Source organism: Panthera onca, chromosome C1 (assembly GCF_046562875.1).
Source record: "Panthera onca isolate mPanOnc1 chromosome C1, mPanOnc1 haplotype 2, whole genome shotgun sequence".
Classification (NCBI taxonomy): Eukaryota; Metazoa; Chordata; class Mammalia; order Carnivora; family Felidae; genus Panthera; species Panthera onca.
In genome coordinates, this window is record NC_138346.1 from 126,736,396 (window position 1) to 126,875,472 (window position 139,077).

A 139,077-nucleotide genomic window follows, 5' to 3' on the forward strand; every position below is an offset into this window, starting at 1 on the left:
ATTTCACACTTAAACACACATCTCAGTTTGGAGTAGCCATGTTTCAAGTGCTGGGACTAGCGGCTACCGTATTGGACAGCCCAGCTCTGAAGAGACCAGCAGAGAGCTCAGATCTGGTTTTTCCAGGCTTCCTGTAGGTTTGCTTGGATTGGTTGTAGTTTGGACTTAGGCCTGCCCTTTCTTCTGAGGGATGCTATAGAGAGCATCCATATATAAAAGAGGCCTGGTGTTTATTGTAAGGATGTTCATCCTAACATTATACGGTGTTCTCTTTGTAAATATCCTGGGGGAAGTAGATTTCTGCTCCTGGAATCTAACATAGTGGTTTTTTTTTTTTTAATTGTCTTGTTGGTTTTTTTTTTCTTTATGATTTTCTGGACATTATAAATTGTGTAACTCATTTCCTATTTTTCATTGGCTACCATAAATACAGAATGGCCACATATAGCATTATAAATTGTGTAACTCATTTCCTATTTTTCATTGGCTACCATAAATACAGAATGGCCACATATAGCATTTCCCAAAATGTGTTTAGTCTATTACTAGCTTGCAAAACGCTAGTGTTATTTAGAACACATTTTGCGAAATGCTTCAGCTGATGGAGCAGCCACCTGTCACATCCAAATGATAACTCTGTTAGGGATGTAAAAAGAAAAACAGAGTGAAGGAGTGAGGAAATAGAGACAGCAGAACAAGAAGGGAGCAAGTGGCAGTGGGGTGGGCACCCGGTCCCACAGACTTGCCTGCCTCACATCTGGGCACTTGGAACTTTTGGCCAGGAGGTTTTAAAAACCCAGGGCCCCACTTGCCCTTTGTTGCTGGGGATGGTGGTAACTGCCCCTGGTTGCACCGTGGTGGCCCACATGGGCTGGCGGGAAGGGAACCCCAAGAGCTAGGCCAAGTGGCCTTGAGCGTCTTCAGACACCTGGGCATCCGGCACCCCAAAGAGGGTATGGGCACTTCACTCGTTTTCCGAGCAGGACCTGATGCTCCCTCCAGCCTGCTGGAGGTGCAGTATTTCCCTTGGATTCTGGCCAGCATTTGTCTTGCTTGACAGCTCAATCCACCTTAGGGTTGTTGGATACGCCTACAGAGGATTTGAGACACTCTTGACAACCTGTAGCAATAGATCACCCACCAGTGGGTGGATGAAGGGCGCAGGTAGCTGCGAGAATTGTGAAGTGCAAGAGGTGTTGTTCACGGACACCTCCAGAGCACCGAGTGTCACTTTGCCTTTAATTTCCTCTTTCCGGGAACAGAGATGGGGATTCCATCACTGTGCCCTCCCCACCCTGTCGCGCGTTCTGTCCCATTCCGCCTTGCCGGCAGGCCAGCTTCCTGCCGCCACTTCAGCTCTGTAAGCGGAGATTTCGACGCCAAGGCCATCCCCTCAGCCCAGCGCTCCTCCACTCGGACATCCCTCGAGAGTGTATGGGGTGGCGGGACCCCATCACCAGCGGGAGAAAAGGGATGGTGGGGGCCGGGACGGGAGGGGGAGGGAGCGCTGAGTGCCAGCAAGTGCGCTCTCCCGGCGCGCCGCTAGGGGCGCTCTGGCTGGGCTCCAGTCCTGCGGGGGACAGAGGGTAGGGGTCGGGGAAGATCGCTGTCGCGGCCCCGCTCAGGGCGGAACATTCTGCGCAGGCGGGAAGGGTGCGGAGGGCTGGCTGCGCGCGGGATGGCGCCGAGCGGAGTCGCCACTCGAGGGCGACACTCGATTCTCCCCGCGCCGCCTGCGAGGTCCGTGCCACGCGGAGAGGGCGACCGGTCTGGAGCAGCATGATGGCTCCAGGTTCTGGGTGGGGTGTACTGAAGTCGGAGGAGGGGGTCCTAAATCACAGGGTGGTTCCACCGGACCTACTCCACTCGGCTTTTCCCTCAGTTCTGAGTAAGATGCAGAGACCGGAGCCTGGGCTGGGAATGAGGGGTGGTATGGGGTATAGTCGGGCCAAAGGAAGGCACAGAGTGTGGGGCAAGGTCAGGCACTCCCTGGCCACCCTGCCAGCTTTGAAATGCCTTTTCCTGCTGAATGACTTTAGGCAAGGCTCTCGGCCTCTCTGCGCCACTTTCCTCTCTGTAAAATGCGGATAATCACCATGACTACTTCAGCGGGTCCTTACGAAGATTCAAGGAGTTGATGGTTGATGTTTATTGAGTGCTGTGAGCACAGGGCCTGTTTATAGGGTGCCGTGTACGTGTTGGTTAAATAAATAAAGCAGAAGGAAGGGACTTGGAGCTGAGGACTGGGGAATACCAGGGTGATTTCCTTCCTGGCCTAGCCAGGGCAATGAGATAAGGGGTGTGTGGACTCTCAAGATGAGGAGAGTAATCCAAACACATGGACAGATGGCTAAAGTGCAAGCCGCAGGGCTCGCAGGGGAATCTGGGGAAACCCTGGGCCAGAGATGCTGGGCTGTGCAATATTTTCAAGTTTTCTTTTTATAACTCGCTTACAAAACAGCTGGGTCAGCACTTGGTGCAAATCTGGGGTCTTCTATTTTGCCGACCTAAGAGAACATTCAGTGTATAATGGAATGTCTGGCCAACAATTCTGAATCCCTTCACATAATTCATCATCCACACCCAGACACATCCAAACCCGGACACTTCCAAATCCAGAAATATTTAGTTTTGATTGTTTTGCTATACAAATAAACTTATCAACTATTTCCATTAACACTATTTTCAAAAATATGTTTTTCTAAAAAATAATATATATCTGCACAGTAAATCAAAATGTAAAGACCTGAGTAATTATTCTAGCTATATATTGCAGCCACTGTGGAAAACAGTATGGAGGTTCCTCAAAAAACTAAAAATAGAACTACCCTATGAACCAGTAATCACACTACTGGGCATTTACCCCCAAAATACTAAAACACTAATTCAAAGGGATATATGCACCCCTATTTTATTGCAGCATTATTTGCAATAGCCAAATTATGGAAGGAACCCAAGTGTCCATCAATCAATAGATGAATGGATAAAGAAGATATGGGGTGTGTGTGTGTGTGTGTGTGTGTGTGTGTGTGTATTATTTGGAATGGAATCCATTATTGGATTATTGTATGGAATATTATTTGGCAATCAAAAAGAATGAGATCTTGCCATTTGCAACAACGTGGATGGATCTAGAGTGTATTATACTAAGTGAAATAAGTCAGAGAAAGACAAATATCATATGATTTCACACATATGTGCAATTTAAAAAACAAAACAAAATAGCAAAGGTAAAGAAAAGAGGGAGAGAGAGACAAACCAAGAAATAGACTCTTAACTATGGAGAACAAACTGATGGTTACCACAGGAGAGGTTGATGGGGGGTTGGGTGAAATAGGGGATGGGAATTAAAGAGTACACCTATTGTGATGAAAATAAAATAAAATAAAATGATTAAAAAACAAACAACAGGGGTGCCTGGGTGGCTCAGTTGGCTGAGCGTCCAAGTTCGGCTCAGGGCATGATCTCGCAGTTTGTGAGTTCAAGCCCCGCGTCGGGCTCTGTGCTGACAGCTCAGAGCCTGGAGCCTGCTTCAGATTCTGTGTCTCTCCCCCTCCCTCTGCCCCTCCCCCACTCACACTCTGTCTCTCTCTCCTTCAAAAATAAATAAACATTAAAAAATTTCTTTTTAATTAAAAAAAAACAACGAAAACAAAAATCTGAGTAATTATTCTTGTGACATATTGACAAACTTCAATCAGTTTCTTATCCATAGTTTTAGTATGGCATCACAGGCACTTTTCTGAAGAATGGAGCTTTCAATATTGTGTTATTGTTTTTAATTTTTTTTCATAATATTTTCTGAAATCTTTTTTGAAGTTGCTCTTCATAGTTCATTATTTTAAGATGCTGATACCATTTGTGTTAGTTTGGTAGGGCTGCCATAAAGATATACCACAGATATGGCTTAAACAACAGAATTTTATTGTCTCACAGTTCTGGAGGCTAAAAGTCCAAGGTCAAAGTGACTGCTGGATTGGTTTCTTCTGAGGCCTCACCTTGGCTTGTAGACAGCTGCCTTTTCCCTGTGTCTTCACATGGTCTTCCCTGTTTGTGTGTCTCAGTCCTGATCTTCTCTTATAAGGACACCAGTCATACTGGACTGGGGTGCACCCCAGTTATCTCATGCTACCAGTCACCTCTTTAAAGGCCCCATCTCCACATAGTCCCATCCTGAGGCACTTCAACATATGAATTTTAGAGGGACACAATTCAGCCCACAACACAGCTTCTACTGATTTTTGTTTGTAGGCCAGAAAATTTTTAATTGGGAACAACTCTCTCCAGATGTTCAGAGGAAAGTCTGCTCAATGGGGGGTATTTTCAATTGTAATTTTTTTTTCTATTCAAGTGTTTAAATATTTCAACTCAAATATTTTCACAGATGCTATTTTCTTTTTACCTCCATCCAGGGAAACTGTTTTGAAACAAATATATATCGTTTCAAGTTTATTTATTTATTTTGAGAGAGAGAATGCATGCGCTTAGCTGAGGAGGAACAGAGAGAGAGAGAGAGAGAGGGAGAGAGAGAGAAGCCCAAGCAGGCTCTGCATCATCAGTACATCAGTACATTAGTACATAGCCGGATGTGAGGTTCAAATGCAAGAACCACGAGATCATGACATGAGCCAAAATCAAGAGTTCGACACTTTACTGACTGAGCCACCAGGTGCTTCTAAGCAAATATGTTTTTAAGACAAAACTCTTAAGTTATCTCTATGACTCTTGAACAATTCCCCAAATTTAGATGCTGCAAGATCATAGGCCTTTTCATTCAGTTCCTTAATAATCTAATATAGTAATAAATGTATCTAATTAAAAATAGTGGCTAAAAAATAGTAGCTCCATCAAAAGATTGAAATATTTCAATTTTGAGAATTTCAAAATTGTATGTTGTATAGCATTTGAGTATCTATTTGAGTTGTTCAATGCCTTTTTCAGGGGGCAAAATCTTTTTTTTTAAATCACCTTACTAAAACCTCAGAAGCTCAAGTGTTTTGGAGCCTCACCCATTGAATACTCTGACAAAATATTTATAACTGATTTGGAATAAAACACAACCAAAATTTAGAGGATTTGTGTTTTTTTTTTTTTTAAGTTCAGCATCACTGTGGAACACTTCAAAGTCACTGAGAAGTAATTCTTCAATGGTCCAAACATTTCTAAAATCCAAGAGACAAAAGGCAGCAAAGAGAGAAAGCAAGTATTGCCACCCTGATGGACATTTTCTTGTATTTCAACATCAGTGTTGTAAAAAACAAAAAACAAAAAACAAAAAAAAAACAGCCATAGATCAAATAAAAATGTTTGAAAATTTGACAACTTTTATTTTGCATGATAGGATATCATGGGTTTTTTTGGACACATCAATGAGTGATTTGTGGCCTACGCCCAATCCCCAGGGCATTTCTGTTTTGTATGTTTTTTTTTTTAATTTAGAAAGAATATTGTTTTTACATCAGGTTGTGCTCCATTAATACTTGACTTTATTATTATCACAAAAAAAATTTAATTTTCTTTCTTTTTTTTTTAACATTTATCTATTTTTGAGAGACAGAGTGTGAGCAGGGGAGGGGCAGAGAGAGAAGGAGACACAGAATTAGAAGCAGGCTCCAGGTTCTGAGCTGTCAGCACAGAGCCTGACGCAGGGCTGGAACCCACGAACCGTGAGATCATGACCTGAGCCGAAGTCAGATGCTCAATCGACTGAGCCACCCAGCTGCCCCAAAAAACATTCATTTTCAATGTTGAGCTTTAAACTGAATTTACAATAGCCTTTACAATAATGTCAGATGATTTATCTTTGACAAAATGAACCCTCAAAAGCTTTACTTTTATTTCATGAACTGGGTGAAAAAAATTCAACCATTATTACAAGTAACTTATGTGATTTTTAATTTGAAGCATCTGATGACTTTGATATGAATTTGACATTATTTAATAACTTGTGGGTTTGTTCTGCAAATAGAGCTCCTCTTTTACACATGTATAAACAAAAAACATGGAATAGAAAAAAAGAGAAATTAATTTGGCACATCTATCATTAGACCTACCTAAATGAAAATTTATGCTTTATGGGGTAATACAAAAAAACACCTTTGACAATTACCTTTATTAAGTCATGGTATTGAGGTCAAATCCTCTTAGAGTAACTAGTACTTCTGGGCGCTCCTGGGTGGCTGGTTGGTTAAGCGTCTAACTTTGGCTCAGGTCATGATCTCAAGATTCACGAGTTAGAGCAGGGCATCGGGCTCTGTGCTAACAGCTCAGAGCCTGGAGCCTGCTTCAGATTCTGTATCTCCCTCTCTGCCCCTCCCCCACTTGCGCTCACGCTCTTTCTTTTTCTCTCTCTCTCACTCTCTCAAAAAATAAACATTGAAAAAATTTTTTTTAAAAATTAGTACTTTTCAGGTAGATGCCAATCCTTGTTCAGCAGATTCGTGTCTTTTGGGTCTTATGCAATATCAAACAGCACCAGGGGGGAGAGCAAATGTCAACTAACATCTTAGCAAGTTATACATTTGTCTGGACTTCCTTGGAAAATGAAAATCGAGTACTTAGTTCGTCCTTATATAGACACTTTAAATTTCTTTTTCTTAGCTCATCGCTGCCAAAAGCATTTACTTACAAAATAAAAAAGTGTTATCCAATGATAAAATAACTAAGTGGCTGTGGATTTATGCCACACCATAACTGACAAAGCCCGTAGCAAGAGCTTTCAGACTACTTGACAAGCTCAGTGGTAAGACTGCTTGGCTTCTGTCTCCCTGTTCATATCCCACACACTCTTAACCTACAATTTCCCACATTTGCCACTGATCCCTCCACTGGCGGGGCCACCGAGGACCGTGTATATCTCTTGGGCTATGTATGGTTCAGGCCATGGCACAAGTGGCTGGTCACCAGGACCTCCCCAACCAATCCTGGAGACCAGACAGCTGTCTCTAGCCACTTCCACCTAAGCAACTGCCAATTTACCAGCAAACATCCTGCCAGTGGTCATGGCAAGAGGCTATCATTAAGCTTTGTCAGAAAGGGCCAGGAAAGGAAAACTTGCTTATCGCTAGCGAGCATTTAGATGTAACCATGTGTTCAAGTGCCTGCCGTCTGTCCGGGTTTTGTCAGAAGAGCATAACAGCAGAACCCTCCACCCCATGTCCATGGGAGCTGGTTAGTGGGGAAGCACTTCCTCTCTAGTGAGCTGCATTCTTCCTCAGCTTCTTCAGCTTGGCAACCAGCTTGAGGACAGGTAGTGGCCATGCTGTCCCCAGGACGCTGGGAGCAAGACCTCGCACCCTTGCTGTAATGTGCCTTTTCTTTTAACTTTCTTGGTGCCTTCCCCAAGGGAACTGCAGGCTACATTTGGGTGTGGTGTGACAATAAAGACAGTAATGAGGTAATTTTTTTTTAAGTGAGCTAATTTTGGAATCAGTGCTGACGGTCTTTGTTCCCGTGGAGTGCTCAGACTATCCTGACATTGCGCTCGGTCCTCAAATAACCAGTATGGCTCGTGTGGGGTTGTTGAGCCCTGGAGTTGAGACATGAGTAAACTTGCTGACGGGAGAGTTCCTGAAGGAACCTCCTGGGGGGCTGTTCCACACCTTGGTGGTTCCTTCCAGGAAGGAGCAGACCCGGGGGAGGCACAGGAGGAACAGTCCTGACTCAGATGTTCCCTGCTCTGCTTGGGCCACCTTTCCCTCGTCCCTCCCCTTTTTTTCTCCGCACCCCACCAATCCTGCTGGAAGTAAGAGTTCATGGTTCCAGTTTCACCCCCAGCTCCCCTGCTTTACTCCAGTCTGGTTGCACAGTGAAGAGGTCACTGGCAGGAAACTGTAATTTCATTTGACCTTTACGTGATAGTCAGAGAAGTTAAGTCATTTGTCTAAGATCACCTAGCTGGTAAGGTGAAAGAGCCAAGATTCAAACCAAACTTCTCTTTTCCATGATGTCTTCCAGCAGGCACCCAGGTCCTGAAAGCTTGACCTTAAAATCTTCCCACTGGATTCCCAACTGGACCAAAGGGTCAATTAACCCATCCAATAAGCTGATCAGGCATTCCTGGGTTCTGCCACTTACTAGTCTGTGGGCTAGGGAAGGCATTTAGCTTCTCTGGTTCCGTTTCCTCCACTTTAAAATGTGTTTGTTTTTTTTTTTAACTGCAGTGTTCTTAACTTCATAGTGTTTGTTGTGAGGGTTACATAAATAACAAGTGAAAAGCATCCGGCATAATGCTTGGCACATAGTTGTCACCCAGTAAATATGCTAAGCATTTAACTGGCACAAGATCCATTTTAGGTTAAATTGGTGGCTAGCTCATAGGATGGTGTGAGGCAAACTCCTGGGGACAGTGTCCACGATGAATCCCTTGTGGATGGCACCTCCCGGGACACGTAGAATACAGTGCTGAGGATCCAGTAAGAAAATGATGCAGAAAAAAATGACAGCAACTGCCTGTCCTGGGAAGAATGAGGCTAATAGCTCACCAGAATCAGCTGATAGCTGACAAATATTCTTATTATCCCCATTTTGCTGATGAGAAAAGTGGGGCACAGAGAAGGTAGATAGCTTGCCCCAGGTTGCACAGCCAGGAAGTCAGTGGCAAAGCCAAGAGGTGAACCCAGGCCATCTGATTCCAGATTGTGCTCTTCTGCTTCTTGAGAACGTGATGATGACCAGAAGAATGAAAACACTGAACCAGTTAGAAAATCAGAGAAGTGCACCGGTAACGTCTACCCTGTGGTAAGAAAATCTGAACACTGGGGCAGTGTTTAGGGGTGTCTGGGCACTAAGTTCCCCCACCCCAGCAATGCTTGTCATCCTGTTCCTCAGTATGCACATCTGGTGTTTTCTCAGTCATAAGGGAATATTCAAAGTCCCTTAGAAAGAAATCCCCTAGCATCCAGCTCTCACTCCCCTTTGGATCACATGGCCATCACCAAGCCTCTCCTCCACAGAAATTCTGCTGCTGCCACCACTTAGAAACATGACCTTAGGTTCCCTGTGTCCCCGTTAGCTCCTTCTGCAAATTAGGCCTGTATGACCGCCTTCGGGCGCTGCGAGGATTAAATCGGTTTGTGAAAGTGTTGTTCAGAGTTTAGGTTAAAAATCATTTTCCTCAAAAACAAGAACAAAAGCAAATCATTTTTCTAGAAGGAAAGGATTAGAAGTGAGGGAATCAGGGGGAAATTTATGGTGAAATTAAGGTGTCTGAACCCAGAAGGAGCCTTAGACCCAAACAGCCTTAGTCCCTGCTTTGGGCACCGTGCTTTAGAGGAAGAATTGCAAACTTTTCTATAAAGGGCCAGATATTTTAGGCTTTGCAGGCCATACTCTCTGTCTGTGGTAACTTCCCAACCCCCAACTTCCCCACCACTAAGGAAGGAAAGCAGCCATAGGCAATATGTAAACAAATTGGGAGTAGCTGTGTTCCAAAAAAATTGTAATTACAAAAACAGGCAGTGGGCTGGATTTGACCTGGGGGGCCATAGCTGCCCACCCCTCTGCTTTTGGTGGGTCCACTCTGGTCCTCCAGCAGCTGTACCCCCACCATGAAACGAAGACTCCTCTAAGGGCAGGCACATCCACCTGGAATTCACATCTCTCCTCTTCTACACCGTGACCCAGATACTCAGGATTCCTGCCCAAATAGCCTGGTTCCCACTTTCAGGGTCTGAATAGGCCTTTTCCTTGGTCCCATCATCCTGAGTGTGGACTCCAAAGCTGGCATACACATGTCTGGCCCAGAGGATCTTGTGTGTGTGTGTGTGTGTGTGTGTGTGTGTGTGTGTGTTGGGGGTGGGAGTGGGGTACAGACGAAGCATGGGTGCCAAGACTGAGGTGCCCCCAAGTGTGTGTGTGAAGCCTCTGCTCTGTGAGAGGCTGAAAGGGAGAAGTGGGGTGTGGCCTGTGGGCTGAGAGCCGAGGACACATGCTGCCCCAAGCTGGTGCAGAATTCTCAGGAGCCTGAGAATCCTGAATTCAAGCCTGATCTTCTAGGTTGTTGTGAAATCCTGTTTGTTAATGTAGGAGTATAAATCAGATTTTTAACAGTTAGCACTTTTAAATATTTAAACACACGATACACAAGCCTCCATTTGTACCCCAGCCTTACACCACAGGGTCAAGATTGCACAAATGAGGCCACGCTTGCTGGAACAAAATGATTTTTTTCTTCCTCGTGCCTCAGGGAATGAGCCAGCAGCTACAGGAGAGCAAAGCCAGGCCCAGTGCAAGGTCTGAGAGGCCTAGAGGGGGAGATTTGGAGGGCCCCGTGTAGCCTCCAAGAATCCTACACAAGAATTCCTGGAGAAGGAGCATGTGGTAAGGTCACCCTGCCTACTGTGGTATAAGTTAAGTCTGGAAACAAAAAGATATTTCAAAGCCCAAGTTAGTAACATAAGGCCTGAATGGAGTCACTAAACCGTAGATGCTCAGAGCTTGAAGGCAGCTGCCCAGCGGTCTAGTCTAGGAGATCTCAAACTACTCTGGGCTTCAGTCCTCTCCAGCCCTCTGCTTCTCTGCTCTGACCATCTCGGCCTGGCTGGCAGGTCAGCAACAGCTCCTACCTACACAAGAGGCCATAGGACCCCCGGAACCCAGGGGTGACAAGGGCATCCAAACCACCTGCCTCTAGGGCAATAGGTAGACTTGATATGCAGGAGCATATCAACAATGACCATGGGAACTGCTGAATGTCTGGACTAAAGTAAGATCAGCTGTGGGTGGAAGGACAGAGCATTAGTAATGATTGAGATTGCATTTCTCATCAGTCCAGCGAGTTAAGGGCATAGGATCAGATTTATTCTGATTCAGAAAATTAAAACAGACTGATGTATTTTTAAGGAAATATTGTGGTGGAGTCAGTGTTTGCTACACATGTAAAGAAAGCTCTTGATGGGGTGCCTGGGTGGTTCAGTCGGTTAAGCGGCCGACTTCGGCTCAGGTCATGATCTCACGGTCCGTGAGTTCGAGCCCCGCGTCGGGCTCTGTGCTGATAGCTCAGAGCCTGGAGCCTGTTTCAGATTCTGTGTCTCCCTCTCTCTGAACCTCCCCTGTTCATGCTCTGTCTCTCCCTGTCTCAAAAATAAATAAAATGTTAAAAAAAAAATTAAAAAAAAAAAAGAAAGCCCTTGACTCAGACTGTGCTCAACAAATGGTAATCAAAATGACTACAGTTATTATTTCAAAAGTCTGTGGGAAACCCATCAAAAGGACAGAACCAGCGTAATCGATAAGAAAACAAGGCAGCAGGTGGCAAAGGAACATAAGAATGGGAAAGTCCAAATATGTGAAGACAGTCAGTCTCCCTCAGTCTCCTGTGTCCTGCTCTTCCTAGCCCACTGCCCACTTCCAGCCCATCCTGGATTCTGTTACCTTCAGGGTCATGATAATTGTTTGCAGAACTTCTTCTTTTTTATTTTTTAAGTTATTTATCTTGAGAGAGAGGGAGAGCACAAGCAGGAGAGGGCAGAGAGAAAGAAAGAGAGAGAATCCCAAACAGGCTGTGTACCATCAACCGTGAGCCCAGTCCCATGAACCCTGAGATCATAACCTGAGCCGAAATCAAGAGTCAGACGCCCAACTGACAGAGCCACCCAGGCACCCCTGCAGACTTCCTTCTGAAACAAGTCTCATTCTGGTTCCGAGGTGTGGATTCTATCCCAAGTCGGGTCTTCCACTCCGTTGTTACATTGTCTATTCTGACTCAAACCCTGAATTGGAGACATTCCTTACTAGACCTTCGCTCTTTCCCAATCACACAGATATTAGTATGTTCTAAACTCAAAGCCCCACCAAGGAAGAGGAAGAGAATATGGGTGGAGGGGTTGGGGTCTAGAAAGGAAGTGAGACTTTCAGTGACTCAGTAGCCAACAAGTACTGCAAACTTCATGGAAAATCTACACTTTGCAGCGAACTGCTAGGAGCTTATAAGGGATGCCTCTGATCTGCCTCGAGGAACTTGCACTCTACTTAGGGAGGCAAATATATAAATACAACAAAATATAATACTATAGGGAATGAAAGGCTAAATAGAGCATCAACCTTTAAAATGTGTAAAAGAAACTCAATTCAAAATACATGAATGGAGTATTTATGCCAACCACTTCATAGATATAAATATGATTTGGTTCCAGCTTTCTAATACCTTATGTCCTCAGACATACCTTACATCCTTATGTCCTCAGAACAATAAACAAATTGTTCCTTTTTGCCCCGTACTGGAAATATGGGAAAAAAATATAATTGTAGCAAACGTGCGTTGCCACCAAACCCTAGAGGATATGAAAGTATATAAAGCAAAAAATGAAAGTGACTACTCATTCTCTAAAGAAACCACTGTTAATGGTTTAGCATATAGCATTCCTAGTTTTCTTCCTTCTCTCTGCCTCTGTATACACATGCACACGCACACACACACACACACACACACACACACACACAAATTTAAGATAAACCATCGTATGTGTCATCAGTTTAGATATATCGGTTTATATGCCCTTTTAAGTGGCTACACTCTCCCACTGCTTTTAGTTGGTTCTACATTTCACAGTAACAGACAATAATGCCACGAGATGAGCTGGTATAAAAGAACAGACACTTACTATTTCTATACTACTCTTCAACATGAGCTTCAGTTTTATATTCCCTCCCACAGTGTATGGAGTATGCCTGTTTCCCTCATTCTGACAAAAGTGGGTGTTATCAGTGTTTTATATCTTTTATATTAAACAACAGTGCCTTCTTATTTGAACTTCTATTAAAAGGAAAGGTTGAGCAATTATTTGTTCATATATTTATTGACCAAAGTATTGCCTCTCCCAGTTCCCTGCCCATCCCTATGGGGTTGTCCTTCTCTCTGCATTACATAAATTGATCTTTCCTCTCTCATATTTATTTTAAAATTTACTCATTTTTTCTTCATGTTTTGTTTATATTGTCTTTGTGCAATTACAAATGTTTTCATGGAGTTCAATCTGTCAGTCTTTGTTTTGTGATTTTTTTTTTTTTTTTTTGGAGAGGGAGCAAGGGGGCGAGCAAGGGAGGGGCAGAGAGAGAGGGAGAGAGAGAATCTCAAGCAGGCTTCACGCTCAGCATGGAGCCCAAAGCAGGGATTGATCCCACAGACCATGAGATCATAACCTGAGCCAAAATCGAGTCAGGCACTTAACCAACTGAGCCACCCAGGTACCCCTCTGTCAATCTTCATTTATGGCTTCCGATGTAACCCCAGGAAGGAGGACATGGGCAGGAGCTATGGAAGATGTAGGAGGAGGGAGCAAAGGATTGAATCCGAGCAGTACAGCAGTATTAATGGTGAATGGAATGGGGCAGGGTGGGGTTCTGGCAGGGATCAGGCCGGCTTCCTCTGGACAGTGAGTTTTGACAAGCGAAATATGTCAGTCAAAGACAAATACCACATGATTTCACTTATATGTGGAATTTAAGAAACAAAACAAAAGAGCAAGGGGAGAGAGAGAGAGAGAGAGAGAGAGAGAGAAACCAAAACACAGACTCTTAACTATGAGGAAAAAACTGATGGTTACCAGAAGGGAGGGGGTGGGGGGTGGGTTACTTACGAGGTAGGGATTAAGGAGGGCACTTGTGAGGAGCACAGGGTGATGCATGGAAGTGTTGAATCCCTATATTGCACACCTGCAACCAATATTACACTGTTAACTAAGTGGAATTTAAATGAAAACTTTAAAAAAAGAAAGAAAGAGAGTTTTGAGATAGGCTTAGAAAGAGGGCCTGGGCATTGACAAGGTGCAGAAGGAAAGTCAGAAACGTACACTGTAGCCAGTCCTCAGTGAAGTTTCGGGGGCAGAAATGGTCACCCTGGGTACTCATGGAGAACAAGAGTGACTGATGGGCCTTTAGGGGCATCATAGCAACTAAGAATCGCCACATGGGTGGAGATGTGAGGACACCCATTTTTGGTTAATAAGGGCGGATTTAAATGCCAGTCCTGGGTCACCTTGATTTACAGGGGCCTGGGAAGGCAAGATCTAGCTCTGTTTTAAACCCAAGGGGAGACCTGAATCCCTAAAGGTGGGGAAAACTATACTTATTAACCCAAGATTTGGTCAGAAACCATATGCTTTAGTGATTTGTCTGAGGTCAAAATTCAGAAGACTATTCTGCTAAAGGAGGAAATAAAAATGAAATATGTAACGGAGGCACTGCCACTGTCCAGACAGAAACCTGGGTCGAGGCCTGTGCAGTGCCTCAGAAGCACCCCCTGCCTGGACTGGGGGAGAGCCAGCACCGCAGGAGGCCAGGGGGAGCAGCGCCCTCTGGTGGTGGTTGGCGGGAGGCTCAACACCTGGTAGACTCCTGGGAGGGTGCTGTCTTCCCCTTCCTCAGTCTTTTCTTGGGATAAGGATTGTCTCAGGAAAGTTGGGTGGATGGGTAGGGAGAGAGGAATGAATCTATAACCTAGCTCAGTGCGGAAGTAAGTATGGACCCCAAAGCAGGAGAACACCAGGGAAAGTCAAATGGAAACATGCAGAAAAAGGTGGAAGAAACACTCTAAGTATGGCCAGATAGATTTTCCTTGCTTGTCCCCACACGCATTCATTCCTAAGGCCTGGCGCCTCCCCAGCTTGCTTTGTGGGACCTGGTTCAGGCCTTAACTTGGTTTAAGAGAAAGGGGCTCTTTGTTCACGTGCCTCTAGGCAGAGGAAGGGATGGGCTTTTTCAGCCTATGTCAGCCTGGGAACACATAGGAGGCCTGCGAAGAAAGGCCCATCTACAAGGGAAGAGAGGCCCATCTACAAGGAAAGAGAGGAGACAGCAGGTTCAAAGAGACATATTTGCTCCTTGGTGGGAAGAGTACACCAGCAAGGCACCCAAAGAGCTTAAATGGAAAGACCCAGCCCAAAACGAACTAGGGAGGAACCAACAGAAAGAGATGCCCAGATGCACACCTCGTCCAAGAGCCCCTTCTGCATGAGAAGTCACTCTCCAACCTGAACTAAAAGTCTCTTGTACATCCTTCTGGACTTTGTGTGTGAGACTGGACTCTTCAGTAAAGTAGTTGCAAAATGGACTCTAACCCTCCCCCCTTCCTTTGGAATGCAAGGTCTAGACTGCTTCTGGCTCCCACCATGTCATCAGGACGTGTGCTTCAGACAAAATAGGATCTCAGTAAGTGATTGTCAAGTAAGCAAGTGCATGAATAAATGAATAGGTGGTCCATCCGTGTTCTTCCAGCCAGCCCCTGTACCCAGTAGGTCCATCGCTGGTAGTTCATTGTTAATAAATGGATGAATGAATGAGTGACCTCTTGGGAGCCCAGATTTGGTGGTTACTAGACTGGTGGTAGGCTGCAAGATGTTGCATAAAGGCTTGCCGGGGCTGAACCACCTGTGAGAAATTTGCTCAGATACAGGATGTGGGCTGAGAGTTCTTATGTTCCTACTTTCAAGGGTGGGTTTTGGGCACTGAAAGTGCCTCTGCTTTGCTAGTGGGGCCAGTGCGGGGGCTGCCAGAGCTGCAGAACTGAGAGCTGAGGGAGGAAGGAGGAAAGGGAGGATGTAAGCACCAGAGATGAGAAGGAAGCCACGGTCAGGAGCTCATGCCGTAGAAAATGGGGCCAAGACCCTGGAGAGAGCCTGAGATAGTCATTCATCACCTACCCATGGACCTGCCCCAACTCTTTGCAGACAGAGGCTAGAAAAGGTCTTTAAAGAGTGGGAATAATAGGGTTACCTTTCCTATGGGATCGTTTGTGGAGAGTAAATGTGACCATATGTGGGAAGCGTAGTGTCTGGCTCAGAATGTACACTCAATAAATTTCCAATATTATTTCCCAATACATTCTGGATGCTCACTTCAATTTTCTATCACACCGATAAAGAAGGGAGGTGGAAAGTTGTGAGGAGCCCAAACCTGTCATATCGGGGTGACCATCCTATGGAATGAGCAGCCACTGCCTAACTTTGAGGCCCTGGCTGCAGGGAACCTGGGCTGGATGGCCCCAGTGGTGGTTCCCTGAGTCACAGGTTGGCTTCGGAACAGAGGTGGAGCCAGAACGTGGGTGCAGATCATTCACCAGGAATCGTCACCTGCAAAAGGCCGGGGAGGAGGCAGGACCGGGCAGGGGGGAAGCAGAGTCCTGAGGCAACCCTGACAAAGCTTTGGCCAGCCTGGCCGGGAGCTCCAGAACAAGTGCTGTCTGCCAGAGCTGGCCTGCCTCATTCAGACTAAAATGCCTGGGCCTTTATACTCCCACCTCATTCAGTCACCTCGTAAGGGCATGATCTTGGGAAAAAGCACTGTCTGCATGGGAACAGACCCTGGGAACCCTGGCAGCAGGAGCCTGTCTGCTGAGAGCCCCCTGCAAGTCCCTGGAATGAGTACTTGTGGAGCAAAGAGGCCTTTTGTGACCCTCAGCCCCTTGTGGCCTGACACACTCAGAAGCAGATGTTTTCTACCTCAGTTATTCTTGGATGAATCCCATTTGCCTAAGTGTTGCTGTTCACAACACAGTTTCGCCAGACGTGGTCTCATCCTGTTGCAGGCTGGTGAGAGGGGCCTTTGGGGGAAATCTGAAGCAGAAATCAAAGTGGGTGGTGGGGAGAACCAGAAAGCTCATCCCGCTGGCTTGTGATGGAGTGGGTCTCAGTCCTTCTAAATGGTCTGAACCACTGGGGCGTGAAAGACATTTCCCAGCTAGTCTGGGGGAGGGTATTGGAGAGGGTGCTGGCTGAAGAAGTCTGTATTCTAAGGAACTGAGAGGGAGGGAGTGTTCAGAGGCGCTAAGCTGGGGAAAGGTGATACAGCTTGAGCGTGAAGATCAGCCTAAGAGCCCCAAACTCCTGGGCATTATCCTAGCTCCAGCCACAGCTTTGTTTTAGGCAAGTTATTTCCCCACTCTGAGGTTCAATTCCTCGGCCACATGTCAATGGACTCACACTCAACTTGGTGTCCTAGGAACTGACACGGAGGCTGAAATGCACTACACATTGAAGAAGTGTTTACGGCCACTTCCAGGTACGACTGAGTAACCCTCATGCCATAAACTAGAAATCTAGCTTAAATATATGGAACCACATTTTCAGGCAGTGGGCAACACAGAGTGCAGGATGGTGAACACTGAGGGAAGGAAAACAAGTGAGGAGAGGCCCCCTGCTACCTCAGACTTCTGCCTTGGGGCAACTCCAGACCACAACGCGAAGCAGGGGAACCTGTAAAGAGGGTGGATCATTTCACTGAGCTGAGAAGGCGAAGACAGGAGTTGGAAGAGGCTGTTTGAAATTGTGCCGGAGAATATCAGAGCTAAGGGAGCGATACAGGAACAGAGCTTCGAAAACCTGTATGGGGTTCCCTTGGATCTTCTGCTGAATGCAAAGCTGTCCCTACACAGTGTGAAACTCCAGAAGAATAGACAAAGAGCAGTTACAAAAACAGACAGACAGACAAACAAGACCGTCCAGAGAGCTGGATACTGAACAAACACCAGAGCTCGCAAAGGGCTGGGAGGTACTTGATGTAAGACTGGCCAGGGTGGAAAGTGTTTGTTGAGCAGCTAGGAAATTAAATTGGGATCTCAGAAGGTTCAATGCTCAGTAAAGGGCACATTGGGCCTCAAAGACATCTCTAGACCTTCCCGGACAAAGCTTAAACACAAACTGCAAAATGCTCAAGTCAATGTGTAAGTAAATGCGCTGCCCACAAAATCTAGACATTCGACAACATAACAATTACAATGTTCCGTGTCCAGTGATAATTATTAGATATGCCCCAAAACAAGCAGAAAATGTGACACAGGAGGGGCGGGGGGGGGGGGGGGGGAAATCTGTCAATGGAAACAGACCAGAAAATGACAGAGATTAACAAACAAGGGCCTTGGGGCAGCTATTGTAACTATGCTCAAGGATGTAAAGGGAAACATGAATACAATGAAGAGAGAAACCAAGAACAAAAGGAAACTCAAGAGCCACAAAGTGAAATGTTCAAAATGAAAAATGCACTGGGTGGGCATGAAAGTAGATTCGATTTTGAGGAAGAAAATATCAGTAAACTTCAAAGCAGAGTGATGGACACCGTACAAAATAATAACAAAGCAGGAGCTGAGTCACGCAGGTGCCCTGAAGTCACTTTAAGGATTTTGGCTTCTACTCTGGGTACCTTAGACACCACTGGAGAGTTTTGATGGCAGAGGGATACCATCTGGTTTACCTGTCAGTGGAAGCTCTCTGGTCGCTGTATTAAGAATAAGCCACAGAGGGGAAAGGCTAGACACAGGTGGTCTGTTCAGTGAATGCTGCTATATTCTGAGTGAGAGATGATGGTGCTTAATCCAGGTTAATATCAGGACAATGAGAAATGGTTGAAATCTGAGATATCTATATCTATATATAGATATATATATAGGTATATAGATACATAGATATAGATATATAGATATATATTTTTTTAATGTAAGCTTTAAGCCCCATATGGAGCTTGAGCTCATGACCCCAAGATTAAGTGTCGCCTGCTTTCCCAACTGAGCCAGTCAGGTACTCCTGAGATATATTTTGATTGTAGAGCAGACAGGGTTTTTTCATGCACTAGATTTAGAATGAAGACTGATATCAAGTTGTATACACTGAGCCATTACCCATTTCTTGAGAGCAAGAACTATGTATCAGTTAGGATTGCATTTAGGTATGTGTAACCAAAGGCCCAACGACCTAAACAAATGGAGGCTTATTTGTTTCACATGACTGGTGGGACCAAGGTTGGTCAGCTACTTGAGGTTACCATCAGTATCCCAAGCTCTTGCTATCTTTCTGTTAAGCCATACTTTAACAGATTTTATCTTTGCCCTCTTCTTCTGCCTCATGATCTCAAGGTGGCTGCTGTACTTCCAGGCATATTATCAGTATTCCAGGAAAGAAAAAATAACAAAGGTACAAAAAGGACCCTGCCAGATGAGTTTGTCCTTTTTTAACCCAAGAAAGCAAAAACTTTCCTGGAAGCCACATCCAGCAAACTTCCCCTAATATTTCATTGGGTCACGTCGCCAACCTTAGGAGAATGAGATTACTATGTATGGTCTAGGCAAATTGCAGTTCATTCTTTATGGCCAGAGTAAGAGGCCTTCTCTCCCTACAGTCAAAAGATTTCTGCTATTAGCTGAACAAATGAGGTTCTATTAGCAGAGTGGATGGGGCATACTTCAGGAAGAATGTTAGAAGAGTGATGGCCGATTTCTACCATTGATTGATTGGTTTTTGTAGTTTTGTTTAAAAAAACAACCCTCCCCCAACCCCGTGTTTGGCAGGTATATATAATAAATATTCCCTGCTACCAGGTTGGCATGATGGCATAGTGGTTTTGAAAGACTTCTTAAATAAGCTCCTGAAAGAAAGACTGGAGAGACGTGGAGGGGGAAAGGGTGGGCATGATCGGTCTTAGATTGTTTAAAAAATGGCCTGTGAGGGGAGCAGTGCACTGGAGATTCATGAAGTCTGCGAAGCAGGTAGGCTGTCGGTTTGGCCATCTCATTCATTGTAGGTTGTGTTGAGATAAAAGGGAAGTGCAGAGGGAAGAACCGGTGGAGCCATGAAGGGAAAGAAATGCATGTTATATTAAAGCTGGGGGCAGACTTCCTTTTAGAGGACTTTTGTTGTTATTGTCAGCAAAAGCACTTGCCTGGCACTCAATTCTGAAAAGCTGGGTCCCAGGATCTGGTTCAGAGAGCAAACCATGACACAAAGAAAGCAAAATTCCTTTTTGAGTTTGGGCTGGTTGCACAAGAGTGGGGGGTAAAGGGATCCCGGGGATCTGAAAGGAAAGGGGAAAATTAAGATGGATGGGAGAGAAAGTTCCATAACCGTCAGCCAGTGGACATTATACCCTGTCCTTGTTTTACAGGGAAGGAGTCCCATAGCTTTCAAATGAAAGAGCCAGGATTTAAACACAGAAATTCAAAAGCCTGGAAAAAAAAACAACAAAAAAAAGACCAGAACCAAACAAAAGCCTGGTGCTCCCTCTCTCCACCTGCAGCCCCACCCCAGGCAGCATGGAGGCAGTTAGTTGGTCATTCACAAACCCTCTGATCTCCATCTATGGAAAGACTTTGCGGTGAAGGCCACCTCAGTCATGAACTCAGATGCCGGGTGCTCTGGCAGGAAGCTCTACTATGACCTTGGGGAACAGGCAGTTTCCTCTGGTTAGTGCTGTGGGTGATGGTTCCACCTCCTTCCCCAAGCAAGCTGGTAAACAGCCTTAGCCCCACCTTCCACCCCCAGGTCTCCAGCAGCCCGGCTTCTGTTACTCGGGCAACTGATAAGTAGGGGGCTGGTGTCTGGGCCCCTATAGAATAAGTACCAATCTGAATATGGTTTCCTTTGGGTTTTGTTCTTCCTTGAATATTACCAAAAGAAAAAATAATGAGGAAAGCAAAAGCAAAACAAAGCGGTTTTCAATTTCACGGCTCCATTCGCCCTGGGAACCTGATGCTCATGATTTCCCACGTATTTACACCTTGGTTGCTGTTGAGACCTCCCACCTCTCATGTGGTCCATCGGGTGCTGAGTATTATACCTTCAGCTTCCTCTCAGCAGCAAGCACACTAGGGAGTTCTGTTGTGTGCACCACTGTATATGTGATGTAATATTAGTTCACATACTCCACTTATTCAGAGCATTTTCACAACTGGTCTCCCCTGGTCTTCGCAAGAAGCCTCCAGGTTACGTTGGGTGTGGAAAGTCCTCTGAGAGCTGAGATGGTGCCTCCTTCGATCGGAGTTCAGGTTTGCATGGCTTAACCTGCAGCACCCAGCAGCTTGTCTGGGACTCAGGAGATGCTCAGCAAAGGACAGCTGCAGAAGAGGGGTTAGAGTGACAGGTAAAGCAAGCTGAGAAGAGAAGAAGTAATGAAGTAGGCTGTGGCCCTTCTCAGTTCTTCATCAGGTCCGGAGAGGGCACCCGCTGAGGCTGAGGCTAACCCATACCCTTGAGATGGTATCTGATTTCAAGGGTGCAGGCTCCCTCAGGGCACCCACTTTGAATGGCTCTGTTCGGTAGAGTCCGGTTTTGGAACAGGTGTCAATTTGTTACATATAGTTAAACAGACCCATGAGCACCTATGTGAGTGTTTGTGTGCGTCCGTACACACATCTATGTACATCATCTCTTTAAGTATGATCAAGACTTAAGATGGAATGATTTTCTCTGCAGGAGCCAATGGGAAGAGAAGAGAGCCATCTCTGAGACCCAGATGGGAGCCCATGGTTGTGAGGGTAATGCTAGTCCTGCCCCCCAGGCTCTCTACCCAACCACCTTTCTCTCTTCCTTCCAGGTCCCTGCCCACTGTGACCTTCCCCCACTCTTCCTCCCTTTCTTCACATGTTTGTCTTTCAAAGCCTTTCATCATTTCCTCACGATGGCCATGACCACAGTTGTTCAACTCCTTCCTGGGCTGGGCAGGGATAGAGGGGGTTGAAACATGGGGTCATGGAAGCCATACCTTGCTGGGCTTTGTTATTTGGGTGAATGTGGTCAGGACAGCTGGGTGTTGGTGTCATTAATCAGTCAGTGAACAAATATTTATCATTTCCATGTTCTAGGGCTGTGCTAAGTACTCACTGTTCTCTGTTGTCTCTGCTCATTAAGTGAATAAAGGGGAAACAATAGAAGATGGTTCTTCATCAGATCCCTTCATTGGGCTGAAGACAGGGGTTTGGACAGAGCCATCTAGGGCTCTGATCCTGACAGCCACTAACTAGTTGCGACAAGACTTCACCACCACCCCGACACACTCCTACACCCCACCCCTGCCCCTGCCAGGGAGGCCAGGGACTGGAAGGCTCTCATTCTCAAGGTGGGGATTTTCCACTGTGCCAGCAAAGGTGCCAGAGCCTGACAGGGACAGCCTGGGGCATAGGAGTGCCTCGGATACAGTCTTTTCCAACTTGACCTTCTATAATTCTAAGTTATTTCTGTCAATAAGTGGCCAGAATATGGTGGTTAATAAGACAAATGGAATTCAAGCAGGCAATAAAAATATTTCACTGCAATTCAGGCAAGGAGAAGAGAGTTTTGATTCAAATTAGTTAATTAAAACTCATGTGGGAGAGGCTTGGCTGGCTCAGTTAGTGGAGCATCTGATTCTTGATCTTGGGGTTGTGAGTTCAAGCCCCACGCTGGGTGTAGAGATTACTTACAAATAAAAAAAATCTTAAAAAAAATAAAATTCATGTGGACGGTACCTTGGTAAAAGATAGAGGTTACCATTCAAAAAATCAAAACAGTGATAGAAGATGCACAATATTCTGAGAAAGGTATAGGACTAAGAAGACTTTATTACCGTAAGAAGGATTCAGCTTATTAATGAAGGGTTCATCTAGAATGTTCTTGGAATTATTGTGCAAGCCTTGTTTCCCCATCCAGAGTCTCAGACCAAACCCTGATTCTGAAATGTCAGTTACTGCAGTCATGGGAGTGAGATGGTTTATAAGTTTCCCTTGGTCGGATGAGAAACACATGTAGTTCAAATTGTACAAAGAAATTGTACAAAGACGCAGGGTGACAATAAAGGCATGAATACAGGATCAATACCTTGATAAACTGTGTTCATTCCGGTAGAGTAATTTGTCTTTGCGATGCTGCTTTGGTTGTACTGTGTCACCTTACCACATTTAGCAGGCTGGAATATTTGATTTACAAGACTTGTCTACCTGTTTGAAATATTTTGCTTATTAGATTTGTAAGTCTTCCCTGCCAGAAGTTGGAAGCATTGGAGAAAATCAGGTATTTAACATTTCTAATTGTAGGTAGAGATGTCTAATAATCTTTGATGATTTACAAAGCCCTCCCTGATCTTTGAGTCCCCTTCTTTCCTCCTACAATGGTGAATGGTGGGTTCATTTCCCTAGCGTGACAGGACTATATGTCTGCCTTACCTCTGGAGGTATCACTTACATCTCCATACTTCCAAGACCTGTGACACTTATTATGATGAGGCTCTGTCCCATATAGGAAACAATAAATGACAAAAACCCTCATACATAGTTGGAATTCCTCAGCAAGGAAGGTAGGGAATTTGGGGAACAATGAGAAGACTGGCCTACTCTAATCACACAGGCTATCTGTCTGAGAGCACTATGGAAGTAGGAACCTGGAGATAAGGCTCTCATTTGAGTGTGAATGAAAGGTGAACTCTACCTGCTTTGTGAGTTTGGGCAAGTTTCTGAACATCTCTGAGCCTGTTTCTTCATCTATAAAGCAGGGATAGTAATACCTAGCTCAAAGGATTATTGGTAAAACTGATTTAAAGTAATGTTTATAAAATGCTTAGCACAGTGCCTGCACATATGAAGAGTTCAATCCGTGAGCCTTGTCTGTTCCTATTATATGACTGGCCAAGGAGAACTAGGAAATTCCTAAGTGTAATCAAGGGGTTAGGACTGTAATTCAGTTCAACAAATACGTGTTGACCACATGTTAATGTTGTAATCATACTGCTGGGAATTTATTCATATTTGATTTTTTAAATTTTTTTAACATTTATTTACTATTATTGGGAGACAGAGAGAGACAGAGCATGAGCATGGGTGGGCCAGAGAGAGGAGGAGATACAGAATCTGAAGCAGGCTCCAGACTCTGAGCTGTCAGCACAGAGCCCAACGCAGGGCTTGAACTCACAAACTGTGAGATCATGACCTGAACCAGAGTGGGATGCTCAACCGATTGAGCCACCCAGGCGCCCCTAGAAAGGTTTTGTAAAAAGTAAGTAGACATTGTTAAGTGAAAGAAGTCAATCTTAAAAGTCTACCTACTGCATGATTTCCATTCTATGGAATTCTGGAAAAGGCAAAACTATGAACACAATAAAAGGATCAGGGGTTTCCAGGGGTTTCACGGGAGGGAAGGAGGGATGAGTAAGTCGGTGGAGCATAGGCTTGGGAGCGGGGTTTAGGGCAGTGAAACCATTGCATATGATACTGTAATGATGAATACATGTTACTGTGCATTTGCCCAAATCCACAGAAAGTATGGGACAAAGAGTGAACACTGATGTAAACTATAGACCTCACTTAATAGTGTATCAATATTGCCTTATCAATTCTAACAAATGTACCACACAAATACAAGATGTTAATAATAGGGAAAATTGTGAGGGTGAAGGTGAGGGAATATGCTCTGCACTGTACTTTCCTTTCGATTTTCGTGTACCTGACATTGCTCTAAAACTTAGTGTATTATATTTTTTAAGCAAATAGAATTTTCCAAATTCATTTTATCTCCCAGTCCTAGTTCCTGGAGATTATGAGACTTTATTTTACCAGCCAAAATGCAAGTTTCTCCTTCATGTTTCTAGACCGCTATGTGTTTCTCTTCATCCCAGTACCTCTGCATTATATTTTCCCCAGAGGAATGTAAACTCTGTGAGGGCAGGGACCATGCCTAAGTCAGCTTTGGGAGATCCTGTCAGTTTTCTGCTCAGACCTCCCAATGGCTCCCCATTCCAACTGCTTTACATATATTAACTCATTTAATCCTTAGAACAACAATCCTTAGGAAGTCGGTGCCCTTCTTACTCCCACCAGATAATAAGAAAACAGAATCAGAGAGGTGAAGAAGCTTGGGCAATTGAACAAAGCTGGTAACTGGCAGATCTGGGATACCAACCCAAGGTAGTCGGACTTCAGAGTTTGCAGAAAAAGTACCAGAAAACTCCCAATTTTTTTATGCTGTAGGTCACACACATTTTTGGGTTTGTGTAATGATTTTAGGGTGCCTCAATTATGTCTTTTTAAAAATGTTTACTTTTTTTTGAGAGAGAGAGAGAGAGAGAGCACAAGGAGGGGAGGGGCAGAGAGAGAGGGGGACAGAGGATCTGAATTGGGCTTTGCCCTGACAGAAGAGAGCCCGATGTGGGGCTTGAACCCACACACCATGATATCATGATCTGAGCTGAAGTCGGACGCTTAACTGAGTCACCCAGGCGCCCCTCAGTTATGTCTTTTTAAAAATGCAACAATAGAATGGAAGAAAAAAGGAGAACTATCTTGCAAAGAGTAGGAGTGGTATTGTCCTGTGAAACTTCTGTGGTTTTTGTATATTACATGCGTGTGTATTTGTGTTAGAAGCCATGTAAAATGTATTTAGAAAGCTCACTGCCTTAATCTGTCAAGAGAGCCATTACCTAAGGTAGCAAGAGATGCTCCTGGCTCCTGCCAGCCACACCGGGCTCCTGCCTCCTTACTCCGAGAGCACGTTGGCTTTGTTCTGTGCATGTGCTGGCTTTGCCTCCGCAGCTCTTGCCCTCCTCAAACCCAGTGATGGCCAGAGGCAGAAAAACACCATCCCTTCTAGGGAAACCCATACCAGACATCCCCAGCAGATCACTCCTCGACTAGAACAGATAATGTCCTTACCAGCCAGAGCTGGGTCACATGCCCACTATAAACGAGGCTCAAGAAAGGAGACTGGGGCTACGATGCTCAGATTCCACCCATGTGATACAACTCTGGCCAAAGGCTGCCAGCAAAGTAAAAGGCAGAATGGGTGTTAAGCAACCTCAGTAGAACCCAGGGGAACAAAACGTTTCAAGTGATTTTCTGTCTCCGTAGAGATGGAAGTTTAGGGCAGACTACCCTTCGACTCATTCATTCATTTATTCACTCAAGTATTTACTGATTACCTCATGTGTGCCTACACTGTTACCAGGCCCTGGGGACACAGAGTTAGGCAAAAGAGACACAGCTGATGCCTCTTGGGGAAAACTCTAGAAAAGGAAAGTGTAGTTGAGTAATCTCAAGGTTATCCAAATATAGAGCACAAACTCCTGTCTAAAAGGGAGAGATTTGAGACCTTCGGCTCCAGAAGCTCTTTGTTGTAATATAAAAGGTCATCTTTGTTTCCATTATTCAGATGTTTAACCCACTGCTTCAAACCCATATGTCCCTCTAACTATGCCACAATTAACTTTCCTACAGTTATCCGTACCTTCTCATTCTCAACTGGCTTATACCTCCATTTATGTCACCCTACGGTCCTGATGAGTATTTTTTAAAGTCTCTTAAAATTAAACTCCGGGCACATGGGTGGCTCAGTCATTGAGCATCTGACTTCAGCTCAGGTCATGATCTCAGAGTTCGTGAGTTCAAGCCCCATGTCGGGTGAGCTTGAGCCCCGAATCAGGTGAACACGAGCCCCCTTTCAGGTAAAAACACGAGTCCCACTTCAGGTGAGCCCCATTTCTATCTATCTCTTTCTGCCCTTCACTCACTTGTGCCCTCTCTCTCTCTCTAAGAAAAATGAAACATATAGAAACATATAGAAAAATGCATAGAACTGGACAATACAAAGAATGATCACACAGTAAACACATTTATGTATCTGCCACTATGTTAAGAATGAGGACATTCCAGCACCCAGAAGCCCTGTGGTATCCTTCCAGTCATTATTTCCTCCTTCCTCCATAAATCTGCCATCATCCTGGCTTTTCATACTATATATATTAGTTTTGCTTGTTTTTAACTTTATATATTGATGGAACCTTACATTATGTGCTCTTTCATGTCTGGTTCTTTGGCCCAACATCACATTTGTGTGACTAGCCATGTTGTGTGCCACAGTGGTTTATTGATGTTTTTCACTGCTGCATAGTACTCCATTGTAAGAATATGCCACAGTCCATCCATTTCACTGTTTATGGACACTTGAGATTATTTCCAGTGTGAGGCTATTTCAAGTAGGCTTTCCATGAATATTTGTGTATGCTTTTTAGTTGTACATGTGCACATATTTCTTTGCCTGTTTTTAAAGGGAGGAAGTGATTTGGTCTGGACCGCCATAAAATAGGTTGAGAAAATTAAGGTACGACAATATTCAACCGACTGGACACGTTGATCATGAACAACTGTTGTACTTACACAGAGATGCATAAGACACCAGCCAAGAGGAGATACTTGGGGAGGAGGTGTCCTTGCGTGTGGGAACACACAGAGAATAGGGAACAGAAACAGACTGTGTAATTAAGTACAAAATTGCATATGCCCAGAGTAGAGGCCAACTTTTAAAACCTCCTGGCAAAGACTAGACAGTTTAATACCAGGGCTGGATTCTCCACTCCTGCTCACCCACCCTGTCTGCGACAGGAGAGGTACCTGGAGGCCATGCGTGGGTGACAGAAAGGAGGTGTAGGTCTGAGCGTCCTTTCTGTAGAGCCCAGACATATTTCTGCCAGTGTCTTCTGCCTTGTGCCTCTCACAAGTGAAACTGAGGCTAAAACCTCTTTGAATGCAGAAACTTCAGATAGACTTTGCACATGCCCCACCCTTCCCAGCCTACAGGTGCAGGTCTGGGAGGAAGAGGAGAGCCAGGCAGGTGGCCCAGAAGCAAGTGGGGCTTATCAGATGCAAATTTTCATGTCTGACAACTGAAGCTTGAAGTCTCTGCGTGTTCGTTCGGAATTCAATGAGTAGGAGAAGGGCGGAGGAGGAGCTGAAAGGCTCTATGGGGATTTCGGATTAGACCAGGAGTGTGGATAGCTGCAGCTGACATCACCATCACCACCATCATCATCACCATCACCATCACCATCACCATCCCTTACATTTGTATCACATGATAGTCTACAAAGAGCTTTCTGTTCCTTAGTGTTCACATGTCTGTGGGCTGGCGGGGCAGGGTTTACTCCCACTTTGCTGAGCTGCCCAAGCACACTCGGGACGCAAGTCAGGGTCAGATCCCTAAGGGTTCCTCCAGTCCCTCCTCGGGAGCCCGAAGGGCTGTCGTTGGCTCGTTGGTTCTTAGGGAAGTGAAATAGGGAAAAGAGCGAGGGACACGTGCCCTATGGGTGCAAGGACAGAGAAAGCATAGGACACAGAAGGAAATGGCCAGAGGCTACAGCAGTTGCGGGGTGGGGAGAGATGGAAGGGTGGAAGGTGTGCCGACTCTGAGATAAGTGGAGCCACCTGGAAAGGGCCCCGGTGCCCACAGGGCACTCCCAGCCGGTGCCGAGAAGGTAGGGCGTGACCGCGTCGCACTCGCGCGTTTGGGGACTGCGGGCTCGGGCAAGTCGAGCTTCCCGGGGCGCCCCACGGAGGGTGGGAGCGCGGTGGCACCGCCCCCTCCCGGACGCGCGTCGAGCGCCCTCTGTCACCCCACGCCGCTCCGCCGGGGGGGGGGGGGGGGGGGTGCCCAGGGCAGAGGCGGCCCGCCCAGGTGCGCCGGGGTTTGGCCCGCCGTCCGGAAGGTGCGCCGCCCGGTCCCGGGCCTGTGCCCTCGGCCTCCCCCCCCACCCCCCCTCGTGAAAGCGAAAGTGCCGGGTCCGCGAAGGGCGAGCTCCGGGGGCGGGGCCGGCGCGGACCCGGGACCGGCGCCGGGCACTCGCCGGGCCATGGATGGGCTCGGCCACCGCCTCCGAGCCAGCCTGAGACTGAAGCGCCGCCGCGGGGGTTAGTGCGGGGCCGGGGCGCGGGGGCGGGGAAGCCGGGGGCCGGGCCTCGAGGCTGGCGGGGCGGGGGCCGGGGGAGAGGGTGGCGGGGGGAGGTTCGACGGGGGGGCGAGTGAGGGCCACTAGGAGCGCAGGCCTGGCGCCAGGTGAGCCGGAGAGGGGGCGCAGGTGGAGGGGACGTGGCGAGGTGGCGCCGGGGTCGGAGATCGGAGGGGCGCCCAGGCTCGCGGGGGCGAGGGGGAGGCGGCGGGCCGAAGGAAGCCGTTGTGGGGCCCCGGGGCCACGTGTCCTCCCAGCCAGGAAGCTTGTGGTGCAACCGCAGTGTGCTTGAGGCGCCCTCCTGGAACCCCAGCCCCGCCCTGCCCGCTGCGCTCCTCGGAAACTCCGCTCCCCCGACGTGACCGCCCCCGCCCCGGGGAGTGTGGCCCCCGGCAGACCTGGGAGAGCGCCTGCTCTGCGGGGCCTTAGAGCCTGCGAACCAGACAGGGCACGCCTGCCCTGGCCGCTGACACCCCCACCCCCAGGTGAGGGGGAAAGAATTCCTCCCGTCCAGGGTTGTGGGGACTCCAGTAGAAGTCACTTCCTTTCTTCCTAGCAGGGGCGCTGGGCTTTGCAAGAACACAATTGGGAATTCATTCATGTTTTCATTCATTCAACAAACATTTATTTCGGCTTGCCGGTAGCCAGTCCTGAAGTGTCCTTTAGATACTTTGCCCAGAGGTCGCACCTTCTGAGGAGAAAGGAGTCGGTTGGAAGGTAAATCGGGTCACTCCCAGACAGCCTTCTAACATTGGCAGTTGAAAAGTCCCCTTCCTACGCCAGGCCCCCGAATTGGGCAGATCTGGGGTGAGACACAGGTGCTCCTTCTGCCATCCCTCCTGCCACCCCCCGCCCCCCCCCCCCCCCAGACTATTTCAGAGACCGGAATGGGGGCAGGGCTCTGGACGGCAAGGGTTGGCACAGTGTTCGGCCATTCTGACCTCGCTGGTGTCCTCCTTTCTCTGGAGAGTACTGGCCTGGGCTTTCCTGGACTCAATCCTCAGAAGGCTGTGTGAATGGCAGAGCTCTGCTTTTGGCAGCCCAGAGGAGACATTCCAATTGTTCCCACCCCAGCCCCCAAAGTGGGCTGATCATGGTGTCTGGGCATCAAGGAGGAGCTGTGAGGTGAGCAGCCGGTGTTCGCTGTCCTGAGCTTGGCCACCTGTCGGGCCAGGAGAGTGTGCTCTCTTCGTCTTCCATGCCATCCTTCACCTTTCTGGGGAGTTCCCGCATCTTCTTTTCCCTTTTGGCCTCAGGGCAGTTGTGTGGTAAGAGGTGTGTGTGTGCGTGTGTTTATGTGTGTGCACGTACACGCATGTGTAAATCATCCTGGTGGGAAGAAGTGGCAGTGGTGGTGGTCCTGAGTGGAGAGCAGCTGAGCTAGAAAAGGAAGAGCCAGCCTTCTACATCAAAGTTCTAAAAAGTCCCCTTACCTATAGTCTAGCTGGTTTTGTGACTTTAGTCAGGTGGCCGTGGGAGGGGCTTCCTGGTGGAGGAACAAGTGTAACCAGACTCTCGACTTCCCTAGAAGGGGTGGGTCCCTCCTCAACTAAAAAACTCAGGACTGTGATTGCACTCCAGGGCACCAGGGATTAAATGAGATGACCTATATTAATAGGATGAATGTTTTCTTTTTTTATTTTTTTTTATTTTTTTACATTTATTTATTTATTTTTGAGAGACAGAGAGAGACAGGGTGCAAGCAGGGGAGGGGCAGAGAGAGAGGGATACACAGAATCCGAAGCAGGCTCCAGGCTCTGAGCTGTCAGCACAGAGCCCGATGCGGGGCTCAAACTCACAGACCTCGAGATCATGACCCGAACCGAAGTCGGACACTCAACCGACTGAGTCACCCAGGCACCCCTAGGATGAATGTTTTCTGTTCAGCTTTTCTCTTCTGTTGATAAACCTCTTTGAAAGGGAGAAGAAAGCAATCCTTTTCTGGATTTCTTGGGCTTCAGCCCAAAAGTCTGGTAATCTCTTTTGTTTGATTTTGTGAGTTTTGCTGTTCTCCTGGCTCTGCTGATAAAGCAGGAGGAAATGGGCTGAAAATACAACCCAAAGGGTTCAGGGAAAGGCATAATTTCCTGAGGTTCTGGAATGGTCAGTGAAAAGATTTGGGTTCTCAAAGACCTTTGCAAACAGGGGGCAGCCCACATTTGTGGAATGTTTGGTGTGTACTATATCTAAAAGGCAGGAGCATAGACATGGGACTCTCATAATTCCTACCCACCCCCCCCCCCGATTCTGTTAATAGTTCCTGAATAGCCCCTGACTTGTTCTGTGACTCAGTTTCCCCATCTGTATGAGGAAGATGCTTGTTCCTCAGGTGGTGAGGGTTGTGCAACAAGTCTGTGCAGGTTGTAAGGCGTGGTGACAGTTCTGAGTATTCTGGGTCATTGTCCTCACCATGACAGAATCTGTCACATCCTTACTTGTGGGTTCTCCCCGCGAGTCGTGTCTGGGGCCCCTGAGTCCTGGCTTTTACTAGTCCCACAAAAGCCAATCTGGAGCTCTTAAGAAGAAGGCAGCCATCTCCCCCTTTCAAGCAACGCACTTTCCTCCAGCGGGCTGCTAATTCTTTGCTGGAGTGTCAAACACTGATACCAAACGCTTTTGCTTCCTGGCCCCTTTTAGAGTCAGCTTCTGACAAAGTCCTCTCTGACCCTGGGCATTTACTCATTCATAGGTGACTTATTGTTATTTTTCTCTCTTCCCCAGCCTCCTGGCTCTAGATACCACTAGAGCCCAAGGGGCTCTGCTTTTAGCTTGGGCAGAACTATTGACCTGGCTCAACGGGGAAAAAAGCCTGAGCAGGAGTGGGGGTAGGGCAGAGATCACCCAGTTGCTTTCTATTGTCACCGAATGCCCCTCAAGCTGCTGAGGCTACCAGTCCGTCCCCTACTGTAGGCCAGGGAGACTGTCCTGAGTCAGTGCTTCCTATTTGGGAAGTGGGATCCTTTGCTGGAGCCCTGGAACGGTTCCCGTGAGAGAAGTCAGACTTCGGATATATTGCAGGGGTGGAGGGGGGGAGGTGCGGTGAGAGATGCATCGCTGTAGATCATCCTGAAGTATCAGGAACTCTCCAGCTCAGAGATGGATTTATTCTCTATTTTACCTCCAGGAGAGGAGGCTTTTACGTTGGTATCAATTTCCAGAACTCTCTCATGCTAGAACGGTTTTTTTCCATTTAGAGAATTAATGGACTGAGTCTATTTATCTTAATCAAGGGAGGCAGTGGTATGCTGGCTGTGGGGAATATTTGGTCCTATCCTCTTGCTTGCAGTCCTGAAGTCCTGGAAACTCCTGAATGCAGCATGGGGCCTTGCAGGGGTTTGGGGCGGTAGTGGGCCAAGTTGAGATGTGAAAGGTCAGGAGTCAAAGTTATGGGGATATAAGATCCCTGTCCTGGGGCTGGTGAAGTTCCAGTGCCCACAGTCTGATGCTCTTAGGCATTCTTCACTGTCCCGAAGTTGTAAATAAACCCGTTGCACAATCCGCAGCCCAGAATTCACAGCCCTTAGCCCAGAAAGCAGCTGGGCCTTGGAGGTGTTTGCTCACGACCTTTTCTCTCGCCACACCCTGGGGCTCTTGGGAGGAGCTGAGGTCTGAGCTGCAGTGCCAGGATGCTGCCTCTGTTGGTGCGGGCCTTCTGCTGCCTTCCTGGGTCCCGTCACATCCTTCTTGCTCAGCCATTGCGTGCTCAGCATGGAAACTGCCGTCCCCTGTTTGGAAGGCAGCACATGGCTTGGCTTCACGGAGTTGTGGTTGGAGACTGAAGCGGCCCCTCTCTCAGACTCTCTGTAGCCGGTCTGTAGGAGGAAAGGGAAGCACTCCAATGCCCTGCAGGTTCGAGAAGATGGAAGGACAAGTGGTAGGCACGATGCTCAGGCTGTTCCGCAACCGGCTGCCCCGACTCCGAGCAGGTCTGGACTGGATTACCCACTTCCTGTTTTCTAGGGTGACCCTCTTGGATGGGGCTGTTTCTTCCTTGAAATGCTTCTTCCTTTTCTTACATGTAGAATCTTTATAGTTTGACCTCCACCTGGTCCCCCGTGTGACTAGACCAGAATACTTGCCCTACTGGATTTTAGAGCTGGTCATGCCCCCCCATGGGGGGGTTTGTGTGGTCACAGGCACGTGGCTCTGGGACCCGTTCTGCTTTGGATACATGTCCGCTCAGGGCTTACTCTTTCAGGTACTGGCCTGGGCACCTGTGGGTGGGCACAGTCTCTGCCTCTGGGGCATAGGGCCTCCCAAGTGGCTCCCCAGTCCCTTTCCTTGGCGTCCAAATCAGTGGCTTCTGTCCCCCTCTTGGCTCCCTGGGTTTTCAAATCTCCCAGGGCAGGCACGGAAACTACCCAGTTGGTTCTGACCCTGTTGCAGGCCCTGAGGAGCGGGGAAGCCTCCGGGGACCTTAGCGTTGGCCTGGCGGCCCCGAGGTGCACAACTTGCCGGGAGCCACACAGGCTCCACCTGGGGCATGGGCTGCGGAGATACCAAGTGGGGTCTGGTGTCTTGGTTTCAGGAAGTCGCCAGGACAACCTGAGGGAAGCTGTGAAGGAACCAGAAAGGGCCCCGGAGCACTGTCTGTCCACCTTTGCTGGAGGGCAGCACTTCTTTGAATACCTCTTCGTGGTTTCCCTCAAAAAAAAGAGTTCAGGGCACGACTATGAGCCCACCATCACCTACCAGTTTCCCAAGGTAAGGACTGAAGGAGGGGGCAGGGGGAGCCCGGGTTTGGTTGTTTGAGAGGGGGGCGGTGCCAGGGCTCAGGTCGAGAGCCGCCTTGCGCTCCTCCGCTCCTGTTTCCTTCAGGCCCAGCCCTGTTTCCTGTTATCACCCACAGAATCTAGGTCTGGCTTCTTTGTGAGGAACTGACCTGGGCTCCCTGGCCAGGAGACCAGGCTGGTTCTTCTGCCCCTTTTGGGGCCTCCTAGTTCTTCCAAATTCCATCCTTAATCATCCTTCTCTGTAGAGAAGCTTACCTTCTGCCAGACCTCCTTGCGGGCATCCCCTCCCTGGGGTGGGTGGGAAGGAGAGGGTGGGGCGGGCACACAGCTGGTGGGCAGGCTCAGCCTGTGGCCACAGCCCAAACACCAGGCTCCTTCATGTCTGCTCCCGCACTGCAGTCAGGGGCGGGCGTAGGGCATCCTCACTGACCCTGCCGGCCTGGTAACTGAGCTGGCCACCTGTCCTCTCTAATGTGGCTCTCTCACGTGGCCCCTCCAGGAGGCCAGGCAGCCTCTGGGCCTTTCTATACCAAGTGAGGCCCTGGCCCCCTTCCTGCCTATGTGGGTCCTTAGGATACTGATGTCTAACTCAGGCTCGTGTAGACTCAGCCGTGGGGCTGGTCAGACCCTGAATGAAGTCCCTGTGCAGAGTGACAGGCAGAGGCACGTTGAGCCCCCATGCCAGCAGGAAAGCTTATTCTCAAACTGCTTTAGAGCCTCAAGAGCAGCCTGCCAGCCCTCAAGCCCTCTCCTCCTGCCCCTGCCCCCACAATTCACTGGGCTTTTCCCCTGTTTCCTATAGCGAGAGAACCTGCTCCGGGGCCAGCAGGAGGAGGAGGAACGGCTGCTCAGTGCCATCCCCTTGTTCTGCTTCCCAGATGGGAATGAGTGGGCACCGCTCACTGAGTACCCCAGGTAATTGCCCGGGCCTGGGACAGAGGAACCTGGGACTGGGGGAGAAGGGACAAGTGTGAGCCATGTGGGTCCTGTGGCTCCCTCACTTGGTGTGGATGCCAGTTCTCACCAGCTTCTCTCCTGATGGGGAGGGGCTGTAGTCAATCCATTTATAAACATCTCTCCTGGAGTCCCCCAAGGCCAGGGATCTTAGCCAACTCGGTCAACCGGCCTGTCACCTCTGTCCAGAGAAGGGCGAGGTTCTCTCACCTGTCCTGGGAATGACAGTCGCCATGTTTTGGCTGCTTCTGGAAGAAGCTGGACTCAGCAGAAGGCCTTTGGCTTCAATGAAGACAATGTGGCAAAGTCCCTTTCAGCATCAGCCCTGGTTTTTGGCTGCCCGAGTTCGCATTTTGGCTTTACCACTTTTGAGTCGAATGACCTTGGATAAGAACCACCTTTGCGGCCTCAGTTCCTTTGTCTTTCAAGTGGGGATCGTAATTGAACCTACCTCAAAGGGTTGTTTTGACAATTAAACGAGGTGGTGCGTTTAGAGCTGGGAGCCAGTAAGCACGTAATAAATTACTGGTGTTATTATTACCCTCAGGATTAATCAGCAGCTCCCCTCTGCCCCCCTGACCCTGCTCAGCATCTCTCTGAGGCTGCCGCCTTCCTGTTTTAGGGTCTAGTGGGCAAATGCAAACCATGTGTGTGCTCTTCTTCAGGGAGACCTTTTCCTTCGTTCTGACCAACGTGGATGGGAGCAGGAAGATTGGATACTGCAGGCGCCTCTTGGTCTGTGCTGCTCAGAACTGCCCCCTCCTCTCTGCAGCCCGCTCGGCTCCACAGCTGGGCTTGCTCAAGCTTCAGCTGCAAAAGCCAAGGCTCCTTGGCAGTGGTGGTTGCGGGGAGCGCACGGCCCAGCACCTGCTGCCATGTTAGTGCCCTCTGCAACCCTGCAGGAACGGGGACACTTGCCCCTCCTTGCCCACCCAGGGGACCTTTGCTGGCCATGCTTTGGTCTCTTCTCTCCCCAAGCTTCTGACATCTCCCTGTGTGGGAGGCTCCTGCCTAATCCCTTCTCCACCTTCTGTACCCAGTCCTGGCCTCCTTGGCCCCCAGAGCCTCCCAGAGCATAGACTGGGGCTGGACGATGATTCTTGGGTCTCAAGAGGATTCTCCAAGTCACTTTTACAGTGCTGTCCTCCCTCGCCATTCCCTCATCTCTACAGCACACTTGCTCCCTTTCTCTGCGGGCCCCACATGGTGCTGGTGCTGACGGTGGCAGGGCTTGGCCCCCTCAAGGCCATCTTCTTTTGACTGTGGTGGCTGTTCTGGCCTCCCTGCTGCCTGCGCCATGAACAGAATCTCTGCACAGCCAGGGGCTTCTCCGTCTGGCCCGCCTTTCCCCATGAGTCCCCTAGTCCCAGCCACCAGCCGTGTGCCCAGTCAGCCCCAGTTGGGAGAAGCCCTGGGGAGGCTGCGGAACTGAAGGAGCCTGTCTGTCCCTCCCCAGCCCGCCGGCCGTGGCCCTCGCCTTCCCAAGGTTTACTGCATCATCAGCTGCATCGGCTGCTTCGGCCTGTTCTCCAAGGTAGAGGTGCAGCGGGATTCCTTGGGGCCTGTTTGACCTGTTCAGCCTCCAGGTCGGCCTGGCCGCCTGACCTGTCTGTGCTCCCTGGGCCCTCAGTGGACTTCTTTTCTCACAGCCGGGGTCGATCCTAGGCACACTTGGGGAAATTGAGGCAGAGAGGAGCTTGGGCTCAAGAAAACTGGGACTTTCTCCCCTGCAGAGAGCCCACGCTCCCCCTCTGGTCAGGTAAGAAAGCAGCTGGAGCAGGACAGCAGGGAAAGCCCCAGGTTAGGGGGCGGGAGTTTCCCGTTTCCTCATCTGTCAAGGGCGTGCAGTGATGGCTCACCTCCCTGGCTTAGGGCCTGGCACGAGGCTCGAATGAAGCGACATGAGAAATGCAGAACACTGAACAAGGGTGAAGACGGCTGCTCTACAGGGGGGCCCCAAGACTCCCCGTGAGCCCTCTGAGGGGGGAGGTCCCTAGGGCTTCTGGAGCTAACTGCAGGGCCTGTGCACCTGAGTCAGGCCTCAGAATGGACAGGCATGTCTTGGTGGCCACGAAAGAGCTTCAATGTGCTCTGCCCCCAGCAGGATCTTCAGAGGGTGAGGGCAGGACGCTGTGAGCCTTTGCTTGGTGGAGTGTTCATCTGGGCTGGGTTCTCGGGGATGCAGTCTGGCCCTGGCCCTGGCGAGTCTCCAGTGGAAGTCGGAGGGCAGAGTAACACCCAAGAGGCCCAGGGTTCTAGGCTCCCACTGCACCCAGCATGCCAGCGTGACGAGACATGGTACCGCTGTGTGCGGTGGTTGGCTCTGGGATGACTGCCGGGGGGAAGGCGGTTACGTGGTGCCAGGAAAAGGGAGGAACGGACTGATAGGGAGAGGGTGAAAGGAAGAAGGCTACAGGCCTCCTGCAGGAGAGAAACAGCAGACTGGGCTCTGCCGGGGAAGAGAGGGAAGCCTAGAAGGTCCACGGGGATTGGCTGGATCAGTGCAGGGCGGGAAGATGCACGCACGGGGTTCTCTGCCACTTCCCGGTGGCATCCTTCTGAGCCGTTTCCTTGCAGATCCTGGATGAGGTGGAGAAGAGGCACCAGATCTCCGTGGCCGTCATTTACCCGTTCATGCAGGGCCTCCGAGAGGCGGCCTTCCCTGCCCCCGGGAAGACTGTCACCCTCAAGAGCTTCATCCCCGACTCGGGCACTGAGGTGGGTTACGGAGTGCGTGAGCCCCAGCTTCGGTGGTACCGCTGTCACAGTTATGCCATCCCCCGCCCTGGTTAACACACCCAGACTGAGCCAGGCCGGGACCGGGGCTTGACTAGAAGGATTGACAGAGCTGAAAATCAAGCCCATGTTTTCTGACCCTCCCAACCTGATGCTCCCAGGGACCTACTTACTGTTCGAGCCACCAAGACTTGTATCTATAATAAAAAAAACATGTAAGCTAAGGTTCCTGGTGCTAGAATGGACTGTGCCCCCAGCCCCAAACGGCCATTTCTCCCCATTACCACCCTTATCTTCCCATGTGTGTGTCCAGTATCACTCCCTCATGGCCTCCCATCTGTCTACTTGTTATCATCCCTCCCCACCCCTGTGTCCCCACCCATGCCACACGGGGATGCTGTCACTGCAGGCACGAGGCTGTCTCTTCCAGTCCTGCCCCCTGGGACTGTGGAAGGTCGGCCTGCCTCTCTGAACCTTGGCTTTCCTATGTAAAAATGAGGGGAGGAGCTAGGCCTTTTCACAGTCTCCATAGAATGCTTGCCCTACACCAGGCGATGCAATTTTCTGGATACAACTCGGTGAATACAAAGAATAGGATTCCTGACCTCCTGGAGCTTAAAATCTAGTGGAGGAGACAGACGCTAAATAAGGAAAGACACAAATAAGTATGTAATTTAAAGTGACGAAAGGGGAGAAACCAGATGCTCCATGAGAAAATGATGGAAACACACGCCCAATTAGGCGGGCCTCTGGGCCGGAGGGAGGAGGAGACAAGCAGAAGGGTGACCTGACCTGTGAGGACCCTCAGGCAGGAAGAGCAGACTGGAAAGGGGGACAGGGTCGGCATGACCCTCAGAGCTAAGGGAAACCATCGAAGTGCTTCCAGCAGGGGAGAGGCGGGATCAGATGTAGCCAGGAGAGTGGAGGGGAGGCAGGTGGAGACCCAGCGTTCCAGGGTCTGCGAGTTTTCAATGTGGTGACACCTTCTCTCTCCTTGGTTCCCCTGCAGTTCATTTCCCTGACACGGCCCCTGGACTCCCACCTAGAACACGTGGATTTTAGATCTCTGTTGCGCTGTCTCCGTTTTGAGCAGATCCTTCAGATATTTGCCTCTGCAGTGCTGGAGAGAAGAATCATCTTCCTGGCAGAAGATCTCAGGTGGGTCCAGCCGCTGGGCCACTTCCCGGGCCGTCTGGCTCCCCTGGGTTCAGGGGACGGACCGGAGGGTTCTCTAAGGGAATCAGGCTGTAGGACCTTGACGCCCACCCTCCTGCCTCCAGGTCTGATTTTGCACTAAGCCTCCTAGAGAAGCAGCTGTTGCAATTCCCCTGCTTCTGCCTCCAAACTTGATTGCTGCCTAAGGGTGAAGAAAGATCCAGATTTGGCTCCAGGCAGAGACCAGTCAGGGTGGGTGCAGATGGGATTCTGCTCCCGATGGCTTAGGGAGGGGAAGAAGGCGTATATAGGTTTGGAGGTCAAAAGCCCATCATCCCTTTTTTTTTTTTTTTTTTTAAGTTAATTTATTTATTAGAGAGAGAGAGAGGGAGTGTGCAAGCAGGGGAGGGGCAGAGAGACGGAGAGAGAGAATCCCAAGCAGGCTCCATGCTATCAGTGCTTAGCCCAACTCGATGCTCAATCCCACAAACTGAGATCATGACATGAGCCAAAATCAAGAGTCGGACACTCAACCGACTGAGCCACCCAGGCGCCCCAAGCCCATCATCCTTAATGGCAGACACATCTCATCTATCCATTTTTTCACTCATTCAACAAACATTTATTGTGTGTCAGCTGTCTGCCAGATGCCAAACTACAGGAAGATACAGACAAACAAGACATGGTCTTTGACCCTAGGGGATGTAGGAATCTGTAGTGGTTGAATGCACAGGTGTTGAAATCAGCAGGGCAAGGTTCAAGTCCAAACCATTCTTCTACCTTTAACTGTGTGCTTTCCCTTAGGGTAGTTTCTTGACTTCTTGAAGTCATAGTCTCCTTATCTGTAAAATCACAATAAGGATCGTGCCTACCTCATAAGCTTCTGTCGAGGATCAAATGACACAGTGCACCACCTCCCTGCCGGGCATACGCGTAGCCCGGAGTGTTATATTAATTTCAGGTGTACAACATATTGATTCGACAGTTCTATATGTTCCTCGGTGCTCCCCAAGATAGGTGTAGTCACGGTCAGTCACTCTGCAACATTATTACAATGTTGTGGACTCTCTTCCCTACGCTGTACTTTTCATCTCCGTGACTTGCTTATTTTTATAACCAGAAGTTTGTATCTCTTAACCCCCTTCACTTATTTTGCCCATCCTCCCTCCCACCTCCTCTCTGGCAACCACCAGTTTGTTCCCTGTATTTATGGGTCTGTGTCTGCTTCTGTTTGTTGTATTGTTTTTTAGGTTCACGTAGAAGTGAACTCAGGCGGTATTCGTCTTTCTCTGTCTGACTTCCGAATTTTTTTTTAATGTTTATTTATTTCTGAGACAGAGAGAGACAGAGCATGAGCGGGGGAGGGGCAGAGAGAGAGGGAGACACAGAATCGGAAGCTGGCTCCAGGCTCTGAGCTGTCAGCACAGAGCCCGACGCGGGGCTCGAACTCACAAACCTTGAGATCATGACCTGAGCCGAAGTCGGTCGCTCAACCGACTGAGCCATCCAGGTGCCCCTGTCTGACTTCTTTCATTTAGTATAGTACAAGGTCTAGGTCTATCTATGTTGGTATGAAATTGAAGGGGCGCCTGGGTGGCTCCATCGGCTAAGTGTCCGACTTCAGCTCAGGTCACGATCTCGCCATCCATGAGTTCGAGCCCCGCGTCGGGCTCTGTGCTGACGGCTCAGAGCCTGGAGCCTGCTTCCGATTCTGTGTCTCCCTCTCTCTCTCTGACCCTCCCCCGTTCATGCTCTGTCTCTCTCTGTCTCAAAAATAAATAAACGTTAAAAAAAAAACTAAAAAAAAAAAAGAAATTGCAAGATTTCATTGTTTTCGTATGGCTAATATTCCTTTGTGTATGTGTATATATCCACTCTTTTGTATCCATTCACCGATCGGTGGACGCTTAGGTTGTTTTCGTATCTTGGCTCTTGTAAAAGAGTGCTGCAGTAAACCTAAGGGTGCATACAGCTTTTCAAATTAGTGTTTTTGTTTTCTTTGGATATACACACAGCAGAATTATTGGGTTCTGTGGTATTTTGGTTTTTAACTTTTGGAGGGACCTCCATACTGTTTTCCACAGTAGCTGCATCACTTTCCATTCCCACCAACAGTGAATGAAAAGAGTTCCCTTTTCTCCACATCCTCTCCACCACTTGCTATCTCTTGTGTTCTTGATACAAGCCGTTCTGATTAGTGTGAGGTTATATCTCATTGTGGTTTCCATTTGCATTTCCCTGACGATTAGTGGTGCTGAGGATCTTCTCTGTGTGTCTTCTTTAGGAAAATGGCTATTCAGGTCATTTGCCCATTTTTTAATCACATGACTGTGATGATTTTTGGTGTTGACTTGTGTGAGTTCGTTATATATTTTAGATATTAACCTTTTATTGGTTATGTCATCCTCAAATCTTCTCCCATTCAGTAGGTTGCCTTTTCATTTCGTTGATGGTTTCCTTTGCTGTGCCAAAGCTAGCTGTTATCCTTCATGATAAGTTCACAGCTGCATATATCCCTGTACATAGTCAAAGAAGGGGACTGTCGTTTCTTGGTCTCTACCTCTTACGGGCCTCAAGTCTGAGAAAGACATGGGGAGACATATGATAGAAGAGGAGGAAAATATCATAAAACAGTAGGAGGCTGACCTTTTATTCATGTCTGAGGAGGGAGAAAGCCAAGGATACTGGACTGACAACCCTGGTTCTATCTTTTAGGGAAGAAGAAAAGGAGGTTAGGTTAGGGGCTCAAATGTTAGGCCAGAGGGTCAGGGGAATGTCATGGGTATTAGGGGAAAGGAAGCGTGTAGGGTTGGAGGTCTCTGGGCTGAACATTCTATAAAAATCAGTGACCACCAAAAAGGCACTCGTTGTAGGCTAAAACCTTGAGGGAAGTGGTGGCATCTTCTGCTCCGGAAATAGTGTTCCCACTTTCAACCCTGTAGAAAAATACGAAGTTTCTCTTGTGGCTGGAGCTGGGCTTCCTCCTTTTCCCCTGAGATCAGTGTTTGGGAAGTGAAGGTGATTCCAGGTGCCTGCTGGCCTGGGCACGGGCCAGGGCAGGCAGGACTCGCCTCTCATGTGCTCACTTTCTCCAGGGAGGTTCCCCCCCGCCCCCCCGCCCCCCCACTTCCTTCCCACACTGAGCTTGTCAGACCCCTGAAGCACAGGCAGGGAGGAGACTTCCAGTCAGCCTAAGCCCGGCTAGACCCTCAGGGACTCAATCTTTGTGACTCAGGAAGTGCAAGCTCCATTCCAAGAACTGAAACACGGTTTCTGTATCTGTGTTTTGATTGGCCTCGGGTTGGGTGTTGTTTGGAGAAATGGGGAGCCACGGAGAAGCCGTGGAGAGGAGTGGAGAGGACAGAGAACGGGCCGTGTGTGTGTGTGTGTGTGTGTGTGTGTGTCGGGGGGTGTGGTGAGGAGTCTGCCTGAGCTGTGACCGAGGCAGGAATCATCCGGGGGAATGCTTCATTGGAAGGGTGGAGGGGCCACCTCTGTGGGACTTTCCGGGTAGGAATTGCCAGGCAAAGGTTCCTGGAATCTAGGAATTTCCCAAGCTCGCTCTGGCACCAACCTGTTAACTTTAAATAACCTCCGGTGGCCAGAGGGAGCCGTGAGAGGTAAAGACTACGTATGGGTGAGGGTGGATAGCCACAAGGAGGAAACACGGCTTCGCCTCTCTGCTGTGCCTCACTGTTTACGTTTGTCTCCTTAACTACACTGTGAGTTTGTTCAGCGGGGTCAGCGCCTTGTACTTCCTGGTGTCCGCATCCTTAGCGCAGCGGTGAGCGTGTAGAAGGGCTCACTCAGTAAGCTGCTGGAGTGAAGGCATTTCCTCTTCCCCCCTCTCTGGAGCCACTAGTGTTTTTGTGCAGAGGGGTGAAGGGGCACCAACTGGGCGGGAAAAGAAGGGTCAGACAGAGGCCCCATCCTGGATGAGAGGAGCCTCGGCCGCTCCTGGCTTCTGTCCCCCGCGCTCCCTCCCCGCAGCCATCGGTAGTCCCAAGCTCTGCGACCCGCACGGCTCTAGACTTGCTCCTGCCGTCGGCGGGGGCCATGGGGGGTGCGTTGTGGCGGAGGCGCAGGGAGGCCCCTCTGACTCGTGTTCTCTGTGCCCTGTCCCCAGCACCCTGTCTCAGTGCATCCACGCTGCCGCCGCGCTGCTCTACCCCTTCAGCTGGGCGCACACCTACATCCCCGTTGTCCCCGAGAGCCTTTTGGACACTGTCTGCTGCCCCACTCCCTTCATGGTTGGAGTACAAATGCGCTTTCGGCAGCAGGTTATGGATAGCCCCATGGAAGAGGTATGGTGCCGCAGGAAGAGGGCGTCGCTTGGAGCCGGGCACACCTGGCTTCGCACCTGGGCTCCGCCACTAACAGCCGTGTGACTCGGAGCAAGTTGCTTACCCTCTTTCAGCCTGAGCTTCTTCTCTGCAAAACGGGGACGGCAGTGTTCAAGTGCTAGGGGTTCTGGGGGAAAGAGCCTGCAGGAAAGCTCATAGCCCGGTGCCTAACGCATGGTTGATGCTCAGCACGTGGCTACTTCCTCCTCCCGGAAGATTTCCTTCTGGGCTTCAGGGGCGGCTTATTCAGGGGTCGTCCAGCCGTCCTAGGTTGGTTGGCTCCAAAGGGCAGGCCCTGGGGTGTCCCCTCACTCATCTGAATGGACAAGCGCAGCTGGTCTATACGCCACCACACCCCACTAGAATTCATTTGTGTTCTTTGCAAGGGAGCTAATGTAGCCCTCCTGCAAACGATGAGCCTTGATAAATGCAGAGTTTTGCAGTGAGAGTTACCTTCTTCTTTTTTTTTTTAAGGTTTGTTTACTTATTTATTTAGAGAGAGCGAGCGCATGTGTACATGAGCAGGGGCGGGGCAGGGAGAGCGGATCCCAAGCACACTCCACACTGTCAGTGCAGAGCCTGACGCGGGGCTTGAACTCAAACTGCAAGATCATGACCAGAACCGAAATCAAGAGGCCGACACTGGACCCACTGAGCCACCCAGATGCCCCACAAGAGTTCTCTCTCTGATAACCTCAGAGCTCACTTGGCTAATGAGGATATAGGTCCAGATCCCCCTTGGTTTTGTCAGCTTCTGGTTTCTTGGCAGTGGCCCAGACACACCCAGAGGGCTACGTGGTGAAAACGGGCATTGGTAGCATAAAGCTATCTCCAGTGTTGGAAGAACAACTCAAAACATGCACTCTGCCTGTTCCCAAGATCGCACGTTACTATAATCTCAGTTATGAGAGTTACTTAGGGATGTCTACACTGGCTAACCATTGACTTCTGTGTAAAGGGCTGACCAAGGGAAGAGGTGAGGTCTAGTAGGAAGCTACTGAAGAGGCAAGAACCAGCCTGAGGGGTAAGATTTCCCCCATTTGCGTAAGAAACAATGGAGGTCCCAAGAACTGAGTTGACTTATTCGAGGCCACACAGGCAATAATGGAACCTAGCACAGATAGAACCAAAGCCCCTCTTATACAACGTGTTGCTGGGAAGTAAAGAAGTCAGCTACTTCCCTTCCTAACTTCCCTGGCCTTCCCAGCCCTCCTCGTAAGTGCTGAGTAGACAGGGCTTTTGAAGGAGCCTTTGCCGTGTGACTAACTGGGTCAGAGTATTAGCCCCACGTTTAGCAAGGACTTAAAATATCCCAACCCTAGGAGTTATGAAACTTGCTGACACCGCAGTTCCGACTCCTCCCCGACAGCCAGGCAGGACGACACCCCAAGGCCTGCCGTGCAAGAGCCTTGGCCTGTTTTCGTCCTCAGCAGCTGCTCTGCGAAATGGGCAGGGGCTGAGGAAGGGGGAAGGCCAGGGGCCGCTGGCGCTGTGGGGGGATTCTCTGGCGGCCCACATAAGCTCTCTGGAAGGGATCACTCAACAGACCGTAATATAGCGATTACTAGAAAGATTCTGGGGAACAACTTCACAAAAAAAATTCTTCATGCATACTCTTAGCTCCCTGAAATGAACCGCCTTCCCTGAATGAAGGCATGTGAGCCTATGTAGTCAAGTGATCTCAGGCCTGGACTAGTTCAACGTTTTCTCCCCTGATAATGGATATTTACAGTGCCTACTCTGTCTTTTGGCACACTTTCCGGTCCCTCTTTCCTTTTATTTGGAAGAACGGAGCATACAAGGGATCATTCACCATATTGGCAAGATCAAGAGTCCAAACTGCAAAGGGGGGCCCAGCAGGCCTTTAAATGACCAAGCCAGGCTTGTGGATCATGGCAAACTGTCGAGCACGTGCCCCACCTAAAGGGGGCAGCTGCACTCAGTTCCATCTGAACATGGTCCTTTAGAAACATGGACCAACCAGGGGTGCCTGGGTGGCTCTGTCCGTTAAGCGTCTGACTTCAGCTCAGGTCATGATCTCGTGATCTGTGAGTTCGAGCCCCGTGTCAGGCTCTGTGCTGACAGCTCAAGCCTGGACCCTGCTTTGGATTCTGCATCTCCTTCTCTCTGCCCCTTCCCTGCTCATGCCTCTGTCTCTCTCTCTCTCAAAAGTAAATAAACATAAAATAAGTTTTAAAAAAAATAAGGAAATGTGGACCAACCAGTGTTAGAGTTCCTGACTTTTCAGGAGTCCTAAAACCAAGTTTAAGTGATTTTTCCCATTTTGAATATTGGAAACCAACTCAATTGTTTAAATGTACTCTGAGGATCAAAGAAACAGATCAGCAGGTTGGAATCCCACCAGCAGGATGCCAATTTGTAATCTCGAGTCTGGACCGAGGGCCCCTTGGACAGTGAGGGAGCCGGTAGCAGAACTCAACTGCCAGCCCTGTGCGTGCCTTCCCTGCAGCCTGCAGACACACACATGGTTTCCTCACCACCTCTCCTTCCCTATTCCTGTTGCCCTGGGCTCATTTCCTTCTCTTCCCATTTCCCGTGGGAAGGTCCAGAGCTCCCAGGAAGTTTTTAAACTAGGACATCAGGAGATCATACAGAAAGTTGTTGCAAGCATCAAAAGATCAAAAGCCATCCACTGCTGTCCTAAATCTGACCAGAGGGCAGGGAGTTGAAGGAGGGTGGTGGAGAAAGGGATGCAGAACGTAGGACCCATCTAGGCTTGGAAATGGGCTCTACTAGTCGTAAGACCTTGGACAACTTTCTTGTTTGTTCCCTCGCCTGCAAAATGGGGATAGTGCCTGCCTCTACAGGACCGTGGGGAGAATTAACTGAGAGAAAATGTGCAAAGCCTGATCGTGTGTGCTGCGTGCTAAATGTTCCAGATCTAGAAGCCATTCCTGTGATCCGTGTTTCATTAAGAGTGACTGGCTGTGATTTCTCCCATGTTGTATTCCTTCCTACCTTAGCGCTCCTCCCCACCCCCTTCCTACACCCTCATTCCTTTTCCCCAGGAAGGGAACTGGGGTTTCCAAAGAGGGGAAGGGTGAGAGAGGAGGGTGTCACGCAGGAAAGGAGAATTGCAGTTGCCGATCTTGTTGCCATTTGGGCTGACAGGTACGGCCACAGGCAGAAATGCAGGTGGTAAGTGCCCCTGTGGTCTCTGATGGGAAGAGGGAAAACCATTCGCTCTATTTATTTCAGGTCCTATTGGTGAATCTTTGTGAAGGAACCTTCTTAATGTCAGTAAGTATCTGGGCTCCGACACCCCTGTAGGCCCACCACCTGGTCTATCACACTCATCTCTCCCATGCTCCACCTCCTTCCACGTGGTTGAAGTGCTTTTGCTGGGGGAGAACCCACGCTAAGACCATTCTATGAGGCGATCGGTGTTGATGCTTCTAAAGCAGGGTTGTAAACCCAGTACCTCAGGGATATAGAGAAGACTTGCTAATGTTTACACTCGGACTCAAGACCCAGAGGCAGTGTCTGTTGTTTCTCTCTTACATGGCCAATTATTTGGGGGTAGAGTTGGGGTGTAGAATTCACACCCTCCTCACACTATCTGCCGATACACCTCCTATGAAGACACCGCCTCCCTGACAGCTTGACGTCTGAGCTCTGTTCTGTCCTAGGTTGGTGATGAAAAAGATATCCTACCACCCAAGCTTCAGGATGACATCTTAGAGTCTCTTGGCCAGGGGATCAATGAGTTCGAGAGTAAGTCCTTGGTCCTCCTTATTTGGGTTTCTCCACAGAGCCTGAGGGCAGGATTCCCGACCACCCCTGCCCAGACTAAAATGGACTCACTCAGCAGTCCTGGGCCAGTCCCAGGTGCCTAGATTCTAGGGCCAGTCTGAGTGCAAGATGTCATTCTTCCTAAGCAGGGGTGGAGAACCCGTACCCAATCTCCTATTTTGATTGGTAATTATGAGGCCTACCCTGGCCGCTTCCCTGCGGTGAAAGCCACCTGGAGGCAAGAGTGGGTGGTTCTTCTGAGATGGCCTCTTGTATATCTCCAGCAGCTTCCGAACAGCTCAACGAGCATGTTTCGGGCCCATTTGTGCAGTTCTTTGTCAAGACTGTGGGCCACTATGCTTCCTACATCAAGCGGGAGGCAAACGGGCAAGGCCGTTTCCAAGAACGGGCCTTCTATAAGGCTCTGACCTCCAAGACCAACCGCCGATTTGTGAAGAAGTTTGTGAAGACGCAGCTCTTCTCCCTTTTCATCCAGGAAGCTGAGAAGAGCAAGCACCCTCCTGCAGGTATGCGGTGACGGCCCCCATCATTCCAAGCCCAGAGAGGGTCACTGCCTCCAAGTCAGGTGTGGCCCGAGGATGAACAGCATGGTGTCTAGAGGCCCACAAAATAAGATGTAGTCTTGTCAGGGGGGTTGGAACAAAGTAACTTGAAGCCTCAGAAAATGCCTCTGGGCTGCCATTTGGTAGAACTTGCTCTTTGTTTTAATCTGGAGTTAATTTCTACTAACTATTCTATTTGTAGCCCCAGATTGGGGCCAAATTGAATACCTGGATCTCCAGAGGCCTGTGAGAACATGGGAGTCCTGGCGGGAATGTGGGTGTGGTGGTGGAAGAGACAGAGAGGGTATATCTGATCCCCGTTCCTGACCTCATCGTCGTCCACCTGGTCGGATTATATGCCTCTAACACCGGCTTCTGAACCCACAGGCTACTTCCAACAGAAGATACTTGAATACGAGGAACAGAAGAAACAGAAGAAATCAAGGGAAAAGACTGTGAAATAAGAGCTGTGGTCAAAAGCGGGGGACTGGACTCACGGGTCAGTTTTGGACTTTGGCCCCTGCCAGCACGGTGGGATTGGCAAAGCTCGCAGCCCCCAGAACCCATGGCCTTCTTCCGAGTCCTGGTAACCAGGTCTGGCGTCAAGCTGGTGTCTTGGGTCTGGGATCCCTGGAATCAGCTTTCCCAGGACCGTGGAAGGCTCGGACCTCCGTGCCCACGGAGCTGGGATCAAAGCTACATTTTCTGCGCAGGTGACACAGCACAGTAGCACAGGTGCTGTGGAGCCTTAGAAGTTGCTGTGAATGCCCTCTTCCAGGAACCACTATGATGAAGTCCTCAACAGGGAAAGTACTTGTGGCCCAAAGGCTTAGTCTCTCCACGTAAAAAAGAGGTCTGTGGACATAGGAAGATAAGAATAAAGATGAAAGTCTTGTTTACGTGTTATCTTTGGCCTCCACGCTGGGGGGAGAAACCAGGAGCACAAGGCAAAAAGATAGGAGAATAATCTGCATGGGGAGTGGGAGACCTGGCCACTGTGGCCCAGAACTTTGGGGCTGTGTTTGGACTGGGGGTCAGCTGCTCTGCTTCTAACAGGAAGGGTAGGGATACCGGGAGAAGCGGCAACAGCACTGGGACAGGGCGGCAGTTCTTGGGTCTAGTTGGGTGTGCCTTCCAGAATCCGGGAGGAAAGGCTGCTGGCCATGGAAGTATCTGCATTCCAGGGAAACTCGAGGTAGGAGATGTCAGTTCCCAGAAGCCGGTGAAGAGCTCTACATTGCTTCCATAGGCAGGTCTGTCTGCCCATCACAGCTGAAGGTTTGGAACCTTCGTAGACATCCAACTTCCTACTTGGTTATTTTGAGAAACCAAGTTCAACTCTTTTAAAAATTAAAAAAAAAAATTTTTTTTTAAACATTTATCTTTGAGAGAGAGACAGAGCGTGAGCTGGGGAGGGGAAGAGAGAGGAGACACAAAATCTGAAGCAGTTTCCAGGCTCTGAGCACAGAACCTGACGTGGGGCTCGAACCCACGAACTGTGAAGTCGTGAGCTGAGCTGAAGTCGGATGCTTAAACAACTGAGCCACCCGGGCATCCCTAAACTTTTTTTCTGAGTTTATTTTTTGAGAGAGACAGCAGGGGAGGGACAGAGAGAATCCCCAGCAGGCTCCACACTGTCAGTGCAGAGCATGATGCAGGGCTCAAACCCATGAACCATGAGATCATGAGCTGAGACAAAATCAAGAGTTGGACGCGTCACTGACTGAGCCCCCCAGGTGCCCCCTTAGACACCAATTTCAACTCTTTAGCTAACGGTGGAGGGATTGCTGCATTGCCGTTTCCCCCTTTCAGAAAAGAGTATTATAATCTTAAGGGTCCAAAGGAGTTGAGTGGTCACCTGGTCCACCTTCCCTCTGTACTTCCAATGACAGCTTCTGTTTCAACACTGATAGGGATGGGAAACTTTTAGAAGCCTCTTACCTTTCAAAACTCTCATCTTTTGAATGTGTGTGTGTGAGCGTGGCCCTCGGAGGCCCCTGAATTCTATACGAAGAACACAAATGTTTTCGGGGGGTGGAGCACAGACACACGCTGCGGGCGGCAGATGTTCCACTGTCCACCCACCGCCTGTAGCGATGCTGCTACTCTTCACGGGTTCTAAGAGCCAGCGCCGTTCCTAAACCTAGCTGAACCTCAGAAGGTTTTAGAACATGGACTGGAGTCCTGGGAAGCTTTTGAAAATACTTTCTGAGGCCTCATCCCAAACTGACTAAAGCATCTCTAGAGATAGGACCTGGGAACCTGTAATTTCTAAAGCTCCTTCAGGTGATTCCGACACCCAACTAGGTATAGGATCAAAGAGGAGGCGGGCCAGCTGAGGTTGACTATAAATGTACCCTTGATCTGATGACGATGTACCTGGAGCTAAGAAAGCACACACGGAGTATCTGAGCATTTTTCAGATTCCCTTTATGGCTGAAAAAGATTTGAGCATCTGGGTTTATAGCTTTAGCCCACAAAAACCTACTATGGTGTGAGGAGAGAACACTGGACCAGGATTCAGAAGATAGAGTCTAGTCCCTATTTGGAAAAGGAACGACTGTGTGACACTGATACACCACTTAGCCTCTCGGCAGACCTCAATTTCCACTGTAGGTAATTACCATCTGCTGTGTCTATTGTACTACTCAAGGAGGGCAGGAGGTGCAACTGTTCCAAATAAGTAGAATTATCCTTCTTCGTCCTAACCTTCAAAACTACCCCAGATGCTGGAGGAGTTGCTAGCCAGCAAAAACAATGAGAGATTTCTCTCTACTGCTACAGTCTAGCAAGGAACTTGAAGGTTTCACTGTCGCTCCTACTCAAGATTACATGGGATTAACGGAAGCATTAGAAGTGCGAGAGAGCAGAGTTCCGACTCCCAGCTGAGGCAGAACGGCTATTGTTTACCCATGATTACCAAAACAGGGTATAAATACAAATCAACAGGAATCTATACAAATCAATAAAAAGATACCACTAGTTTCTTTTCTGCTGTCCCCCTCCATTCAAGCATCTGGACTATACATACTGTGGAAACAGATCCGGCTTGTAGTCACTGTGACAGCTGGTTCTCATTTCAAACTGTAGCATACCGAGGAGGCAGAACAGGAGCACAACTTTTCGGTGACTGCCTAGGGAGGCCGAAGCCTCTCTCATGGAAAATTCTGGGGAAGGGTTTGAGATTCCTAAAAGATTTATAATCTGAAGGGGGACAAGTGCAACGAAAAAAACCTATCAAGAAGGAAAACGAACACAGTTCCATATTTTAAGTTAAACAGAGTAGAAAGATCGCAGGACACATCATGACAAAGCAGATGACCGAATTTCCTCATTTATTAAAGAACAGAAATAAATTTTGCTTAAAAAAAAATGACATTAAAACTTAGTCTATCTTTCCACTGAATAAAATTGAGAAAAAGGCTGGCTTTCAGGTCACATATTTATTTAAAAAAATAAAATGGATCAACAAAGTTACATTATTCTGCATGCTAACAGGAAATCCCAAGCCCATGAGAGATACCATTTCTTGAGCAATAAAAAAAATTACCTCCTCAACAATGTAAAGATAGGAAACCTTTCAATTCAAATTCAAGGTCTTCATCCCTAATTCCATTGCACAAGCTAGTAGGATATATCTGTGCCACAAGCTGAGCTCCTTAGTAAAGAAAGCTTGAGAAGAGACTAAACAAGGATGTCACTAAAAGATGATGATTTGTTAAAATTATAAAGCAACCATCTTTTGGCCTGCAAATATTCTACATGAGAAATCTCCACCACTGGGAATCTGCTCCCCAGGACAATTTTATTCTGAATCCAAGATAATTACAAACACATGGCCATTTTTCCTGCATGCTTCCTTGGGCCAAACCCTGTATGACAACATGTACAATTACAGGATGGGATTGAAATTCCCATTCTCACACAGGATAGTTAAGGAGTGTTACCAATAACAAAGAAAAGTTATACAACATTGATTATTATAAATTATATTTGTTCTTATCCACCCCATTCTCCTTAATATGTTCTGATTCTTTCCTGCAGAAAACGTGAGTTTCCTATATGACACCAAGTATGTCATTAGTGATGATTAGAATGAGCTGTCGAGACCTTGATTCTGAAGACATGTATGTGCAGGTGAGACGCAATCTGATTGCAAACACTGACACAGTAGCGGATCAAATCAAAGAAGGAGAAGACCTAGAAAGAAAAGAGAGTGTCAGATTCTCAGGACCTGCTTAGGTGATTCCTAAGCTTCCTAAATGAGGAGTGGCTTCCTTCTTCCCTTCTTTCCAGACATGTCTTCAATTCCATACAATCTAATACTTCAATTTCCTCATGGATTTTTCCTTTACGCTAAGGATCGACAAACTCTTTCTCAGAGACACAGTAAATATTTTAGGCTTTGTGGACCATACTGTCTGTATCTTAGCTGCTCAACTTTTGCCATTATAGCACGAAAGCAGACACAGACAATACCTTCATGAATGGCCACGGCTGTGTTCCAATAGAACTTTATACAAACAGACCTTTGGCCCACAGGATGTAATTTATCAGTTCCTGCTTTACAGTCAGAAATCTGGAATTTTTGAGCCCAGATGTAGGACTAATAAGACTAATGCAAAAAATGGCTCAAAGATGAAGCCACGAAGAACTCTTTACAAAGTCCCATAAATATGGTTTTCTGACATTCCAAATCATTACAATTATAGTATCTATCTTTCAGGACTGACCCACAGGAACAAGAAAACAAGTGGCTTCTGAATCATGAAACCGGACACAGAACGATACTTACCAGGGCAATCCAAAGTACAATATATTCATCGATAAAGCTGTTAAAATACTGGTCCAGAAACAAAAGTGCTGGGCCTATGAATGCTGTGTCGTGCAAATGCATTTCGCTCTTAGTCATGTGTGCCACCTGAAAACAAAAGAGAACCCATGATGCAGGCACTCTCATACTAGAGCAACCGTGAGTCACAGTAAATCAGTTTTGTGCTCAAGTTTCAAGTTGTGTTCACAAGTTTCGAGAATTATTTGGCGATACTGAATAAAAAGCTAAACTTCCCAAAAAACCCCCAGAAAACTGACAAGAATTATGTGTGAGAGCTATACACCACAGGGACAGACCATGTCAACCAAGCCCCCCCCCACCCCCGCCCCGCCCCAGAAGATGCTTTTCATAAACACCCTTGATTCGAGTGTACAGATGGAGACTGAAGAAGGCAGATAAACTAAAGCACCACATTAAACTGTAGCAGAAAGAAGGGCTGTGGAGGTCCAAGAAGCTTCTGGTAACCTCCAGTTGTAGCTTCACAGAAGAGTGAGAACAGTTCCCACGTTGATGTCCAGGGATCTTGACTGGAGGAGAGCAAACTCTAGAGCTGCTCAGGAAGCTGTGGGATGAAAGCTATGGCCATAAACCCAAAATAAGAGGAATTTTAAACACAAAACAAAGAAAATCTTTAGTGCTTACCACAAGCTTATTAGTGATTTTAGCAGATACAAAACCAAACGTCAGTATATAAAGACAGGGATGCTTTTCAAAAAGCTGAACTGCCGATTTCTTATAGATCATTGCAGCTAATGTAATCACTGATCCAATATGGAGAAAAGGAGAAAGGACACTTGTTCCCTGTGCAGAATAAAGAGAAGAGAGGTACAAACTGTCAGATACAACACGGATCTGTTGTAAGGCAGATCAACTCACACTTTTAAGAACCTCACGGTGCCTGACAGCCAGCAGTTTCTGTAACCGAATACTGAACAGCTAGTGAAGAAAGCAGCAGTATGGGTTGGTCAGGCACAATCTGAGGATTTTACTTACGCTGTCAGGCTTATTTTACAAAGCAGATCATACTTTTAAAAATACATTTGTGTATAAAGGCATGCATGTGTGTCCGTATGTACATGCACAAAAAAAAAGCACGTAAGCATATACATGTATGCATGTATAGATAAAAGTGAGTTTGGGATATTACTTTTGTTTAAGACTGAGCAGAAAGTCTAAATTAGCAAATGTTTTATACAATTCAAATGGAAAGGCAACTACAAAACCAAGTCCTAGTATAAACAATTGTGGGGAATCTTAAGATGTACTCACTGCTATCGTTGATCCGTTTTTTCCAACACCACCTGTGAAGATTACACGGAAGTAATTTGTACAGGAAAATATGGTCCCTGCTACAGTACAAAGTGCAGGAAAAATTTTCATTTGGATATTCAGCACTGGAATCTTTAGTGGGTGGAGAGAAAGAGAACAATTAAAATATATACAAATTGAAATAAGAAAATACAACACATGTTTGGTTCATATTCCCATATATCCTCCATATTCCCTCCAGTTTAGCAAATACTTAAATTCATGAACATTTCCCTCTTTCTATTAGAAGCAATATAACAAAGAGACGAGGCTATGTAGAAATTAATCTCATTTCTCACGCCAACCTTTAAAAAAATTACTGATTCAACTTTATTAAATTGTGTCACAAGCTAAGTAAAGTTCACCTAATGTATCCCAGAAGTCTGGCAACAGTGGAACAGGCTGTCTTCTGGACTTTTTATAAATGAAGTGTACTTTGCTTGTTTCTTTGTACATTTTTGGACCTCTGCCTTTAAATCTGTACTTTGTTACTAATTGTTATGAGAGACAAAGTGTGGAGCATAGAAGACTAGAAATATCTGCAGCTAGATTAAAAAAGCATGCAAACTAGAGAATGGAAGACAAAAGCTGTACTCAGAGGAGGTCTCAACTCCAAACTGTTAGGATACAAGCAACTAGAAAAAGCAGAGGGCAGCCAAAAAGACATTCATATGCAGGGCAAAAAGACGTCAAGCACCATCCAAGCAGGTACAATTGTGTATCCAAAATTTTAACATGTTAAATTTTCAGAAGAAGCAAATAATATATTTTTATAGCATACTGAAAATACAAAAGCATACTGAAAATGCAGATTAATTTACCTAAAGTGGGGCGGGGGAGAGCGGCTGAGTGCACTGGTATCAAGTATTCAATCTTGCAAGTACAATATCCATCATTTAAAATGAAATACACTTGTGCTAACTTTTTAAAATCATTTAAGATTTTCTTTCTGTTTGCACCTCTCATTTAGCTTTTCTGAAGGCTCATATTTTGTCCAATACGGGTTGAAAATAAAGCAACATAAAATGATATATTCTATTAACAGAAACAAATGAGTAGAAGTACAAAATTCCAGAAGCCCACAGGGTTTAATAGGCAATGAGTTCTTATAATGAAAACATTTTAACTAGGGCTATTTATACTTTTTAGGGCTACCATTTAAAAACCAAATAGGACATGTCACATTTCCTAATTTTTTTTTTTTTTTTTGTATACATAAAACCCAAGTAAAATTGGTAGAGACAACAATCCTAATGTTTAGATACTGTATTTCTTCAAAACTCTGAAGAACTCAGTTTGTTTATAAAACACTATGACCTCTTGCAAAACTGCAGCTCTGAAAAAAAATTGTAATCAACTGTTCAAATTTCAAGTTGTACTGTGGCAGTGTTTAGTTTTCTAAAATGAAATACGTCAACTTAAAAGTTAAGCCCAGAACTCTACAGAGCATCCTAAATGGTCTTCTTCCTTCCCTAATTCATTTCTAAACCCTACAGCCCAAATTCAACACTTGTTTACAGTGAAGGAGAAAATCAACACCGTGGTTGCTTCGAGCTCTAAGATTTTCCTGCTCTGGTTCAGAAAACTAGGGATATTACAATCTTAATCTGATGCACCTGAATTAAATTTAATACCCTGGCTAGTTTTCTTTTTTCCTCCAGAGACAAAGGCCCTGTATGGCAATGGGGGAAATACTATACTCCCTCAGATTTCAAAGGAGACAAAGCATTCATCCATTACAGTGGCATGCCTGTATTAGGGCCAGGGTATCGAGTAAGTGCCAACTCTGGCATAGCAGTCATCTGTGCCACAACTGAACTGAGTATTACCACAACTATAATTAAAATTTGGTGAAAATGCGGTAGGTTCATGGAAATTGTTGGCTATTGAAAGAAGAAAGAATAAACTGAAATATTAAAGAAACCAGGCAATTTAGTAAATGCCTTGAACCACAAAATAAGTAAGCAAGCTACAGACTTAGGAGCAAAGTATCATAAACATTCCTAAGATCCTCTCGGTTTCCATCATATAGGATAGCTATATACACCAAACCCTAAGTTTCTGAGTATAGGATTTTGTTTGCATTGATTTTTTATATTCTCTCTGGAGCCATGCGCATCGTAAGTGCTCTATATACACTTGTTGAAGATTAAGATCTTCTCCCTTTCTCTTATCCTCTATGTAGAATTACTGTTATGGGAGAATAAGAAGACATATCTTGCTCCCACATTAAGAAGGAAAAAGAATGTTAGCTACAAGAAAATCTGAGGCAAAGTGAAGGGAGCTGGAAGGAAAGGAATCACAAGCCTTATCAGGCAATCCCTTAAAAATCAGCACCAAATGAACCACTTATAAAAAGCACCAAAAGCATTGCCATTTTCACCTCCCACCCAAGATCAAGGAAGGTGGACACATTCTGTCTTTTCCCAATCTTTCCCTTTCTGGCCTTCTCATCTTGGAACTCGCCCAAGGTAGCTAACATGCATTCACTCTACAGAAATACAAGAAAGCTATACTGAAAACATACCTTTATCAGAGCTCTGGGTCATGGTGTCTGCTCTATAGCCAGGGGCAAACCCTCTGGATTTAAGCTATCAAATTATGCATCTAAATAATATAAATCTAATGTAATTCATTTTAAATTAGGTTAGAGATGGAAAAGCAGGTATTAAATCTCAGATTTACCAGATTACAATGGACATGTTCTGATTCAATAGTTTGGATTAATATAGAATATCAGTTACTGAACTGTTAAGACTAGTTTTCTTAGGGACATAATAAAATGTTCTTATGGGCTTTGTAAATTTCAGCTGAAACACAAAGTGTCATTTTGAGGTTAGATACTACTAACCTTCTTCCAAACAATGTGGCAATGCCTATTTAGAAGTACTTTGAAAAGAAGTGATTTCCATCAAACTTTAATATAACAATAACTACAGCATCTACCAAGTATTTAAAGAAAATCACCATGTCTAAATTATTTAAGTCTAAGTACACTTCTTCTAAGTGGAGCCTGCTTGGAATTCTCTCTCCCTCTCTCTCTGCCCATACCCCACTCGTGCTCTCTTTTCTCTCTCAAAATAAATAAAAACAAACTTAAAAAAGAAAAAAAAAAAAAAAAAAGAATGAAACAGCAGTGAAAGTAACCATGAGGGGATTGCATGTGGGTCCCTTTCAAGTGAGGATAATTCTCCTTAAAACAAAAACAAACAAAAAAACAGTGATAGGATAAAAGATAGTTTCAAGACATTCCAAAAGAATATATTCTTCTGGGAAAAGCAATACAGAAAAATTAACAATATGGATTTTTGTTTTGTTCCTTGCAATGTGTAAACCCATGCACAGACTTTTGTGCATGAAAACAATTTTTCCTTAAAAAAAAGAAAAGAAAAAAACCACAAACAACCCAAACCAACAGAACTAATTACAAACTTTGGTAAAAACCCACCTCTCTGAAGAAAAAAAAAAAAAGCAAAAAAGCAGCAAGAAATGGGTAATCCATAAGCTGCAGATATAAATCACTTATCTTTGCAAAACAGCTGATATTCTGAAATCAGCTTTATAAAAACAATTGTATATATTTTTTAAAGCCATAGATTTGCTTCCTAACTATCAATGAAAGCCTTTTAATGAGGATTTGGAAAGCAGTGTCCATTTCGTGCCTTCAACTTCAAGAGAGATGAAAATTTGACGCTCCAAACGGGTACATTTTCTCCATTTTGGCACACAAATTATTACATGTAATCTTTCCTAAACTAACATAATCCAGTTTGAAACAGTATATTCAGCATTGAACCCATAGGGCCAAATAAAAAGAAAAAAAGAAATATAGTGGTCTGAGGTCAATTATGGGACTCTCTACTGGGAATTGCTCAAAGAACACAGAATATTTCTTTTAGCCTCCAAATATCACCAGAGAGGTCAGGCCCTTCCCTTTTACTTTAATGATGGTAACAGCAGGGCCACTAACAAAGGCCTGGGATCTGCATCTCTCCCGCAACCTGGCCTCACTCCTACTGGAGTTAGATTGTTGGGCCTGGGGATTTTACTTCAGTCTCGGATCTGAGAGTTCCTACAGTTACTTTTTAAAACATATAATAAAAGAGGATGATTATATTATCTTAATTATCTATAAAGATAGGGCAAACTATTTGATCCTTTTAAAAGAAAAAAAAAAAAAACCAACCATCACTTCTGTTAAGTTCATGTATATAAATCCTAGTGAAAAAGGTAACAAGGATACCTGAAGCAAATTCACCACCAGGCACCACATAAAAAATATACGCATACAGCCTATAACTTCATTTGCAATAATGCCTTATGTATTTCCATACTGATAAGGATAATATGGTTTATATACCTGACGCTGACTTGTTTTGCAATGATCAAGCCAGAAATCACAATTTTTGGTAACTGGTATGATGAAACTGTATAGATAATTTATATACATTTAAGATATTCAAAATAATTTTGGAGAAGGGGAGACTTTGGTATAAAACACAAAGTCTATGAACATAACATAGTCAAGAGATACAAAAAATTTAAGTCAACATACGATTGACCCTTGAACACCACGAGGGTTAGGAGTGCCTACCCACCCAGCCCCGTGCAGTTGAAACTCTGCATATAATTTCTGATTCCCCCAAAACTGAGCTATTGTTGACCAGAAGGCTTACTGATAAGACAGTTGATTATCACATATTTTGTATATGTATTATATACTATACACTTACAGGAAAGGATGCTAGACAAAAGAAAATGATATTAAGAAAATCATAAGGAACAGAAAACACATTTATGGCACTGCACTGTATTTATAAAAAAAAGTGTATAGTTAAGGGACCCTTGCTTTAACAAACCTGTGTAGTCCAGGGGTCAACTGTATATATAACATATATTTATTTTATTTATTACATTTATTTATATATTTTATTATATTTATTTATATATTTTATATATATTTATATATGCTTAACTTGCTGGAAAACAAAAATAATAAAATTCTCTCCCTATATCTATGTATCTCTCTGTATACCTATATCTGAATCTATGGAGCTCAGATTTCACTAAAATATATCTTAGATTTCACTAAAGACCCTATCAGCTTTTGAGACTCGTGTGTAGGAAAGATGTGAATTTGAATGATACTACATACATGACTAGATAGCTTCAGAATTCTCCTGGCAGACTATGGATTATTTTTATTCCTTTATCTCCTCCCTCCTCACAACCCTATCCTCCTGACAAAAGGTATTGAATATTGGAAAAAAAAAAAAAAAAAAAAAAAAAAAAAAGGTATTGAACAATTTCTGGTAATGAATACGCAGGGAAGTATGTCAATTACACCTCCTCAAATATCTGATTGACCCTCATAAAGTGAATTAGGTATGCGAAAGATCTCGTTCCATAAATTTCCCATATACCTTAAAATTAATCTGATTTTTAAGAATTATGTTTGTTTAGGAGTAGTAAATCCTTTGGTGAGATCACACCAAATGAATGGCAAATTCTGAAAGCGTGGTGGTAGTGATCAGCAGTAAACTGGACCAGGCAGCACAAACAACTGTGACTCAGATCTGGAAGAAGATCTATCTGGCAATTGTAAGAGCAGCTTTCACTGAGGGCTTATTACTTGATACACACGGTTCTAAGTGCTTTATACGTACTACTCATTTAACAAAAAAGAATAACCCTATGAAATAGGTATTATTACTGTTCTCATTTTACAGAGGAGGCAATTAAGCCACAGAGAGCTGAGTAACAGATGACGTTCACACAATACGCAGAGGAGCCCGACTGAACTCAGGCAGTCTGGTTCCTAAGCCTGTGCTCTTGGCTTGCATATTATACCTTTCATGTACCCTGTTTTGACGTTTTGTGAAAAAAAAGAATGTGTGTTTATAGGTCAGGTTGAAAATCAAGGTCCTGGCTTGTTAAAACCATTCTATGGCACCGATTTCAATAAGCATTTATTCTGTTTTAGGGCTAGTTTATTTGCTACCCCAAATTTGTTATTCAGCTTTAAGCATATGATAGAAAAACTAGTAGACTCCTACAGCTCAGAAAGAAAAAAAGTCTGATTTGATCTAGTCATTGGTTAAGCGGCTATAGTATCCGCTGTCTCCTCAGATGTAAAATGGGATGACGAATAATAATTCAGATGGCCTTCCAAAACAATAGTCCTGGAATGGACCTCAAGTTCCACCTGACTCCAAGTAGTAAAATTCACCATGACCCAAAGAGAAGTTTGTGTCCTACCATTGCTGTGGCTTTTCATTTTCAGAAAGAGTAAAATAGTTTTACATATCACTCTTTAACTGGATTATCCTATATTAGAAAACACAAGCAAAAGACAACATGCATTACATGGGATACACAATGTGAACAAAGTTACCATAGATTGCCAAAAAGGTGGTCCTCCAATCACTGCCAGCAAATGCATGATTATTATGAAGATTTGCACTTCAGTCACATCAATTCTGATTAGGTACAAAAAGCCAAAAAAGCAGAATTACTCAAAACAATTTCAAGTTAATTACTTGCGAGCTTAGCAGCATTCCTCTATCATGCACAATAGAAAAAAATCTCAAATATTGAGGAAAGGGGAGAAGGAGGTGTCAAAAATTTGTTATGAGCAAAATCAAATAAAATCCAGAGGCTTTTAATTTAATTTGATGAATTTCACAGAGCAATAAAAACCCCTCCTTTCCATAGGAAATTTCTGACTCACTGAAGTGGAGCTGAAACTACAGCTTAACCTTTCCCACCAAAAAAAGGAAAAAAAGAAAAAAGGAGCAGGGGCAGGGCATGTGTGTATTAAATTTCGAGTGTCAAGCAGAGGGGACTGCATTACACTGCTATAGAATATGAAATCTTGAAACCAGGGCTTTGTAGTACCAAATAGAGGAAATGGTGAGTTTTTACTCAAGTAACGTGAATCACTCAGATCTTATAAAACTTACTGCCCTTTAGTTATATTCACTTAATGCCTTCCATAGTAGAGGTGTGAAAAAAAATTTCACCCAGCTCTCAAATTCTTACACTTATTAGGTGAACTACCCTAAGATTTCTGGAAAGAAGAACTGAAAAGCAGCCAAGAATTAGTTTGAGGTTGCTGAAAATGATCTTACAGTCAAGAAAAGACAAACCTGGTACAAAAACAGGGCAGTAGAAATTAGAAGTCTGAAAGTCTGAAAAAAAAGAATATGGACAAAAAGATTGAGGAGCAAAGTACAAACTGACATTCTTTTCCTTCTACAGACCAGCACTTTACATAATCTTGAGATTATCATTCCAGATTATTGGATCCAAAATTAAAATTCTCACAACTTATCGTACAGATATACTTGCACAAAGTGTTTGTACAAGGTTATTTATTACAGCATTCTTTATAACAGCAAAGCCCTCAATGAGGGAACAGTTATAGAAATTAGAGTACTTCCACACAATGGGGTATCTGGTAGCTTTGAAAAAAGAGTGAGTTGCTCCCTAAAAAGTGATATGGAAAAATATCAAAGATATATTAGGTGAAAAGAAATGTTGCAGAATGTGTAAGTGCTATTGTGTGTGTGTGTGTGTGTGTGTGTGTGTGTGTGTGTAAAAAAGAAGAAAAATAATATTCTCTATTTTTGTAATTACATAACAAATTTCTGGAAGGATACATTATAAACTAAGAACAGTGGTACCTACTGGAGAGGACAGTGTGGGGATGGACCGCTGGGAGAGGAGGATGGGAAGGAGACCATACACTGCATATGTTTTTTTATAATGTTAGTTTTAAACAAAGTGAGTAACTTATATTAAGGTAAATTTTTAAAAAAATTAGTCTAAGAAAAACAGATACCAACAACAGCAAGGGGATTCAATTCCCAGAGCAGAATGGAGCCCCCATTTCTAAAACTGACACTTAAAACATATAATGTGAGCTAGATATGCAAGTTTCCATGCCCAACATAAACAACTAAGTTGATACCAGTCTCTCACAACTAAAAAAAATTGAGCTTTGTTTGCTCCAGATTTTTTTTTTTTGAACAGAAGCTTATTAAGTTGTAAACATATAGTGATGTAGTCATCTTTACATACACATTTATTGGGGAAAAAATGGACCGAATTAGGCTAAAAAGAATCTGTAGAGCTGACCTGATGAATGGTGTTGCCAATAAGGGGAATTACACTCAGTAGCAGATTCAGGAGACTAAGCAGGTGTCAAAGATGATCGAGTCTGTCTTGGGTGGAGGAGGGTAGACATCTTACAACATTTTGCTGGATATATGAAGTAGCCTTTTGGGAGGGGAAGGGCCAGAAGTATAGAATTACAAAATAAAAATGGAGGGAACCTCATGCAATTAATCTTTGTACCCTGGATGAATGTAAAAGAGAATGGGGAACATGAAAGATCTTTATAAAGCTCAGACTGGGATTCCTAGGGAAAGTTTTATGGATTTGCCTGTTTAAAACTTTTAGAAGACAGAATTTCCTAAACCATGCAGATACTGTCATAGTATTTAGATCCACGATGCCTTAATGTTAGGAGGGAAAGCCAGGGAAAACTTACCAGTTATAGGTAGTTAAGAGTTTTTTTTTCCTGTTTGCTTATTTGATTTAGAGGAATACTCAGTACTGCCAGATGAGACCCTCCTGCACTGAATCATGGCCTATCCCCACTCCTGGAGGTGTGGCTCTAAGCTTGACTGTCAATGAAGAAGAGTGCAGTAAGAGGCCCTCCCTAGAGATAGGAACTAAGGGAACTAAGAGGGACAGGTGGCAGAAGTGATTAACAATGAACAAAAGAGTCAATGAATCTACTTAGACAAGAGTTGCTTATATGGCAGTCCATTTTCCTACCTTTCCACTAAGAAGTCTCCTAGTGGATGAATTTATGGTAATATATATTCATCATTTACTACTTTTGGCTGAGGAGGAAAGACAGTTATCCAGAAAGGAGAATGTTACGGAAAGACAGGAATGTGGCATTTCTGTAGTCACTTTCTTATTATTCATTTCAAAATAATAATATGGGTGGAAAATTCCCAAATGTTGGGACTACTACTCAAAAACCAAAAAAGCATCCTCCAGAACTACACTAAAAATAAGCCCTTCAAGATACAAAGAATATGTGGTAAAGGAGCATCCAAAACACCAGAGTGATTTTTTTTTTTTTAAAGACATATGGGAAAACAAATCTCTTATCTACAGCATTAGATTTCCACAGCCTAAAAGTTTCAGAGGGGGGAAATTAGATGAGAATGCACTTAATTTTCTGTAACCATGAAGGTATTTAAATATTCTGACTTGTTTGGCTTTAAATAATTTCCTGTTTCTATTTTAGTATAGGTTGTCAAAGTACAGAAAGAACTTGCCCAATTGCTATGTATAATCTCTTCAAATGACAACAACAAGTCAGCCATAAACAACATTCTAATGGCTGTCACGGAAGAAAAATGCAAAGAAGCAAACCAGCTGTGGAGACTAAGCTCCCCCATTCTTTTGATGGGGAGACTGTAAGTGTGGCAGTCAAAATAACTGAATATTTGAAATAAATCCCCTGGGCCCATCACTCCTAGCAACATCTTAATGGTCTACTGACTAAGAGGTAAAGAGATCATGGTATCTTAAATGAATAGGAGTAATTTTAACTTCTAAACAGGGAACAGAAAATCTGTCTAGCTGGGAGTGAGGAACTCCGGGGGTCTCTATCACAACAGAAAGGCAGCCTAGATCAGTTATTACATCAGAATTAGAGGTTTAAAAAGTGATTAAGGGGTGTAACAACCTCAAACTTCCTAAGTTAACTGACTATGAATAAAATTTCTATTTTAAGTTTCATTTTCATTGTTCAGTTTTGAGAGAGATACTTAACAAATGCATCTGATTTGAATTCCAACAAGACTCAGGAGTAATGGGAATGTGAAGGGATTTAAATGACATTCTGTGAAAGCTGGTAAGCATGTTAATCATCTTTTCCCTAAAATTTTTATGTCTTTCCACTCACTCTAATACGAGTTAATCTATTTTTCTTATATGTGTCACATATGCATTCAAAGATATATTTGCAGTTAATGTATAAAAGCAATGTTGTTGTTGTTAAACTCTACACAACAAATGTAATTGTATTATAATTTGGGTTGGCTGTTGGCTTGGTTAAGAGAATATGCACTAAGGCTAAATTCAAGTGTCAAAGAAACCCAGATTTGTACAATTTGACTTGTGAGCTATTTATTATTTAAAAAGAAGAATTTTGTTTAAAAAGACATCCACTGAGGGTGTCTGGAATCCTATTCAAAGATTAGATTGTTATTAATTACAGATTTGCACTCACTTGTCAATGGATCTGAAGTTGTAGGGAACTTCTGCATGACCAGAACATTTATTATACCAGAAAAATCATGGGTGGGGTGAAGTCTTGGTAGACTGCAACCAAGACTGGCCTAGAAACTGACCATACTGCCTTCCAATATTTTACTTTCTACCCTTGATAATGGACAATCTGGGCATGGCAAGCTTAATGTTAGGTAATATTAACCAGACAGCTGAATGGTAACGATGATATTTTAAACCCAAGTGGTACAGGGCACCTGGGTGTTTCAGTCAGTTAAGCATCTGACTCTTAATTTCAGCTCAGGTCATAATCTCACAGTCGTGGGATTGATCCCTGATTTGGGCTCTGTGCGGACAGCACGGAGCCTGCTTGGGATTCTCTCTCTCCCCTCTTCCTTTGCCCCTTCCTGTTCGCACATACGCACACACTCTCAAAAAGTGTTACATACAGAGAAAGTCTAAGCATCTGTTTTTGAGATAAGCTGAATTATTTAAAACCATATTTATTATCTACCACATGAAGGACTAAATGAATCTTTAGATTATCTGAGAAGACTACAAAAAAAAAAAAAAAACCACCTGCAACAACAACCCATCCAGTGATTCTTGAGGAAGAAGAAAAATAGCCAAAGGCTAGAATATAAGTCCTCTAAAAGGAGCTAAAGCTTAGGTCTCACAATTCAGGGGACAGCCTACCCTTATCACCCTTGGAAACAGAAGAATTAGGAGAGTCCTCTCACCTCATTTAGTAATAATCGTGATGAAGTTAAATGAAGGGATCATGGACCTATTCTTCCTCTCAAACTAGCACAATCAATTCTGGAAGAAATCTAGCAACTTCTGGGAGTTACTAACACAGGCCTTAAAATCAATAAAAATAATAGTGGTAACAAACACTTATATGCCAGTCACTAAAGCTAGCACATTACATTTTGATACTCTTAATCTTCACAACTATTTAGGAGGTAGGAACTATTGCCACCATTTTATAGATGAGGAAAGTCAGATAGGTTAATGGACTTTTCCAAGGTTACCGAGATAATAGGTGGCAGAGCCTTGAAAGAAAATGGAAGTGTTGTACCTACATGGTGCTAAAACTCTGATTTTTAGTTTACTAATCAACTGGAGTAAACATCTGTGCTAAGTTTTTACCTTGTTATCACTAAGGTGTCCATGTATGATGTTTCTTGTATTCTAACACAACTTTCTGTAAAATGGTAATAGCATTCCAAGTTGATGCTAATAAATTAAATTGGAAACAAATTATAATGAACTCTTTCTTAAGCTTATTTTCCCCCTGAACTCTGAAAAAATGGAAAAAGAAAAACCCACAAACATCTGACAGTCTCATTGCAATGATCAAACCAGTTAAAGCAACAAATATTAAAAGCAAAAAAAGTCTCTGCAAGTTAGCAACTGGTAAAAGAACAGATTTGCATTAGTTTCTAGAAACATTTTAATAGGAAAGGTTCTATAAATACAGGTACTTTTTTATCATACACAAACAAGGTGAAAGTAAGTAATATAGTCAATATCCTGACTATTAATTTCACTAAGAACACTGGGAGAAAAGACCTTTGGTGAGTACAATTAAAAATAGTAAATGAGCTATCAAAAATTGTCTACCTAGACAACTGCAGTGAGCATAAAGTTTTAGGTCTTTGGAGAAAGAACCAGAAGACAGGTTATGGGTAGAGGGGGACTAAAAATGACACATTCTGAACTATGCACATTATTCTACCCCAGGAAAATAGACCCCACAAATAATTCTGCAAGTACGTTGTAAATTCAAATGAAAAAATGGCTTTTGTTTTGATTCTAAATCATGTCTATAGTACTTTTCAGTATTCTCCAAAGTCTAAGCTTCTTTTGAAAAAAAAAAGATGTAAATTATCCCTCACTATTAATCTGTCCCCAAAGAGGTCTCTACTGCCACTGAATAAATGGATTTACAATGCTGCAAGATACCTTTCAGAAAGAACTCTGCTACCAGACTTACTCTATCACATTATTGAAACATTTTGGAGCATGAGGATTCAATATAGGAAACCTAATGCAGCCCCGTATTGCTAGAACAATATGTTAGGTGTCCATATGAACAGTCCCCAAACACTCCATGAACTGCAAAATAAATGGAATTTAAGCTCTACTTTGCTTGTGAATAAACCTTTCATACTAAAGTGTGAAAGATTCTGGACTATTCTACTGGGAAACTATTTCCTAATAAATATTTTTGAACTTTTAAAGGTCATAAAGTCTAAATTATAATTTTAACATGAGAGAAAAAAAGTTGTATTATTTACTCAGCATTAATTAAGGAAATATGTATTTACTAAAAACAAACCAAACCTGAAAAAGGATGTTATTCAATAGATGGCTATAGTAACATGAAAAGCAAAGGATACTTAGTTTTAAAAGCACAATAAGAGAAGAAAACAGTAAACAATACAAATAAGAATAGCTTCTAGCATTAATTTTCTTAAAAACTAAGATCGTTGAAAACAGAAACAGAAGAATCAGTACTAGATTGCTTAAAGAATATTCTAAAGGAGTTAAGGGAATAAACAGAATCTTTCCTACATTACTACTAAGCATCTTCTCAACTTGCTTATCTAAAGGGAAACTCTGCTTGCTTTATTCTGTTTTCAAAATATAAATTCAAAAAAAAATCTAGTTAATGGTGGAAAGGTATTTGTTTTAAAAATATTACAAAGAGCAAAAATGATATTAGGTACAGTAGGGTAAGTGAGAGAGATAATTGTTTCTAGCATCAAATCACCAGGAATATTATTTTCAAAAAATTTTAATAGGGTGGATTTTTATTGCCCTATATATATTAAAATTATGTTTTCTAATAACCTGTTTGTCTGTGAAATACCACCAGAAGACTTTTTATTTTTTTGTATTTTAATTACTCTGTGCATGACAAAGGTGCTGTCTTTATTGAGTTCACGCCACTGTTCATTGGACAGCATGAATATTCTAGCAGTTACCGTGAAGTTCCAGAACCAAGGTCCCAGGGTTCCTGTGAGAAGCTGGCATATTATAATTATGATCTGGGACTCTGTAACATCGAATCTATGCATAAGGAAACAAACATTTCAAAATAACTTTACTCAGAGCTTTTGCCAAAGAGCCCTACAGGTAGCAAAACATTTAAAAAGTAGCATTACCCTTATAAAGACATCTAAAGATTCAATAACAATTTATACAGTACTATTACTAACCTTATGCAAACATGTATATTTCTTACCCAAACCAAAATAGTAGAAAAGTGTAAAAATTCAAACTAACACACTGAATACATGACTTGTAAATAGGCAGCTGGAAACACTAGAACTAAAAATGCAGTTAATTCTTAGTTACCTAAGTAGTGAACACTACTTGCCAAATAATCACATTAGCTGTGACATAGGTCCCTTCTCTGTGAGAACCTATCCAGACTTCTCTGTCGAGAGGAGTGCTTCCAGAAGCCCCAGTGTACAGTTATCTAGGTGTTTGAAAAACCACTAATCATCTCATACCCCTTCACTGCCCCACATCTCATCATGCTCCTGCTTCTGCTATTCAGTAAAAAAATGCACACGTATGTGAAAAAGGCAAGGGGGAAACTAGGACTTCTTTGGATATGGTCAGAACAAAATAAAACTGGTCAGCTCCTTGTCCCGTTTCCTGATCATTTCTAGTCTAAAATCTTATCCTTCTTCCTCTTTCTCTTCCCTTAATTCCATACCAGCATTATAACTCTCTACTATATTGGATTAGTTTATTAGTGGTAAAAATAAGTAACATGTCTAATGTGATCACTAAAGGATGTTGGCAAAAGGAGTGGCAGTATAGAACAGACTTCAAATCAAAGCCATGTAATCAAAATTAAGAACCTAGGAATGCTAAATGTGATGGAAACAGGTCTACGATTTTACCTGATGATCTTAAAGTCCAAACTGCAATCTAGGCTTTACATTAATATAAACAGTTGTTTTAAGATCTTATCTCTAACAACTTGATAGAATTAAAATAGGCACAGTCCAAATGAATGACTTACTAACAAAAAATACACAGGGAAACTAGAAACTGAAAGGAAAATCTTTGATAGTTATTAGTTCACATGGTAAGTCTTAAACTTCTAAAGGTATGAATATCCTATATGGGCATTTAACAGGAAGCTTCCTAATTCTTAATCCACAAAAAGTGGATTATACATTAACAGTTTTTAATTACTATGATATCTGCAAATACTTATACTTTAGAGATTTCTTGGGTAAGAATTGAACTGGATTTGCCAGACTACCAGAATACATAGCCTATTAACTTTTTTCATTTAACTAGAAAAGGTCAGAAGTTATGTATTTACATAGTTTTAGCTAATGTAAGTGTGGAAAAATGAATTGAAAAATGTACTAAATACTCTACGTGCTATAATTATAAATAGTAAGTACACTGAAAATAGCATCTGTAAAGTTAATAGGCTCATAGAAGGAACCTTAGATACCATCAAATCCAAAACTCTGACTTACAAATTACGAAATGAAAGTTCTGGGCCTTGCGCAAGCTGATACACAGACAATAGTCTGGAGGTAACACTTGAGGCAAGGTATACTGATCTAGTTCAATTTATTATAATTCTTTCTTTTTTTGACTTGTGAAAAGTTTTTTGTTTTTTGGTTTTTTTTTCCTGAAATGATAATTTAAGAGTTCTACCTTTCACAGTGTGGAGGATTTAAGGCCAGTATTTTGCATAAATAGTTTTTTTAGAGATTGTCTAGAATTTCTAAGCATTTGATTTATAAAAAATGATTCTACATATACATCTACAAATTATATATTTTAAAATATCTAGATATACACGGTTTAAGCCTTAAGAGAGGAAATGTGAACTCTTCCATTTAGTATAACCCATAAACATTTTAAAGTATGTTTTACAAATGTTTACAAATGAACTTCGATTCATAATTCTTATCTTCTTCGGCTGACCCCATTCTTCTGTGAAGTTCTAGCCTCTGAGCCCACTTCCCTCCCCAGCTTTCAAATCCAAGTCAGTAAAAATCCCAACAGGCTAAGTTGGGTCTAGGAGGTCCCAGTGAGCAGTACTCATCTCTATCAGACCTCTACTTGCTTGGTCCAGAAACACTGTCAGAACAGGGGTCTATCTAGATGTGACAGGTACTAATATTCTCTGTACAAGGCAGCTTTCAGTTGTGATCAGAGCAAAATGCTGGAAGATTTAGTCATAATATCAGAGATGATGGATCCAAAACACATTGACTTTCTCATGATATCTGACTTTGAATGGAAATTACTTAGTTAAAAATGAATTAACTATGGTGCCTATTTTTGGTCAAGATATGAGCAAATTTAATAGCAACTAAAATTAGTGACACTAGGCGATTAAGAAAAACAAATCAGTATCTCTTATTTGACAAATATGCTATATGGTTATTAAACACACAACAACCTAAATTGATTATATATAAAAAAGAAATCCTCATGATTTTTTTTCATTTGTGTGTAACCACCAAAATAAAACAATCAAAATAAAAATATTTTAAAACAAAATTCCCAAGGTGCCTAAGGGCCGCTTTCATGTTTCTCCAAAAAGGAGTAAGAAAAGTAAGGGATTTAAAAAAATTTCTTTAGTCAGGGATGCCTGGGTGACTCAGTAGGCTAAGTGTCGACTTTGGCTCAGGTCATGATTTCATGGTTCCTAAGTTCAAGCCCTGCATCAGGCTCTGTGCTGACAGCTCAGAGCCTGGAGCCTACTTTAGAATCTGTGTCTCCCTCTCTATCTGCCCCTCTCCCCTCAAGCTCTGTCGGTCTCTCTCTCAAAAAAATAAATAGTAAAAAAAAGTCTTTTTAGTCAAATTACATTTGAAAGGTTATCTTATTCTTTTCTAATTAAACAAAATTTAGACTTTCTCCTCCACACATATAAACTTTACTTCAATATTCAACCTATTATACATCAGCCTATTCTACCTGCTCTTGAAAAGAATGTGAAATCTTAAATGCATTTTAAAAACTTCTTTAGGAATATCTCTATTATTCCATATGTCCCCATTACATTGGAAAAATATCTCCTTAAATGTGAGTACTCGCAGCACATTTCTTTGAATGTTGAGATCTGCTTTTACTTAAAAAAAAAAAAAAAAAAAAAAAGCGTTGCCTTAATATGAATGCAGGATTTCAGAAAATTGTATTTAATTTTCCAAATCAAAACCAATCCCTTGTAATACTAATATGTAATTTAAATTGAGATATTAAATTTAAACTGGCTCCAATATTTGTGTATCTAGTTTCACACCATTACAAAGAAGCACTATAGTCTCAATGGGACAGTGTCTTCCCACCTAGTCCCTCTACCTGTTACCCTAAACATTGTTCCTGCATTTTCATCAGTCTAGCTCCGTAGATCCATCTCTCTCTTTTCTCCCCCAAATATCTTCAATCTCTTCTCTAGCCAATTTCTTCTGTGTAAATTCAAAACCCTCCTTCCTTTGCACCTATGTTCTTTCTTCTAACAGATGTCTTGCTTCTTCCCATCGCAGCCACACATTCTGTACATCACCTGTACCACATGCTTATTTAGTCCCTTCACTTCCCATCCCCTACAATCTGGCTTCTACCCTTCCACTACAGAAAACTACTCCGGATGGCCTCAGATCGCCAAATTTAGTGTACAATTTTCTGTCCTCATTTTGAGTCTTGGCAGCATTCAGCGTTGTTCTCTTTTGAAATCTCTGGCTTTTCATTCTGGTATGCCTCCTTCTCTGGCTGTTCAATAATTTTCATAGGCTTCTTTCTAAGCTTGCTTTCTAAGTTTTCTAAGCTATTTTCATTCTATCTGGATGCCTAAAATCCCTCACATACATGTGCTGATAGAACTCGCCCTTTCACATAGGTTCTTCTGAGTGTAGGGCCTTGCTCTACCCCCCATCCAATCACCTAAGGAGGGGAACTGGGAGTTACTCCAGTCTCTGCTCGCTCATTCATTCCCCACGTGCAGATAGAGATTAGGTCCTACAGTTTCTACCTCTTCAGCCTCTCTCCAGACTATGACTTTCTCTCTGATAGCACTGTCATCACACTAGTTCAGGTGTGAGCATTCCTCATGTTAATTATGTTGATGACTCCGACAGGACCTCCTTACCTCTGTACTAGCCCATGCCAATTCACCCTCCGAATGCTGCCAGACTGTTCTTTCCAATTGTCCTTTTGTCATTTTCCTGGTTTCGGTTTTGCAAAGGCTCCCCACAGATTCAGGAAAAAAGCTCATATTTCTTGGCAGGACATAGAAATCCCCTGACTTTCTGGATCTTCTCCAGCCTTATCTCCTGCCACTCCCCTACAGGCATCTTTGGTCTAACAATATGGAACTGCTCACAGTTCTCTAAGTGCATATTTTATCAAAGGAATACACCACAAGGGACATTCTAAGACTGGCAAATTGAGAGCTGTGCTAACAAATCGCTCCTAAAAACACTGTTTACTCTTCCCCTACTTCCATGGTTCACTCCCTCTCCTTCCTTCAGTTCCCATACTACATGGTTGGTGCTGCTTTACTTGAAAGGGAAAGAGAATTTATTAGGGCTGATGATAAATAAACTTTCAAAATAAGAGCTTGCAAGTTAACTATGAGATAATAACCACTGAAACAAACTATGTCAAATCCAGATATTACAAGTTCTGCTATTTTTGAAAACAGTCACATCACTAAAAATTAAAACTGAATTAGGGCAAACCAAGTGATCTTGGAAGTCCATTATATTTTGTGGTTTTACCAATGCAGAGAAATACTATGAAAACTTGAGATATAGGCTATAAAACCAATTTGAAAAAAACATCTGCACGCAGTATTTTCAATTACTGCTTTTTTTTTTTGTATCAGAAATCTACAATATTTCCTGAGCACTGATCATTTTTGAACTGATGAACGCACAAGCATTCGAGTTTCAATTGGACATGCGTGTCTACTATTGTCACCTTAAGATGGGCCTTAAACATGTCTCCTAACCCCCTTATTATAAAATTCTTCCAGGACATGTCTTTTAGTTAACATCCAAAATAATAATTATTGTTACTGTCATAAGTTAAGAACATCTTAAGTTCTGTTTAAATAAGTTTAGCAAAAACAATTTGAACTGAATTTGTAAGGAACAGCTGGATTTCTGTGCATTTGGCTCTCACAAGAGCTAGAAAACTAAGTTTCTTAGGGATCTAAAATTTAAATATCCATTAATGATTCATCTTAAAGAGACTAGGTTAAGATGTTCTCCTATCATTTGCAATCAGAGATTTTATTTGGATATTTCATGAAGTATTCAGAGTCTTTTCTCAAGTTCTTTCTCTTTTACTTCGACACCATGAAAAAAATAAGACTAACTCGAGCAGTGTAAATCGGATCTGTGGCAATTAAACACCAGTTGGTGCATTTCATCCTTTACCTTGTTCCAAGATGAGTTTACTCATTAATATTTATGAAAAAGTACTGATCAACAGGTAGGAACTATACATTTTGGAGTCTGAAAGGAGCTTGTATTTCATTTTTTAAATTCTTGGGCATTTGTTGGTGGTAGTAACCTATATGGTGTGTTTATGTCAACTGAATTATTAAGAGCTTAGATTTTTATAGACTCACAAATAATATGAAAAGAATAAAATCTAATTAAGCTATGATATTGAGAGATGAGAGTTGCTCTTTGCTCTCATAAACTATCTAATCTTTCCTGAAAATGCATTTTCGTATGTCAAAATAAAACATGGAGTTAAGGTAAATACAGGAAAAATACAGTGAATTTATCTGAGGGAAAGACAAGTGGGTATGAGTGAGGAGGGGCCACTGCTTTTCATATTATTTTAAAAATATTGGTTGGAGGTCCTAATATTTCCTTCTAAACAGTGTGATAGACGGACAGAGACCATTAGGCAGCTACAATAATGAGAGTTTTAAACTTCTATTTGCTAAACTAATTTAGAGCTTTGATCAATTCCTAATACTGAGATATGTAAAAGCAACATTCTCCATATCTGAAAGAGAAAACAAAAAAAATCACTGTTAAGTGTTACTTACATTCCAAATCGCAATGTTCCAGAAACATATGTTTGCCAGTGTGCACAATAGAACATGAATGTTCCAGCAAAACAACAAAAAAACATCCAATCAGGGTTTGTCCCCAGCTGCACTGCAATACAAGTTCCAAGAACCACAAAAACTGCAAAAGAAAGATCACTATAATAACTGAACAATCTCAATAACCAACATTAACTGAGCTGGAAATACTTTTAGATTAAGCAAAAAAAAAAAAGAAAAAAAAAAAAAAAAGACATGCTATGAATGTACAATCTTGTCTCAGGTACCTATGGTTCCAGGAAAGCAGGATATAATCTTTTACATTATCTTTCACCCCATAATTTCACTTTCATTTTTCACTATACCACTCAGTGGAACCAAAGGTCTTAAAAGCAACTAAAATACTTGAGCATTTTTTGGAGTATCCTCCCAGTTTAGTGATAGTGATGAACAGTAAAAAAAGTTACAGGACAGAGTAAAAAGAAAGACTTCCCTTGTGCCTCAGTTACCTCATTTGTAACATGATGATAAAAACCAGACAAAATAAATCAATATTGTAAAGGATTTCAAACAGTGCCTGAAACATATTAGACATTGCATTAAGTGATTATTGGCGGAGGAGGAAGAAACACTAAAGACCTACATAATTCACAAAAGGACTGATTGTTTTTTACATCCATAGGTATCTTTTCATATGTAGCAGATATAATTATGGGTGACTTATACAGAAAAACATGTCCTATAAAAGTTTGGAACTCAAAGTACACCACAAAAAAGATTACCACTTAAAAGAAAAAATAGGGGGGGGTGCCTGGGTGGCTCAATTGGTTGAGTGTCCTACTCTCATTTTCAGCTCAGGTCATGATCTCTCAGTTACGAGATAGCGCCCCACATGGGGCTTCATGCTGAGTGTAGAGCCTGCTTGTGATTCTCTTTCCCTCTCTCTCTGCCCCTTCCCCTTTGGTACACACACATGCAAGCTCTCCCTCAAAATAAATAAATAAACAGGTAAAAAAAAATAGGATACACTTGATTAAATTAGGTGCCCATTAAGCCTTTGCATTCAGTAGAAGTCTTGAGTGTTTCTTGAGTCCTTTGAATTATGAGTGCTTAGCTATTCATTCTCCTCTACTTAGGAAGCTGTTGTCAGGACAGCTGAAACAATGATTTTCACAGGAACCTACATCTGCATATCTGAGTTCAGGAGGTAAAGCTACCATGGGTTTTTGTTTCTTTAAAAAAATATTCTAAATGCTATGCCAAATGACAAGAAACCAACAGAAAAAACTAAGTAAAAATATGTGTTGTGAGGGCATGGGGTGTTCCTACCAGGAAGACTAGTTAGAAACTGTCATTTAGTTTCTAAATCTTTTTTCCCTCCAAATACTAAAATAGTATTCTTAAAACAGTACAAGATGTATTGCCTATAACCTAATATATAACTCATCTATTGCCAGCACTTTAGTATATATATTTCTTTCCAGTCTTTAAAAAAAAAATTTTTTTAAATATTTGAGAGAGAGCAAGTCTATTATGAGTGAGGGAGGAACAGAGAGATGGGGAGGGAGAGAGGGAGAGGGAGGGAGAGAGAGAGAGAGAGAGAGAGAGAGAGAATCCCAAGTGCTGACAGAGTGGAGCCTGATACCAGGCTCGATCCCATGAACCACACGGTCATGATCTGAGCCGAAATCAAGAGTCAGATGCTTAACCAACTGAGCCACCCAGGCACCACTCTTTCCAATCTTTTTATCCAAGCCCATTCATTGCCAGTTATACTGCAAGCCTACAACATAATTTTATCTTATTTTATTTAAAAAAAAAAATTTTTTTTTAACGTTTATTTATTTTTGAGACAGAAAGAGACAGAGCATGAACGGAGGAAGGTCAGAGAGAGAAGGAGACACAGAATCCGAAACGGGCTCCAGGCTCCGGGCCGTCAGCACAGAGCCCGATGCGGGGCTCGAACCCACGAACCGCGAGATCGTGACCTGAGCTGAAGTCAGATGCTTAACCGACTGAGCCACCCAGGCGCCCCTACAACATAATTTTAAATGTCTACAGAATATCCACATAAATATAAAGACCACAGATTTCCTGGTCTCCCACTATTGTACTCTTGTCTACAATTTATGAGATTTTTGATGATAATTATGCCCTAAGATTTTAAATATCACAGGTGCCAAAAGAATAATATTTAGGCTAAAAGTAGTTTAAGTAGAAATTAACTGAATTTCTAAATCTCCCAATACAGCCAATAATGAACAAATATTAATCATATTTATAGTCTTTTGAAAACATTAAAATTTGATATAAATCACTTACTCTGATACCATAACACCATAAACATTTTATTCTAACATTGTTTATCATATTAATTTTATCACTATTAATCATTAACACTAAAAAATCAACAATACCTGTTGATAGTGAATCACAACCATGATCAAAAAGTTCTCCCAAAGGAGAACTACTATTGGTTCTTCTTGCCTGTTTCCCATCTATAGCGTCCAAAGACTGGTAAATGAAAAGGCCACATGCACAAGCAATATATGCCCACAGAGGTGCCTGTGAAACAAAAGACACAAGATTTACTAAGACATATTCGTTACTATGTTTCACTGATAACGGTTTACTGGCAGATAGTTTGTCTTCATTCTCCAGAGAAGTACAACTAGTTGGAAGCTAAGGGAGAGAATGCAAGGGTTACATAATGGAAAACTTTCTGAAACAATCAGAATTGTAAAAGAATCACATTCTTTGCTTTGGAGGGCTGTTCACTGCAGATGCTGGATAACTGCTTTGTAAGGTTATCTAAGAGATTACACTAGGTAACGTCCATAAGATTCCTCCTAACATTTAGTTAGAATAACTAACATTTAGATGCTGAGTCAATTAATGAATAATCTAGTACAGTTTCTCCCAAATTGGATTTTGAGGATGTTTATAGGTATTGCATGAAGAAAATGAATTCCATGCTTAACACATGTGGGAAACACTGGGTTAAACAATGTTAAACATTTCTTTACTGCAGGACTCCTTCCAGCCCTTAATGTTGCTAATGCACACTGTGAATATTCGAGAAGGGAGACACAACACACTGCCATTTTCTAAACTCATTTGAGCACGTAACCTATTTTTCAACACACCTCATCAGTGTTCAATGGAACAACGGTAGGGAAATGATGATCTAGCACACGGAGTGCTTAGAACATTATTTTTCAAATATTTATGGTCACATTTTCAAGGAATAATTTCTCTTTTCCCAGGCAGAAACTGAAACACTAATACTGAATTTAAATGCTATGTGTTAAAAAAGGAGAGCTTCTATTTGGCGTGTTCTCTTTAAGAAAGTAAGAAAGAGTGTTTTATATCACTTTTCACTATTTTCCCATGCCATGAAAAAATTTCTATGATCACAAGGTATTTCTCAGATATTGGTTATCAAGTTAAACTGAGTATCAAGTGCTCAGAGCAGCAAATCAAAACTATGCAGAGCTGCAAATAATATTCATATTCTTCACTGCAAAGAGGTTGCTCTCAGACATCTATTTAGTTACCAATATTAAAGGTAAGGATCTTTTCTTAAACATTTTCTTAGAGTCTCATATTTTAGAACATTGAAGCTATCAAAAGGACCAGAGTGTAAGCCTCCCCTAGGACAGAGTTACAAACCCTGAAAGCAATCACTGTGGTTACATAACCATAGTTGATGCGCAAGTTCACTGAGAGATTGGTTAACCTCGTGTGACTAAGAAGCCCCACCTTCTAGACTTTGAAGCTACTGCTTTTTGCTCCTACAGGAATCCAGTAACTCTAGAGCTGCACTGTCCTACATAGTTAGCCATTAGCCATGTGTGGCTATTTTAGTTTAGATTCATTACAATTAAATAAAACCAAAAACTCAGTTCGTCAGCTACACTAGGCACATTTCAAGTGCTCAACAGCCAGACGTGGCTATGGTTACCATCCTGGACCACGCATTTAGTAAGTCAGATCAAAAGAATTTCATTTAGCAATACAAAACAAAAACAAATGAATATTAAAACTAAAAACTCTTATGGTCATATTTCAAAAAGTTTTAATTAAACCTGATAGAGCTCTTATTGGTAACAACATACAGCTCAGTTCGTTCTAGTTTTCCTGTGTATGAAATAGCTAATACCAATTTCCTTTATCTGTCTTAGGCTGCAAGGGTAACTCAAGCATATTTAACATATATCAAGCTGCAAGATAAATTCCAAATTAACTTATGATAGTAAAATCAAAGCTACTAGCTAAGGAGATTTAAGTACATAGTATCAGAAATCACAAGTATATTTTGGTATACATATAAAAAGGGATGGGGCACCTGGGGGTCTCAGTAGGTTAAACACCTGGCTCTTGATTTCGGCTCGGGTCATGGTCTTGGGGTTGCTGGGTTTGAGTGCGGTGTCGGACTCCACACTGACAGCTTGGAGCCTGCTTGGGATTCTCTCTCTTTCTCTCTCTCTGCTTCTTGTGTGCACGCATTTGCAAGCTCTCTAAATAAATAGATGAGCTTTTTTCTTTTTTTTTTTTTTTAAAGGGTTAAGCCTATAGTTCTACCTTAGTAATTTGAAAAATAAGGACTGATTTTCCTTTCCCATCTACTGGAAAGTTTTTTTTTCTAACAAAAAGGCAAACTCTGCTGAAACCATTACAATAGTGACATTCTTTTCTATTAGAAAGACTAGTATCTGAAACTCTAATGTATTAAAAGAAATCAGTAACATAAATATATGGAAAGTTCACAATATCTGGAGACATGAAATTTAATGCTCACCCACTGGAATAAGGCCCAAAGGAATTAGAATCATAATGAATGAGAATGTCCCTGGGTAATAAGTTTAGGGAACTCTCTGACTCCAAAACAGTGATAAAGAAAAAAATATCCATGCTTTCATATATAAGTATTTTATTAGAAGAAATGAGGAATGGGAGGGAAATTGTGGGGAAGAACATATTACATACTTAATCTTTTTGACCAATGGAATAATAATTACTTATGGAGCATTATATGTTATGTACTATAAATGGATAATCTTACTTCTTTCAGTACCACAAAATAAAATTTCAAAGAATAAACTGTGACTTAGAGAATTTATGTAATTTACTGAAGATCACAGAGATAATAAGAGCATATCATGGAAGACAGCCATGACCTATTTTAATGCACTGTGATCTAAAGCTTAACAAGGATTTCTACTGTGCAGCTATAAATGTATCCATTCATAGCCTTTGTGGGACACTACCTTCCCTTGCAGAGCACCAAACAAACAGCAGCTCAGTCATGTTCTACCTTCATTCCTCCTAGTAGCCATTCTGAAAAGTTCTATTTGATTCAACTAGTTCTCATTCTGGAAGTTTCCTCAAAGATTTAAACTAATTCTAAGATTATTCCAATAATTCCAAATCACTTAAGCACAGAGGCTGAGGAAAAGTATTATAGGGAACATGGTACCTGGTACACTCTGGGGTGTTCAATAAATATTAGTAGCTGAGCTCTACCTTTAAACTTGCTCTCATTCCCTGACCCCTATTGTGGAACTAGCTTAGGATTGTTGGAGGGCTTCCATTAGAATTAACACACACCCCTGTTGTTCTGCTGTAACTGTAAGGATGTGTGAGACCTGAACCAAGTTCCTCTGGAAGTGGCTATCAGGTCCTCAAATAAGTCACAGGTAAAATAGTTCAAAGGACATGTGATAAAGAATCCCAGGACACATTTAAACAGTCATACTGGTTTTTAAGTTTCCTGATTGATATGAAGCAAGATAGTTAAGGAAATGATAGAAAATCAGAAATATATTCATACAATCTGTTGTATTTGTACAGGAGACGAGGAATTAAAATAAAAGTATTCAAGGGTGATTAAGAAATGAACTGGAAGAAGGAAAAAAATGTGTTTTGTAAGTAACTGTGACATTCAGTAGCCATTTACTTTAAGAGAGGTATGTAGGGGCACCTGGGTGGCTCAGTCGGTTAAGCATCTAACTTCGGCTCAGGTCATGATCTCACAGTTCATGAGTCTGAGCCCTGTGTTGGGCTCTGTGCTGACAGCTCAGAGCCTGGAGCTTGCTTCGGATTCTGGTCCTCCCTCTCTCTCTGCCCCTCCCCTGCTCACACTCTCTCTCTCTCTGCAAAATAGGTAAATATTAAAAAAAGAGAGAGAGAGAGAAACAAATGAATTGATAAAAACAGAAAAGGACAAGGGGTTGGATGGTGATAATTTTATCACAAAGAACGAATAATCTGAAAAGACTACTTAAAAATGATTACTTCAAGCTTAAAAGAAGAGAAGGAATCCTTGTGACCACTATGATTTCATATGGTTCAGAGTCACGTTTGACACCTTTCGTTGAGAATCACCTTGTATCTTCTTGGTGTGACTGATCATTCGGAGGGGCACAACAAATGTTGTGCCATCTACCTAACTACTTTAGTTCCCTTTTTATCAAGGAAGTTTCAAAACCAAAGAGATAAACATCAATTTACCTATTCTGATGAAGAGCTCTAGTTTCAGTTTTGGTTTTAAGTAACGGGTACAGAGGGTAAAAAGCGGGACCAGCAGTAGAGAGACTTGTACTGAAGGGGCCAATCAGAGAGTCCTTGTCAGCAATAACTGCTTCTCTTCTTCAAGGCAGCCATTGCAGGGTACAGAACAGAACTTCTTTCGCCTTGTTAGAATAATAGAGATATATCTGAGGTCTATCTGTCACATGTATTTACAGGAACAGAAAAGGGATATTCAAACAATTCTCACTGGAATGGAGACGAAACCACTTTTTAATTTTTTTTAATGTTTATTTATTTTTGAGAGAGAGAGAGAGAAACAGAGTTGTGAGTGGAGGAGGGACAGAGAGAGAGAGAGAGGGAGACACAGAATCCAAAGCAGGTTCCAGGCTTTGAGCTGTCAGCATAGAGCCCGATGCAGGGCTCAAACTCATGAACCATGAGATCATGACCCGGGCCAAAGTCGGATGCTTAACAGACTGAGCCCCCCAGGGCGCCCCGAGAGGAAGCCACTTTTGATAAGACTGATTTACAGCTGTGCCATCTCACTACCAGAGCCTTTTTTCTCTGATCATTTTCAACTTTGCTAGGATTTCATTCAGCAATTAAAAAATTAAAAAAAAAAAAAAATCCAGCCATTAAAAAAACTTTTTTGCATTGAGATTTACTGATTTTAAAAGGATTACCTTACATGTTAATCTCTGATGACACTAATATACCTACCAGACTCAGACTCCACCCTTTGCTTCTGGTTTTCATAAGCGGAGTATACAAAATAGACTGTAGTTATAAGCTTTATTAATAGTATGTGTGATACAATCTTTTAGAACAGTTGATAAATAACTGTCAAATCATCTTATCTTTAGCAAAAATGACCTAAAATCCCAATTACATTGTTTTGGGTATATAACAAATGCTCAAATCTGTTAAGAAATTCACCTTACCTGCTCTGTGGCTGTGGGACAGTAGAAGACTAATAAAACAGTTGTACAGATGTTTATTGACAATCCGATGATGGTGATGAGATTTGGGGCAATCCAGGAGGGAACTCTTCCAACTAGCCATTCCCAATAGCCCTGCATCAAGGGCTCAAGCAGGGATCGTCCAGCACTCTGATATCTGTGTTCCTCTAGCCGCTTTAGTTGATGTCTTGATAATGGTGGCGTAGGTAACTGAAACAATTTATTTAATACACACCCTGGAGTACTCATATGCCCGAAGCCCATAGGGGACTCCGGGTGAGAATCTCCACATCGTTTCCTTGTTGACCGATGCCCACTCATGGATCTTGGCTGTCTTTTATTTGAAGAGAATAATTTCTTTTGTTTCACAGCTTTTTGTGGCTGGTCTTTACCTGAAAAAAGAGAAAAAGATGTATCTATCAGCCACTATTTATGTCAATGTCAGTAAAGTTTAAACTGGTAACAGACTAATGCATATCAAACAGGGATCAGAACACCAGGGACCTGTTTTTAGTTCTAATTCTTACTAAATGTGTGAGCCAAAAGTAGTCATATAACTTCACTCTCAGGTGAAAAATATTAAGGGAATTAATAGTAATATAGTTCCCGAAACCTTATAGTTTGTCTGACTGAATTCAAAGCTCTCACTTTTTTTTTTCTATCTCACTCTGATTTCAGTAATATAATGGAATAAACCTTAGAAATGATCTAGTTATTTCACATGTATGGACACTGAGGTCCAAAGGCATACCCAAAGATAGCTAGCAAATTAATATTAATATCAGAGGAATGACTTGAATAAAATGGGTTTTAAATCAGATTATTTATTTAATGCTAATAGCTAACATTGAGCACTTGCTGTGTACTAATGCTTCAAGCACGTTTCACATATTCACTCATTTAATCCTCACAATAACTCTAGGTCAGGATTATTAATTATCCCCATTTTTACAGAAAATGAAACTAAGGCACAGGGGCTAACTAACTTGTCCAAGCTCATAGAGCTGGTAAGTGGGGTTCACACAAACACAGGGTTTCTGTCTAAGCTAAACTGAAAGATAAAAAAACTTATTAGTAGAATGGGATATTGAGAGTATTTTAGGCAGGGGTGAAGAGCAGTAACAAACCTAACTTTAAGAGGACAGAATACATGTATTAGCAGAGTGACCTGATGAACTGAGGTAGTAAGAAAAAAGTATAAGTGTATTAAGTGATGACTGTTCATAAAGGACCTTAAGTTTTGTTTTTTTTTTTAATTTTTTTAACGTTTATTTATTTTTGAGACAAAGACAGAGCATGAACGGGGGAGGGGCAGAGAGAGAGGGAGACACAGAATCGGAAGCAGGCTCCAGGCTCTGAGCCATCAGCCCAGAGCCCAACGCGGGGCTTGAACTCATGGACCGGACCGTGAGATCGTGACCTGAGCTGAAGTCAGACGCTTAACCGACTGAGCCACCCAGGCGCCCCAAGGACCTTAAGTTTAATCCCAAAAGTACTTGCACTTGACTTAGAAAAGATTAAAGATAACATAATTATTGTAAATCACTAAGCAACATAAGAAATGACAAGAATATATTCAAGACTAAAGGGGAGTCATGTATATATGTGTGTATATGCGTATGTATGTGTATATACATACATATATGCACATATATATACATATATGTATATTTATCAGAACACAGAAAGTGAGAACACTCAAAAGTTAGTGTGGTGACCTCAAACATTTGACGAGGGTAGTAAAAATGGAAGTGTGAAAGTCAAATCTGTACGTAACTTCTATTTAGAAGGAAGAATCCTGGAAAGGCACTTAGGAATTAGATATGAAGGCTGGAGGAACAGAAGAAAACATGAATCAACAGTCAGAGACTAGTGGTACTACTGTCAAAAAGGGAAGTGAGGAAAGTAAACCAGTTATTGTGGCTTGAAGGGTGATGGAAGGGGATTTAGGGATGGAGGTAAGAAATACACAGAAGTAACTTTTAAGCAGACATGTTTCAGACAAGATCAAATACCTGGAGTTTGAGCAAGAGATGAAAATTTCAAGTTATCAACTTAAAAGTTAAAGTCTAGTTCTTTTAGAAAGTAGAAAATTTCTTGAATGGATTAAGTGTGAAGAAAAAAGGAAAAGAGTAAGGAACTTTGCAGGAAATTCATGGTTACAAAGCAGAAGAGAGGGAAGCCATAAGAGGATTAAGGGGGGAAAAAGAAAGGAACAATCTCAATAGAACTAAAAGGGTAGTGGCAATGAACCAAGAGAGGTATACTTCAATCTTCTGGTAGAAAGCTATCCAAAATGCAATATGAAATTCCCAGAAATGTTGCACTATGGGAATAAAGAATGTGATACAGGGACTAGGACATCTCAGCAATGGACCCGGTATTAAACATGTGCAAGACTTCTTCCTTCTATTCCCATACATATCAAATTCTAAAGCTTCAATGTCACTAATGATCTATAGTGACATCCAAAATCTCAATCATGTATCTCAATAACTGGTTCAGAAAAGTTACTGTAATCATCAACTACTTTAAATAAATTTTCAAAAATCTTAAAAAGAATCGCCAGTGCTAACTAAAGTGCTCTGAAGTAAAAATACTGAAATAATTTTTTAAACTAAGGCAAACCAAAGATAATATCTTATTATTTCAAAGAATTCTTCCATACACCCAACTGTGTCACAAAGCAATTGATTAATGCCAAACAACTGGTTTGTAATCATTTTAGAGAAAGTGACAGGCCACCAAATAGCCTTATAGTAGTCATATTTTCTGTGGTCAAATGATTCATCTTCACATTTGGAAGCTATAATAAATCAGTTCTTATAGAATTCAACTTAAAATGGGAACAAAAAGTCTAGTCAACTCAATTTACATTTTATTATTGTGGTGTTCCATTTTCCTATTGTAAAAAAACACACACACACACACACACACAAACCAAAACCAAACAAACAAACAAAAAACAGGTGACATGAAGGCACTAAACAACTACAAGTAACTGATCCTAATGGTTTTAAGTTTGAGCATTTGGCAGGATTATATGATACACTGATACCTCCCTTCTGAGTGTTTTCCCTCTGTGCCCTACATTTTTTTTTTTTTTACCTTTTATTTCTCTCTTTAAAAAAATCTACATTTTGACAAACCTTTCTAGATTTTTACATAGATCTAGCCTTTGCATAATTCATACAAGAAAAAAGGCCAGGGAGTTTTTAAACACTGCGATTTGGCAACATTGTCTCTCTGTGAAGCTATTAGCAACAAGATTGCAAATATAAATTCGGATACATGTAGCCCCTGACATACAGATACCTACTTTCACTACATTCAGATACACACAGAGGTTGTCGAAGCTGACACAAGCCCATCTCTACTCTCCCTTCATCCCATAACATCTGGGACCTAGACGCTATTGCAATTCAAACCATCTCAAGAAAAAAACAGGAGCTTTTGCATTTCAGCTCATGAAAAGCAAGCATATCTCAAGGGAGTGCAACAGAGTAGGTGACTGTAACAGGAAGATCGAACTTTATGGAGAGAAAGGGAAATAGGATGTGGAATGGGAATACGGAAAGGAGAAACAAATACTACTAAATTATTCTAGCCACTTGAAATTTTTACATAGAGTCAGGCCTATGCCACACTAAAGGAACTAAAACAATTAATGTAAGGAGTTAAAATCACTGCTGGCTAGCCTACCAACCACCAGTCATAAGTTTTTATGAGAAAATGAACTCCAAGTTCCAAATGCATTCAGCCAATATTGGTGCAGTAAACAGGACAGACAACGGGAGTCCCGGTTCCCATGTCCAAATGGAAAATAACTAAAAACAGGTAAATGAGCAAACAGCATTACATACTATGATGAGGGCTATGAGGAAAAGAGTGTGCAGCCAGAAAATAGTTAGGGGTGCACATTTTAGGTAAGGTAATTGAAATCTATGAAGAGGTAGCATTTGTATCAAATTCACAGGAAGAAAAGGAGGTAGTCATTCCAAAAGCAGGAGAAAGAACTGTCCAAGGGAATAAGCCCTGAGTCAAGTCTTGTTCAGGTACCTTTGGGATCACTGTGGCTGGACAGCAGTAAATCAGATTGAAGAGTGACATACAATAAAGTCTGAAAAGCCAGACAATGCAGAGGTTTGTAGGAAGGAACTGAGGAAGGTTTATAGGTAAGGAACTGAGAATTTATTCTGATGTTTTGGAAGGCCATCAATGAGCTTATAAATTTGTAATTTTGTAGCACAGCTTATTAACTGAGGATATGTTTCATAAATCATAACAGTAAAAGTGAATATTTTGAACTGAAAAATTTCCCATTATCTGGAATCCAGTTTACTATAAATATTGATCACAGGCCTATAGCTATTGTAACCTTTCTACTTGTAATCAGCAAATTCCCCTTCCTGGCCCCAGTGCAATATTCCTTTCATAGCACTTACCACATTTTGAATTTTTTTGTTTCTTGTACTGTTTTTGGTCTTTTCCCCACACTGGTCTATAAGCTCCACGAATGCAGAGACCACACCTGTCGCAACATTCTTTTCCAAGAATCTCATACCATACCTAATACTAAGTGGGTAATTAGGACTTATTTATGGAACAAGGAACAAAAATGATTTATGTAGTATTTAATGAGCACCTAGTTATTCTTGACCCTGAGGAAACAGAAAAACTGAAGTGTGCCATCCATTCCCCCAAGAAGCTCAGGGCGTGTGTGCGTGTGTGTCTTATAAACAGCTAGGTTACAATGTGCTCTGAACAAACTGTTGTGGGAGTCCAGAGGAGGGGGCACATATGGTCTAACAAAAGATTTTCTCTGTGCAGACATGAATATTTATATGAAAAGCCCAATGAAGGTACAAAAATATAATCAGAGATGTTTAACGAATACCTTTACTAAAATTACACACATTTTGTGGACATACATCTACGGCATAGAACATCTGTGCTTATAGCAGCTGAGGATAATGGCATGCTGCCTACATTATTCCTGGGTTCAGCTTTGGGGAACATCTGACAAGCATCCCACTAAAAAAGGAATCTCCAACTGCTCTGCAGAGCATAAGGTAAGCTTATACAATATCCAACCTGAAGTGTGAAATTCCAGATTTCCCACCCCCCACATCTCAGGGTGCCAAGTTTTGAGCTGCACTGATTCAGCAGTATGTTTATAGTCTTTTCACAGAAATTGGTGACAACACAGCTCTTTCCAACCTTTATGGCACTACTAAAGGAAAACTGTAATGGCCAACACTATTTGGGCAGCAGAGCAAATCATAAAAGGTTAAAAATAAATAAATAAAAGGAAAACTAATAGGATCACAGGATTACATTCAGCATTATTTAACAAGTGATAACAGAACAAGTTAGCAAAAACAAAAGCCTTTTCAGCAGACTTGGAAGCAAAAACAGTACTGTGTAACACAATTTAGATCTACTGTTTTGCTGAAGTGAAATCTTGCATTCCTTAAAAAAACGAAATGACTTCCTCCAGAAAAAAAAAAAAAGCAAAGCAAAAGCGTGGCATTTTATAGATTATTTTCATATTCCATCAAAAAAGACAGCACAGCATGACCCTCAAAAGAACATCACCAAGCACTTTTAGCCAGCTTAAAGAACATGTCTGTCTACTGCCTCCTAGAAAACAGACTATGCAATAAAATGTAATTTGGGTTATAACAAAGTTTAGAGTTACACATCTCAAACGAATAAATGTTGATAATGTAAATTTCAGGAGAGACTGGGTGTGGGAAAGAGAATAAATTTATGAAACCACAGTGGTAAATATTCAGTAATAATCTATCAACTGGACAAGAAATAAAGGTGCCTCTGTCGGAACAGGTTAATACAAAAGGCAGATTCATCAAACTTATTTTCAGTTGGAAGCATCGTAGAGACAAGTTGTACAAGGGGCTTTGACTGGTTTTTCCCAGCACAGAATAAGCGGCAAAATAAATGCTTTTAGAACTTGGATAGCTGGAACTTTATGTGAACGCCAATGGTTCTAAAGTAGTAATGCTAAATGTCCTTACGACAGTCTAACTTGTGTTGTGAGTCAATTAAACACAAGCATTGAACACACTCCTACTAGCTCGAGAGTCGAAACGGAATCTTTACTCTCTGGCTACATACAAGACACTAAATTTGACTATCATAATATGGATTCATTAATGAACTAAGAGACCTCAAGAAAAATTAAATATCCGATACCAAGGATGCAAAATAGCAAAACGACACGGAAACGCCAAGCACCGAATTGGAGAAAACAGGTTAAACGCGGCTAACTGTAATCCCATTCATCCCAGTGATCCTGGGAACACCGGCAAACACTACCAACCCTCCCGTCCTTCCTCCTTCCAAGAACGCTGCTGAAAATAAACCCTAGCTGGCGATCTCGGAGCTTGTCAATATACGCTGAAATTTCTAGAAAAGTTGCTGATGAAGAAGCGTGGCCCAGCCCGCATTCCAAAAAGAAGGCCACCCGGGCACCGGATGCAACACGCTGGTGGACTTGGCAGCACCTGGGCAGGAGGGTGTGGACCTGACTAGGCAAGGTCGGTTCCACTCGGGCAGCGCCTCCACCCCTCGGCCCGCCCAGCCCCGGCCCGCCGAGGTTCTCCGCATCCCGACTCCCCCTCAGCAGCCCCCGGGCTCCCGCGCTGGCACTTGGCCACCTCAATCTCTCCACCTGCGGCCAGAGGAGCAGGCGCCCCTCGCCTTCCCCACAACCCCGCGCGCGAGGGCAGCCGGCGCGGGGAAGCACTGCGTTCGCCTCGCTCGAGTCCCTACACACCAATATTCCAATGCCCCACCCCAGAGCATGCAGCTCTCTCTCCACCCAGCTCGAGAGTCGTGCCCCCAACACGTCCGTCACACCCGGCCACCTTCCCCAGGCCGAGCCCGGCAGCCTTACCCCGACCCCCGAAAGCACACGGCTAGAAATAAGACCTCCTACTCCAGGCGACTGAGTGACTCTGATCCGCGGCGGCCCGTTCGCGACACTTTCGCGATTGCCGTAAAGGGAGACAGGGTTGGAACGAGCGGCGGCGCGGGCGCGCTCCTCGGGGCGGTAAGCGCGCCCCAGGCCTGGCCTGGCTGCTCGGGAGCGCGCCCCGGAGGCCCGCCCTGTCTTCGTCCGGCGGGACCACTGCCGACGCGGCGGCCAGCACTAACCAGCCCATGCAAGCGAGGTAAGCCGAAAAGGGGATGAGGGCCGGCCCCAGACCGCTGTCGGAGTGTGTGTCAAAGGATGGGATAGGGCGGGTCGGAGAAGTGGAAGCCGCCCCGAGCCCGACCGCCACCCTCCTCCCCCCTCACCAAGGTGGCCCGCGCACGAGTCGCGTGCCAGCTGGCCCTACGCTGTGCGAAGCGCGGGAGAGGGACCTGGTGGTGGTCGGGGCGCGGGCGGGCTCCGGGGGACCGGGGCGGGTGTGTGCACTGGGCTCAGGTCTCCGCGCTTCACCTTTGCGCCCCATCCTTGGGCGGTCCCCCTCCCACTTTCCTCCTCCTTCCCTCCCCCTTGCCCCCTTTCCGCGAGCCGTGCCAGGCTCCGCCTCCCGCATTTTTCCTGGTCCCAGGTGCTAGTCCGAGGGCTTTGCACCTCGGAAGGAGGCAACGGTGTAAATAGTGCCTTGGTTTTGTTTTAAGCGGCTACTGAGAACCTTCGCCCCAGTCCCACAAAAACTGCAGTTTTCACTCCCAGGCTCAGAGTTCTTGGTAGGGTGCTTGGGGGCAGGTTTGAAATTGAGATCTGTGTTGACCTTGTGTTTACCCGAAGCTTGTCCACCACGCGCAGTTCTGTCGCGGGGCGGAGTGAAGGGTGTGTGAGCCCAATACGGAAAGGTAAATGGCTGGTCCTTTGTATCCTCACACCGTGCTTTCTTTACATTAGGATACATTTGAAAAACAGAAAACACACCAGGGAAATTTTTCCAGTTCTCCCAAATTTTAATTTATAAATCAGTACCCAATGCCCTTCTGTAATTCTTGTGGCATCATCAGATTCTCCCCCATTTCTCTCCCTATAACATTTGACCCAACGTATAACAAAGTTAATCTTTTAGACTCTATAGGATTTAGCAATTACAAGAATATCACATTTGCTAGAAGGCCAAGTTAGAGTTTAGACAAATAACCGTTTTCTGTTTTGCTTTGGGCCTGATGGTTCCATAGAATTTTTTTTTTTAAGCTTTCTCTCTTTTTTAGGCTTTCTCTCTTCAGTTGGAATATCTAGAATTTACTTTCTTGTTTCTTAGCAGTCACCACTTAGAGGACTCAGCAGATGAATAAGGAATTCATCTTATTACCAGTGGCATTCAAACATTTGTGAAATTTAAGAATTGTAACTGCAGTTCTGATTCGTGGATCTTCAAAGAAAGTAGAGAAGGTAGGTGAGAGACGCAACAACATTTTGTTAATCACTCTTACTACTCTATGAAGATTATTCCTGCTTATTTTCAAAGGTTTCCTTAAATCATTAACCATTAAAATTTTAACTTTATTTGCTTGGCACTTAGACAGCCATACTTCCAGCTTTCCACTGTGAAAATACATGAGCAAAAGTAGTCTTCCTTACCAAGTCAGTGCACTTAAAGTTTTCAGTTGTCATTAGCAAATTGGTAAATCATTTCAAGCCCTGCTTCTCATCTAAACTGTCAGTTTAAACAATGAGAACCCTCAAAGCCTAAGGAGATACAACTCCAAGATGATTCACACATGCAAAGAATTGAGTGTTGTTCCCCATCCCCGTGGTAGTTGTACAGAATTGATAAATCAACTCTCATTGTTAAATTGTGTGCTTACTCTGTTCTACTCTAAGGAACAACCCTTTGATATAGCTGCTTTCCAAATCAGAATACTGTAACTCAGAGAAGCTTAGTAACTTTCCTAAATCACACAGCTGGGACTTGATAAAGCTAGGATTTGCACTTGGCTAAATGTCACAACTGATTTCACAACTGTGTTCTTTCCATTGCATCACACAGATTAGTGATTTTTTTTTCCTCCTCTCACAACTGTGTGTGTTCTTTCCATTGCATCACACAGACTAATGTTTTATTTTGCTTAATAATAAACTATTGTTCTTTCTTCATTTTTGTCTTTCCTTTTGTAGGAGGAAACTCAGTGTTTTTCCTTTCATTTTATCTTTTTTGAGGTCAGTGAAAGTTGTCTAATGGGAGAAAGGATAGGAAAATTGACATCCTGGATTTAAAATATTACTTAATTTCAGATGGTACAATATCATTATAAAACACATTAGTACACTTATCTTGAGCACTGAGTAATGTATAGAATGGTTGAATCACTGTATCATATGCCTGAAACTAATATAACACCATATGTTAACTATACTAGATTTAAAATAAAAAAATTAAACACACAATTATCAACTCTTTAAAGAAAAATAAGTTATTAATAATTCTATAACATAGTGTTCTACCTGTGAACAAATATTGATGCATTGACTTGAAATTGTACATGTTTAAAAGAATGCAGTTTGAAATACCCTTTTTCTCTCTTTGTATGTAGATTTCAAGATTTACAAAGGTGCAGGTTTGTGCAGATTTGAAGACGTATCTTATGAACTTGTAAAACAGGTAATTCATCTTTTTATTCTACAAGAGGAACAACCATTTATGGACCATCTATGACAGTATTTCACTTATATTAATTCATTTAGTTCTTGACTAAACCTCTGTGAAGTGGGCATTATTTAAAACAGTTAATTGTAAAAGCTAGCCCTTATTATGTACCAGTAATGTGTTAGTTTCTTGTGCTATGTCAGTGCAATCCCTGTGATAGCTATGTAGCATAGTACAATAGAACTCTCCTATGATAATGGAAAATGTTCTAGGTCTTCACCATCTTTCATGGTAGCCACTAGACACATGTGGCTTTTGAGCACTTGAAATGTGGCTAGTGTGACTGAAAGACTGAATTTTAAGTTTTATTTTAGTCATTTGTAATTTTAATTTAAGTAGCCACATTTGGCTGGAGGATACTGTATTGGAACATAGGGTTACTCTGAGGTCTTAGAATCTGGATAACCTAGAAAAATGGTAATACTGTTTACTGAAGTAGAAAAGACGTGAATCCTTTTGGGGTTTAAGATGATTTGGATTTAGCTGTTTGTTCATTCAGAAAATATTTAGTGAGGCGTGCATGGGTGGCTCAGTCATGAGACTCTTGATTTTGGCTCAGGTCATGATCTCATGGTCTGTGATATCGAGCCCTGGATTGGGCTCTGCACTGACAGCTCAGAGTCTGCTTGGGATTCTCTGCCTCTTTCAAATAAATAAATAAACTTAAAAAAAAAAAAAAAAAGAAAATAGTGAATGAGTGATTACTATGGGCAAGGCCCTCTGCTATGCTTAGGTAGTAGAGTCTCTTATCAAGGATTTTATCCACTTAAAGACACTCTCCTTATCTGTCCTACTGCAGAAGATAATAGCCACAAGAGATGTGCAAATCTAGCGTTCTCTGAAGAAGGAGTGCTTATTTCCAGATGCAAAGAGATAAGGGAAGGTTGTGTGTGGAAGATGGTATTTGAGCTCCATTGTAAAGAATAGGAAGGATGTGGGCATTCAAAAATGATTAAAGGGAGAGGAGGTTATGCTTCTAGAAATGAGATGGACATGATGTTGTGAAAATTACTTTTGCTAAAACACCTAAATGTTGGATAAATTATATTAGCCTTTAAATGCATAGCAGGTGTGTAGAACAGAAAGGAAAATGCCCAGGGCTAAAGGTCAAAGAGAGAGAGCAGAAACCAGAGTAGTAAACTAGCAATGTGTCTTTTGCGGGGAGAAGGCATTTGGCTGATAGCAGAAATGAAGCACAATTAGAGTCAGCTCATAGGCTCCTCTTCTCCCCACGACCCCCCCACTCCCTGCAAGGTAGAGAGGTATAATTCATACCCCTTTAACTTCTCAGGTATACAAATCCAAGAGGCACCATTCACAGGGTAGTTGGTGTAAATGTGTTTCAGGGGACGACCTTTCTCATAAAAAATAAAATGTAAAGATTTCTACTTGCAACTGTACAACTTACGGCCTTGGAGAATTACCTTCCCCCTCATTCAGCCAGGATCCTCAAAAATCCACACTCAATGAAAGGTGGGCTAGGAAATGTATCTCCTTTCTGGCAAAGGAAGATCACAAAGAAATTTTCACCCAGGTCCAGGTGAGGGAGTAAAGCTCCCCCTTGAGAACCTGAAGCTATAGGGTCTTTCATCACTCAGATTCAGGGCTCAATTTACATATCTACATGGTCTGAAAAACCTGGAAGTCAAGAAATTAAAGTTGGCCTAGGTTGGTAATGTGCCAGAGTGTCTGGCAAAAATAGTCATAGACCCTCCCTGGAATGATTCACCCTTTTTTTCTTTTCTTTTTTTAATGTTTGTTTATTTTTGAGAGAGAAAGAGACACACACAGCCTGAGCGGAGGAGGGTCAGACACAGAGAGGGAAACACAGAATCTGAAACAGGCTCTAGGCCCTGAGCTGTCAGCACAGAGCCTGACACAGGGCTTGAACTTGGGAATGGCAAGATCATGAGCTCAGCTGAAGTTGGACGCTCAACCGACTGAGCTGAGCCACCCAGGCGCTTCTGGAATGAATTACCCTTAACCTAAGCCTTTTTGAATTCTCCCAATTAAAATCATCCAAATACAAGTTCATGGTCAAAAACTATAAAACAGGTGCAAGGGGTGGTGGAACCAACAAATATGAAATTAGATTCCTCTAAGGATGTTGCATTAGAATTACCCAAAACAAATTAAAATAATGTTCAAAGAGAAGAAAGGAGAAGAATTAAAGACTTTAGAAGCAGTTCAAACTTTCTAGAAATTGAGAATCATTATCCCAGAAACTTATGCCGGGGAAAGCACTATAGGAATGTGGCAAGGAATTGTCATGTTTAAATTGATGAAAAGCATTGATAGAATGTTAAAGACTCAGAAGGGAAAAAAAGAACAGAAAGAAGGAGATTATGATAATTCAGGCAGGAAATTACTCAAACCATGTCTATAATGGTGACTTCGGGGATAAAGGAAAAGAAACTTATTTAGCAAGATTTAAACGTACATATTTAGCAACAAGTCAGATGATCAGAGTAAATGACAAGTGAAAAATGGCTGAGATTTCATTGTTTGGAACCTCAGTCTGAGATGCGGACGCTGAGTGTACTGGAGGGTTGTGTAGATAGGAGTTGTTCTTACATTGTTCATGGGAAGTACTCAATTTCTGTCCCTCAAACTATGAGAAGATACCCCTCCAAACATGAAATTATTTTCGCATACAGAGGAGTAATTTCTTAGAATTTGAAAGTATTTCTGTATTTATTTTTGAAAAGTAAATGCATTCAGATACATTAATGTCTTAAAATTCATTATGATTACTTAACATTCTCCGTCTGGAGTTGAAGAAAGAAAGTGGTGATGTGTGTTAGGTGTGTATTTAGGTGCTCTTTTTCTTCCCCCTGCCCTTATGCATGTAATGGTGAACAAAACAGTTGGTTTCTTCTGTCTCAGAATCTAAGGTTTAGTGAAGATAAAACCAAGCAAACTAGGAACAGTTAAGTGAGATAAATGCCCTGGTTGGAGAAGTAAAGGGTACTATTGGAAACAAAGTAGGGCCACTCAGCTGAAGCTGGAAGATCTGGGACTTGAATATGTATAGGAGTTAACAGGTGGTCATAGGGCTGGGGGAATGATAGCACTGCGGCCTGCCATCCAGACAGAACAGTGTACGTGAAGGTCTATGAGTGTGCAAGAGAGCATGACCCATTTGAACATCTGAAAGAAGTTCGCTATAGCAGTAGAGCATAGTGATTGGTGTTAGAATGGAAGGCCTGAGTTTGAATTCTGTCTCTACTGAGTTCCAGCTCTGTGACCTTGCAGTTTTCTTTGTCTCTGTAATTCTGTTCTGAGGAGTAAATGAGATCATGTAATTAAGATGCTAGTAACTTGGTGACACAGAATAGACACTGTGTTTACTTTTGTAATGATGATGAAGATGATGATAACTAGAACAAGGAACTGGGAACAAATAAGTAGTCAGAGATGAATTATGAAAGGTAAGTAGAGATCAGACAATACAAAGAGCTTGTAGATCATGTTAAGGAGGAAAGACAATTTATAAGGGCACAGGGATGCACCGAAAGATTCTTGTAGGAGAATTAGGTGGTCAGATTGGTATTTCAGAATTAGAAGGATCACTCTGGTTATAGGGTGGAGTCTAGATTGATCATGGTCCACACTAGAGAAGGACCATTTAGGAGATTATAACAATAATCTGGTCAAGAAACGATGGTATTTTGGGTAGAGTAGTGGCAGGGAAGATGGAGAGAAAGGGTAGATTTGAAGGATATTTGAGAGATTGAATAAACATTACTTAGTACTTGATTATGTGTGGAAAGATGGGGGAGAAAGGATGTTTCTGAATATGGCAAGTGGGTGAAACTCGGTTCCGTTTACCGAGAAATTGAAAGCAAACAGGTGTTAGGAGATGGTATGGGGGATGATTTCAGAAGTGGGACAGCTCATGGTGATAAGTACAAGATTGTGGGAGTGGATAGCTAAAGTAGAAGAGATGAAATACTTGTGAATAATCTTTTCTAATTTGTTTTTGTTTTTTTTTCTACTTCGGAAGACGTGTTTGAGATGTGGTGGTTTCAGCAAGGTCTCAGTTTCCTTCCTTCTGCCCTAGTAATTTGGACAGCTGCTGCTTTCATATTTTCGTACATTATTGCTATAACACTCCACCATGTTGACCCTGCTTTGCCTTATATCAGGTCAGTGAAATATATCCTTTTATAGGAGACTGTTTCATTCACATTTTAACATTGAAGCCATTTGCAATTGCACCAAAAACCATAAGATACTTAGGAATAAACCTGACCACAGAAGTCAAAGATCTGTACTCTGCTTCATAGAACACTGATGAAAGAAATTGAATAGGACACAAAGAAATGGAAAAACATTTTATGCTCATGGATTGGAAGAACAAATATTGATAAAATGTCTATAGTAGCCAAAGCCACATTTAATGCTAACATTTAAAATTCAGATTTCATGTTTGACATTACAACAACCAAAGGGATATAAAAAGGAAGTTATGTTTGGTTCTTTCCATGTGATAGAAAAAATGTGGGGATGGAATTAGATTCACTTAGTGAACTAGTTAGTGAATTACGACATTCAAGTGTCTTGTTTTCCAAATAAGTACTTGAGGTTGTCTCGGAAGAGAGATGTGGAATTATTCTCTCCTTAAAATTCAAAAATGCTGCAAACAACAGTAATAGTATTAAAATGTAATGGTAATGGCAACTATTTCTTGACCCACTGTGTACAAGGTAATGTTTCAAGCATTCTTCAGGTCTTAAATAATTGAATTGTTACAATTACCCTTTGAAGTTAGAATTATTACCCCCATTTGAGAGAGGAGGAAATGAGGTCCGAGGTTAAGTTATTTGTTCAAGGGCACATGATTCAGTAAGTGATGGAACCAAGGTTCAGTTTGACTGGATAATTTGATTCTACCGGCTCTGCTCATAATCTTTATGACATGTCGTTTAGGTCTTTCTAACACATTAAGTATCAACATTTATCAGTAATATCTTTGAAATTTCAAAACTAATAACGACGTTAGTATGGGTACTCAGTTGCATGTGCTATGTCAGTAACTCTCTTTTTTCCCAATTATAAAGGCAATATATACTTATTCTAACAAATTTTAAACAATACTAGACTGCTTATAAGAGTAAAAAATGAAAGTCTGTTTCAGCCCTCTCCAGTTCCTGCCTGTCCAGAGGTAATATAATGGTTTCGTTGATTTCCTTCCATTGTTTGTTTTGTTGCTGTAGTTGTTTCACTTGTTTGTTTATCTCCTGAAAAGTAATCTTTCCAACATAGAGAATAGCGAACTTTTAAAGGATGATAAACCAAAAGCCTAAATTTACCTTTTAAAAATATCAAGAAGAGATCAGAATGTTACCATCTACATCTGTTCTCACAGTAGCATGCTGTGGAGTAAAGGATATCAACCAATTGGGTACACTTTGGGAAGATTTACAAAAACCAAAGATACTTTAGAATTTAAGGTTCCAAGTCTAGGAATAATCTGATGAAGAATCACCACCGTTCACCACTCTGCTAGCAGAATATGTAGTTTAAGGAGCCCGTTCATTCTTTAGTAACTCTTTAGCGAGCACATATCTGTGATTCCTGAGCATCCATCAGCATTTTTACTTCCCCTTCGAGAACTTGTCTGCTTTCACTTTAAAGAGCTTTTAATCATTTAAGAGGCCACTGGGTTCTTCAGAGTTTCAGTTCTGTGATGGTACTGCATGTGACTTTCTGATAGACAGTACCCTAGACACTTCCTTTTCCATCCCTGTCATTCTGCCTTTTTATTTTCCTGCTAATGACCTTAGTAATATTACCCTGGGATCTTTCTCCAACATTCTACTATATCTAAACTCAGTAGTACTTAATTTTACTTCTCAGGCTCATTTCCTTCATCTGAAAAATGATTGAGTTAGACTAGATGCTCTGCAAACTTCCTTTCAGCTCACACACCCTATCTGAAAGGTTTAGTTGTTAATAGTCCCAAAAGACATAACCAAGTGTAAATTTCACTCCAAAGACAACTCCACTGCACATGTGCTTCAGCGGTTCCACTGCACATGTTCTCTTAGCGGTTCAAGTAGTGGACGCTCAGGTAGAATGCACAAGACTAGTACTGGGGCACGAGGAGAAATTATTAGAACTTCTGTATTTTGTTTAAATCTCAATGTTTAAATTTATATAATACATACATTTTGAAGTTACATGATCAGATTTTTTTTTTTTTTTTTTTATAGTGTATGATCAAAATAATTTGATGACCTCCGGGTTGGGGCATCATGCTGATGAGGTGATGGACTTGGCTCTTTTCACTTGTGGGCCAGTTTATGTCATTCTGATGCAGAGCCAAGGAAGGAGCACACTTAGCCAGTCGTCTTGGAAATGCATGCTTTTGTTTACTTATGGGATAGTTCAAAACCGCATCACTTGAAATACAACTATTATGGATTATTATGGATTTTTTTTCTGATTATAAGAATATATATACATTATTTTTGAAATTTTGAAAGGTAGAAGAAACTAACAAAACCACAATCTCCACCTCCTGAAGGTGATCAGAGTAACAAAATCTTTTGTTTCTGAAGATACATTTTAGAGTCAGAAGGAACAATACTTAGAATTGATATTTGATACTTTAGTTTTCCTGAACTTAACCCAACTTAACTCGCCAAACCTTATTGATTCCTTACCAGACACGAGTTTCCATTTCGTTTTTAATCCCATTACATTGTGTTAGTTGAGATCCTTCTTATTTTCAAAAGAGACTTTGAAAGTCTTTGTCTTTTTCATCTTTACTGTAGTTTGAAGGAAGGGAAAGGAAGTAACATTTAATACGCATCCCCCCTGCGTCTGCTACTTCGCTAGATCTTCACATGTATGACCACAGTTTCATTTCCTCTTGTTGGTCTGACGAGGCTGGGAGGGAATTAATAGCCCCATTTTGCAGATAAGGAGCAGTCAGAAGGACTGAAAAGAGCATACCCAAGGTGTTGCAGTAAATGGTGGGTGGACTGTTGATCTGGATCTGTGTATTCCACACTGCCCTGAAACACAGGCATGTAAACCGATGCATTGCAATACATTGTACTAATTGATTTCGATAGAAGTCTGGACACAATGCTTTGTGAGTCTGCACTCTGCTAGAGGAGTTGGCTAAGGCTATGGAGGGGAGGGGACTCAAAACTGGTCTCGCGTGGAAGCTCCAGGCGGGCAAGGGCTTTGTCTCCTTTACTAACCACTGTATTCCTGTCCCTAAAATACTGTCTGGCACTTAGGAGGTGCTTGATAAATGTTTTTTTAATTAACAGGAAATGATTAAGTATTAATTGAATTATAGGCAGCATCAACAACAGATGCCAAAAGACAGAGTTGTGAAAGAGCCTGCGGTGTTTAGGGAATGAATATTCTGGTGAGACAGATGAACACACCTGCCCAGGATGGAAGTCAGGAACACAGCCCTAACATACCCAGCATGTGCTTTTGTTTGTGTGTTTTTCAAATCATTTTCTGTTGATTTCTGTTATGTGAAAAAGAAATAAGCTAAAGCGATACGAGAAAAAGTGAACCAGGTAGGATATTGTGAGCTCAAACTGTCATGATCGCATAAAATTATATAAGAGCTGAACTTACAAATGTATAAAAAGACAAAGGATTTGAAGTAACCCTGCTATTTTTTATTCTTTAGAAAAAATGCACATGTATACCTAGTGTGAGAAATCCACATACCTTCTTTTTTTTCTTTCAGTGACACCGGTACACTGCCTCCAGAAAAATGCTTGTTTGGGGCAATGTTAAATATCGCTGCAGTTTTATGTAAGTGATGGGAATTATTTTAAAAATTGAAATTAATAGCTAAATTAATTTCCTTCTTTAAACACTACTCTGTTGTTTTACTTTCTGTTTACTGGAGGGACTGTTATCACTAAATTATTGATCGCAGGTATGTTTCTTTTAAAAGAAAAGCAATTTCTAAAAATGCTAAATTACAGAAATCATAAAACATATCTATGAAGCTATTTAACTTCTCATCCAAATAGAAGTTGTAAAGTACAACCAAATATTTCTTGAGGCCTTAAGTGGATTTCTTAAGGAACCAGTAGAGGACAGAAAGCTGTAAACACACTGCTCACAACTAACACCAACTAAATTCATTTGGGATAAACAGTTTAGAAGTTTGAGAGCAGCAGTGGAACCACGTTTTGATTTTTGAATGATGTTCTAATGCCAAAAGAATGGAGTTCTACTGGATTTTACATTCCTGTTTATTTTTTTGAACCAAACTTCATTAATGATTTACTAAAATATTTTTTCTCTCAGTTTTGATTGTTTTAAATATTTGCATTCTTCCATATGATATTTATTACTTCAAAAATTGAAGTCAAGGAAATGATTCCGTGCATAGAAATTCTTCTTATGACTAAAGTTTTCAAAAACTTGTCTACAAAAGCATATCTCTGTTTCCTTTTCTACACTTCTGAGATCTTTGATAATATTTTTGCCATGGAAAATTTGATTTGATTTGACTCTTTTGACTAATAAGGATAGTAAAATGGGTTGTTGTGTGGATTTTCCCCCTGTGTAATTGCTATATCTCATTGAGCCAAATTGTAATAATTTGATGAGAGTGAGGCAAATCATCTTTTAGTGTTTTGTTTTGTTTGCCTAGACTCATTTTATCCATATTTTGGCACTAATTACTTTAGACTTTAATGCTAATCATATAGAATAGTTTGTGTTTTATATAACACTTATTAGACATTTTCAGAAAACATCAAACTTCTCTCTTAAGTTTTATCCTAAATATTTGTAAACGTGAGGCCCACAGGAGGCCAGTGCCTTTGAGTCACACAGAGATATTACTAGTTCCATAATGCAACCTTAAAAGTTCTTTGAAATCGACAGCTATTTCTGCTTTTTGTTTTTTCTCTTCTCTCAAATAAAATGTAAAAGGAAAATCTACGATATATGACCTTTGTTAACTGTTGGCAACTTTATTCCCTGGTTATTTATTACTTTGTTGTCATTCGGATTATCTCTTCCCAGGCATTGCTACAATTTATGTTCGTTATAAGCAAGTTCATGCTCTGAATCCTGAAGAGAATCGTATCATCAGAATAAACAAGGCTGGCCTTGTACTTGGATTACTGAGTTGTTTTGGACTTTCTATCGTGGCAAACTTCCAGGTTTGTGCCTTAGCCCAGCATAGGTATTTTCCTGAAGTACGTAAATTAATACATGTTAAAAAGGAAACCTGAAACATTCAGTTACACACTGTTATTGTTTCTTTGCCTTGACAAAGTAGAATCCCCTACCATTAAATTATTTGGCCTTCTTAGAGATCACTACATATACAATTAGAAAAATTCATTCTCAGTAAACTGCTGAACACCTATAAATTATTCTGACCTTTTAAGGATTCACAGAACTCTTTATTTATAAATTATCCCTTTAAGGGTCCACAGGACTCTTCATTTATTAGACTCTTTATTACTACTTAGTTGGTGATTACTCCAAGACCAGAGAGAATTGATATAAATTATAAGTGACCAAATTATAGACTTAAACTTAAAAAAAATATGCCTGACACCTATTTTGTATTTATATTCTTGTTAAGATGTTCCCATTGATCACCTCTCTTTCTAGGTGTTCAGCCCCTTATATGAGTAAGTAAAGGGAGGATATGGAGCTCTTCCAGCTTTTTCCTCAGGGAATTCTCAAAGTGGTAGTCAACCTTCATAAACATTTGCCAACTCTTCACATTCCTTTCTATTGACATTCTTTCAGCCACATCCTGGGCACATTGTGTCTTTTGATTAATCTCTCTACAGTCTTTATAAAGTTTCAGTTTAGACGTTTGATGCCCTATTTATACACACTCATCATACAAATATACTTATAGAGGCATATTCATGCATCTAGTGTAGTTATTTTTGGTTGATGGATGGCTTTCCTCCCACAATGATTTAAGGCCTTGACACTATCCTTCTTTGAGCTCTGCTGTTCCCTAAGTCCTTAATGTCTTCTGCAACCAGCTGGCTGAAACAGTCAAAGAGAACATGCAAAAACCACACCTGCTTTTTACAACTTTAACGTTAACTAGAATTAGTCACATCATTCTAGTAACATGTATTTGCTAGACACAGGGGTGCTAGGAAATGAAGTCTTGCTGAGCATCAGTTCCTGGGGCAACTCTAAACCATGGAAGGGACATACAATTTTTGGTGGACAGCTACCTAGTTGTCTTTGCCACAAATAGGGTCCTGCCTTCCCTGATCAGTTTCTTTCTTTATTTTTTTAATTTATTTTTATTTTTTAAAATGTTTATTTATTTTTAAGAAAGAGAGACAGAGTGCAAACAAGGGAGGGGCAGAGAGAGAGGGAGACACAGATTCCAAAGTAGGCTCTGGGCTCTGAACTGTCAGCACAGAGCCCACTGCAGGGCTTGAACCCACGAACTGCAAGATCATGACCTGAGCCGAAGTTGGATGTTTAACCGCCCAAACCATTCAGCAACCCGCCCCGCCCCCCCCCCCCCCCCCCCCCCCCCCCCCCCCCGTCCATCAGTTTCTAAAGCTCAGTGTTTAAAAATATGTTTTGGAAATTTGGAAATTTTTAGTGTATGGATAGTGATTCTTTGCTCTGGTTGTCCCTTGATCAATTTAACAATATTTGTCACCCCCATGTGGGAAAATGAATCCCAACCTGACTTCCACACTTAATTTGTTACTTCTACTAGTAACTAAAATTTGTTTATGCGATCCAGTAAATTCCAGTGACAGTTCCTGATTGCACTCATACACACTGCCTTTCTACCTTTATCTCATTCACCTACAAAAACAGTTGATATACTTTTTTGTTGTTGTTTTCAGCTTTCATTCTAATTTACTTCATCACCTGAGCCTTATAATTTTGAATCAAATTCCTTTTTCTGTCTTGGTCACATCTCTTTTCATGCAGCTTTGGACCTATTGAATTTCTTCTACATCCTTCCTTGATGGCTTCATTGCTGGGCCCTGTTTATAAGCAGACTCTGTAATAGTACCCAGATATCCTTCCTTCCTTTCTCACATAAACTGTTACTGCTTATTTTAAGTGGCGAGTGCATTGCCCCCTCTTCCCACTTCTCTCTTGCAAAAACAAACTCTAGCTGATTGATACAGGAAAAAAAGGTCCACAAACCAGATGTTTACAGTTCTAGAGCTTGACTTGGAAGAGACTCTAGCACTGTGTTTTAAAGTAGGGACTTATGGGTCTTACCTCTTAAACATGTGTTGAAAGCATCTGCTTCTGTCCATTTTCATCTCCACTTCTCTCCCTACCATCTCCTTCTCACCCAGTTCAGATTTCATTCTCTCTCATCTGGACTACTGCCATAGTTGCCTGAATACTTCCTCTGCACTCACTCTTGCAAGCCTTTCATTTAATATTGCTCCGGTATAATCTTTTGGAGCTATATATACATCCTACTCTGTTTCTCTGTACCCCTGCTTAGAGCTGTACAGCTCCAAAGTTTCATGCAAAGACATAGAATCAAGAGAGAAAAAGGAGTTTGGCAAACTGCCTGCCAAGCTGCTTAATTAAGTCAAAGGTCTTACATGATCTGGGTGCTGTCTACCTCTTTAACCTCGTTCTGCATCATTCCCCTTCTTTTTTTTTTTTTTTTTTTAATTTTTTAATGTTTTATTTAGTTTTGAGACAGAGAGAGACAGAGCATGAGCAGGGGAGGGGCAGAGAGAGAGGGAGACACAGAATCTGAAATAGGTTCCAGGCTCTGAGCTGTCAGCACAGAACCTGACACGGGGCTCGAATTCACAAACCGCGAGATCATGACCTGAGCTGAAGTCAGACACTCAACCGACAGCCACCCAGGCGCCCCTGCATCATTCCCCTTCTTAATGTCTTCCCTTGTACATAACACTGGACTTTCTTTGTTCTTTGAATAAGATAAGTTATTTCACTCCATTTCATGTTTCCTTTGTTGGACATTTCACAACCCCAAGCCTAAACAGATCGAGGTGTCTTAAAGATCTCAGTGCACGCTGTAGTTCCTCAGGGAAATCTGTGAATAGACTTGCTTCTGTGTAGTTTGAGTTTTCTTTATTTGTATTCTTTGTGTTCTCTAAGCTCTGGAAACAAATTTCTCACAGTACTTCTTACAGTCTAATTTTATATCTATGGTTTTTAAAAATTTTTAGTTGATCTAGTTCTCCATTAATTGTAAGCACCATGGGTTTGTTCATCGTTGTGTATATTGCATATTTAGCACCTAACATAGTACTTACCACCAACATGTTCTCATTGTTTAGTAACTTCGTGAAGAGGCTAAAGGACTAAGCAGGATGGCTAAAAATTCTCTTGTGATTATTGTGGCCGTCTATATATTTTTATTATTTTTTTTAATGTTTATTTATTTTTGAGAGAGAGAGTGCAAGCGGGAGGGACAGAGAGAGAGGGAGACACAGAATCTGAAGGAGGCTCCAGGCTCTGAGCTGTCAGCACAGAGCCTGATGTGGGGCTTGAACCCACAAACCGTGAGATATGACCTGAGTCAAAGTCAGATGACCAACCAACTGAGCCACCCAGGTGCCCCTTTTGTGGCCGTCCATATATATGTATATATATGTATATATATGTGTATATATATATATATATTTTTTAATATATATAATTTATTATCAAATTGGTTTTGATACAATACCCAGTGCTCATCCCAAAAGATGCCCTCTTCAATACCCATCACCTACCCTCCCCTCCCTCCCACCCCCCATCAACCCTCAGTTTGTTCTCAGTTTTTAAGAGTCTCATGCTTTGGCTCTCTCCCACTCTAACCTCTTTTTTTTTCTTTTTTTCTTCCCCTCCCCCATGGGTTTCTGTTAAGTTTCTCAGGATCCACATAAGAGTGAAACCATATGGTATCTGTCTTTCTCTGTATGGCTTATTTCACTTAGCATCACACTCTCCAGTTCCATCCACGTTGCTACAAAGGGCCATATTTCATTCTTTCTCATTGCCACATAGTACTCCATTGTGTATGTAAACCACAATTTCTTTATCCATTCATCAGTTGATGGACATTTAGGCTCTTTCCATAATTTGGCTATTGTTGAGAGTGCTGCTATAAACATTGGGGTACAAGTGCCCCTATGCATCAGTACTCCTGTATCCCTTGGGTAAATTCCTAGCAGTGCTACTGCTGGGTCATAGGGTAGGTCTATTTTTAATTTTTTGAGGAACCTCCACACTGTTTTCCAGAGTGGCTGCACCAGTTTGCATTCCCACCAACAGTGCAAGAGGGTTCCCGTTTCTCCACATCCTCTCCAGCATCTATAGTCTCCTGATTTGTTCATTTTGGCCACTCTGACTGGCGTGAGGTGATATCTGAGTGTGGGTGGCCGTCCATATTTAAAGAGATCTAATGAGATTTGAAAACTCTGACTAAAAAGATACAAATTTAATTTCTTTTAAAACAACTGTGTATGATAATATTCAGCAAAACAAACACATATGTCCTCAATGCCTACTTAGAGGAATTTTTCCCCTCCTAGGAAATTTACCCTCAAGGAAACTTGGAAGGGTCAAGTAAGCAGAAATCTATGTTAATTTCATAAGGCTGCCATAACAAAATACCGTACATCAAGTGGCTTAAAATAACAGAAATTTATTCTCTCAAAGTTTAGGAGGCCAGAAGTCTGAAACCAAGATGTTAGTAGGGGTGGTTCCCTTTTGGACACAGGCTATTCCATGCCTCTTTCTTAGTTTCTGGTGGAAACCAGTAACCCTTGGTATGCGTGGCTCATGGCATAACTCTATAATATATGCCTCTGTTGTCACATGGCATTCTCTCTTCCTGTAAAATTTATCCTCAAGGACACCTGGGAGAGAGGATAAGTAAGCAGGATATTAGTTCCTAAGTTTCATTAACTGCTTTTAGGTAAAGTTTACAGATATAATCAATATGTAATTTATAAGTTCTTTATCAGACATTGGCTCCTGACCACACATAATCTCTGTAATTTTTCTTGTCTTTGTCAAAAGATAAGTTTTTGTCTTTGATAAAGGATATATTTTTAAAGAGGATAAATGTGTCAAAGACTTTTATTTAACTTATTAATTCATGAGAGAAATACTAGGAATTACAAATCAGCTCAAAAGAGAAGTCAAAGTACCACACATTTATTGTCAGATAAGGAATGTAAAATAAATTTATGATGCAAAACTGGCCATTATTCACAGGGTAATAATTAATAGCATTCAAAAGGACACAGTTTGCATTTATGCAGATGTGGATTATTTGTATTACTATCAGTGTTCTATAAGTTAACTTCTGTCTCTGTACATAACTTTTTTTTCCAGGTACAGAACACTTTAATCTAGCTTATGCAAGGAATAGGTCTATCATTGCCCTTTCTAGTAAAATGAGTATAAAAGGTATAAATACCCTCTTTTCCATAAGTGTGAGTTTCTGTGACTTTCAATCAAGTTTCAATGCATTTGTGCAAAAGCATTACATAAAATATGCCCAAAGAACAATGGTTATAATAAATATGAATAGAATTCTCTTCTGTTCTCTTCCTTTACTCTTCTTCCCTGTGAACAAATATAGAACTATTCTACACCTCAAAGGATGGTTTGTTTCATTTTCAAAAGTCGTATGCAAAATATTTACCTATGAATTCTAAGCTACACATAGCTTTATTATTACAGAAGTTTTCTGTGAAAAGTAGCCTCATCCAAGCCAAGTAAAATTCACATTTGTGTAGAACTATACCCAGAGGCTCTAGCATTCCATAGGAAGAATGCTGTCTGACCTATTTCAAGATCTTTTGCTGTTTCTCTGGTCTCAAAAATATGACAAAATTTAATGTACAAGCTGAAGCACTGCCAGTTAAATATTCCTGCCAGTTTTATATTCCTTTATTATAACTATAAAAATATAGTAATAAATGTTCTCCATTTTTTATTTTTACTTTTTAAGTCACAGGGTTTTATTGATGGGACTGTGTACTCGTCCCAGATGGTCATCAATCAGGTTCTATCTCTAGCATCATCACGATATGAGAATATTTTTAAGGGGAAAAGTTCACCCATATTCCTTCTCATAGCCCTAAAATAGTTAATTTCATTTTTGTCTATATTTTTCCAGCCTTTATCCATACGTACAGATAAATTCCCATATGAAGATAAGATAGTACCATTTTGTTTTATTTTTTATTATTTTTTGTATTGTTTTACAGGTGCTGAAGGGTTTTTTTTCTGTTACCCAAAGTGGAAATGACAATGCATTTTTTTCCCTTCTCAGTACTCATAACTCATTGCCAGTTATAACACCGCAAACTGGATCAAAGTAGCCTTTTCTCTCCAAAAGAAAACCAATGGCGTTGCCAAAAATGTTATCTTTTACTTCTTTATACTGGAAACTTCCTGTAGCTTCAACTAAGAAAGTTGGGTTCTGTATTTGTGAATTAGCACAGTTGACTGAAAGGAGGGGCCCAAGCCCTACCTCTTCCCTCTTGCTACCCCGTGATGCCCTCCGTGCCAGATGCTGTGCAGTGCCTTCCCAACCACATGAAATACAGACAGTGCCAGCTTCGAGAATTAGAGGGGCTCAACTGAAGGTCTTTGTAGGATTTTTGGAGAGCCACTCTTGTCACTTTTAAGCAGAGGGTAAGCAGAGGGTATATGTAGTAAAAAGTAAAATGTAAATGGATACCGGTAAGAGTGAGGTAAAGGGGGAAAAATTATAATTTATGATAATCCCTTGTATACTTTATCAATACCAATCAATTAGAGCCAAGGTGGGGTGTTTAAATTTTTTGAGACTTTAAATTGCTTTTGATTTAAATTGGGTTTCAGTTGAAACTCCCTCCCTCCAGCTTTCCAACCTGCTAATCTCCCTTTGTTGTGCATTACTCTTTTTCTATAGTCCTTATCACCATCTAACATACTATGAATTTTACTTGCTTCTAAAGTTTATTATTTATTGTTTTTGCTTCTTCACTTGAATATAAACTCTGAGGGCCAGATGCTTGCCTGTTTTGTTCACTGATATATCTGAGTAGTTAGAACAGTGCTTGACACACAAGAGGCACCCACAGAAACATGGTATTCAATGAGTAAATGAACAACTACTGTCATATTTTCAGTAGTGGCATATGAATAATTTGGTTTACTGTAGTCCTCTGGCTTATGCTGAGTAGTCTAAGAGAGAATTACTTCAAGAACTAATTTTGTAGAATTCGCAGTATTTTTGCACTCAGTGAATGTTCTATTGAAATCGCTGGCTTGTGCTTTTAAATATTGTGTTGGTAATGTGTTTTGAGTTTACCTTATTTACTTATTTCTTCTTTCTACCTCTTAGAAAACAGACTTTTTTCCTGTACACATATGTGGAGCTGTGCTCACCTTTGGTATGGGCTCGTTATATATGTTGGTTCAGACCATCCTTTCCTACCAAATGCAGCCCAAAATTCATGGCAAACAAGTCTTCTGGATTAGACTATTGCTGGTTATCTGGTGTGGAGTAAGTGCATTTAGCAGTATCCTTTGCTGTAAAATGTGGCTCCACTTGGAAGGGAATTGAATAACAGAATTTAAGTGAACACTGTTGGCATATTGTAAGCAGGTCTTTTGTGGGTGAGATTCTTGGGTTAGTAAACTAAAAGACTTGAAATGTGAAATTCAAATTTTACATAAGACCTCAGTAATTGAACTAGGAACAAAGCTGATGTTTAGCCTGACCATACTCACTTCAGACATCTGAAGGATGAGTTTATGTCCTTGAGAACAATTATGGAGGATAGTACTGATTTACTGAGCAAAGGGGAGTTGACTCTACAGACCATTTCATAGTAATCCTCCAGGCACATTTTAATTTTCACTACTGCTATGTGACATCTAGTCTTTAAGAAAATGGGTTTTGACCTTGGTAACAAATGTATGAGTAATCCTTTGGGACCTTTAAAGTTATTTTTATTTTGAATGTAATTTAAATGCACAGGTCTTGTCCGAGATTCTCCTTGACTTACTTTTTTTTATAGTGCTGACTTCCTCATCATTGTTGCACAGTGGCAATTATGGCAAAGATGTAGACCAGAAACTCCATTGGGACCCCGAGGACAAAGTAAGAGCTTGGAATCTACAAAACTTAGTTTTATATTAAAGATGACTAGTTTGGTTGGTTTTGATGTATTCTTTTGTGTCATCACCAAAAATGAAACTTTTTCAGTAGAATAGTCAATTCTGTTAAATTAGGATTATTTACTATGTATGATTGAGTTTGTGTAGAATTACCTGTGTTATTCTCTCGCGTCTGATCAGTGAACATTTTCAAGACATGAAGAGAATCGTGATGGCAAAGAGTTTTCTCAGAAATTGTCTCTCCTAAATATGGATGTAGTGTACAACATACCCAACTGAGATCTTTTATTATTAGAAATCGTGTTTTCTGAATTATTATCTGGAAGTTTATTATTATGGACTCTACATTTGGGTTCCAGTATACTGGATATCTGAATGGAGATAGCATCTTTGATCCTGAGAAAAAAAGTGGAGGGACATATACTAAATAGATGATAAAATAAGTTCATCTGTTTTCACAAACCTCTCAGTGGCATTTCATTTTAAGTTATTTTTAAAGAATTAGCCCTGGATAGGACATGTTTATAAGAATGAAAGAATGGAATAATTTATTAGATTCTTTCAGTTATTTTTTAAAAATAGTTTTTAATGTTTATTTACTTTTGAGAGAGAGAGAGACAGAGCATAAGTGGGAGAGGAGCAGAGAGAGAGGGAGACACAGAATCCAACTAGGCTCCAGGCTCCGAGCTGCCAGCGCAGAGCTCAACGTGGGGCTCGAACTCACGGACCGTGAGATCATGACCTGAGCTAAAGCTGGACGCTTAACTGATTGAGCCACCCAGGTGCCCCATTCTCAGTTATTTTTTTTATTGTATATATTTTTTTATTTTAGAGAGAGATATATGAGCAGAGGAGAGGGACAGAAGGAGGGAGAAAGAGAATCTCAAGCAGTCTCAATGCTCAGTGCAGACCCTGACCTAGGGCTTGATCTCATGACCCTAGGATCATGACTTAAGCCAAACTCAAGAGTTGGATCCCCAACCAGTTGAGCCACCTAGGAGCCCCTGGATTCTCTTAGCTATAATCCATATATTATTTAATGCTCTAAAAATGACACCACATTTACCATGAGCATTTTTTACCTAAACATTTTTAGTGACATTTAATGAATCTTATGGTTGTGGGAAAGGCAGTAACTTCCTGATCATAGAGAAGTTCTCCTGTCTTAGTTCTCAGATGGAAATTTTATTTGCTCTGGATGAAATTTACAGTAGGTAAATCATTTAGGAGGAACTTTCTAATGTCTGTCTTTAATTCTCGAGCTAGGTTCAATAAATTAAGGATTGGGTTTTTTTCCACAGAAAGTTCAGATGTGGAATTATTTATAAAATATAAATGGAATTAAGTTTTTAAACAAATCCGAATTTAGATAGTTTATATTTACAGAAGAATTGTGAAAATAGTACAGAGGGTTCTGTGTTATCAGTGTATTCTATACCTTCCCCTTTTATTAACATCTTTAATTAATATAGCATGCTTGTTATAGTTAAACTCAAATGGACACATTTTTAACAAAAGTCTATAGTGTATTAAAATGTCCTTAGTATTTACCTGATGTCCTTTAATTTTCATAAGGCAGATTGGATTATAAATTTTATGGGTTTTTTGAGAGAAATTATAGATTATTTGAATGAAATTTCACAGAACTGTTCTTTTTTTTTCCATTGTCACTCAAGGGTTATGTGCTTCACATGATCACCACTGCAGCAGAATGGTCTTTGTCATTCTCCTTCTTTGGTTTTTTCTTGACTTACATCCGTGATTTTCAGGTAAGAAAACACAGCGTTAGATTTATGCAGTCAAACTTCCTGCAGGTGGAATAAGAGAAGTTTCTATAGGCAAGTCTCCAGCCTTTTTGAAAATTAACTTCATAAGCAGCAATGCCAGAAGAGGAGCGACTCAGGGAAATTGTTTCTGTGTTTGGAGAAGTAGTGTATTGTTAGTAAGGTATTCAACCTTGAAAATAGGGCTGTAGAACAAGTAAATTTGCAGAAACTTTTTCACAGAATTTTCATCAACTCTGCCTACGTTTCCTGATTCCTCTGCCTACTGATTCCTTTTAGAAACCAAAGAAAAATGAAGAACTTCTGAGTAGAGAAGCTTGGTTTTCCCAACTCTGTTGGTACTACAGTTGATACCTTTGTCAGTATAGCATCTGTCTCACTCTTGTTACTCATTAGAATTGATTTACATCCTCAATCCCATAAATGTTCCTCAGAACATATCGAAGATGTGATGTTGAAGACATTGAAGATGTCTTTAAGGAACAAACGTCTATATATAATTTTCTTTTCTGTTACAGAAAATTTCTTTACAAGTGGAAGCCAATTTACATGGATTAACCCTCTATGACACTGCTCCTTGCCCTGTTAACAATGAACGAACACGGCTACTTTCCAGAGATTTATGATGAAGGGATAAAACATTTCTGTGATGATTATGATTCTCAGGGATTAGGGAAAATGTTCATGAAAGTTACTTACTCTGCTCTGAAATTTTCAACCAGTTAATCAAGGCTGACAGTGACTTTGATGAACACTGATAAACAAGAGACATAAAGCCGTTTGATAAGTTATTTTAAAGGATATCATCAAGAAGAGCATGGGAAAACATTTATGCCTATACTTTTTTTTAATCCCAGAAAATAAAACCAAAGGACTACAACATTGTAGATTTTTTTCCTACTTATGAGAAACAACCAGAAGTGTACCAAGCAGTCTACAAAATCCAGCCTTTCATATTTTCTAAATCATCGTAAAGCATGTTTTGTTTGGAGCACTTTTATAAGGACATTTTCCAGGACCCTGGATACTCAGCATTGCTCAGCAGCTCCTTTAGAATTGGGTTTTGAAGTAATAGTTTTACCATATCACTACATTTCTTACAGTCTTTATAAAATTTTTTTCTTCTGGAATCCACTTATTAAGGGGAGCAGACCTGAATTCATGTAAGCACTTTCATTGCTTAGGCTTTGCACAAGTGATTCTGTAGGTGTTGATTTAATTCCTGCCATAAGGCCAAATACTATGCCAACTAGTCTGTCACACATCCTTGCAAGAGGTTCATGAAGCTTAGTCTCTGAAATGGGATTTTAATCACTTGATGCATGAGAGAAGTAGCTATAGGTAAGTTTACTTCAGTTGTGATCTACACAAAACAAGGACTAGTGTTCATACATAAGGCTGAAAGGTTGTGAGTAATAGCAGATATGATTAATAGAAGTTACCACAAACTGCTGTCAAGAGCTTCTGAGATTTTCATTTATATAGAAATTATAATTATTTGTAAAAGTAGTCTTGAATGAGCAAATACTAACCCTTTTAAACAGGGTGTGATCTTTGTAGGAAGGACAAAATCAAAGGGGGGAGAGGGGGAGAAAACTAGGTACAAAATAGTTGTGATACTTGTGTCCACAAAAACAACTTTCTCTCTCTCTCTGTCATGCAAGTGATTGGATAGCTTCTACTTGGATCCATATCTGTGCAGATAAAGAATGGTTTACAGATCCCAGAGAAAATTCAAAAGAAGAAAATGATCATCCAGAAGGTTCCCAGTGACTGGTTCTCAAAAGAATCTTTGAAGAAGATTAACAGAGTTTATCATTTTAGAAGAAATGATTCCATGGCCAAAATAAAAGATGGTGACAAGTTTAACGTATAAGAGGGAGCACTTTAAAAGAAAATGGTTATCTGGTGGAATTAGAAATCTCAATTAGGAATAAGTTTCTAGATATAAGACTGTGTAAGTAATACTGCTGAAGACTTCTGGGCTAATAAGACAGAAAGTGGAATAAAATACTATTTACATAGGTCACACAGTAGTGACCATGGGAGATACTTCAGTAAATATCGATGCATTGAAATTTGACATCACTAGAAAAATATTTGGATACAAGCCATGAAAAATTTCTTTCATGCCTCTGAAAATCATAGTGCAACCACAGCTGAGAAACACTGGTGGGTCCTGACTCCTGTACATCAAGGAAGCTGAAATTCAAGTTGTGAAGGACCACATATGGTGAGAGGGGTATTGATAGAATCAAAGTTTATAAATTACATGTGGGGAGGATGACACAGGAAGAACTTGGACTTACAGGTCTGTACTAGAATATTAGGTTTAGAAATATGCACTAACACATTAAATTCTTATAAAACAAAAAGTTACTTCAATAGTATTTTAATCCCATTATGTAACTTTTACTCTTAAACATAACAGAGGGTGAAAATGTTAATTCAAAAAGGGATTATAAATAGATTTTTGAATGTGTGTTTATCCCTCACTTACACTGAAGTAATGGAAGAGAACCACACCCTCCCTTAAAATATGACTTGCCTCCAATGTCAGTACAGAAGCTTGTATAAACAGATAAGGCATTCCTCTTCAATTCAATCAACGTTCCTGTATTGAATATTTAGCTTTAAGGATAGAAGGTTTTTAAGCTGACAAAATTAACAGATTCTATGAACTGAATGTATTTCTTTTTTGTTCTGGATACACAGCAAAACTGCATTTCCCAGCCTCCCTTTCAATTAAGAATTGCATGAGACTGAATATTAGCCACTGAAATGTAAGTGAAATGGATGTATTTGTTGTTTTCATATTAAGATTCTGAAAAACGGGAATGCCCGTCCCCTTTTTTTCCCTCTTTCCAGTCAATGGATATTATTGATGATAAGATTTTAGGAGATGGCAGAATCACATGGTAAAAGGAACCTGAACTAGTCCACTTCTAATTTTAGATTTTAGAAAATCAAACAAGATCTTCTATAATTTAGGAGCTCCATTTTTATCCATCCCAGTTACTGAGATTATATTTTGCTGGAATAGTGTCATATGTTGTAAGTGCTCAGTGGATTTATGAAAGAGAAAGAACTTCTCTTATCTCTTCTGCCTTGTCCTGTATAGACTCACTGTGAAATGAAGTTCAGTAAACATTGGCTTATCTTTATAAATCCGTGATTTATGTCTTGCTTCTTTTCAATCAGCCAGATTGCTAGTTTTAGAAAGAATGTACTCACTTACTAGGAAGATAAGAACATAGAACAGAACTAAAATAGGAAAAATCTTTCTGAGGCATTGTGAGTGTAAGCAACTGTATCCTCCAAAAGGCATGGTAATTTGAGAGAGAGTTCACCTTCTCAGGAAGCCTGAGTGGAATACAAAGAGAAAACCTCAAATTCTAACTTATGCCTTTGGAATGTAGTGCAAAGAGAAACTCCACATGTTTGGAAAGCTGGCTATTTAGCTGAAAAACCAAAGGTTCTACTAAGTTCTCACCAATTCTCAGATCCCAATTCCTGCTGAAAGGAAATCTTCATTTAAAATATTTGAAGCAAGTGGTAAAACTAAACTAAATCAGCACAGCTCATCTCCACATCAACCACAGATTAGATTGATGCAGCTTCCCAGTCTAAGAGCCTGACAAGGAATAGGCACACCCTTTTGTGGAGGTAATTATTATTTATTTTCATACCTACTGTTCTTTTATAGAAAATATCCAGCATGCAGCAAGAAATTATAAGACCTTCAAGGAGCAGAGACATTTGATTTGATTCAGAGAGAAGTCAATAGAAGTGAACTCAGAGATTGCCCAGATATTGTAGTTATCAGAAGTAGATTAACTATGATAAATTGCTGAAGGAGGTAGTAAAAAGGGTGGAAAACATGCATGAAAAGATGGGGAATTTCAGCAAATACATGTAAACTATGGGAAACAAAAAGAAAATTCTAGAATTGAATATGATATGACTACATAGGAAATGATTTGATAAACTTGGAAGATGGGACAATTGAAAATAAAAAACTGAAAATCAAAGAGAAAAGGGAGTGAAAATAAAAAGGACAGAGTATTTGAGTTTTGAAGGCAAAATCAAATGGCCTTGCATCTTGTAATTGAGTTTCACAAGGTGAAGAAAAAGAGAATGGCACGGAAGAAATGTTTGAAGAGATATTGACAGAGAACATATCCACAATTGATGGAAATTAACACAGAAAATCAACAAAAAAGTGAGACTTTGGAAATGATTAAAATTGATAAACACCTAGCAGGATTAATATGCTGAGCTGAATAGTATTCTCTCAAAAGCCACGTCCATCCTTTGGGGCGCCTGGGTGGCTCAGTTGGCTAAGTGTCCGACTTCAGCTCAGGTCACGATCTCACAGTTCGTGGGTTCGAGCCCCGCGTCGGGCTCTGTGCTGACAGCTCAGAGCCTGGAGCCTGTTTCGGATTCTGTGTCTCCCTCTCTCTCTGACCCTCCCCCGTTCATGCTCTATCTCTCTCTGTCTCAAAAATAAATAAACGTTAAAAAAAATTTTTTTTAATAAAAAAAGCCACGTCCATCCAGAACTTTAGAATGTGACCTTATTTGGAAGTAGGGTTATTGTAGATATACTTAGTTATGACATCATACTATATCATATTAAATCCAATGATTTAGTGTCCTTATAAGAAGACCATAAAGAGACACAGAAACAGAAGGCCAAGTGAAGATAAGGCAGGGATTGGACTAATGCATCCTCAAGCCAAAGATTGCTAGCCACCAGAAACCAGTAAGAAGTGAGGAACAATCCTCTCCTACAGCCTTTAAAAGTCTCCTCGATTTTCAAAGGAAAATGTGGCAGAGTACATTTCTATTGTTTTCAAGCCACTCGGTTTATGGTTATTTGTTATAATAGCTTAGGAAACAAAAAAACTGATCAAGTAAAAGATAAAACAGATTAGTAATATCAAGAATGAAAAGTAAGACATCAATACAGAACATGTTGACATTAAAGATAATAAGAGCATGTAATGGACAACTTTATACCAATAAGTTCAACAACTAAGATGAAATGGACATATGCCTTTTACTTTTTTTGTTGTTGATTTTTATTTTTTATTTAAATTCAAGTTAGTTAACATACAGTGTAGTCTTGGCTTCAGGAATAGAATCCAGTGACTTACATATGACACCTAGTGCTCATCCCAAAAAGTGACTTCTTAATGTTCATCACCCATTTAACCCATCCCTCCACCCACCCCCCTCCAGCAACTATGTTTATTCTCTGTATTTAAGAGTCTCTTGTGGTTTGCCTTCCTCTCTGTTTTTATATTATTTTTCTTTCCTTTTACCTGTTCATCTGTAGTTTCTCAAATTCCACATATGAGTGAAGTCATGATATCTGTGTTTCTCTGACCGACTTATTTCATTTAGCGTAATACCCTCTAATTGCATCCACATTGTTGCAAATGGCAAGATTTCATTCTTTTCCATTGTCAAGTAGTATTCTATTGTACCTGTATATATATCACATCTCTTATCCATTCATCAACAGATGGACATTTGGGCTCTTTCCATAATTTGGCTGTTGTTGATAGCATTGCTGTAAACATTGGGGTGCGTGTGCCCCTTTGAATCAGCATTTTGTTTTTTTATCCTTTGGATAAATTCCTAGTAGTGCCATTGCTAGGTCAGAGAGTAGTTCTATTTTTAATTGTTTGAGGAACCTCCATAGTGTTTTCCAGAGTGGCTGTACCAGTTTGCATTCCCACCAGCAGTGCAAAAGGATTCCCCTTTCTCTGCATCCTCACCAACATCTGTTGTTTCCTGAGTTGATAATTTGAGCCATTCTGAAAGGTGTGAAGTGGTATCTCATTGTGGTTTTGATTTGTATTTCCCTGATGATGAAGGGTCTTTTCATGTGTCTGTTTGCCATCTGAATGTCTTTTGAAAAGTGTCTATTCATGTCTTCTGCCAATTTCTTCCCTGGATTATTTGTTATTGGGGTGTTAAGTTTGGTAAGTTCTTTATAGATTTTGAATGTTAACCACTTTATCCAATATATCATTTGTGAATATTTTCTCTCATTTTGTCGGTTGCCTTTTAGTTTTGTTGATTGTTTCCTTTGCTATGCAGAAGCTTTTTATCATGATGAGGTCCCAATAGTTTGTTGTTGCTTCTATTTCCCTTGCCTCTGGAGACGTGTCAAGTAAGAAGTTGCTACGGCCTAAGTCAAAGAGGTTGTTGCCTGTTTTCTCCTCAAGGATTTTGGTGGTTTCCTGTCTCACATTTAGGTCTTTCATCCATTTTGAGTTTATTTTTGTGTATGGTGTAAGAAAGTGGTTCAGGTTCATTTTTCTGCATGTCGCTGTCCAGTTTTCCCAGCATGACTTGCTGAAGACACTGTCTTTATTCCATTGGATAGTCTTTCCTGCTTTGTCAAAGATTAGTTAGCCATATACTTGTGGGTCCATTTCCGGGTTCTCTATTCTGTTCCATTGATCTGAGTGTCTGTTTTTGTGCCAGTATCATACTGTCCTGAGGATTCCAGCTTTGTAATACAGCTTGAAGTCTGGGATTGTGATACCTCCGGCTTTGGTTTTGTTTTTTAAGATTGCTTTTGGCTATTTTTTTCTGGTTCCATACAGATTTTAGGATTGTTTGTTCTAGTTCTGTGAAGAATGATGGTGTTATTTTGATAGGGATTGCATTGAATATGTAGATTGCTTTGAGTAGTATTGACATTTTGATAATATTTGTTCTTCCTATCCAGGAGCATGGAATATTTTTCCTTTTTTGTGTGTCTTCAGTTTTTTTCATTAACTTTATGTAGTTTTCAGTGTATAGGTTTTTCACCTCTTTGGTTAGATTTATTCCTAGGTATTTTATGGTTTTCGGTGCAATTGTAAATGGGATCGATTCCTTGATTTCTCTTTCTATTGTGTCATTATCGATGTATAGGAATGAAACCGATTTCTGTGCATTGATTTTATATCCTACAACTTTGCTGAATTCATGGATCAGTTATAGCAGTTTTTTGGTAGAATCTTTTCCATAGAGAGTATCATGTCATCTGTGAAGAGTGAAAGTTTGAACTCCTCCTGGCTGATTTGATGTATTTTATTTCTTTGTGTTGTCTGATTGCTGAGGATAAGACTTCCAATACTATGTTAAATACCAGTTGTGAGAGTGGACATCCCTATCTTGTTCCTGACCTTAGGTAGAAAGCTCTCAGTTTTTCCCCATTGAACATGATTTTAGTGTTGGGTCTTTCATATATGGCTTTTATGATCTTGAGGTATGATCCTTCTATCCCTACTTTCTTAAGGGCTTTTTATCAAGAAAGGATGCTGTATTTTGTCAAATGCTTTCTCTGCATGTAATGGGAGGATCATGTGGTTCTTGTCCTTTCTTTTATTGATGTGATGTATCACATTGATTGCTTTCTGGATATTGAACCAGCCCTGCATCCCAGGTATAAATCCCACTTGGTCATGGTGAATAATTTTTTTAAAGTATTGTTGGATTTGGTTGGCTAATATCTTGTTGAGGATTCTTGCATCCATGTTCATCAGGGAAATTGGTCTATAGTTCTCCTTTTTCATGGGGTCTTCGTCTGGTTTTGGAATCAAGGTAATGCTGGCTTCATAGAAAGAGTTTGGAAGTTTTCCTTCCATTTCTATTTTTTGGAACAACTTCAAGAGAATAGGTATTAACTCTTCCTTAAATGTTTGATAGAATTCCCCTGGAAAGCCATCTGGCCTTGGACTCTTGTTTTTGGGAGATTTTTGATTACTAATTTGATTTCTTTACTTGTTATGGGTCTGTTCATTATTTCTATTTCTTCCTGTTTCAGGTTTGGTAGTTTCTATGTTTCTAGGAATTTGTCCATTTCTTCCAGATTGCCCATTTTATTGGTGTGTAATGCTCATAATATTCTCTTATTACTATTTGTATCTGCTGTGTTGGTTGTGCTCTCACCTCTTTAATTCTTGATTTTATTTATTTCGGTCCTTTTTCTTTTTGATCAAACTGGCAAGGGTTTATCGATTTTGTTAATTCTTTCAGGGAAGCAGCTTCTGGTTTCATTGATCTGTTCTACTGTTTTTGTTTGGTTGGTTGGTTGGTTTTGATAGCATTGATTTCTGCTCTAATATTTATTATTTCCTGTCTTTTGCTGGTTTTGGGTTTATTTGCTGTTCTTTTCCAGCTCCTTAAGGTGTAAGGTTAGGTTGTGTATCTGAGACCTTTCTTCCTTCTTTAGGAAGACCTGGATTGCTATATACTTCCCTCTCTGCTGAGTCCCAGAGGTTTGGGGCTGTGGTTTCGTTTTCATTGGCTTCCAGGTGCTTTCGAATTTCCTCTTTAACTTCTTGGTTATCCCATTAATTCTTTAGTAGGATGGTCTTTAGTCTCCAAGTATTTGTTATCTTTCCACATTTTTTCTTGTGGTTGATTTCGAGTTTCATAGCATTGTTGTCTGAAAATATGCACGGTATGATCTCAGTCTTTTTGTACTTGTTTAGGGCTGATTTGTGTCCCAGTGTGTGATCTATTCTGGAGAATGTTCCATGTGCACTGGAGAAGAAGGTGTATTCCTTCTGCTTTAGGATGCAACTGCTTTAGGATGCAATTTTCTGAATATATCTGTTAAGTCCATCTGGTCCAGTGTGTCATTCAAAGCTATTGTTTCCTTGTTGATTATCTGTTTAGGTGGCCTGTCCATTGCTCTAAGTGGGGTGTTGAAGTCCCTACAATTGTGGTATTATTATCAATGAGTTTCTTTATGTTTGTGATTAATTGATTTATATATTTGGGTGCTGCCACATTTGGAGCGTAAGTGTTTACAATTGTTAGATCTCCTTGGTGGATAGACCCCTTAAGTATGATATAATGCCCTTCTTCATTTCTTGTTACAGTCCTTATTTTAAAGTCTAGATTGTCTGATATAAGTATGGCTACTCCAGCTTTCTTTTGTTGACCATTAGCATGATAGATGGTTCTCCATCCTCTTACTTTCAATCTGAAGGTCTAAAGTGGGTCTCTTGTAAACAGTATATAGATGGATCTTGTTTTCTTATCCATTCTGTTACCTTATGTGTATTTATTGGAGCTTTTAGTCCATTGACATTTAGAGTGAATACTGAAAGATATGAACTTTTTTTCATTGTGTTGCCTGTAGAGTTGGAGTTTCTGGTAGTGTTCCCTAGTCCTTTCTAGTCTTTGTGCTTTTGGTCTTTTTTGTTTTGTTTTGTCTTTTCTCCCTTCAGAGAGTCCCCCTTAAAATTTCTTGCAGGGCTGGTTTAGTGGTCACGAACTCCTTTAAGTTTTGTCTGTCTGGGAAACTTTTTCTCTCTCCTTCTCTTTTGAATGACAGCCTTGCTGGAGAAAGAATTCTTCACTGCATATTTTTTCTGATTCAGCACACTGAATATATCCTGCCACTCCTTTCTGGCCTGCCAAGTTTCTGTGGATAGGTTTCTGCAAACCTGATCTGTGTTCCCTTGTAGGTTAAGGACTTTTTTTCCCTTGCTACTTTCATGATTCTCTCCTTGCCTGACTATTTTGTGAATTTGAGTTATGATATGCCTTGTTGATGGTCAGTTTTGTTGAATCTAATGGGAGTCCTCTGTGTTTTCTGGATTTTGAGGTCTGTGTCTTTCCCCAGGTTAGGAAAGTTTTCTGCTATGATGTACTCACATAACCCTTCTACCCCTTTTTCTCTCTCTTCATCTTTTTGGGACCCATATGATTTTGATGTTACTTTTTAATGAGTCGCTGATTTTTCTAATTCTTAAATCATGCTCTTTTGCCTTAGTCTCCCTCTTTTTTTCTGCTTCATTATTCTCCACAAGCTTGTCCTCCATGTTGTTGATTTACTGCTCTGCCTCATCCATCTTTGCTGCCGTGGCCTCCATTCATGATTGCAGCTCAGTTATAGCATTTTTTTATTTCTTCCTGACTATCTTTTTCTTCTTTTATATCCTCAGAAAGAGATTCTAATCTTTTTTTGACCCCAGCTATTATTCTTATTATCATGAGTCTAAATTCTGGTTCAGACATCTTGCTTGTATCTGTGTTGATAAGTCCTTGGCTGTTGTTTCTTCCTGCTCTTTCTTTTGGCATGAATTCCTTCATCTCATCATTTTGAAGGAAGAAAGGGAATTAATAAGGGAAAAAATTTAAAATTAAAAAATTAAAAACAACACAGACACAGAAACAAAAATCAAATAAATGATGCTAGGTCATATGTCTTTTGGTCTGGTTGTTGTAAAGAGCTTGATGGATTAGAGAAGAAAGGAAAAAAATAGAGACAAAGGAAAAAAATGGAAAATGTTTGCAAATTTAAAAAATAAATACAAAGAAATAGAACAAAATGAAATTATGGAGGTAAAATAGAATTTGAAATATTTTCAAAAAAGTGGAAATATAGTAGAATAAAATTAAAGAAAAATATTTTTAATAAAAATAAATTTTTCTTTTTCTGTATTCAAGCAAAAGAAAAGAAAAATAAAACGAATAGCTGGACCAGTGAAAAGTGAAATTACATGTTTCCTCTAGAAGTCAAACTATGAAGCACTTTATAAAAGTCCTTAAACTAAGCAGGCAGAGTGGTGTTCCTGAAGAGCCAGGTTTTCCCTGTTGGGCGGGGCCTAGTGTAACAGCTCCATTCTCCACTAGATGGTGCTGCTTAGCTTACTGGGTTGGATTGTAGTGCTTGTAGGTGTGTATGCACATGCGTGGGAGGGATGAAAATGGCCTCACCCAGCTACCCAGCCTCTAGTATCCAAACTCTGTTTCCCCAATCAGCAATAGCACACCTGTCCTTTGTCTTTGGCTTCCATCCACTCTCTGCTTTTACACTATGACCAAGCTGTCAGGTTGCCAGGCGGCACCTCCCTCCTGAGTTTTATCTCAGATGCAGCTGTGTTTCCCGACCCCTCGCTTCTGAGGGACTGCAGATTTGACCTGTTATGACCCTCTACGGGATGGTCTCACCCAGCAATGGCCAGGTGCTGGCCTCCCCAGGGATGTTCATGGGACCATGCTGTTGCGGATGTCCAGAGACTGCAGCTGGGTCCAGCCCGCCCCAGAAAAAGTTCATGCAATCGTGTAGCAGCAGTATTTCAGGGAGTATGGAAAATCACAACACACATCTGGCACCAGGCTTCACCCTTAACGACCTTGTTCCGGCACCAGCAAATGTGATTGCTCTCCAGACTCCATTACGACCTTTGCCTGTGGGGTGGCCACACAGCCTGTACCAGATGTCCTCCCAGAAGGGGAACCACCTCTCTCCGTGTCACAAGGACCCCCTGTACCTCACTCTGCTCCTGGAGATTTGCCTTTCCCACCAGAGTACCACCAGGTATCTAGCTGTGGAGTTCAGACTGCACTCCCCCTGTTTATAGAGTCTTAATGGAATTTAAACCCTCTCCTTTCTCCTTTCTCCCTTTTTAGTTCATTCCCTGTGGCTGTTTCCACTTTTCCACTTTCTCTCCACCTCTTTTGTGTGTGTGGGTGCTTTTCCCATACTGTCCCCCCGACTGCATCCTCTCTCTGCAAGCAGAAACACTCCCTGCCCTCCACGGCTTCTCTCCCCCAGTTCACCTTTTTGTGCTGCATACCTGCTGGGCTCTGTGATTCAGGTTGTGCAGATTGTTGTGTTACTCCTCAAATCAGTTTTCTAGGTGTGCAGGATGGTTTAGTGTTTATCTGGCTGCATTTCATGGACACGAGATGCCAAAAACATTCCATGCTGTTCCACTATCTTGGCTCCTCCCCTGCCCATTTCTTTACTGGATTATTTACTCTTTGGGTGTTGAGTTTGCCAAGTTCTTTATAGATATTAGATACTAGTCCTTTATCAGATATGTCCTTTGCAAATATCATCTCCCATTCTATAGGCTGCCTTTTAGTTTTGCTGATTGTTTCCTGTGCTGTAAGGAAGTTTTTTTATCTTTTTTTTTAAATTTTTTTTTTCAACATTTATTTATTTTTGGGACAGAGAGAGACAGAGCATGAACGGGGGAGGGGCAGAGAGAGAGGGAGACACAGAATCGGAAACAGGCTCCAGGCTCTGAGCCATCAGCCCAGAGCCTGACGCGGGGCTCGAACCCACGGACCGCAAGATCGTGACCTGGCTGAAGTCGGACGCTCAACCGACTGCGCCACCCAGGCGCCCCGGAAGTTTTTTTATCTTGATGAAGTTGCAATAGTTCATGTTTGATTTTGTTTCCCTTGCCTCTGGAGACATGTCTAGTAAGAAGTTGCTGTGGCTGAGGTCAAGGTGGTTGCTACCTGTGTTCTCCTCTAGAATTCTGATGGTTTCTTGGCTTACATTTAGGTGGTTCTCCATTTTGAGTTTATTTTTGTGTATGTTGTAAGAAAGTGGCCCCATTTCATTGTTTTGCCTGTTGCTGTCCAGTTTTTCCAACACCACTTGTTGAAAAGACATTTTCCCATTGCATATTCTTTCCTACTTTGCCAAAGATTAATTGTCCCATATAGTTGTGTGTTCAATTCTGGTTTTCTATTCTGTTCTTTTGGTCTAGGTGTCTGTTTTTATGCCAGTACCATGCTGTCTTGATGAATACAGCTTTGTAGTATAACTTTATGTCTGGAATTGTGATACCTCCAGTTTTCTTTTTTTTCAAGATGGTTTTGGCTATTTGGGGTCTCTTGTGGTTCCATATGAATTTAGGGTTGTGTGTTCTAGCTCGGCAAAGAATGATGGTGGTACTTTGATGGGAATTGCATTAAATTTGGGTAATTTAGACATTTTAACAATATTTTTCTGCCAATCCATGAGCATGGAATGTTTTCACATTTCTTTGTATCCTTTTCAGTTTCTTTCATAAGTGTTTTCAGACTCCAAATTTTTTACCTGTGCGGTTAGGTTTATTTCTAGGTATCTTATGTTTTTTGGTGCAGCCGTAAGTGGGATCAATTCTTGATTTCTCTTTCTACTGCCTCATTATTGTTGTATAGAAATGCAGCACATTTCTGTATGTTGATTTTATATCCTATGACTTTATTGAATTTGTATATCAGTTCTAGCAGTTTTCTTCTGGAATCTTTTGGCTTTTCTGCATAGAGTCTCATCTCATCTGCAAATAGTGCAAGTATTACTTCTTCCTTGCCAATTTGGGTGCCTTTTATTTCTTTTTGTTGTATGACTGTTGAGGTAGTACTTCCAGTACTATGTTAAATAACAGTGGTGAGAGTGGATACCCCTGTCTTGTTCCTTAGTCTAGAAGGAAAGCTCTCAGTTTTTCCCCATTTAGGATGATATTAGCTGTGGGTTTTTCATATATGGCCCTATGATGGTGAGGTATGTTCCCCTTACCCTGCTTTGTTGAGGGTTTTAATAATGCATGGATGTTGCACTTTGTCAGATGTCTTTTCTGCATCTATTGAAATGATCATGTTCTTATCCTTTTCTTAATCAATCACTTTGATTGATTTGCAAATATTGAGCTACCCCTGCAGCCCAGGAATAAATCCCACTTTATAGTGGTAAATAATTCTTTTAATGTATTGTTGGATTCAATTTTCTAGTATCTTGTTGAGAATTTTTGCATCCATGCTCATCATAGATATTGGCCTGTAATTTGCCTTTTTAGTGGGGTCTTTGGTTTTGGAACCAAGGTAACGCTAGCTCAATATAATGGGTTCAGAAGATTTCCTTTTATATATATATATATATATTTTTTTTTTTTTAATTTTATTATTTTTTTTTTTTTGGAAGAGTTTGAGAAGAGTAGGTATTAACTCTACTTTAAATGTCTGGTAGAATTCCCCCTGGGAAGGCATCTGCCTTGGACTTTTGTTTGTTGAGCGATTTTTGATTACTGATTCAATTTCTTTGCTGATTACAGGTCTGATCAAATTTTCTATTTCTTCCTGTTTCAGTTTTGGTAGTTTGTATGTTTCTAGGAATTTGTCCATTTCTTCCAGATTGCCCAGTTGGTTGGCATATAATTTTTCAGAGTATTATAATTGTCTATATTTTTCTGGTGTTGGTTGTGATCTCTCCTCTTTCACTGATGATTTTATCTATTTGGGTCCTTTTTCTTTTCTTTTTGGAGTCTGGCTAAGGGTTTGTGAATTTTGTTAATTCTTTCAAATAGTCAGCTCTTACTTCCATTGATCTGTTCTGTTTGGTTTTTTGTTTGTTTCTATATCATTTATTTCTGCTCTTATCTTTATTATTTTCCTTCTTCTTCTGGCTGTAGGCTTCATTTGCTGTTTCTTTTTTAGCTCCTTTGGGTGTAAGGTTAGGTTTTGTATTTGGGACCTTTCTTGCTTCTTGAGATAGGCCTGAATTGCCATATATTTCCCCTTATGACTGCCTTTGCTATATCCCAAAGTTTTTAGATTATCATGTTTTCATTTTCTTTTGCTTCCATATATATATTTTTTATTTCTTTAATTTCTGGCCAACCCATTCTTTCTTTAGTAGGAATTTCTTTAACCTTTATGTACTTGAGGACTTTGTAAATTTTTCTTGCAGTTGACTTCAGGTTTCATAGCATTGTGATCTAAAAATATGCATAATATTCTCTCAGTCTTTTTATACTTGCTGAGGACTTATATGTGACCCAGTATGTGGTCTATTCTAGATAATGTTCCATGTGCATTGAGAAGAGTGTGTATTCTGTTGCTTATCTGTTAAGTCCATCTGGTCCAGTGTGTCATTCAAAGCCCTTGTTTCCTTACTGATTTTTTGCTTACATGATCCATCCATTGTTGTAAGGGTGGTGTTAAAGTCACCTACTAACATTGTATTATTTTGAATAGCGTATTTACATTTGTTATTAATTGATTTCTATATTTGGGGTCCCACGTTGGGGACAAAAGTATTTACAAATGTTAATGCTTCTTGATGGATAGACCCCTTAATTATGATATAATGCCCCCCCCTTTTTTTATCTCTTTACAATCTTTGTTTTAAAATCTAATTTGTTTCTTGTAAGTATGGCTACTTTGGTTTTTTTGACATCCGTTAGCATCATAGATGGTTTTCCATCCCCTCACTTTCAATCTTCAGGGGTCTTTGGGTCTAAAATGACTCTCTTGTAGGCAATATATAGATGGATCTTGTTTTGTTTGTTTTTTGTTTTTTGTTTTTTTATCCGTTCTGATGCCCTGTGTCTTTTGATTGGATCATTTAGTCCATTTACATTCGGGGTCACTATGGAAAGATACAAATTTAGTGCCATTGTTTTACCTGTAGAGTTGGTGTTTCTGGTGATGTTCTCTGGTCTTTTCTAGTGTTTGTTGCTTTGGTCTTTTTTTTTTCTCCACTCAGAGTCCTCCTTAAAATTTTGTGCAGGGCTGGTTTAGGTGGCCATGAACCTTTTAGCTTTTGTCTGGGAAATTCTTTATCTCTCTTTCTATATTGAATGACACCCATGCTGGATAAAGAATTCTTGGCCACATATTTTTCCCATTCAGCACGTTGAGTATTTCCTGCAACTTGTTTCTGGCCTGCTATGTTTCTGTGGACAGATCTGTTGCAAAACTGATTGTCTTCCCTTGTAGGTTAAGGACTTTTTTTACCCTTTTGCTGCTTTCAGGGTTCTTTCCTTGCCTGCATATTTTGTGAATTTGACTATGATATGCCTTGGCAATGATCAGCCTTTGTTGAATGTAATGGGAATTCTCTGTGCTTCTTGGATTTTGATGTCTGTTTTCTTCCAAGATTAGGGAAGTTTTCAGGTATAATTTGGTCAAGCATACCTGGTTGGCTCAGTCAGTTAAGTGTCCAACTTTGGCTCAGGTCATGATCTCACAATTCATGAGTTTGAGCCCTGCGTCAGGCCCTGTGCTGACAGCTCAGAGCTTGGAGTCTGTTTCAGATTCTTTATCTCACTATCTCTATTTCTCTCTCTGCTCCTCCCCTACTCGTGCTCTGTCTCTGTCTGTCTCAAAAAAATAAACATTAAAAAAAAATTTTTTTTTTTTTAATTTGGCCAAATAAACCTTCTGCCCTCTTTCTTTCTCTCTCTTCATCTTCTGGCATCCTATGATACGAATGTTAATGTTATTGCCTTTTAATAAGTCACGAGTTCCTTAAGTCTGCCTTCATGGTCCATGACCTTTCTTCCTCTCTTCATTTCATCTGTGCTATTTTCCATGATTTTATCTTCTGTATCACTGATATGCTGCTTTGCCTCTGCTGTCCTTGATTTTATGGCCTCCATTTGTGATTGCATCTTAGTTATAGTATTTTTAATTTCAGCTGGACTAGACTTTAGTTCTTTTATCTTTGCAGTAAGGGATTCTCTAGTGTTTTCTGTGCTTTTTTCAGGCCCAACTAATAATCTTATAATTGTTTTAAATTCTAGTTCAGACCTCTTACTTATATCTGCATTGATTAAATCCCTGGCCATCATTTCTTCCTGTTCCTTTTAGGTGAATATCTTTTAGATGAATTCCTCCATCTTGTCATTTTGGAGACAGAGGGAAACAAAAGCAAAATAAAACCTAAAAATTGAATTAAATTAAAAATTAAAAATAAAGTACACGAAGGAAGCTAGATCCTACGTGTGTTTTAGTCTGCTTGTTATGAGAAGCTTGATAGAAAAAAGGTAGAAAGAAAGAAAAGGAATGGATTACATTACAATTTTTAAATACATATATAAAATTAACAAATATGTACAAAATTTTTAAAAACTTAAAAATTGCTTTCTCTATCAGCAAAACAAAATAGTGAAACAAATACAAAAAACAAACAAAGGAAGCAAGATTCTTTTTCCCTTAGAGGTGAAGCTTTGCAGCAGTTTATGATCAGTAGACTAAATCACTATGGATGAGGGGTTTGTGCTGGTCTTCTGGGGGAGGAACCTGCTACTCTGATTCTCAGGTGCAATTGCTGTAGTGGAGACGTGCCTGCAGGGAGCAGGAAGGTAGTGCTTGGTGTAGTGGCTTCTGTCTGCTTGGTGGTGCTGTTTAGCTCACTGAGGTAGTTCAAGCTGGTGGATAAGGGGAAGACATTCTTTACCCTGTTCTCTCTTGGGAGCAAGAAATGAAGCCATCCCTGTTCAGTGAGGCATCAGAGACACTCAAACAGTGACCCCACCTGTGTCCCTGGTTTCCATCAGATCTCCACCTTCATCTTGTCTCTGAGCTGTCAGCCTGCCAAATGCCACAGCACTCCTGTTTTTTAACTCAGGCGTGGCTGTGTTTCAAAACCCCACGCTACAGAGACCCTTGTAGCAGGGACCCATACTGGTCTTCTGGGGGGAGGGTAATACTGCATTGTGGCTAGTGCCGTCTTGTCATTGAAGACCGTAGAAGACCGTCACCCAACTGTGCATTGTATCAGAGTTTATGGTAAATCGCAACACATAGCTGGTGCCAGGGATTGCTGCTCTCAGTCACCATCTTTGTTCCTATTATGGTGAGCGGGATAGCTTGATGATGCCCACAGGGTCCTTTGTCTGTGGAGAGGCTATATCATTCTCCAAAATGCACTCCAAACAGGAGAATCACTTCTCACCGTGTGACCCTAGGGACCCTCAGGCTTTCTGCTACTGGGGCTCAACACTGCTCTCCCACCAGAACACTGCTCAGCTCCCCACGCATGAACCACAATTTCATAGACCTCCAAAACTTTGGAATCTGCACTCCGTTGTTTATAGAAGACTGGCGGTGTTGTATTTTTCCTTGTCAAAGGTTTTGGGGAGTAGTTTTCTTGTACAGTCCTCTGTGCATGTTTTCATTCTTTTTTTTTTTTTTTTTTTTTCTGTGCTTTATCTCTCCTCCTTCTCTCTCCTTATTCCCAACACAGTCAGGGCTCCTTCCCCTGGGGTTTGACTGCAGCCCTTTTCTCCCATGAACTCTACCCAGGTCCTACCTTCTACGAGTAGTTTTTCTGGTTTGTAGAAATGCAGCTTTGTTCTCTAAGATTTCCAATTGATTTCTTGGGTGTTCAGAATGATTCAATATTAATCTAGCTGTTGAAGTGAAGAGATGAGCTTAGGGTCACCCTGCTCCTCTGCCATCTTACCTTCCTGCAAAATTACTGTTTCTTTAAAAGGTGAGTTTTCCAGGGCACCTGGGTGGCTCGGTTGAATGTCCAACTCTTGATTTTGGCTTGGGTCATGATCCCAGGGTTGTGGGATCCAGCCCTGCATTGGGTGAGCATGCTCTCTCTCTTAAAAAAAAAAAAAAAAAAAAAAAAGGCTTTTCCAAACTATTTTTGCAAATGTTGTATTCCTTGTCATGTGTGACCATGATGTCTCTGTTCTACTATCTACATGTTTAGCCAGTGCCCTGACAGAGTTCTCCTTAAATACTTGGACCCAAAAGGAAAATACAAGTGTTTTGTCCCTTTAAATTCTTTCTTCAGACAGTAGAAATCACTTCTGTCTGAGTTTAAAATGGTCACTCTCTGTGCTGTTTCTTAAATGAATAACCAAACCAATCAGATCAAAATGTAAACCTAGATTTTGGAGGACAAAGCTCATCTGGAACTAACAAGCCACAGCAGGATATGGAACAGAATCTCAGTTTCTAGCTTCTGCATGGCTGGGGCTTAGGGCTGATAACTACTATGCCAAGCATTTAAATTTACCAATATTTAAATGCCAAGCATTTAAATTTACCAGCCTCTTTCTTCTTCAGGGACTCCACTGATCACTTCAAATTTTCAACTAGAGTAGGTTTCCAAAATAGTGATTTTTGACAGTTTTTATCATTTCAGTATTGGTTTTGCTGGAGGGATGGATTCTTGGAGCTTCTTACTGCACCATTTACCATTTTGTGACTCTTTGTTTTCTACATTTCTGTGTCTTTATTTTTTTCTCCATTTCTGTGTTACTGGCTTCTTCTGTATTAAATAGGTATTGTTGGGCACCTGGGTGGCTCAATCGGTTAAGTGTCTGACTTCGGCTCAGGTCATGATCTCGCAGTTCGTGAGTTCAAGCCCCATGTCAGGCTCTGTGCTGGCAGCTCAGAGCCTGGAGCCTGCTTCAGATTCTGTGTCTTCCTCTCTCTGCCCCTCCCCACTCGTGCTCTGTCTCTCTCTCCCTCAAAATAAATAAACATAAAAAAAAATTTTAAGAATAGATATTGTTTATTCTACTGGTTTAACTCCTATATATTTTTGTGTCACTTTTTACTTACTTCCTTAGTGATCACTCTGGGATTATAAGTCCATTTTAACTTAAATCATTTTAGTTCGCATTAGTACCAACTTAATTTCAATTGTATACAAACATATTGCTCCAGTATGGCTATGTTATCTCCCCATGCATTTGTGGTACCATTTTCATATATATTATGTCTTTATAAGGTCGTCAATTTTAAGCCCTTCAACACAATTTTGTAATTACTCTTCTATGCAGTTATGAATAGAAGATTCAACTGCATACATGTCTGACCTGTTAGAGACAGATTGTCAGTTTTTTGTTTGTTTGTTTGTTTGTTTGTTTGTTTTGGTCTGGGATGATCTTAATTTCACCTTCATTTTTGAAAGATAGTTTTTATGGACTTAGAATTATTGGTTGATGGTCTTTGATTTTGAATAAGTCATTCCATTGCTCATGGGCCTTCATGATGTCTGCGGAGAAGTCAGTGGTTAATCTAAATGTGGATCCCTTAGGAGTAATTTTTTTCTACTACATTCATTTAATTTAATTTTAATTCCAGCATAATTCACATACAGTGTTATATTAGTTTCAGGTGTACAATATAGTCATTCAACAATTCCATAAATCACACAGTATTCTCATGATGACAAGTGCACTCCTTAATCCGCATCACCTATTTTACCCATCCCTCTGGTAACCATCAGTTTGTTCTCTATAGCTGGGAGTCTGTTTCTTGATTTGCCTCTCTCTCTCTTTCCCCCTTTGCTCCTTTTTGTTTGTTTCTTAAGTCCCATATATGAGTGAAATCATATAGTATTTGTCTGTCTCTGACTGACTTCTTTTGCTTAGCATTATACTCTTTAGGTCCCTCCACGTTGTTGGAAATGGCAAGATTTCGTTGTTTTTTATGGCTGAATGATATTCCGTTGTGTATATAAACTACATCTTCTGTATTCATTCATCTGTAGATGGACACTTGGACTGTTTCTGTAATTGAGCTACTGTGAATAATGCTGCTATATACACAAGAGCACATGTATCCCTTTGAATTAAGGTTTTTGTGTTTTTGGGGTAAATACCCAGTAAGATGATTACTGGATCATAGGATAGTGCTATTTTTAACTTTTTGAGGAAACTCCAACCTGTTTTCCACAGTGGTACACAAGTTTGCATTCGCACCAACAGTGCAAAGGGATTCCTTTTTCTCCACAGCCTCATCAACACATGTTTCTTGTGTTGTTGATTTTAGCCATTCTGACAGGTGTGAGGTCTCACTTTAGTTTTGATTAGCATTTCCATGATGATGAGTGATGTTTTCATGTGTCTGTTTGCCATCTGGATGTCTTCTTTGGAGAAATGTCTGTTCATTTCTTGTTCACATTTTTAATTAGATTATTATTATTATTATTTTTTTTTTTTTACTGCTTTCAATGTATATATAAGTCTGGCTTTTGACAGTTTGACTTTGATGTGACTATGTGTGAATCTCTTTTTGTTTATTGTAATTGAAATTCATTGCTTCTTGGATAAGTAGATTACTATTTTTCTTTAAATTTGGGAACTAATTGGTCTTGAAATAGTTTTGAAATGTGCCCCTTTCTCCTTTCCTTCTGGGACTCCTTTACTGTACATCTGGTGCACTTGATGGTGTTTCAGTGGACTCTGACATTTTGGGTTTCTTTCTTCTTCTTTCTTTCTTTCTTCTTCTCTTCTCCTCCCTTCTCCCTTCTCCTCCTCCCTCCTCCTCCTTCTTCTCCCTCCTCCCCCTCTGTCCCCCCCCATCCTCCCCCTCCCTTCTCCTCCCTTCTCCCGTCTTCTTCTCCCTTCTCCCGTCTTCTTCTCCCTTCTTCTTCTCCCTTCTCCCTTTTCTCCCTTCTTCTTCTTCTCCCTTTTTCTTCTTCTCCTCCCTTCTTCTCCCCTCTTCTCCTCTCTTCTCTTCCCTCCTCCCTCTTCTTCTTCTCTTTCATCCCTCAGATTAGATCATCTCAATTGACCTATCTTCAAGTTCACTGCTATTTTTCCCTGCCAGTTCCAATTATTTGTTGACCTTATTTAGTGGCTTTTTAATTTCAGTTATTGTACTTTCTGTCCAGAAGTTTTATTTGGTTTCTTCATTGAAATTTTTTCATACGGTGAAATGTTATTCTCATGCTTTAAAAAAAATTTTTAAACATGTGTTTTCATTTGCTAAGCATATTTATAACAGTTATTCTAAAGTTTTTATCATGTAATTCCAACATTTGAGCTCCTTGGGAACAGTATCTAGTGACTGTTTTGTTTTGTGTGGACCATACTTTCTTCTTTCTTTGCATGATTCATAATTTTTGTTAAAAACTAGTTATTTTATTTTTTGACAGTTTTAGAATTCTTCCACATTTAAATACACATGCAGCAATGGCTCTACAACGCAAGTTGTAAAAACGGATTAATCCACAAATTACACGTTCTGAAGAAAAATTTGCCCTTAAATAATTTTAAAAATACTGAGACCCATACATTCCCAACTTAAACCCTCATCCACACAAATTTACATTATTTATAAATAAGTCACAGGCTAGCCCTGAATTACATTTGTCACAAATTCACTCTAGAGCAACACAGACCAAAATACCATTGAAGCTAAGTAACATAACACAAGTTAAATTTTAAACTTACACATGACAAAAGATACCAACATGACACATTAAAGAAGGTAACCTAATGCAGTAAATCTATAGCAATTTTGATAAACGCCATTGGAGTGCAACACAGAGCTAAGTTGCAACATGTAAGGGTCCAAGGGTCATTTCCCTGCAGCCACAGCTCTTGGTGCAGGGATTTCCTAGGATGTAGGAAATGACACAGGATGTAGGAAATGACACAGTCCCCACCCCTGAACAAGTCCAGATTCTTTCTTTGGGGTCAGGGTCTGCAAGCGCCTGTCAGCTCCAGCCTCTGGCTGCTTGCCCCTACCTTGGGAGAGAACAGCAAGCGGACAGGCTGAGGTGGGGCTACAAGCCCCTGCTGTCTGCCATCACACCCCAAACCGGACATCTTCCCAGTCTAGGCCAACACTGCCTGAAATCCAGCGACAAGCATTTGTACCTGGACATCATGTGTTGTCCTGGCAAGTACCATGGGTCTCCCAGACCCCGAACAAGATGCTCTTTGAGTGAGGCCCCATGGTGGCCACTGGGGTGCACAGCCCAGGGTGCCCACCAGAGTTGGGATCCAGGAGCTGCCCACTGCTGCTTGGCTTCTGCCTGAAAACCCCATTTGGCGCTGAATAAACCAGGTCTCCTGGGGGCTGGACTCATTTTGAACCACTAGCCAGAACCTGCCAGCTTTGTCCATGCGAGGCCAGTGGGAGGCCACTCATCATCTGCCCCACCGGCCCCTGAATGACTGGCTGTGCCAGCCACCTCCCAAAGCATCTGTCCTGGCTCCCAACAGTGCTGTTGTGACTGTGGCAGGTCAGCTAGGCTGCAGCTCAGGGGAGGCCCTCCTTACTCTGACAGCATTGTGGGGGAGGCGCCCACCAGTGGAAGACGTAGGAAAGGCACAGCTGCATGTCCTGCTTGCACAGGTGGTCCTCTCCCATCAGGGCCTTGCGCTTCTCCAGCATGTTCTCCAGGCTCAGCTTGTGTGTCACTGGGTACAGGTCGCTACAGCCGCTGGACTTCGACTCGGTGTGGAAGCAGGGGTCGTACTCGCGCCGGACACCCATCGACGCCGGCCACCCATCGACGCCGGCCAGGCGCCCAGGGACACCTCCTCGCTGTGCCACGTGTGCAAGTGCTCAAGCTGCGGCACAGGTAGTGCACCAGGTCCGCTGAGAGCGCAGAGCCACTGCTCGGCGTGTACGGCAGGTAGTAGTCACAGAGCTGTCAGATGGCTTTGTGGCAGTGGCGCCGAGGCTTGGCGCTGCCGCGGCCTAAAAGGAAGCCCCAGCTGAGACGGTGACCGTGCCTGGGGTCACGTGTGCGCAGCTCTGCCAGCAGCTCGCCCAGCCCCGCAAACGCGTCGGCATCCGCCTTTAGTATGAACGCAAAGGCCATGTGCCCTCCAGCCAGACCAGCGTGGCCGGTACCTTGGCCGTGAGGTTCTCGCACACGTGGTGCAGCACGGGGAGCAGCAGGTCACCGTGCTGTGCCTGCTCGCGTGCCAGGGCTAGCCGCTCCTCGGCGCTCAGGCTGCCTGTGCCCACTGGCAGAATGTGCCCGCATGTCACCCTGGCTGCTGGGCCGTGTGGCCGCCTCCTTTGTGTGGTGCACCACACAGTGCCGTGCGGCCGCCCACGGCACACGGGCCAACGGTACCGCCAGGAGGGTGGTGGCCCGTGCTGGCCCAGCGGGAGGAGGGCTGCGGCCTCTGGCAGGCTAGGGCCAAGAGCTGCACAGCAGGCCAGGTAGAGAAGTCCGGCACTGCAGAGCACCAGGCCACCCAGGCCCAACACTGTCTAGTGCCACCAGGTGTGGTATAGTAGCTTCAGGACACTCCCCTGGGACATGCCAGAGGCCCTGACCCAGCGGCACAGGCAGAATCTGCTGGCAGTGGAGGCTGAGGGCCAGGGCAAAAACTAGTTATTTTACATAATATAATGTAGGGACTCTAGAAATCAGCCTTCCCCTCTCCTCCCCACCCCCCCCCCCCCCCCCACTTCCAAAAGCTTGTTAGTTTGCTGTTTGATTACTTATCTGGATCAATACAATGCATTCCCTATTCTGTCTAGTGTGGAGCCAACAATATTTTTGGTCAACTTCATAGTCAACTAGTGATTGGCAGAAACTTCAAAGCAGTGCCGGGCCACCTGGGTGGCTCAGTTGGTTAAGCGTCTGACTTTGACTCAGGTCATGATCTTGCGGTTTGTGAGTTGGAGCCCGGCATCAAGCTTTGTGCTGACAGCTCAGAGCCTGGAGCCTGCTTCGGATTCTGTGTCTCCCTCTCTCGCTGCCCTGCTTGTGCTCTTGCCCTCTCTCAAAAATAAAAATAAACATTAAAAAAAATTAAAAAAAAAAAAAACAACAACTTCAAAACAATGCCTTAAAGCAATGAATCGTCCCCATTTGAAAAGAGGCTCTGTGTACATGTTGCAGCATGCCCTTGGTGCTCTGGTGGTTTATAGTTCTTTCTTAGCCTTCATTTCCTGCTTGTGAGAGATTAGGGTCTTTTACATTGTCTTCCTGAGCTTCCATGTCTGCTTGCATGTGTGTTCTGCCCTCTAGACCTCTACGTGTAACCATTTGTGCACATCGATTCCCTGGATTTTCCGATATAATTTTCTTGGCCATCTTTCTAGCCCTTCCTAGTGTTTCTGCCTGAGGCAGCTGCAATTTGACACAATCGCTGTTATTTATTTTTGACTAACAGCCAGATGTTTCCTCTCTGTGTGAACTCTCAGTCAGTTCAAAGCTGGTGAATGGGCATTTCCAGGAAGCTTCCAGACAGGTCAAACAGTGACAGTTCTCTGGTGGGCTTTTTTGGAAACTTCCCAAACAATTGTCCCTTCAGTACCTACTACACTGGGGTTTCTTTCCTTTTCCCTTTCCTTTCCTTTCCTTTCCTTTCTTTCTTTTTCTCCCTTCCCCCTCCCCCCCCCTCCCCTTCTCTTTAATTGCTCTTGCTCTTAGGCCTCTAAGTTTTAAGACTACCACTGATCTGTGGAGGTGACTAGGAAAGAGCATCCTCAGAGCTCACAGTTCTTACTGAGATTCACTTGTTGTTCTTGAAGAAATGCTCTCCAGCTTCTTGAAGCCTTGGGTAATTTCCAAAGTTTAGAAAAAGTTGACGTTGACCATTTTGCCACTGTTCTCTCCCCCCACCCCCCCCACCCCCGCCCCACCACACCCCTCTCAGAGTGGATATTCAGAAGTCCTTACTTGACTGTTCCTAAAGTGTTCTCCAAGACACTTTTGAGGAACAAGTTTAGAGTTTGAAAAAGTGGGCTGAAAATACACAGATTCTTGCCAGGTGAGCCAATTATTTAAAATAAATCTCTTTCTCAGGAATCTAGTTTTGGAAGCAGGAGGTGAGAAAATGAGTCTTACTTACAAAAACCTATGAAAATAATGCATCTGGTCTATGTATTTTTAACATGGGTTCTAAAAAATTCAATGAAAAAGAAGAGTTTTTTAAAATCAAATAGTGCTGAAACAACTGAAGAACAAAATAGAAACAAACGCACTGAATCTAATACTTCACACAAAATATTTACTTTATATAGACATCCATTTAAGAATGCTAAAACTATAAAATTTATAAAAGTATGAGTAATTTTAGCAGTATTGGGGGTAGACATAGTTTTATATATATGTAACATAAAAGGCTTGAGTCATTACAATGGATAAGTTAGAGTTATCATAATTAAAATTTTCTGCTTCAGACACTCTGATGATTGATTTCCTGTGTCCAGCTTGGCTAAGCTATCCAGATGTTGCTGTGAAGGTACTGTTTTAGATGTGATTAACTTAAAAAAAATTTTTTTAATGTTTTTGTTTATTTTTGAGAGAAAGAGAGAGAGAGAGAGAGAGAGAGAGAGAGAGAGAGTGGGGGAGGGGCAGAGAGTGCTGCAGGGCTCAAACTCATGAACCATGAGATCATGACCTGAGCCAAAGCTGGACGCTCAACTGACTGAGCCACCCAGGTGCCCCTAGATGTGATTAACTTTTGTAATCAGTTGGCTCTCAGTAAAGCAGATTATCCTCCATAATGTGGGTTAGCCACATCCCATCAGTTGAAGGTCTTATGAACAAAAACTGAAGTTTCTCAAGAAGAATGAATTCTACTTCAAAAACATAACAATTCTGAGTGAATTTTCAGTCTTTTGCCCTGCAATGGAGATTTCGGACTCAATACTGCAACATCAAATTCTACCTTAATTTCCTATTTGCTGGCCTCCCCTATAGATTTCCAACTTGCCAGCCCACACAATCATGTGAGACAATTTTTTAAAAACTCTTTTAACACCTCCCACCCCACACACACATAGGTATCTCTGGGGAGCCCTATGCACATCCTAAGAAAATGAAAAGGAAAACTAGAGAGTGGGGAAAAACATTTTAAATATATATCTTACAAAGGGTTTATATCCAAAATATATAAAGTACTCTTTTAATCCAGTAATATAAAGATCCATAAAGAAGGGGAACAGATTTAAACAAATACTTTGTAACATGAGATCAAGAAATGGTCAATGAGCATATCAAATTGTAATGAACATTATTTGTCATTAGAGAAGTGCATATTGAAATATCAATATAATTATACTACACACCAACTAGAATTACTAAAATTATATAACTGACAATTATAAATATTGCTAAATATGGAGCACTTAGAATTTTCACATGTTTCTGGTTAATGTAAAATTTATAACCACTCAAATATTTTTGATGGTTTTTTATAAACTCAAATTTACAATTATGATATGAGTCCACTGGGTATTTACCCACGGTAAATGAAAATTTTTGTCCACAAAAGACTTATATTGGTATTTCACAGCAGCTGTATTAATAATAATTATAAACTGGTAATAATGTGAATGTCTGTCAACGGGTAAATGAATGAACACATTGTGATATATCTGCACAATGGAATGCTAATCAGTAAAAGGAAACAAATTTCTGATATATGTAAATATATAGATGAAGTTCTAAACGTGTTTAGACACAAAAGAGAACGTATGTTAATACAGTTCCACTCATGAAATTTTAGAAAAGGGAAAAAGCAAATTGTAATTTGTAATTATAGAAGACAAGTCCATTTGGGACTTGGGTTTTAGGGGGTTGACTGCAAAAAGAATTTTGAGGAATGATGGAATACCTTTACTTCCTAATTCTGGTAGTGTTTACATTGCTGTACATAGTTTTCGAAACTCATGTAACTCTACACTTAAAATGAACACATTTACGTGAACTATATTTCAATAAGGTTTATACTAAAAATCATAAATCTGTTAAAAGGCATCGAAGATTTGCATAGGTACTGGCAATTTTGGAAGCCAAACTTTAAAAAGAAGGAATGCTCAAAGAAGCGAGCCTATCATCGATGCTGCTTTTTCCTCAAATTATAGGAATTGCCAATTCTGAAAGGAGGTGCTGACGTGGTACAAAACCAAGCATCACTTTCTGTGGAGTCAATAGTAGTACACTGACAAATACTGCAGTAATTGGCCCTAGGAAGGAGGTGAGACCTTGGGCAATAACCCACTTTCAGTTGGGACTCTGAAAGGCGTGAGGCTGAGGTACATGTACAATTTCCATTGTACAGTTTTAAGCCAAGCTTCAGATCATATATTCCTTAGATGAGTCCGCCTACTGTGGGATCTCCAGCTCCTTTAGCCTATCTTCCTAACAGAAGCATGAGCAAATCCGATCTGGAGAAAGGTCCCATCACCCAGAGTCTCTAATTATATCTACAGTTTTTCACATTAAATATCACAGTATGGGGCACCTGGGTGCTCAGTCAGTTAAGTGTACGACTCCAGCTCAGGTCATGATCTCACAGCTCATGAGTTCGAGCCCTGTGACGGGCTTTGTGCTGACAGCTCAGAGCCTGGAGCCTGCTTCAGATTCTGGGTCTCCCTCTCTCTCTGTCCCCATCCCCCACTTGTACTCTCTGTCTCTCAAAAACATTAAAAAAAAAGTTAAATACCACATTAATATATCTGACAACTAGATGAGTATATGGACAGGTGAGGGGGGATGACAAAATACCAAGAACTTATTTTAGATAACCAAGAAAGCCAAATAATGGAGTTCACAGACATGGACTTTAAAACCATACAAATGGATTTGTTAGGCTAAAACACATAATAGCTGAAAATAATATTCACTTAATAGATAAGATGTAAAGGAAAAGAGAGTAAAAAATTTGTCAAAAGAAAATATTACAGTGATGCCATAGAGAAGCAAAAAGATGGATGTCAGAAGAAGGACCATAAGAGATACGTGGACTATATAGTGAAAAAGACTGATTGGAGTGAAGAACAGGGTGGAGAGAGAATGGGGCTGAACACTACTTAAAGACATGCTGGCTGAAGAATGTTAGAAGATTGAAGAAAGATCAATCTGCAAATTTTTAAAAAAAGTTTTATAAACATAAATTTATGAAGGTAAATTAAAACATACGTAAGTATATTACAGCAAAGCTAGTAAAAATTAATGACAAGGAGAAAGTCTTCAAAACATCCAAAGAGAAGAAACATTGTGTTTAAAGGGGGAACATGGGACACCTGGGTGACTCAGTCGGTTAAGTGTCTGACTCTTTATTTCAGCTCAGGTCATGATCTTTCAGTTTGTGAGATCGAGCACCATATAGGGCTCTGTGCTGAATGTGGAGCCTGCTTGGAATTCTCTTTCTCCCTCTTTCTCTGCCCCTCCCTGACTCGCATGCACACGTGTCTCTTCCTTTCTCTCTCTCTCAAAATAAATAAACATTAAAAAGGGGGGGGACATAACATTTACAAGTGACTTGCTAACAGAGATGATGGAAATCAGAATGCAATGGAATAATGTATTCAAAGAACTAAAAGAAAATAATTGCCAACTTAAACCTGTGTATCAAGTCAATCTATCAAGATTAAGTAAAAATAGCAACATTTTTGGACCTATAAGGCCAAGAAATTTCACCATTAGGTCTTCACTAAAGAAAATATTAAAGGGGGTTGTTTGTGCAAAGTTAAGATTCCAGAGGCAGTATTAGAAATTAAAGAATAAACAGGAACAGAATGGATATATAAATGGGTAAGTCTAAATTACTGTTGATTGTACAAAATCATCATCATCATTATCAATCACACCTGCCTAGGCCTAAAATATATGCAGAAGCAAAATATATGAAAAAATAAATCAAAATAAATGGAATAAAAATTTTTGAATTTCCCTTAATTGCTCAGGAAATGTACAGATTTTGGTTTAAAATTTTTTTTAATGTTTATTGATTTTTGAGAGAGAGAGAGACAGAGCATGAGTAGGGGAGGAGCAGAGAGAGAGGGAGACATAGAACCTGAAGCAGGCTCTAGGCTCTGAGCTGTCAGCGCAGAGTCCAACGCAGGGCTCGAACTCACGAACTGTGCGATCATGACCTGAGCCAAAGTCGGATGCTTAAGTGACTGAGCCACCCAGGCACCCCCAGATTTTGATTTTAGTAAGGGGTACATGCTGGAATCTGTAGGGAACCCCTAAGACATTAGTATGAGAATGTGTAAGAGATAATAAAAGGAAAAAGGGAATAATAAAAATTAAGCCAAAACAAAGCAAGAGGATTGAAAAAGTAATAGTGCAAGTGAGATAAATGTGACTGTATCTCTATTTCATGGATTTAAGTCAAATGTATCAATAATTATAATAAATATTAACTATAAATTCTCTAAAAGGCAAACACTGCTACAGCTCAATAACAGAATAGCAAATAATGTGATAAAAATGTGCAGAGAACTTCTTAAATTTATTTATTTATTTAAATATAGTTGAATATAACATGATATGAATTTAAAGTTTACAATGCATTGATTAGATACAGTTGTATATTGCAATATGTCTAACATCTTAGCATTAGCTAATACTTCCATCATATCACATAACTACCATTTCTTTATTGTAAAAACAATTAAGGTCTAGTCTCTTAGCGCTTTTGAAGTTTATAATACAATATTGTTGATTATAACCGCTCTACTATACATTAGATCTCCAGAATGTGTTTATCTACTGGTTTCAAGTTTGTACCCTTAAATATCCCAGTTCTCCTACTCCTCAATCCCTGCTAACCTCAATTCTATGCTCTGTACAAGTTTAGCTTTTTAGGATTCCATATACAAGTGATATAATGCAGTGTTTCTCTTTATGTCTCTAACTTACCTCGCTTAGCATAATGCCCTCAAAGTCCATCCATGTTGTTGCAAATGGCAGGATTTCCTTCTTTCTCCTGGCTGAATAGTATTCCACTGTATGTGTACACATACACATACACACATCCACATCCACATCTTCTTCATCCATTTACCCACTGAGGGACACTTAGGGTGTTTCCATATGTAAAAATGCTGTAGTAAATACTGCAATGAATATGGAATTGCAGGTATCTTTTTGAAATCCTGATTTCATTTCCTTTGGATGTATACCCAGAAGTGGGATTGCTGGATCATATGATCACTCTATGTTTTGTATTTTGAACTTCCATACTGGTTTCCATAGTATCTGTACAAATTTACATTCCCACCGATAGTGCACTAGGTAGGGTTCCTTTCCCACACATTTTCACCAACAGTTGTTATTTTTTATCTTCTAGATGATAGTATTTTAACAGGTGTGAGGTAATATTTTATTGTGGTTTTGACTTAGATTTTCCTGATGATTAGTAATGGTGAACACTTTTCATGTACTTGTTATCTATTTGTATGTCTTCTTTGGAAAAATACCTATTGAGTTACTTTGCCCATTTAAAAAAATTTTTTTTACATTTTTTTATTTTTCAGAGAGAGTGCAAGTGTGGGAGGGGCAGAGAGAGAGCGGGAGACACAGAATCTGAAGCAGGCTCTAGGCTCTGAGCTGTCAGCACAGAGACTGATGTGGGGCTCGAACTCACGGACTGTGAGATCAGGACCTGGGCGGAAGCCAGACACTTAGCCAACTGAGCCACCCAGGCGCCCCTACTTTGCCCATTTTTAATTTGATTTTTTTTGTTATTGGCTTGCGTGAGCTTTTGGATATTTTAGATATTATCCCATATGCAATATATGGCTTGAAAATATTTTTTCTCCTTTTCTGTAGGTTGACTTT

General features: G+C 41.7%; 3 protein-coding genes and 1 pseudogene across 17 annotated transcripts; 2 read left to right on the top strand and 2 right to left on the bottom strand.

Annotated features, from left to right (window-relative positions):
* Window positions 1-28,061: 28,061 nt before the first annotated feature.
* On the top strand, window positions 28,062-47,576 carry DENND2D (DENN domain containing 2D). 6 transcript variants are annotated; one of them, XM_060621202.3, is made up of 12 exons: window positions 28,062-28,402; window positions 32,969-33,144; window positions 33,976-34,088; window positions 34,793-34,862; window positions 35,584-35,661; window positions 36,705-36,845; window positions 37,873-38,021; window positions 42,145-42,322; window positions 45,581-45,622; window positions 46,012-46,096; window positions 46,402-46,641; window positions 47,065-47,576. In XM_060621202.3, exons 1-12 carry the CDS (start codon window positions 28,345-28,347, stop codon window positions 47,139-47,141), a joined length of 1,407 nt encoding a protein of 468 aa, XP_060477185.3. In that variant the 5' UTR covers window positions 28,062-28,344; the 3' UTR covers window positions 47,142-47,576. The 6 variants fall into 6 exon arrangements, with proteins under 6 accessions (XP_060477185.3, XP_060477184.3, XP_078307692.2 ...); XM_060621201.3 differs by having other exon boundaries at window positions 28,065-28,402; window positions 46,399-46,641; XM_060621199.3 differs by lacking the exon at window positions 28,062-28,402 and adding an exon at window positions 28,944-32,366.
* A 2,554-nt stretch (window positions 47,577-50,130) lies between these two features.
* CEPT1 (choline/ethanolamine phosphotransferase 1) lies at window positions 50,131-86,757 on the bottom strand. 3 transcript variants are annotated; one of them, XM_060621206.3, is made up of 9 exons: window positions 86,651-86,757; window positions 79,679-80,088; window positions 74,621-74,768; window positions 72,204-72,345; window positions 59,214-59,298; window positions 52,781-52,912; window positions 52,154-52,312; window positions 51,473-51,598; window positions 50,131-50,877 (listed from the first exon to the last, which is right to left on the bottom strand). In XM_060621206.3, the coding sequence occupies exons 2-9, from the start codon at window positions 80,015-80,017 to the stop codon at window positions 50,758-50,760; spliced, it is 1,251 nt and encodes a 416-aa protein (XP_060477189.1). In that variant the 5' UTR covers window positions 80,018-80,088; window positions 86,651-86,757; the 3' UTR covers window positions 50,131-50,757. The 3 variants fall into 3 exon arrangements, with proteins under 3 accessions (XP_060477189.1, XP_060477187.1, XP_060477188.1); XM_060621204.3 differs by having other exon boundaries at window positions 86,616-86,725; XM_060621205.3 differs by lacking the exon at window positions 59,214-59,298 and adding an exon at window positions 66,130-66,214 and having other exon boundaries at window positions 86,616-86,725.
* Window positions 86,758-86,759: 2 nt separating this feature from the next.
* Window positions 86,760-111,028, top strand: DRAM2 (DNA damage regulated autophagy modulator 2). Of its 8 annotated transcripts, none has more exons than XR_013557435.1 (11): window positions 86,760-86,892; window positions 87,961-88,088; window positions 89,231-89,298; window positions 93,350-93,491; window positions 97,070-97,137; window positions 98,368-98,507; window positions 105,683-105,860; window positions 106,362-106,444; window positions 108,138-108,230; window positions 108,764-110,478; window positions 110,961-111,028. XR_013557435.1 is itself a non-coding variant. In XM_078451567.1 (10 exons), the coding sequence occupies exons 4-10, from the start codon at window positions 93,361-93,363 to the stop codon at window positions 108,869-108,871; spliced, it is 801 nt and encodes a 266-aa protein (XP_078307693.1). In that variant the 5' UTR covers window positions 86,760-86,892; window positions 87,961-88,088; window positions 89,231-89,298; window positions 93,350-93,360; the 3' UTR covers window positions 108,872-111,028. The 8 variants fall into 8 exon arrangements, 5 of the variants coding, with proteins under 5 accessions (XP_078307693.1, XP_078307697.1, XP_078307695.1 ...); XR_013557434.1 differs by having other exon boundaries at window positions 108,764-109,586; window positions 109,910-111,028; XR_013557436.1 differs by having other exon boundaries at window positions 108,764-109,408; window positions 109,910-111,028.
* Window positions 111,029-130,790: 19,762 nt separating this feature from the next.
* On the bottom strand, window positions 130,791-132,495 carry LOC132675610 (beta-1,3-galactosyltransferase 6-like; annotated as a pseudogene).
* Window positions 132,496-139,077: the final 6,582 nt, after the last annotated feature.

Bases quoted from the DNA above. Each gene is read 5' to 3' on its own strand.
- DENND2D (XM_060621197.3), top strand. From the start codon at position 31,883: ATGCTCTTAGGCATTCTTCACTGTCCCGAAGTTGTAAATAAACCCGTT. The intron at 36,846-37,872 runs GTGGGTTACGGA...GTTCCCCTGCAG, and splicing joins TCCCCGACTCGGGCACTGAG to TTCATTTCCCTGACACGGCC. The intron at 46,097-46,398 runs GTAAGTCCTTGG...GTATATCTCCAG, and splicing joins GGGGATCAATGAGTTCGAGA to CAGCTTCCGAACAGCTCAAC.
- CEPT1 (XM_060621206.3), bottom strand. From the start codon at position 80,017: ATGAGTGGGCATCGGTCAACAAGGAAACGATGTGGAGATTCTCACCCG. The intron at 59,299-72,203 runs GTAAGTAACACT...GTACCTAATCAG, and splicing joins GGAACATTGCGATTTGGAAT to AATTGATGTGACTGAAGTGC. The intron at 52,913-59,213 runs GTAACTTTGTTC...CACCCACTAAAG, and splicing joins CACCTTTTTGGCAATCTATG to ATTCCAGTGCTGAATATCCA.
- DRAM2 (XM_078451567.1), top strand. From the start codon at position 93,361: ATGTGGTGGTTTCAGCAAGGTCTCAGTTTCCTTCCTTCTGCCCTAGTA. The intron at 98,508-105,682 runs GTTTGTGCCTTA...TCTACCTCTTAG, and splicing joins CTATCGTGGCAAACTTCCAG to AAAACAGACTTTTTTCCTGT. The intron at 106,445-108,137 runs GTAAGAGCTTGG...TTGTCACTCAAG, and splicing joins ATTGGGACCCCGAGGACAAA to GGTTATGTGCTTCACATGAT.